This window comes from Trachinotus anak, unplaced genomic scaffold (assembly GCF_046630095.1).
Source record: "Trachinotus anak isolate AG129_WGS33_773 ecotype Australia unplaced genomic scaffold, CSIRO_AGI_Tana_v1 ptg000039l, whole genome shotgun sequence".
NCBI lineage: Eukaryota > Metazoa > Chordata > Actinopteri > Carangiformes > Carangidae > Trachinotus > Trachinotus anak.
The window spans coordinates 2,195,001-2,307,500 of NW_027273890.1; the positions used below are offsets into that span (position 1 = coordinate 2,195,001).

General features: G+C 43.8%; 6 protein-coding genes and 1 long non-coding RNA gene across 11 annotated transcripts; 4 read left to right on the forward strand and 3 right to left on the reverse strand.

Annotated features, from left to right (window-relative positions):
* Nucleotides 1-5,148: 5,148 nt before the first annotated feature.
* lacc1 (laccase (multicopper oxidoreductase) domain containing 1) lies at nt 5,149-8,325 on the forward strand. Its single transcript, XM_071472501.1, has 5 exons — nt 5,149-5,848; nt 6,405-6,583; nt 6,671-6,836; nt 6,996-7,221; nt 7,399-8,325. The coding sequence occupies exons 1-5, from the start codon at nt 5,344-5,346 to the stop codon at nt 7,622-7,624; spliced, it is 1,302 nt and encodes a 433-aa protein (XP_071328602.1). The 5' UTR covers nt 5,149-5,343; the 3' UTR covers nt 7,625-8,325.
* A 980-nt stretch (nt 8,326-9,305) lies between these two features.
* Nucleotides 9,306-22,493, reverse strand: lmln (leishmanolysin-like (metallopeptidase M8 family)). Of its 3 annotated transcripts, none has more exons than XR_011687157.1 (17): nt 22,101-22,493; nt 21,224-21,327; nt 21,023-21,053; nt 20,211-20,293; nt 19,202-19,319; nt 18,599-18,777; nt 17,965-18,070; nt 17,530-17,624; nt 17,012-17,129; nt 16,741-16,848; nt 16,462-16,649; nt 15,825-15,957; nt 15,310-15,469; nt 14,967-15,097; nt 14,580-14,790; nt 13,295-14,057; nt 9,306-9,827 (listed from the first exon to the last, which is right to left on the reverse strand). XR_011687157.1 is itself a non-coding variant. In XM_071472498.1 (16 exons), the coding sequence occupies exons 1-16, from the start codon at nt 22,236-22,238 to the stop codon at nt 13,957-13,959; spliced, it is 2,004 nt and encodes a 667-aa protein (XP_071328599.1). In that variant the 5' UTR covers nt 22,239-22,493; the 3' UTR covers nt 9,306-13,956. The 3 variants fall into 3 exon arrangements, 1 of the variants encoding a protein (XP_071328599.1); XR_011687156.1 differs by having other exon boundaries at nt 9,306-13,203; XM_071472498.1 differs by having other exon boundaries at nt 9,306-14,057.
* Nucleotides 17,637-25,444, forward strand: LOC139614861 (uncharacterized). Of its 2 annotated transcripts, none has more exons than XR_011687159.1 (3): nt 17,637-18,048; nt 24,757-24,827; nt 25,312-25,444. It is a non-coding gene; the product is annotated as an uncharacterized lncRNA (long non-coding RNA). The 2 variants fall into 2 exon arrangements; XR_011687158.1 differs by lacking the exon at nt 17,637-18,048 and adding an exon at nt 22,367-22,505.
* tgfbr2l (transforming growth factor beta receptor-like) lies at nt 25,066-38,275 on the reverse strand. Its single transcript, XM_071472500.1, has 8 exons — nt 37,614-38,275; nt 30,771-30,927; nt 28,550-28,761; nt 27,675-28,429; nt 27,287-27,424; nt 27,041-27,182; nt 26,477-26,604; nt 25,066-25,464 (listed from the first exon to the last, which is right to left on the reverse strand). The coding sequence occupies exons 1-8, from the start codon at nt 37,666-37,668 to the stop codon at nt 25,114-25,116; spliced, it is 1,938 nt and encodes a 645-aa protein (XP_071328601.1). The 5' UTR covers nt 37,669-38,275; the 3' UTR covers nt 25,066-25,113.
* Nucleotides 38,276-39,685: 1,410 nt separating this feature from the next.
* Nucleotides 39,686-45,874, forward strand: LOC139614954 (alpha-aspartyl dipeptidase). The gene is made up of 8 exons (XM_071472652.1): nt 39,686-39,926; nt 40,763-40,851; nt 40,926-41,000; nt 41,277-41,356; nt 41,549-41,722; nt 44,958-45,017; nt 45,552-45,634; nt 45,717-45,874. The coding sequence occupies exons 1-8, from the start codon at nt 39,832-39,834 to the stop codon at nt 45,781-45,783; spliced, it is 723 nt and encodes a 240-aa protein (XP_071328753.1). The 5' UTR covers nt 39,686-39,831; the 3' UTR covers nt 45,784-45,874.
* Nucleotides 45,875-49,559: 3,685 nt separating this feature from the next.
* LOC139614886 (pancreatic secretory granule membrane major glycoprotein GP2-like) lies at nt 49,560-61,089 on the forward strand. Of its 2 annotated transcripts, none has more exons than XM_071472549.1 (14): nt 49,560-49,799; nt 51,700-51,775; nt 52,208-52,446; nt 52,949-53,096; nt 53,383-53,458; nt 53,545-53,607; nt 54,947-55,152; nt 56,036-56,167; nt 57,120-57,307; nt 57,528-57,676; nt 57,947-58,192; nt 58,911-59,073; nt 59,999-60,085; nt 60,186-61,089. In XM_071472549.1, the coding sequence occupies exons 2-13, from the start codon at nt 51,730-51,732 to the stop codon at nt 60,083-60,085; spliced, it is 1,743 nt and encodes a 580-aa protein (XP_071328650.1). In that variant the 5' UTR covers nt 49,560-49,799; nt 51,700-51,729; the 3' UTR covers nt 60,186-61,089. The 2 variants fall into 2 exon arrangements, with proteins under 2 accessions (XP_071328650.1, XP_071328649.1); XM_071472548.1 differs by having other exon boundaries at nt 49,565-49,799; nt 60,219-61,089.
* A 6,897-nt stretch (nt 61,090-67,986) lies between these two features.
* On the reverse strand, nt 67,987-97,900 carry fn1a (fibronectin 1a). The gene is made up of 49 exons (XM_071472547.1): nt 97,601-97,900; nt 96,565-96,690; nt 96,329-96,463; nt 95,929-96,060; nt 95,389-95,526; nt 94,618-94,776; nt 93,926-94,123; nt 93,610-93,792; nt 92,940-93,116; nt 89,252-89,407; nt 88,824-88,952; nt 88,537-88,680; nt 85,121-85,242; nt 84,804-84,972; nt 84,234-84,419; nt 83,990-84,118; nt 83,663-83,752; nt 83,366-83,560; nt 81,527-81,805; nt 81,091-81,354; nt 80,876-80,970; nt 80,323-80,491; nt 80,123-80,209; nt 79,838-80,029; nt 79,059-79,331; nt 78,272-78,386; nt 78,066-78,142; nt 77,893-77,982; nt 77,513-77,779; nt 77,294-77,410; nt 76,808-76,972; nt 76,539-76,694; nt 76,324-76,437; nt 75,940-76,209; nt 75,553-75,764; nt 74,974-75,061; nt 74,640-74,825; nt 74,427-74,516; nt 74,038-74,229; nt 73,858-73,947; nt 72,797-72,905; nt 72,440-72,659; nt 71,862-72,032; nt 71,640-71,778; nt 71,231-71,398; nt 70,150-70,275; nt 69,851-69,957; nt 69,602-69,721; nt 67,987-69,326 (listed from the first exon to the last, which is right to left on the reverse strand). Exons 1-49 carry the CDS (start codon nt 97,728-97,730, stop codon nt 69,258-69,260), a joined length of 7,515 nt encoding a protein of 2,504 aa, XP_071328648.1. The 5' UTR covers nt 97,731-97,900; the 3' UTR covers nt 67,987-69,257.
* Between the last annotated feature and the right edge of the window lie 14,600 nt (nt 97,901-112,500).

The window sequence follows — 112,500 nt, forward strand, 5'->3', positions numbered from 1 at the left end:
ATGACCATCATGGACTGAGCAGCAGACGTGTGAAGTTCAGCAGGAAACAGATGAGCCAACAGGTCACAGGTAAATAAACCAAACAACAACACACCGAGAGTTTAGAGGAGGTTGTCAGCTAAGACATGACTGTGGCAGATCCAGAGTCAGTTTTCTGACGTGGTTAGTGTACGTTGGTTAATGAGGCTGGTTCCAAATCAGCTCTACATCATTTCACTGTGATGGAACAAACTCAAACTATGTTATGTTGAAGTTATTCTACGTTTAGGAGCATTGTTCGTACATTGAGCTAAACTATCAGGAAACACTGGATGTTTATCATCTTCACTGTTTTCACCACCAAACCAAATCCAGACAGCAACCAGCACATTAGCTCCTGTGAAACCTCAACATGTCACTGTGTCAGCTTTACAGTTCAGTTTTTGTGCCAACGAGGAAAATGTGGAGCAGACTGAAACAACACCTTTTCATGACGGCAGCAAATCTTTTAAATTCAGGTCCCGTCTCGTGGTTTTGTGCTGCCTGTCTTCTCTCTCTCTGTCTGGACATCTTCACCTTTCTCCTTCCTGTCTGAAGTAGTTTTAGCATCATTCTTCTGAACTGACACTAAACTGATCAAATGTGTGGTATAGAGGAAAAAATATCTGAAAAACTGTTCTATGTAATCTTCAACATACTGAACTGACGACACAGTGAGAGTGTAGAATCCTGAATCCAGCTTCAGTCTTACACCTACTGCAGATCCTTCGCCCTCATTAACAGAAAGGAAAACACACATGGAAACTAAAAAGCAGAACAGAGTTAAAGTCTTTCATATGATGTTACATGATTAAATGCACTGATCTGAAATGATCAGTAACAGTCAATAACTTGCTCTCAGGAAGAAAAAACAGTGGCAGTAATTTTCTAATGTGCAAGTTTAGTTTTCACACGTATAATGCTGCAATATCATAACTGAGTCCAGGACAGTTTGACGAGTACACTGTGTCCAACTAGTCACCCATCAAGGACCACATGATTAAAACGTCTTAAATCTGCTTGACGTGGTCACACCCACAAAAATGACACAAACTAAAGCTTCAGTGGCTGGTTTTCAAGCTACCTGCAGAGAGAGCAGCCACAAGAGAGCAGTAAAGTACATGATCAATACAAACAGGCATCAGGAAGCTGTTCTGAGATCAGCTCTAAGGACAGATATCACTTCCACTTATCGTTCTACTTGTCGTCTATTTTTAGCTTTAACTGGTCAAACACTGGCCGGGTGTGATGTCAGAACAGCGTGCTGTGAGATATGCAGCTGTGTTGTTTTTAATTAACCTCTAAATGAGGTTGTTTGCTAACAGCGCGGAGCTGAAACCACACATGCACATGGAACTAAGCAACACAGTGATTCACAGTGGAAAATGATAAATATGGGCCAATCATAAATTCCTGGGCAGCAGGAGCAGGCTGTGACCTTGGCAGCAGAGATGACTGAGCGTCAGTCCCAGAGGAGGTGAGGCAGGGCGGCAAAACAGACAAAAAGAACAAAAAACAAAACAAAAACCTGCACTGGGGCCGAGGCTGCAGCAGCACGTCACATGACCTGCTGCTGGATGGAGCCTGCACCATGCAGCACGCTCCTGCACTGTGTGTGAGGTTGTACTGAATCACTTGTCTTGATCTGTCACGTTAAAGGATAGTTTCACCTTTTTTCAGTCTGTCTTAATGTGCACAGAGAAACAGCTAAAACAAAGCTGCAGCAGTCAGAGAGGTGCATCAGCTGAGTCTGTCGGCGACAAACTTCCTTCTTTGTGTTCCACACTAAAACACTGGCTTTAGAAGATGCACAGTTGATATGTCTTCCACTGAGATTAGCTTCTACTGATGAGGACTGTGCACTAAAACGAGCCCACAGGTGACCCATAGTTAGGTTCTGTTGCTAGGCGACATCTAGTGGTCGTAGTGATGATGACAGGAGCAAAGGGAAAAGTGCGGTGACGTAGTTTATAGAGCGACAAAGTCCACGTCAGGAGGAGGTTGGGGTGGATGGATGGGTCAACAAGTAGCAGGTTATGTTGTTTCTATCATCCACAACCATTTGTTGTTATTATCGGTAGGTAAGTCACCCTTGATACAGACCACGTGTTTACGACTGTAACCAGGACAATCAAGCTACAGTACACCTGCCATTTCAGGAGACGCTCGTATCAGAGGGTTGATGGTTGGAAGTGAAGATTCTTGTGTATACGAACCAACTCTGACAGATATCGTGTCTGTGTCTTCACTGCAAACAGCTCTGTGCTTCAGGTTCATCTGTGGAGTCTTTTTTAGGAGAATATCAGCTGTGAACAGAACCTGAAGCTTTCTCAGCCCTGAGTTGTGTCTGCAGGTTTTTTCCTGTCAGGATGCAGACAGCCCCAACAACCTTCACTGATGAGGTAGGTCAGCCTGTGTGGAGCAAAAACACCCTGTGAAGCAGTCGCAAATTAAAGGAGACATTCAGGTGAACTCTGGACAAGAAGAGGACGATGCTCAGAAAGACACATGGAACAAAAAATGAACCGGGGGGAACATGGCCTCCCCAGAGGACACCACGCCCTGCATACGAACAAGTTAAGAGACTTGAAGAAATGTGCAGCATTCAGGTGAAGTCAGGCAGAGCCTCGAGCTCAGCAGCCTGGTGTGTGTGTGTGTGTGTGTGTGTGTGTGTGTGTGTGTGTGTGTGTGTGTGTGTGTGTGTGTGATGAAGGTTTGGTGAATTCTGGACCGGGTCTTTGGTGCCCCCTGCTGCTGGCTCAGAGCCACCAGTGTGTGCTGGTTTGGCTCAGAAGCTGCGTTGGCTCTGACTCAGGACCAGCAACATGACAATAATCCCGTTGAACCTGCAGTGACAGAAGAGACCTCGTCCCAAACAAAGTGCAGCCAGACATTTGTTAAAGCCGCAAATCTCAGTTCAAACTAATCAGTCAAAAACACGTTGTGTTGTCAGGCAGTGGAAACGTGACGGTGTTCTGTTCTGGCCTTTCCCAGCTGCACAGTCCACTGATGAGAAGAGTCTGAGTTTGATTAAACCACTGACACCGTCAAACGTGTCAGTGTCAAACAACCCTGGGAAATTCCTACGTTCTCAGTTCAATAGTGTGGTAGGTTCTCACACACACACACACACACACACACACACACACACACACAACTTCAACTTTCCTCCTTCCTCATGATTCAGACAGAACAGCTGGATGTGGAGGAAACGTAAGTTAAAGGTGTTCACTTCACATCCTTGTGTTGCAGCTACAGTTACACAATTACAAACCACAGTTCACACTTCATAAAAAAGATGTTTTTCTGAATATGGCGTTTATTGAAAGATGTTCTGTAATATGGGCAGTTATTCTTCTATGGTTTACACTTTGCAGTAGTTTGCTGGTAGTTCAGCTCCATCATATGTTCATAGTGATTCGAGTGGTTAAATTACTTTAATAATACATTTTTTTTGCTTAATTAACAACTGAAACTTCAAATGTTTTTGACATAAAAAGGAAAGATTTATTTTTATTTAACCATTTCTTCTCTTCTGTAACTGAGCCCCTTTGACCTTTGACCAGCTCCAACCACTGAAGTCACACCCAGACCAACACTCGTCACACAGTCACCACCACAGCGACATCACGACCGTACTGAAGCAGTTATTGTTCTTAAAACCAAAGCTGACGTCCCAGCACTTTCCCATTTCATATCACATGTACATTTTCAATTTCATCATTTTTCACAAAGTAGTTTGAACTTTGAGCAGCTTTTATGAACTAAATTAGATTTCTCCCTACAGTCATTTTGCTGTAGTTCAACAACAGAGTAATCAACCATAAACTCAGGCAGTAAATACACAAACTACTCAAACACTGTACTGAAGTACAATCTTTATAACTTGAGAACTTGAATATTTTCAGTTTATGCTACATAAACTTCAACTGAACCACATTTCACAGGGAAACTCTTCCTTAAGCCACTGCATTCTACACCCTCTTTACTTCACCTCCTCCTAAAAGGAAATGATGGCTGCTCTGAGGACGTCTCCTTATATCCAGGTGAGCTGGTTCAGCACCAGCTGATCCTGGATCAGGTTCAGTGTCACATGACCAAATTCACTCTCTCAGTTCTTCAGCTTTCTGCAACATTTCATTTTAAACTAACAACACAAACACTTTAAGTAGAAAATAACTCTTATTTTACATCAGATCAGCAGAATCAATCATTCTTAACTCAAGGTCCACTTACCAGCTCTTTCCAGAACTTTCAACCACATCTTCCTTTGCTCACTGTAAAAACTGGTCATGTGATGGATCTTCATGTTGGATTTTCTACCCTTTGCACAAACAGTGGAACACAAAGGAAGCTTATGTTTGTTTTCACAGCAGGAAAAGCACAGGTGGACCTGATTAGACTGAGCAGGGCCGCATTCCATTTAGCTGAGTCCAGTGACTCCAGGCCATGGCTTATAGGACAAAAACAAACAAAAAACATTTGTCACAAAGCATTAAAAAGACATTTTGATGTTTGCTCACTACATAGAGATTTTTTTTAAAGTGAAAACAAAATCCAGACAATTTTAATAATCCTTAACTTTAATATGTTTATATATATGATTTCATATATTGTTTGTAAGTTTCAGTCTATGACAAACAGATTATTTGCATGTAAAGTATTTATCTGCAGAAGTAGAAAGTAACATTAAAGGAGAGTGAGGTTAAGTACAAGTACTCAAAATTGCACTTGAGGACATTACTCAGATAAATGTAGTGTTACCACCCATAGCATGTAGATTTACTCTACCGCCAATGATATTTTTCCATCTACGTGACTCTGTATATAAAGTACATTTTCTCATGTGTCTATTTTTTCCTATGAGAAAATTCAAATTTCAGAGAACCCATACCAAACTCCATTCAAGTATCTACTGGATATAAATATATATATAGTAAGTGAATACAGTTAGAAAGAAAAGAGGATGTCAGACTGCGCCTGAGTTAAGTTTGAGCTGGTTCATTAGAATGAGAACGGCTGCTCAGAGCTCCCTGAAGTCTTGCTCTTACGCTTTCCTAAAAATGTTGAGTCAAGTATTTAACGTTTCCTCATCGTGCAGTCCATCCCTCTGCCCCCCCCCGACCCCCCGACCTGCAGCAGTCAGCACTGCGGGTTTCCTCGGTGAGAGTCGGGGTTTCCAGTGTGGGCGGGGCGACACAAAGCAGGAAGTACCAGGGCCGCCGGAGTTTCTGGGTCATTCTCGCGGTCGCGTCCCTTCCTCCTGCCCCCCAGCACAGACTCAGCATCGGTGCACGGACCGCACTGTCCCCTGAGCTGTCTGCCATGCGGCGGATCGTGCTGGTGGACCTGGCTCACGGCTGCTGCCCGGCATGCGCCGCGGCGGCTCTGCGGGAGGAGCCCGCAGCGGACCCGCATGTGTTCCTGCTGTGCGGGGGACGCCACCGGGAGGAAGGAGAGAGAAACGCCTCTGTAGAGCCGTTTCTGCGCCTGTGCGGGAGCGTGCGGGTCCTGGACTCCGGCTCCACCGCGGAGAGTTTGTACCGTTTCAAGCAGACCGTGGACCAGCTGGGCCTGAGCTCCGTGCGGGTCCTGACGACGCTGCGCGGCCGGGAGGCGCTGGCCCGGTACCAGCAGCAGCTGTTCACCGACGTGTATACGTTCGATTACAAGGTGAGGTCGGTGGACGGGCTCACCTGTCCGAGCTGCGCAGGCTCCTCCCACACGGACTCACCTGGAGCAGGAGTCCAGGAAGCAGTGTCGGTGTTTCTGCAGCAGCTGCCTGCGCTGACGGGAGACGTCACGGTGCTGAGGTCAACGCTGATTCCAGGTCAGTTTCATTAAAAACATATTCTCAGTCCCATAAAGGAAACCTGCAGGTACAACCTGTCACAGTCCCCCGCTCACCTGCTGCAGTGGGGGGAGAGCTGTGGTCCAACGACCCCCTCCCCCACCTCTATTCAAACTCTATTCAAGTACACCAACTAAAAATGCTTCTTTCATCACCCAACACGGTGACTGGTAAAATATGAATCAAGACTTTTTATATATCGCTGTCCTGCTCTTTCTTCACCAAGCTGCATTTATTTTAATAGAACAGGAATATTACAGATCAAAATACTTTACACGTCTCTACTCCGACCAGGTGTCGCATTGAGGTCGTGGCAGAATCTGAACCTTGTGTTCTGTCTGTGACTGTTCTCTGTTCTCTGGGTGTAATCTACTCACAAGATGTAGTTGTCAAACAGCTTCTGTGCTCAGGAAACTCTCCTGCTTAAGTTCCATTTCCCTACAAACAAGGAACCATTCAATTGAGAGATTTTTGAATGGACATTGGTGTGAGTGTATTAATATGACACAAAGCGCTCTCTCTGTCTGTGTGTCAGACTGTTTCGGTCATGGCTTCAGTACCCGTACAGGAGGTGTGTCCTACGTCCCGACCCTGTCCTCCTTGAATCTGTTCAGCAGCAGCAGGAGGAGGGACCCCAGGGCCACGGTGATGGAGAACAGACGCCGACTGGCCCTCCATGCTGGTTTTCACCCTAAGCCGCTTCACCTGGTCAAGGTACCGAGCTGTCTTTACCTGACTTATCCTGCACAAAACAAGCTCGGAGGCTTCATACAGACATCTGAATCAGCTTGTGTCCTGCAGGTGAACCACGGCAGCGATGTGTGGGTCATGGGGAAAGCTGAGCCCGAGAGCTACGATGGGATGGTAACCGATCAGACCGGGGTGGTTTTAGCAGCTCCGGGAGCCGACTGCATGCCGATCCTGTTTGCAGATCCGGTGTCAAAGGTCATTGGAGCCGCTCACGCAGGTAGAAGTTTAGTCCATTTATCAGAACATTTAAGATGCTCGAGTCTGAAGCGTAAGAGATGTTCACCCTGGAGAACCAGTAACTGTAGTCAGACATTAAAAACCTCGTTTATCAACCTTCAGCATCCATTCTCCCTAATTACTTTCTACTCGTCCTCAGGTTGGAGAGGGACCCTGATGGGGGTTGCCATGGCGACAGTGGAGGCCATGGTAACAGAGTTCGGGTGCAAGGTGAGCGACATCATGGTGGCGGTGGGACCGTCGGTGGGGGCGTGCTGTTTCACCAGGGAGAGAGGGGAGGCGCGGGACTTCATCAGCATCCATCCAGACTGTGTCCCTGACCCAGAGTCAGCCAGGCCACACGTCAACATCCGCCTCGCCAACAGGTACAACCTTCGCTGACAAGAACAGATATTCACCTGGAGAAATATCAGCCTGCAGACGCAAAAGGCCTGTTTGAGTCTCTGAAACTGGGGGGTTGTTGAGGTAGATCTGTTTATAGTCAGTTTAAAAGTCGGTCTGATCGTCATTAACTAAATGCAACATCTAATTTCCCGCCCCAGAATCCTGCTCCAGAAAGGCGGGATCCTGCCTGAACACATCCACGACGACACGGTGACGGAGCGTCCCTGTGTGACGCCCTGCACCTCCTGTCACCCTGAACTCTTCTTCTCCCACGTCAGAGATGGACCTAACTTTGGCACCCAGGTGGGCTTCCTGTGGATCAAAGAGACGGTGGAGCAGGCCCGACGTCCAGCAGGAGAGACGAACCCACAGGAGGGACGTTAGTCACCTGTGGACTCATGAGATGGGCCCCACACCCTCTGGTCCAGGGCCCCCAGACTGAAAGAGACACTAGAGGACTACAAACTAAGTGACTTTGTGGTCGTTTTGTGCCTTTTAACTTTAAACTAGAAATATTAACAGTGTATACAGAGGCTCTGACCCCGGGGCCACATAACCTCTCGGCCCCCCTGCATCATCTTCTACACTTGTTTGGATGTGTATTAAATCATCAGTAGGTAGAAAGGCCTGGACGCTGCAGGTAACAGTGAAGTTAAATCTGTGCAGCTTGTTGCACAATTAGTATTTTGTGTTGCACTGTTTAAAACCGTGTTCATTTTGGTGTCAAACACGTTTTAACTGCAGAGTTAAATTTCCAGCTGAGTGGATTTTATTTAACAGACCAATTAAGATCAGCAGCTGGAGTTAATGTGCCTGTAACAAGCAGCACAGGTGCAGGCAGGAGGCCAGACCACGGCCACCGAGGGTTCATCAGAGTCCAGCACGCTGGGGGGGTCCTGCGATATATAATAATTACATAACTTTTCCTCTAAATTAGAGGTTGCACCTGTGAGGTGAGAGGATTCAGATATTCAGGTTCAAAGTTTTAAATAACAAATTCCTTCTAATACCAAGAAATCACTTTTTATTTTAAATAAAGTTTTGTTTGCTAAAGCAAACCAAAGATTTACTACAAAAAAAGAAAATCTGGTCTGTTTTCTGATTTTACTGACGGGAGTAAAGAGTTAAGATACTCAGTCACACAGCAGCAAACGACACCTGCACTCATTCATGATTTCAGTCAGGATCTAATCAGGATTAATGTTCAGAGTTTCTCTTCCACACAGATTCACAGTGAAATCACTGGAAATGATGCAAGTTTATTTTTATACTGAACTCAACCTGTTTAAAGTTTAAACATGAAACTTTTCCACATCAGTGTCTAAAGACAACCAGACCCATGTTGTGTTTGTCTGACAGAAACTCAAAATTGACTTTTCTCTAGTTTAAGTCACATTTTTTAAGATTTACTTTTCACACCTTGGTCGTTTTCAACTGTATATTTTAACCAGATGAAGGATTTTAGTCCTCGGAAGTCTGGATCTTATATTATTAGTTACTCAGTTTCTACTGGTTCTAATCAGCTGCTGAAGTCTCCTGAACCACTGACACTGAAGGATCCAGACCAGGAGAAGCTGACAGCAACAACTCCCATGATCCCACTCTCTTTCATGACATCACCCAACTCCATCTTTTGTTATTGTTTTGATTGAGAAACCTCTAGAAGCAGAAGTTACAGACTCAAAAATAAGGCATCGTATTTGTCTCAGTGCACACACACAGGGACAGGACGTGATTCTTAGATACATCATAAACTCAGCCAAATAAAAGATTTCAGCTGAATTTCTGATTGAATCTCAGACTGAGAAACATTTCCTGATCGTCTCAGCTCGTGCAGCTCAGTCTTTACTCTAATCATCGGGACATTAATGCAGAAATATAAAAACAAATGTAATTTAATTTGTCAAAGAACGAGTATTAATGTTTGAAATCACAGAAAATAGTTTTTGGAGTTTAGTTCAAAACTTGTTCGCACCTAAAAATAAAACTCCTAGAGTTTAATGTACTGAATTCATGTGATATATTTGATTTCGAGTGGTTTTAAAGAGGACAGAACACAGGCGTCTCTGGGATACAGACAACGTTTTATTTTGACAGTCATGATTTGTCTTAAAAAGCAGCCCTTTTTCTAAAAAAACACACAAAATAAGACGACAAAGATCAGCTGAGTAACGCAAAGTGTGCATCAAATTATTTTCCTCAAATCAGATTTTCTCAGCTCAGTGCAACTTCACATCGAACATCCTCATAACAAAAAAGAAATGGAATAAAAACACGACCTCCTGCAGACAGACGAGCTCGGAGTCAGGTTCAGGTGAAATTCACCTTTAACGTAGTGAAAGGTGGGTGGAGGTGAAATCATCGGCCTCAGTCTACTGCACACGACACGAAGCTCTACAGCATGAAGCATCACAGTAATGTCAGGAAACTGTATCTCAACTGTAAACATTAACATGGTTGTTTTCAATCAGCAGTTCATTTTGTTCAACACTCAGCTTCCTCTTGACACGTCTGCTCAGTCACAGAGCGTGGACACAGATAAAAACAAAGACTCTTCATCACTGTGTGCATCCTCTTCGTTTCACTGCTGCAACAGAAAAGTCCTTTCACTTTAAGGCCAGTTCTCCTGGTTTAGTGCAAACACAGAGCACAAGTGCTTCATCTTAAGAGTTTCATCCCAGAACTGATGCCACGATGAGCCAAACGGACTGAAGAATAAAACAATTCTTTTAAGAGTTAATTTCCAAGATGTTCGTTCAAATTATAGACGTTAGATGAACTGGTGTCTGCTGTGACTCATCAAAAAACACCAGTCACTGACACAGTTAGTGTCAAGTGTGGTTCAAAAACACACCTGCAGTTACCATGTACAGCCACAGGTGTCGCCACAGATGTCTTTCAGATCGTTACTTTAAACACTTCTTCACTGTTTAATTTCATGAGCCGATTTTCATTTATAACTTTTCTCTTGTCTGAGAGCATGGACGTTAACATCTTTCAGCTAACAAACTACTATAAGTGAAGCTTTGGTTGACATTGAGGGTTTGAAAGGTTCATCATCTGGAGAGAATGACTGTGTTCAGTGAATCTAACAACAGCCTGACAGTTATATTCAGATTTTGATGGTGGCGCCACAGAACCCAAAACATTTGGATTCATCCTCTGGAAAACATGAATATTTTTTGTTCTTGTTGTGTTGATTAGGAGAGATTTCGACCTGATGGTGGCACTACACCAAGGTTCAGGAGCAGAAGTCTCCAGCTAGGGACCACAGATAACTGGTGGTTTTCATGTGTGTCTGACCAGGAAGTGAAATGTTAGATGCACAGACTGAACATCAATGGATGAAATGAAATCATAGCATTTTTGGAATGAAACTCTTTGATAAAAAAAACTCCAGCAGCTTTGCAAACATCATGTGACAAAATAATCTCAGCTCAAGGTTCCACTTACTGTTAAATTACTGTGTAATTAATAATCAAATACAAAATAAATACATTTGAGAAATGAAAAATGCTGTTTCTGTGTTTTCTCATTTATCTATTTATTTATTCCTGTATTTCTACACTTCTACGTTTATATATTTCTGTGTCTATGTGTTAATTAGGTAGGTGGTCCTATGTAATTAATAATAAAGAAATATACAATATACTCAATAAATTAGTTTATAAATAAACAGAAATACATAAATAAATAAATAAATGTAGAAATACATAAAAAGCAAAAATGTTATTATTTATTTTTAATTTCTTTATTTATTCCTGTATTTCTACAATGCTACATTTATGAGTCTCTGTGCCTGTCCATTAATCTGGTAGGTGGACCTAATAATAAATATATAATAAATAAATATAAAACTTATTAGTTAAATTAGATAATAAATACACAGAAATAAACACATATAGAAATGCAAAAATAAATAAATGTATGTGAAAATACAGAAATAGCATTTTTTATGACCAAAATTTATTTATGATACATTTATTTATGTATTTAATTATTTATTTTTACATTTATTTGCTTATTCTTGTATTCCTACAGTTCTACATTTATGTATCTCTGTGGTCCTACGTAATTAATAATAAATAAATTAGTTAATAAATATACAGAAATAAATGAATAAATGTAGAAAAGCATTACTGAACAAACACATAAATGTAAAAATACAGAAATATAATTTTTCATTACAAAAATGCATTTATTTTGTATTTATGTATTTAATTATTTATTTTTTGCTCTTATTTATCTTCATTGTCATTTTTTTGTCCTTCATACTATAAAACAACAGAGATGAAATAACAGTAAGAGACCAGCTGACTGCACTTCACTCGTTTTCCCTGGAAATGTTTCATCACATCTCCACCACATCACATCACAAACGAGCAGAAACTCACATCTTTGCACCAACATTAACAAATTCACATAACGTGTGCTGCTGCATATAGACTCAAGTGTTTTGGGTTCATTGTCCTCCAGCGTGGGTGTCTTGTGACACCAGAGGTCAAAGGTCACGTTCTCATTTGGCTCAAGCAACTGAACTTAAGGAAAAAATAATAATAATTTAATGAACCTCTAACAGCATGCTGGGTGCGAACGCAGCCTGAAACACAAGCAGAGTCAGAGCTCAGGTGTTTCACCTCAGTGTAGAAGTGAGCAACAAAACGCTGCTCTTGAACACCACATCTGTTTGTAATAAAACTGTTTTAAAATGTGTTTTATTATATTTTTAACTTTTGAATATTAAGCACCATTGGATTCCTGCAGTGCTGTCTTTAGGTGTAGTTTCCCAAACATCCTTTTGTCCAAGTGCTGGATGTTGGAAACCGAACCACAGCGTCTGTTACTGGGACAGAGGAGGAGGACAGTGGTGGAGACAGTGATCAGATCCTCTAATAAAATAAAAATCCACTGTGAAAAATGTTATTTATACCAATAAAATCAGAAAAAAGAAACCTCTCAGTGAGCTGGTGAGACGACATGGTGAACTGAATATTCCTTTTGCATTAAATTCATTTATAACATCTAATTTTAGTTGGTGATCGTCTCAAATTCTCTTAAATCTCTAGTTCATGTTTTTTAAGATCAAATCTGTTTGGTTCAAACAGCCACACATCACCTCACCTCAGATTTTTAAAGTCTTAATGTCAGCACTGTCTTTACGTGTCCTGGGAGCAGGTTTGACAAACTGAACTAACCCCAAAAACTGGAGATGATTCCTCCAGGGTGAAGTGATTTCTGATTTGAACAGAGCTGACATTAATGAGCAGGTAGAGGAACTCACCTGATTCATAGATGTTATTGTGAGCTGAGGGCAGAGGTCACTGTTCACAGGAATGACTACATATAAACACTAACAGTAGAAAAGAGCTGATCTAATCTGCAGCCACGGTTCTGACCCAAACGAACAAACTCAGTTTTCACTAAACCTGTTTTCTGGAGCCCCTGTATATCCAATAGAAACAGGTTTCTATCACTCCGCACTGAGCCGACGGAGCGTTTTGGTAGTGTGGTCATATTGGTATTTTAAAGGGCCAGTACTGGCTAAAATAAATCAAAATTAGATCCTTTATAGTTTTTTTCTCTTTTCTAAGATCCAACATTGCAGCACTTTACGACTAAGTTCACAAACGTTTGATGCTAATTCTCATTAATAAAGCTCAGTTCTGAAAAACCTCCAGGCTCATTAATGTTCATTAACCTGATGACTGAACAAAATCAAACATTTGTCTGTTGTTGGTTTGTGTGTCTGAACTGGACAAAAGATCACATATGAGGGAAGAGGCTCCACTCTGCAGCACCACTGTACAACTGTAGTTCCAACAAATCCAACAGAGTGAGACATCTTCTCTCTGGTGGATCTCCTCATATTTAACCTGTTTGCCTTTGTAATGAATTCAAACTCTGATGCTGTGTCAGGAGGATGCTGGGAAACTCACTCCACCACGCCCCTCCCCCCTCTGCCTCTGCAGAACAGGAAAGTGTCATGTTCATATTTACAGTACAAGTTTTCTGGCTTAAAGATCCTTCAGACTTAAAAAAAACTTAAACAGTTACCTCCTTCTGCCACCGGGGGGCAGCATGCTGCAGAGATCCTCCTGTTGGTCCATCCAGAGGAACTAGAAGACTGCTCTTTCAGCTTAAAAGCCCCATAAAAAGTAGCTTTAAAGCCGGAAAGTCGCACACACACTTGTGACTTTTTAATACCTAAACTGTCATGAACAATCCTGCAGACCTGGTCTGGGCGGATCTGAACTGGGTCTGTTAGATCTCTGGGTTTGAACAAGAAAAGATCCTTCACACCGTCACCACAGCGTGAAGGGAGAATAAAACATAGTTTGATGAAGCAGGATGATCCCGAACCAGAGAATCAACCAGGTGTCTGACTAAGCTCCAGACCTTGGTCTCAGGTCCAGACTGTGGTCCCGGAGGATTAACTGTTCACTGCTTCAGCACAAAGATCCCTGACAGTGGTGAGACATGAAGACACAGTTTGTCCTCATGAGGAACGGAGAGAAGAAGAATGAAAGAGTGGAGGTCCTGAGGAAGGAATGATGGAGACAAAGAACAAAGGAAGGAAGGAAAGGGAGGAAGAAGGATGAGTCCACAGAGGACTGCAGGTGAGTGTTTAGGACAGTTAAATGTCCAGCTACCTTAGTGTGTGTGTGTGTGTGTGTGTGTGTGTGTGTGTGTGTGTGTGTGTGTGTGTGTGTGTGTGATCAGCTGCAGTGGCAGAGCAGCAGTCCAGCCCCCAGGGGGAGCAGGTTGAGCAGCAGGAGCCACAGAGTGATGGCCAGACCTGGAGAACTGGAGCACGGGTCTGAAACAAACAAACAGCCTCGTCAGTCTTCATCCTCCTCATCATCATCAAACGCCACCAGCTGACTCATGAAAACATTAAAGTCTCTTACTTTAAAAACTCCCCCCTGCGTCCCACAGGCCTCATATTCCCTTTTCAAGGCAGAGAATAGAAGAAGAAAAAACACTGAGCCTCTGTGGTTTTGGTTCAGTGTCTCTTCTACTCATTCTGACTCTTTGAGTGTAAAACTTAAAGCGTTTCCCTCCAGAGGAGACGAGGGTCAGAAAACAGTCACCTTCTTATTTGAGCTCTAAAGTGGGGGTGTGTGTTAAATCAGGACCTGGTCTTTAGTCTGGGCAGTTTGCACCAGGACAGAAATGTGGGACAAAAAAGGAAAATTTAAAATACATAACAATAAAAATTGGACATTGAAAACTGTTAGTTTAGTTTTTCACTTTCAGTCATTAAAGTCTCTAATGTGTCACTTTTTCTTGGACATTCTCAGTTTCAGACACTGTCCCAGCTGAGGAGGGAGACACTGACCGATGGGGTTACTCCTGGAGGTGTTGATGGGGGGGAGCTGGTGGGGGAGAGGGCAGTCGTCACAGAAGTCGGTGCAGGCGGGGCAGATCAGGACGCCGTTATACACCCAGTCGTTGACCCGGACGCTGACGCTCAGCAGCTGACCTTTACGAACGCAGAGGAAGGAGCGATCCTGAACGAACACGGTCAGTCCCTGAGCTGAGCACGACACCTGAGAGAGAGAGACAGAGACAGAGAGAGAGAGACAGAGAGACAGAGAGACACAGAGACAGAGACAGAGAGACAGAGAGACAGAGAGAGAGAGAGAGAGAGAATCTGATTTTGCTGACCAGTAAATGATGATTCATATAAACCAGTTGGACCTGCAGAGGGTTTGACTGACAGCACCTTGTAGCATCCGGAGCCCCAGTCGGGGTACGTCATCTTCCTGGTGCACTGCTCCATCACAAACGCTGACTTCTGGTACAGACACACAGAGTCTGGTCCATACTGCTCCGCTCCATAGTTCCTCCACCAGTCTGACCATACATACATACACACACACAATACACTCTATTCAGTCGACAGGTCAGATACAGTAAACTGTACCATGAAAACACTGGAATAATATATTCAGAGTGTTTCCATGACCCTGCTGTCAGGGTGTAGGTGGAGCAGGTGAGCCCTCACTAACAGGTGTACCCAGCAGCAGCCGGGGGGGGGGGGGGGGGGGGGGGGGGGGGGGCCGTACCTGGCTGGTTCTCAGACACTCTGCAGTACGAGTTCCTCTGATACTCTCCACTCAGGTGCCAGCTGAACTCCTGACTGAAGGGACAGAAGTCAGCGATCTCCACGGCGCCCCCGAAGAACGACAGCTGGTCACCAGCCACATCTGGGATCTGTTCAAAGTACTGACGCATGCACACACACACACAATTACATGTAGTCTACAGACACACCACAGTATATGAAACAACACGCTGCTTGATGACATACAGTAGTATAGTAGTACATCATACAAAGTACATGTAAGTAATACAACAGAAGGCTGGAGGAAAATCAATCCATTGATTCTTCAATGGAAACAAAACTACTCAACAGCTTTTTTGGAAACAAGTTAAAGCTCCATCCAGTCTAAAGGTAGATGTCCATGTGTTTGTGATTATAAAGCAGGTCTAGGTTCTATATTAATACTGTGAAAGTATCAAGGCCTCAGTCCACAAAGAATTTTTGTGTGTATATGTATGTCTGTGTGTGTGTGTGTACCTGGTACTCCAGTGGCAGCTCCTGTGGGTATTTCTGCAGGTTGCAGACGGCCACAGCCAGCTGGTCCTGTCTGCAGGTGAGCTGCAGAGGAGAGGCCCGCACTGTGTCACAGTACGGAGTCACAGCGTGTCGCCTGCAACGACACAACACAACACAAATGTCACTGAGACTCCGGAGTCAGGATCAGCTTTTATTTTAAAGATTTAGAATTAGAAAAAAAAATATAGAAAATCAGAGGTGAGTGATGCAGCACAGTCAGCAGCTGTTTCACCACCAGAGGGCGACGTTCACATTAAACAGAGCTGAACAGAAAGTGAATGAGCGCATCTGGACAACCAGCCAGGTCATAGTCATTGAGTCACAAGTGTGTGTACTCAGCCAAAGATCATTTGTGATGGAGGGAGCATCACTCCGTGGCGGGTTTCTGAGACGTCTCACATGACATCACATTCAACTTTCATTCATCAACAAATCAATTATAAATAAAACTGTTTTAAACCTTCAGTATTTGGATCAAGCGTCTGATGAAAGGGAAAATATGTCAGATTTATGATCTACAGCTGATACAGATACACTGGGGATCAGCAGGGGGCAAACATTAAAGGACCAAACACACTCTGACGACAGGCTCTGTCACCTCTGTCTCTGTTGGTCCATCCAGAACTTGCAGCTCTTCATGACGAAGTCGCAGCCGAGGCCGCGGCCCCAGTCCAGCCTCTGAGCCAGGCTGTAGTTGGCTCGGTACCAGCCGCTGTCCTCCATGATGGCCAGCGTCAGCCGAGAGAACACCCGGTTCTGGGTGTGGGAGCCCGTCATCGCCTCGTTCTGAGGGGGGAGGAGAAGATGATGATGAGAATGAGGAAGAACCCCAAACTGTTCTGCAGAAAACAGTCGCTCAGAGACAGAGTGTGGTGACCTCCAGCAGTCTCTTCTCCCAGTGGTTCAGCTCAGTCCCCGTCCCTCCCTGGTTCTCCAGCTCCATCCCCTCCAGGATGGGACAGTTAAAGTGTCTCCTTGCTTCCTCCTGCGAACAGAGACAAGAACACACGTCTCCTGGGGCTGCTGGAAATCAATCAATCAATACTGATGATGAGGACATGCACTTCTTCAGGAGAAGTGACGGACATGAAGTCCACAGCCGTGGAGCTGACACAGTGTTTAACAGAGAAACACAAACAGCCTCTTACCACCACACGAGGAGTGACCAGGACATGGACCTGGTGCCGCACCATCACCCCCCCTCTGATGTCCCACAGCCTGCTGACCCTCCTGATCACAGCCTCACTCCACTGGTACAGTCCCAGGCTGCAGGACACACACACACACGCACACGCACACGCACACGCACACACAGTACAGTCAATGGCCAAACAGCACCTGAAACAGGAACTTGGCTCTCGACCTCTTTTACGTGTTTGCAGCTGAATCAACACTGTGACTGTATTCAGTGTTGTATGATGAGTCAAAGCTTATGAATGAAATTTAAAACGACCCCTGACCCTCAGATGAGCGTTTCATACAGAGGAAGCTCGATGTTTTTTGTCTTTTTGGTATAAAGCCCTGATGGACACACAGTAAACACTGACATCACTTTTTTCTACATGTCTGAGTTTTAAGTCAAACAGCTGTGGATCAGTTTCCTCTAACTGCCACATTAAGCCGTCAGTGCAGGACGCTGCAGCACAGATCCACAGACAGTGTTCACCTCTCGTTGAAGGCGGGGAGGCCGCTGGCGAAGCGAGGAGTCAGCGGTTTGCCCTCATCGTCGTGGTAGAAGGCAAACAGACCAGCTGAGAAGCCCTAGTGGACAAAGGAGGAAGAGCACACAGGTCAAAGGTCAGTGGTGACATTAACAACCACAGAAACCACCTGCACACACTCTGCTCTGATCACAGTGTGAGCTTATTGTCCTGTTGGTGACCGACCTAACGAGCTAACAAGCTAACGAGTGAACTGATGATTAAGAAGCTCAGAGACCCTTCAAGTCACCAAGACTCTGGAAGCACCTGCTCTGTGAAGACGTTTGGATGAAGAACATTAAGCTGATTCTTAGTCAACACCATTAAACACAGTTCAACAGCAGCAAGTAAATCTAGTCAGGGTTAAGTCTGGGTTTGAGTTGTAAGAATCCAGCACTGACCAGAGCGTGGATGATCTCATGTTTGACAGTGGAGAGCATCCCTTCAAACTCCTGAGGCTGAGAGGAGATCATAGCAGGACACAGGTTGGCATAGCCTGCGATAGGTCTGGAAGAGACACACACACACACACACACACACACACACACACACACACACACACACACACACACACACACACACACACCTTATTGTGCTGACCTGGTTTTATCGATGAACAATACAGTCAGTGTCCAGTTTTATGACGTACACCTGAACAATCAACACACAGCTGTGCAGTAACATCTGTCTCTATGACGTTTACAGTGTTGAGGTTTGTGTATTACTGAGGTCAGAGTTAAAGGTGCTGTTGGACTGGACTACATTTCCCAGGGAGGTGTATTTGTACAGGTGTTCATAACAAAGCAGCCACAGAGTGTAGCTCTCTCTGCGTGTTTCACCTGCAGCTGTTACTTGAATTCAACAGCTTCACTTCAGCCTTGTTGAATGTTTCAGGTCCGACAGTCAGACTGACATCGGAGCTTTGACATTTATTTTATTTGATTTGTATTTATTCAGACATGAGACCAACATGTCAAAGTGCCATGAGTGTAAACAGGTGCAGGTCTGCTGAGGCCTCAGTGATGATGCTCTCACCTGTCCAGCTCCGCCTCCAGCTGGCAGTACGCAGCATAGGCCACTATGTTCTCCTGTCCGCAGCGCTCTGTAGTGATACCGCTGACATACAGCACAAAGTCGGACCCCTCCACTCCGGGGCCATCTGGGGGTCCTGAGGGGCCACATGACTTCCCGGACTCACTGCACACCTTGCATTGCTAAAAACACAGGACAAGTGAGCAAAGGGACGAACTGTACTAAAGCTCCTCAGGCAGTTTGTTACATACAAACTCTGCATGTGTCCATTACTCTGATGAGAAGCTTTGAGTCTCACGTGCTCTGCAGTAAGAATAGACAGCAGGAGAGGCTGCAGCACTATTATTAACTCAACAATAACCATAATGAGATTAACATCCCAACAACCTTCACCTCCTGCTGTCCACCTGTCCCTGCCTCCTTTCTTCTATTCTTCCCCTCTTAACTCCTCCACTCCTTCCTCCCCTTCACTGTGATGTAACATTATCAAGGATAATGTTAATGTGCAATTGCTGACATAAGAGCACCTGGATAAAGCTTCACAGGGCTGCTAGCATGTCTGGAATCCAGTTATAACATGATCTGTGTGCAGTGGCCCTTCCTGACCTGCAGGTGGTGCTGTGGTACGGTGACGGGGCCGCACTGGGTGACGTCTGCACAGGCGCCTTGGCAGTAGCGATGAGGGTCATCTCTCTTCCTCAGGTACTGGTTGGTTGCACATTGTCTGAGATGACACAGACAACAAACAGCAACTTTAAATGAACTGCACCACGTTAAGAAACGTTGGAGTAAAAGAGGCAGTAAAAAAATCTGGACTCCACAGCCGAAACCTGATAAAATGAGACTCAAGCAAGAACATATGAGTTTCCTTATTCTAAATCTCTTTTGCTCTCTATGCTGATGCTAGTTTGTATCTAAGAGGAAAAATCTGTTGTTATAGATCTTAGGCGCTCAGCTGTAGTTTAAAGTTCCTCCAGACATGTTTGAAACTATGTAAAAATACTCAGCTATAATAAATATTCTGTTCAAATGTAAAAAGTGAAAAAAAAAAAAAAAAATCCTGGATCAGGCCTTGGCCCCGCCCACCACCTGCTGGCTCCAGGTGTCCAGGTGAAAGAGCAGAGAGTATGAAGATGTTAGAGGAGGAAACATCAGAGAGACTCAGCCTCATGTTGGAGCCTCAGTCAGACCCAGACTCAGATGAGGAGTCTGTTGAGACCAGAATCAGAGACTAGCAGACGGATCAGAACCGTTAGCATAGTTAGCATCTTTTATTTGTTTATGTTGTTTGTTAGCTTGTAACTGGCAGTGGCTGACACAGTGTTGTGCTAATGCTAACTCTGGCTCTCTGTACTGACAAGGTTTCGGCCGTTTTTAGCCCCACCCCCTTTACACACAAGTTGACAGGATTGGTTCCTCAGGTTCTATGACGTATGAATCCCTGACTGTCTGGATCTGTTTTTATGAGACTGTCATTGCTTCACTGCAGTTCAAGGTGGAAACACTCAGTCATGGTGTTGACTTATTATTTCACTCATTATATTTCTTGTATTATATGAAAACAACATCTGGACATTAACAAGGTTAAACACTTGATTTTCATTAGTCCACATACCTGCTGAGCAGCACAGGCCCCACCCTGCGCCTCACACTGAAGGCCCTCTGCAGGTAGTCGATGGCCTGAGGGAAGAGTTTATCCTGAGGAGGGACACACAGTTTCAGTCAGTGTACAGACACATTATCAATCACTGTAATAGGTTCAACTCCAACAGGTTAATCAGCTGGTGTCAAGTTTCTCTTAAATCTTGTCACAGCTAAATGTTGAAACCACAGAAGCTGCAGTTCCTTTAATGGCCACTAGATGCTGCCTCCATGAAGATTCAGTCGGCCTGGAACCTTTAGAAAACCCTCCAAACTACAAAGTCTCCTAATACAATGTGAAGAAAAGGTGGCTCTCAACTGCTAATTGTACTTGTTCTAATTTCTTTGGAGTAATTTTGGAAATGAAAACAAAAATTGCGATATATTATGATTATACACATACATACTTTGTCCTCATCTGTTTTTTTTTCTGGGTGCAGTAATTTACATAATGACTAAGAGCAATGAAGAAATCAGGCTTCAACATGTCCCTCCCTAAGTCTGTAAGTGATACACAGATGATTGAGGTTGTTATCTCCCCATCAAATGGTTTGTGTATAAACTGCGGGGGAAGATTGTAAAAGATGCCTATTAAAATCTCCCACAGCCCGGGGTAACTTCCTCAGATGTCTTATACTGTCAGACCAACAATCAAAAACGCAAAGATATTGAACTTATTACCATGAATGACAAAGAAAAGCATAAAATCCTGATATTTAAGAAGCTGTAACCTCCAAATGTTTGACAATTTTGCAGCTCTACATCAGATTCTCCATTGTTCCTCACCTTCACCAGTCTCCTCTTGTCTGCAGGAAGCCTGTGGAAACAGAGAGCTCTTCAGCTGGAGACAGCAAACATCACTTACACTTAGTGAAGTCATACAACTGGTGCCTGAATCATAGAGACACTATAAAGTGTCAGGCTGCAGCTTTAAAGTTGTTTTATGGCAGTTACAGAATGACTGAGGACCTCTGCTGCAGTACTCACTGGTCGACGCTGTAGTCATAGATGATCTTAATCTTCAGCTGAAGGTCGTCGGGGGAGCTTCTCTTAGTGAGACGCTCAGGCTTCAAGTAGACATGATGGACAACCTAAAAGAGCCCAGCAGACGGCTTGGTTTCACCATTTGGCACCCAGAGTTCTCCAGGTTAAGGTTGGACAATATGGATAAAACTGTGATTCACAACAGTACCAAACTCAGGTACATCATCACATTGATGAAACAGTCATAAAAATACTGTAACCCCCTACATCAGTACAAGTCGTGTGCATAAATATATGTGGAGAGCGAACCTTGAAAGATCAACTTCAAAGTTATTTAATCAGCACTTTCAGCATCAAAAATATTGAAAGTAATGTATATTTGCATGCTTAATTTAAGTTTGAAGTGGAGGTTGTTTACAAAATGGTTCTTTTATTTTGAAGAGATCTTCCCGGAAGTGTTATTACCGCTGTTGCTAGGGGAACACGGGCTAAAGGTGAACATTAGAGACCATGGATGTATTATCAGACCTAACTCACCTCTATCACCGCTGAAACATGTCTGACAGACGCTGCACACCGCGGTGCACATCGGAAACACGACCACCGGAGACGGACGGACGTGCTAGCCTCTTAGCTCACCTGCTAACTGTCCAGAAACTCTGGCGTTAAATCTCGGCTTGGCAGCCACTGACACCCGCCGAGCTGCTTCTGCTTTTTGTTGTAACAGAAAAACAATATCACGTCTTCGTGGAAATTGGTTCGAGTGGGTGTCAGCAACAGGTTTTAACGCAATATAGCTAAAGAGATCCGGTAATCAGCGCAGTTAGCATGCTAGCTAGCTTAGCTTGGTCTGAACCCAGCGGACCAAGCCGGGGCTCACCTCGTCGGGAGGGGGGGCTCGGTGTTTGCAGGTCCCATGGCAGCTCGCTATCACAACCAGCAGGGACAAGATGAGGGCAGGGCCGGGGAGGACCCAGGACGCGGACGGCTTGCCATCCCCGCTAAGCCTCGGCTCCATCCTCCGTTCAGCCCGACAGGCGGGCCTCGGCAGCCCGCAGTCAGCAGAACCTCCGCCGGTCCGGTCGCCTCGGTGCTCGTGTCATTCATCGCTTGCAGGGTGAATCAGAACATTTTAGCATCCCACGAATGCGACCGACGTTTGAACCGTAAGAGAAGAGACAACACCGGTAATGGGTCAAATGACGGCTGACGGCTGCGGCGGCTCCCGGGTCGTTTCTCCGTCTCCGCTGAGAGCGCCGGCCCCCGAAGATCGTCCGTAACCACAGTGAGTCACTCTGAGGGACTTGTCTTGTACCGATGTCCGCTGAGCGAGGGCGCGCAACCTCCAAAGATCGTATGTAACGAGATGACTCACTCTGAGCCACAGAGATGGCTGGGTGAACCCGCTGGGAAAAACATTTGCACAGATTTCTGTATGAACATGTGCCGTGTACATTTTGACACAGGGGGGCGTGTTTATGTCAAAACCATACACTGTATGTACAAAACAAATAAACAAAAAACTAAGGCCCTCATCATTTTAGCTAACACCCTGTTCTGTTGTACTGGTGTTGGTATAGTTAAATGCTAATTTACAGTTTATTCAGTAACCACAAATCCACCAACACAATGAAAATGGAAGGATTATCAATTTGTCAGATGAGTGTAAAATGAATGCACAATACATAGGACAAAAAAAAAACAACAACATGGAGAATGCAGAGTTTGTGGGGAACCTCAACATCCCCTTTCAAGTCCATGTTGTACCACATTACTAATAGAACAGAGGACAGTTTGACCAGCTGCCGCTGCTGAACACTGTGATTCCCGTTCATACTTAACGACACAACAATATTTACACTTTTATGTAAACTTTTATTATGAAGCCCATGTTGTTTCTTCTTCTTCTGTCTTCAGGCTCGTTTGTAAATGGCCGTGGGTCTGATGTTCCCACACTCTGTGACAGCCAGACACTATAAACTAATTGAAGTGATCCTGAACTTCAGAGAGAGGAGTTTAATGTGATTAGCTCTGCAGGCTCCAGCTTAACTGAATATTGAACCAGTCTCTGATGAGTGTCCACTGAAAGGCTCCTCTGAGTTCGTGTGATCACCTGAATCCTTTTTTCTTCTGCGACTCTGGTCATGAAGTGCAAATTCCAAACCGTTGTTGTTAGTTGGTGAGAATCCTGGTTAACGTTGTTGAGTCAAGTCGAGCTGTGTGTCCTGCTGAAAGCTGCCTGACAGAAAATTAGATTGCCACCTCAACGTGTTTCCAGAAGTTGTGTAGTACTGCTGCGTGTTTGAAAACAGTAGTTTAAAGGATGTCCAGGTGCATTGTGGGAAATAAAATGATGTCCCATTTCAGGGGCTGCAACCTGTGGAGGATGTAGTCTGTGCAGTGTGATCCTCCAGCTCCCTGTCCGCATCGTTTGTTTTCATTTCCAGCGCCTAATGAATCTTGGGATAGGTTGGGCCATGAAGGATCCACCTGTTGGAGCCTTCGTGGCCCAGGACAAGAAGGATGCATCTGAAGGCGTCTTTGAAACAGGATCTATTTTCTTCAAATGCAGCCCCTGAACTGGGACACAGCTATAGCTTAGATTCTCAATTGATTCTGCTCTTCAGCTCTGATCCTTCATTTTAAACTGTCCCACTTTAAGTTCGACAACATTACAGGCCTCAAATGATAAGGTTCAGTTTTAAGGCTCAGTGTCTGAATACAGGCTGTGTGCATTTCTCTGTGGACTGAGGCTTTGATACTTTCACAGTGTTAATATAGAACCTAGACCTGCTTTATAATCACAAACACATGGACATCTACCTTTAGACTGTGTGGAGCTTTAAGTTGTCATCCAAATTTAGCAAAAATATTCAGCAAATTTCCAGAAAATTATTAAAGCAAAACATACATGAGGTCCAGCAGGTGGAGCTGCCATAAAACCACCACAGAAGAAGATAAGCTCATTAAAAGAGCCAGTCAAAGCTCAGACAATGGGAACATGATGAAAACCAAAAGTGTATGAAAAACTGTGGATGGAAATGTATTTATAAACGGAGTCAACACTCAGTAATTAATGACAGAAAACAAACTTTATTACAAAACAAACATCTTTTGGAGATACTGTGTTTTCCATTCTATAGTGGCTTTGTGTATTTGTATCTCATGTTGAATGGAAAAGTATTCTTAGCGGCTGAATTCTTCAGTGTTGGTTTTCAGTCATCTACAAATGATCAGTACACTGGAAGATTTTTACATCTTGAAAATAACAAAATCACTTCATATAATTATGTAGCCTGTAATTAATAATTACACATATAATTAAGTCTTTGGCAGAGGTTTCTGATTGAAAATGGAAAATCACCCCAATTCTTCACTATAGTTTGTTTTTTACCCTCCACAGGGCAGAAAAGTCATACAGGGTAGGTTATAATAATGATAATCAGAGTCACACCAAAACAAACTGGAGACCAGCTCCGACAAAATGAAACATTTCCACACAACAAAAAAGTTGGAGTGTTTGTCTGTGCCAGCAGAACTACAACTATGAGAAGATCACTGGCGAGGCTCATCACGTCCCTGACTGCTCACGCCGTTAGGGACAAAGGTGAGTCCATCATTTAAGGCACAAAGTCAGTCCTGTCCTCTCTGGACTTCAGGTGAAAAGTCCGGAGGTCCCAAAGAGAAAACATTTGTAATAATTGTACTGTCTGTCTGTTGGGGGGAAATGGCTGCGTTCACACTGCCAGGTCCTTACTTCATCTCTTTATCTACATGTTAGCGGCAGGTCAGGTCCACACTGAAATATCTCACCAACTACTGGATGATTGTGATGAAATGTGTAAACGCAGCCACCAGTAGGATGAAGTAAGGCTCATGAGGAGGTCAACTGTTCAGACCACAGGACCAGTGTGGACTAGGGAATCATGGGATACCTCTGTAACGTCTCTCTTTTGCTGAGGAACCTGGAGGGAGGAAGAGGAGGGGGGTGAGGAATCAGCTGTGGAGGAGGAGTGAATCAGGTCATTGTCTGGCATCTGTGAGTTAATTTGTCTGTCTTCATCCTCCTGTCTGTCAACTTCTGGTCTCAGTTCCAGCTCCTGTTCCTCCTGCACCTCCTCCATCTCCTCCTCCTGCTCCTGCTGAAGGGTGTTGAAGCGCTCCACCACACAGTCAGCCGTCAGTCTGGCCTCCGGGTCGTGATCCCAGCATTCAGTGATGGTGGAGCAGAAGACATTCATCCCCTGGAAAGACCAGAACCAGAGTTAGACGGCAAGATATTCAAAAGTGAGCATCCAGTGGAGCCCCAAAGTGATCAATGTTAAATAAATAAATGAGTAATTTTGAAATAAATAATAACACGAAAAAACTGCAGTCTCTAATGTTGTGTCACTTGGGTCTATCCTTGGTATCCTTACTGGTTATATCATTCATAAAGAACTTAATTCTTTCTGATCAATACTCTAGTGTACATTTCTATGCAGATGACACGGTTTTATTTGCATCGGGCTTCACTTCAGTCCGGGCTCTAACTCATCTCCAGTCTGTGCTCAACAACATGAATCCCAGTGGAAATAAATACACTTGAATGAACTCAGAATCAGTTGAGAATTGTTGATCATGACTGACTCAAAGGTGAGTGAGTGGTGACTACACCGCTGTCCTGAAAAATGAATTCATGAAATGAAATGTGATTAAAAAATGAGGAAAATTAAATAACATTCCATAATAAGGAGATGTTTTAATCACTTAAACCATTTCACAATTTATAGGTTTATTCATAGGTTTTACACATATTTATTTCTGTGATTATTTATTTTATAATGTGTTATTTCTGTATTTAATATTGAACTTTGACATTCATTTTATTATTCATTTTATTATCCAAATTATTTAGTCACTTCATAAATTCTAACAAATGTGTTTTTTAATCTATTTAAAAATATATATATATTTATTTTTTTAACTTTCTTCTCATTGTTCCCTTGTATTGACCCATCTGTTGCCTCTGACATAACTAGTTCACCTGGGATTAATAAAGTTGTCTGAATCTGAATCTGAATCTGAATCTGAATCTGAATCTGAATCTGAATCTGAAACTGAACATGTAATTGGGGCTCCACAGCACCAGGGTACCAGAGTGGAGAAAATGACACTGTCCTTATATCCACTATGGGTAAGAGTCTCTGACTTTGGGTCAGTTCGTCTGTGTTTTGAAAGAAAGCAGCTGTTTCTGTCTTGGTGACTGTATCTGACCTGGTGCTGTGTCCACGCTGAGGGGATGTCAGGCCGTCCTCTGTCCCTCAGCACCAGGTCTCTCATACTGTCCACACAGGGCTGCTCACAGACCTTAGAGCCAAATGCCGGCTCGTAGCTCTCCACCTCTGCACCAGCACACACATGTACACACATTATGTTCACATATACATACCTGTACTTAAATATTAACAAACAGTTGAAATTTGAATTTAATGTTATGAATAGGAATGGCAACTGCACAGTGGTAGCTCTTCAGACTGTATTGCTTCTCCGCCTGCTGTTTTGGCTTATGTAGGTGCAGCAGCACAACATACAAAAGGGCTGAATAAAGATCAGAGGGTGTGGTCATTAATACATATACTCTCAGCCAATCACACAATTGGTCTCTTAGTGCTGAAAAAGCTGAGCCAATCACAGGGAAGCATGACGACTGCAGCTCAACAAATGGAAACAGCATGGGTCATATCAGAGGGTTGCAAATTCCACACATTCCACACCAATTTCAACAGTCGGAGCACTGCCATCAAAAATATTGCCCAGAAACAACAAAAAGGTTCCTACTTCCAATGGCGTGGCAACGGGAGGCCATCTCCCAGAGGACCAGAGCCATGGAGTAAACATCCATCTGTTTAAAGGCCTCAAGGTCCTCCAGGTTCACCCTGGACTCAAGTACCTCAGGAGCCATGTAGCGAGCTGTCCCCACCTGGATGGGGTGATACAGGGGGAGTCCATTCAAATGACGACCTCAGCATCACACACAAGTTCTGCTCTGTGATACATCAAACCATCTAAACCTGAGCAGTTTACCTGTCCACTGTTGGCGTAGTCGTCAACAGTAAGGGAGAGGTCCAATCTTAAGGCCAGACCAAAGTCACAAAGAGCGCACTCCTTCCTGTTCTTCACCACAATGTTACTGCTCTTCAGGTCCCGATGGGCAACTGGCACCTGTAACACAGGCAACCAGCAACAAGCACCGTCAACAAGCTATTACATATGCAAGTAAATTTACATCAGCTGCATAACAGCTGCTCAAATCTACAAAGGGCAAAGTAAAAGTGACAGCAGCAAATATGTATATATCTGGGAGCCAGATGTGTAATAATGTGTGGCTGGGATAAAAGGAACACGTGGAAGGTAAGACTGTTGAAATAATGAGATAATCAAGATCAGCAAAGATATTGTACCCTGGGTTTACCTTCGGTACACCGCTGGGTGTTGTGTCACTGTGGAGATGAGCTAACCCTTTAGCAATGCTGCCTGCCATGGTAACAAGTTCCTCCCAGCTCAGTATGTTTGCAGTGAGGAAGTCCTGCAGGTTCCCAAGGCTGTGATAGGCCAAAACCAGCCAGTACTTTCTGAGGGCATGACCGGGCGGACCCCTCTCTTCTGCAGCCAGGAACTGAACCACATTGTCATGCTCCAGTTTGGGGTCTGAGAAGATGGAGCACTCATTTCTCCACGAGGCGTACTCTACGGCGGGGAACACCTTCACCGCCACAGTTTCATGAGTGTTAACTCCACCATTCTCACCCTGCAGCAGGCGTGCCCTCCACACTTCAGCAAAGCGCCCCTTCCCCACTAGGACCTCCAGTTTGATGGGGAGTGGTTCAGCCAGTTGGCCATGCCAACCTGTGATGTCACTGATGATATCATTGTTGAGAGATGAAACCTTGGCATTAGACTCCTCCCTGTGAGATCCAGGACCCATCAGACCTCCTCCCCTACCTTCCACCCCAGCCCCCCGGCCTCCACTTTGCAGGTCCAAAGCCTGGTAGAGTTCTGGGGTGCGTTTGGTGGGCCAGTCAGGGCGTGCAGGAGGGCCAGGTTTGTCAGAGTGGTGTAAGCGGTAGAAGTAGAAGGCAGCAGTGGCGACTATGGCCACCAGAACAGGAGGCACCAAACTAACCACCACCACTGGGATCACATCTTTACTCTGCAGCTTGAAGAAACCTGGAGTAATAGAGAGAAAATACTTACATCTATACATTCATCCTCTGTCCATTCATTTATCTATCCATCAATCTGTCCATCCATATATTTATCTATCTATCCAGCTGTTCCTTCTCTCACCATTTGCTCCTTTGTTGAAGATGAGTTTGTCGTTACATTCATGTTCTCCCTGGCAGCCACAGACCATCATTGCGCCGTCTTCCGCAGGCTGTGGAACCATGTGACACTCTCTGGAGGTGAAGTTCAGCAGCAGGCCGGGGTCCACGCCCTCTAGTGGCAGACTGGGATGATGACACATCGTGTGCACCGTCATTGTGTCATTGGTCTTCCTCCTGAAGAGCAGAGGAAAGTGCAAACACATTTATATTATAACACATGATATTTAAGTTTTACATCTCCTCTCTCAGGCTTCTCTCTGGAGTTCTAGTAACAACAGGTCAGTCAGCCAATCAGAAGAGAGGATCTGAGCCTCTCTTCTGATTGACTGTCTTCTGAATGATCCAATAAAAATAGAGCAGATTTCAGGGAAACACTCAGAGAAACCAAATCCTACAAGTTTGGATTGTGGGTCCAAGTGGGCGGGGCTTGGAGCGTGGCTGAGGGCGGTGACTGCTTTGTTGTGACATCACAAAGTTTCAGGAGTCCTGACAGCTGGTTTTAAGGCTCAGTTTCTGAATACAGGCTGTGTGCATTTCTCTGTGGACTGAGGCTTTGATAGTTTCACAGTATTAATATAGAACCTAGACCTGCTTTATAATCACAAACACATGGACATCTGCCTTTAGACTGGATGGAGCTTTAAAGTAAAGGGGAGCAGGTCTGAAAGGGGCTATAGCCTTAGGATGATTTTTGAATTTAAATCTTGGATCTAAAGACCTCTTATTGTTTAGTTCACTCCCAGCACATACAAATAGCATGTTACCGCCTCTGTCCACAGACAGTCTGAGCAGCTCCCCAATGATCCCTGTCAACTTTGACCTGAATAAGCTGCTGTTTTTTCTCTTCTCTTCTCTTCTCTTCTCTGCCACTTCTCCCTTATCACTGGTTTCCTGCAGAAAGCTGGGAGGGTCGGGCCAGCTGACGTGAACAGGAAATGAGAGGGGTGCAGTGAGGGGGATCCCAGCCTAGTACTGTTATCCAAACAAAAGCACGAATCAGCAGAAACTTTCCAATCCTGCAGAAATCGATGGCGGTGGAGTGTGTGGGGGTCTGAAGCTCCAGAGGGTCATCATGCTTCAGCCCTGACGTGAAAAACAACCCCAGAAGAAAAATGTTTTCTTTCTGCAACAGTAGCGGGTTGAGAGAAACCACTTCAGGATGTTTCATAATGCTGATCAACAACATATTGAAGTAGCTTAGCTGTACTGTGGTGTACTTTGTCAATACTCCAGCATTTTTTATGGGACGCTAAAGGCTTCAGGACATATTGGGTTTTTTTTTTATTCAGTCTCTTTTATTTAACAAGAACAAGACAGAGACAGAGTGGATGACACACTGGATCATTAGCACAGAGCCAAACTAAAGACAAGTGGAGAACAGTTTCTTGCCCAGTTTCTCTTTAGGATGAGAAACTTTCCTCATTGTTCCTACATACCAAATGATTCAGTTTGTACAAGAAGCCTGAAGTAAAGCTGATGGAGTCTCCATACATCAGCCAGGTAAAGCTCAAACTGGTGCCTCACCAGACAAGGATCTAGAAAACTGAGATCTAGAGCTCATGATAAGAGCTTTTAATAATATCTAAAGTCTTATAAAAGCTTAAAGTCAGCGGCGGTGTGGATGTTAGCAGCTTCTCAGAGACTCCCCCTGTCTGTCAGCAGGTTACTATGACCCATAGTCCGGTTCTGTTGATAGGAGACATCTAGTGGTTGCAGTAATGACGACAGGAGCAAAGGGAAAAGTGCGGTGACGTAGTTTATAGAGCGACAAAGTCCACGTCGGGAGGAGGTTGGGGTGGATGGATGAATATGACGGAGAGGAGAGCGGTGTTCGATTCCCATGTGACAGGAGCAGCTTATGTTGTTTCTATTATTCATGACCGTTCGTTGTTATTATTTTAACTGGTTGGGTTCTTGAAAACAGACCCAGAGTGGTTGTGTATACCTCACAAACAAACACAGCAAAAGCCTTTCACAACACAAACAGGCTCTCACTTACATGTTGTTTCTATAAAAGGAAAAAATAAAATAAAATCTAAGCACTTAATGTGTTCTTCGTCAGACACAGGCCCTGGTTGGGATGATCTCTCGCTCCTACTCCCACATGTTCTGAACGGTCTTATTTAAAGCCACTTTGGACAAAAGCATCATATGAACGTAATACAACATAAGAGTCTTCTCACCATATGGCGATGCAGATCTCCTCGATGACGGTGCAGAAGGAGGAAAAGTTGCAGTTACTCATGCAGACGCTGTCTTTACACACGGGACTGGATCCCTCACACCACCTACAGAGGTTGAAGCTCAGGTGGCTGAGAGACTGAACGACAACTGGAAGACCTGCAGGGGAAAAGAGAGGCAGGTGTGCTTAGACATGGTGGATAAGAAACTGAGAAACAACAGCATCAGACTTTAAAGAGAGGAGACTGATGTTTGCTTCCAGCTGATTTCTTTAACTATGACAGTGAAGGTCCCAAACCATCACGTCTCCCTGACTTTAACCAGCTCATCTTTGTTCCTGAACCTGCCCATTAACATTAGTGGTGTGAGGTAACTTTTATAGACAGGCAAGCAGAACCAAGCAGCCCCCCACCCCCAAACCCCACTATCACAGCAACTTCAGTATCATTCTTATTAATGTCTATTTTTAGTTTTAACTGGACAAGCACTGCAGCACGACACCAGTTTCAGGTCAGGAGATGGTTTGCAACAGCTTCGGATCAGAGAAAGTGTTTAAGTGTCGCTCAGGAGGGAAATGATGAACGATGTATTTTGGTTTTGGTGGAATACGTAAGATTTTTGTCTCTTTAAAGAAACCTCCTTCTGCAGATGTAACAGCCAATCACAGTCGTGGTATTGCTTCCTGTAATCTGTATTTCTAGGTACACTCACACTTCAATCCATCTTTCACTCCATTACTTTAATTTCTTGCTTCTTATAAAAGCAGGTTTAACTGCATTTAGCTTCAATCAGTCGATAAATGATGTATCAGTCCCGAGACCTGAGACCGACCCTACACTCTGACTGTACTGACTGATTTTAAATCACTGATCACAGAGAAAGTCAATGGCAACAAGAAGTTGCCTTTAACTTTACTTCCCAGTATCATCTTCATCAAAACAATAACAAATGAATGCGACAGTGTGTGTGTGTGTGTGTGTGTGTGTGTGTGTGTGTGTGTGTGTGTGTTAAAGGTTCTGTAGATCCCACTACACCACCATCATCTCACACCAAGACAAACACCTGAGGAGGGCCAATAGTTTAACAGGAGGGACTCACATGCACGAACACGCACCAGAGGGGGTGTGGCTTCGCTCTCTGCTCAGGACGCCACGACTCCTCTTTATCTTTACATAGAAAGCAGTTGTTTGCTGCTGTGTTGTGTTTAAAGTGTGGTTTACAGAACCTTTACAGGTCTGTGAGGACGTGGTGCCGGGGTGAAGACAACATCTGCTCTGCCACGTTCAGCCTCACATGCAGCAGGATATGGGTGTGTCCCTCTGAAGCTCATTAGCTAAAAACTGTTTGTGTGCAGCCTCTCCGAGTGTGATGCAGCACACAACACAAAACACAACACTCCTCTTTGTTATTGTGTGTGTTGTTGTATGCTTCAGTATTTGTAAAGTGTGTGTCTATGTTGTGTGTATTTGTCTGCAGAGCATGAGAATATATGTACGTGTACTTTACTTGTGTGTGTGTGTGTATGTGTGTGTGTGATCGGCCACATCAGAGCAACTCCAGTGATCATACCCAGATGACACAAAGAAACACACACACACACAAATCCCAGTGTTGCATGCATATCTGCATAAAGATGCACTGAATTTCACAATAACACATAATTATATATACTTTATACACACATACGGGATTGTACACATAAACTCACAACACTTCATTAACTCTGTGTCTCTCTCTCTCTCTCTCTCTCTCTCTCTCTCTCTCTCTCTCTCACACACACACACACACACACACACACACACACACACAGTAGAAGCTGATCCAGATGTTTTTTCCAAACAGAGCTGAAGACAAAGGAAGAAGAAAACTGAAAGAGCTGGAGAAGCAAAATGCTCAGTGTAATTAAAATCAGCACTGTGTGTGTGTGTGTGCGTGTGTGTGTGTGTGTGAGAGAGAGAGAGAAAGAGAGAGAGAGACAATAGAGTCTCTACATGTGTGTAACAGTTGTGTATGTTTTTGTGTGCATCTGGCAGTGAGTCTGTTTAGATGACTGTAACACTGTGTGTGTGTGTGTGTGTGTGTGTGTGTGTGTGTGTGTGTGTCTCCAAGAATAAATTGAAGCCAGAAGTGAGCTACTTTCAGAGCCAAGTTAGTATCCAACACTCCACCCTCAAAGGCTCATGGGAAATCTAAGCACTCCACGCTGCTCGGAGGAGGAGGCCCTCGCTATGAGAACCACACACACACACACACACACACCAGAAGATTTAAGATCACCACACACACACACACACACACACACACACACACACTAGCAGCTTTGTGCTGCTCATGTCAGGAAACATGTTTCATGCTGAGTCACATGATCAGACTGACGCCACTGTCATGTCTGTGTGGCCACAGCAGCCAGTTAGCTTAGCTTAGCATAAAGACTGGAAACAGGGGGAAACAGCTAGCCTGGCTCTGTCCAAAGGTAACAAAAAAACACCTCTGAAGCTGCACAAACACTGAACCTCTGACTGGTTTGTTCACCGTCCAGCAACAGTTACAATCAAGTTTTTTCAAACAAGACGACCGCAACCTCAAGGCAGCGTCAGCCTGAACAAGTCAACGTAGGAACCAGTCAGACGTTCTGCAGTAAAGTTCAGTTTTATATCACAGCTCAACCACAACATGTGAAACACTCCTCCAACACCACAACAAGCTGACTGCAGTTTATAACGTGTGAAATCAGATCTGAGATCAGCTCACACGACCAGAATCTCTGACCTGACAGAAACACAACCATCGTCGGAGAGCCAGGTCGTCGATTGGTCGCTGAGTAATCAGGTGATCAGATAGACTTAATCTCAGTTCTAAGATTAGTCATTTTGCCAGTATGCAGTCTGTTTGAATCTGAGTCCGTCTGTGTGTGTCTGTAACTACATGTGATGATGTCGCTCCCTGCAGTTCTGTGTCTGTGGAGTGAATCACCTCTCTTCACTGGTCCTGTGAACTAGTTTTGATGTAAAAAGGGTAAAACTGATCCATTAATCCAACAGGACCTGGAGCTAAAACAACATACTACACGACTTTCATGAATGTGAACGAATAGAGAGTAAAAACAGGGGCCAAGCTGTAGCCCACAGCACAGCTCCCTGAATCCATGGCTATCTGTTCCAAAGATTCGGTTTAAAACACCTTAAGTTAAGATTTTCCTTGAAGTCTGAAGTTTTCTTAAAATAAAAATAATAGGGACTTTAAGCAGCGACGGGTAGGGACGGCTACAGCACGACGTGTATGAAGTATTAAAGTCCTTAATGTGTCACACAAAACACCCTAAAACTTCTCCTTAAGGTTTCCTGAAAATGTTCAGTCCTTAGTCTGATACTTAAGGAATCACTTAAAGTCAGTTAAACTGTTAAACAAAAGACCAAAGTGACCAAACTAGGGAAAAAAACTAAAGGTACCTCTGAGTTTGTCTTAACTGTTATTAATGATCGCGCTATGGTTTTATGTCACATGATCTTTCTGGTGTTGTGTGGTGGAGCTGTTTCATGTCCACAGATCAGCTGTGTGTTTTAACTCTCTGACCATCTGATGAACAATGTGAAGTTCTGTCAGAACAGGACGAGATAGCAGTGCACTCAAACCAGAGTGAGTGATTTTAATCATGGTAACGCTCCATTTCATTGGTTGCATGTCAATGATGTCATATCTTGTATGTGCGTGTGTCAGTGTTGGGTTTGTCAGAAACTCAAGTCACATTTTACGATTCACTTTTTCCACCTTGGAGGTTTTCAGCTCTGTATCTGAACCGGATGAAGGATTGTAGTCGTTGGACGTCTGGATCTGAAGTTATCACAGAAACAAGCTGAGAAAATGTTAGACAGCTCAGCTCCAGCCAATCAGAGACGTCCTGTGTCACTGACTTTAAATGTGAAAGTGTTTGACTCAGTGTTTTTACTGGTTCTAATCAGCTGCTCTGTTTCTGTTGTGGAGAGGAGGAGACTCTGTGGAGGATTCAGCTCCAGGTCAAAACCTCCTGAACCTCTGACACTGAAGGATCCAGACCAGGAGAAGCTGACGACTACAACTCCCATGATCCCACGCTGCTTCATGACATCACCCAACTCCATCTTTTGTTATTGTTTTGATTGTTTGATGTGTTTGATGTTACCGGCTTCCCAAAAGTAACAACAGGTATCTAATGGCAACAAACAAATGGTCTCCATGGAAACAGTAGAATTTTACTGCTGTAAACTCTCTATCACTGCTGTAAATTACTTAACTTTTTTCTTAACTTAGGAAAAGCTTTAAGAGATTCAGTGCAACACCCTTAGCTGAGGAGAAATTAAACCTAAAGTTTACTACTTAAGGTGTTTTGTGCTGAATCTGGCAGCACTGGTCACAATGCACTTTCATTTAACTGGTATAACTGAGACATGGGTTACACACGGTCCCGTTAGTGACCAAGCTAAGCTAGCTCTGAAAGTTTTTTGCCCCCCCTCCTCAGAAACTCTTTATGCACTGAAGTGATGAACAGTCAGTGAGGTCGGGTCCAGGTCAGTGCTTCACCGGGCTGCTCCACCAGAACCTCCACGAAGACACAGAGAGGGATTTTACTGCGCCACAGTCTGGAGTCACTGAGCCTCTACAGCAGACCACATCCTCAGCTCCATTAATGATGATGGAGATGTGTGTGTGTGTGTGTGTGTGTGAGAGAGAGAGAGAGTCATCAGGCCATCCTCACGTCACCTCATTGTCCCCATTAGCACAAATGAAATGCTCACACCCACACTTTCTTTCAGTGCCAGTCTGTCTCTTCTCCAACATCTTAAGACAACACCAAGACCCCAGTGTGTGTGTGTGTGTGTGTGTGTGTGTGTGTGTGTGTGTGTGTGTGTGTGTGTGCCTATTCATAAGACATTTCACATACACTCGCTCTTTGTTAGATGTGATATAATAGGCTGCTTTTTCCTCTCTGTCAGTTCAGTACACTCCACTCTAAAATCACCCTTCTCTAGAACATGAAAACACATCTTATTTAGAGCTAGCCTAAATTAGCTTCTCTTGTGTTATATATTTGCAGCAGTTTGGTATCAAAATGAAACCAGAGCCAACCAAAGTGCATGGCTCCTACGAAATGAGCTGAAGTCATCACATCAGACTCAGGACACAAGTCACCATTTTGTTCCCACTTAGCTGGTTTAAATGACATGATGTGACCTTGGCATTATTTTCACCCTGTTTACCATCTTAGCTTAGCATGTTAGCGTGTTAACATTTGTTAATTAGCAGTAAACACAAAGTGCAGCTGGGGCTGATGGGAACATCAGAGGAAAAGTCAGAGGATCAGCAAAGTCAGTAGAGTTCCTCCTGAAGGGAACATAAACGTCTGAACAAACTCTCACATAAATCCTCAGATTACAGGAGGGACCGGGTGGGGGGGTGGGGAGGGGGGGTCCTCACAGGTCAGCACCGGAGACCTGAGTTGGGTCGGGTCCAAATTCTGCTCAGTAAAATCGGATGGGTCTTGTTTCCAGTCGGCGAAAAGGTTTTACCTGCTCCATCAGTGTCTTTACTGGCTCCATCAGTGTCATGCGTGTGGCTGGTCCCAGTGGATCAGTCCAAGGCTGATTCCCTTCCCCGTCCGGCCGTGGACCCAATACTGGTCTGTCTTTACTGAGATGGAGAACCTACGAGCTGCTACAGGCTGGTGCTGGTTTTCTTCTCCTCCATGTGTCCGTATCCGGTCCGGCCGTTCTCGGGTCTAAACCTGACCCATGAGACAGAAGGCCCCTGGGTTGGGACCTGCAAACGGCCCCCACCCCCTCTGTACAGGAGCACAGCCAGACTGAAAGAGACACTGTGTCTGTTTGTGGTTGAGTTTGTGTTGCTCAGTGTCTCTTTATGGTTGTGTAGTGTCTATTTGTGTTGTTTTGTGCGTCTTTGTGATTATATAGTTTCTCTTTGTGGTTGTTCCGTGTCTGTTTGTGGTCATCTTGTGTCTCTTTGAGGTTGTTCATGGTCTGTTTGTGTCTGTTTGTGTTGTTTTCTGTCTCTTTGTGATTATTGTGTGTCTCTGCGGTTGTTGTGTGTCTCTTTGTCATCATTTTGTGTCTCTTTGTTTTTGTTTAGTGTCTCTGTGGTTGTTCTGTGTTTGTTTGTGTTGTTTTGTGTCTCTCTGTGGTCATTGTGTCTAGTAGTTACTTGTTAATTTTCAGAAACATGTTTTGTTCCTCTGGTGTGTGTGTGTGTGTGTGTGTGTGTGTGTGTGTGTGTGTGTGTGTGTGTGTGTGTGTGTGTGTGTGTGTGGGTCCAGACTGAAACACCTCAACAACTTTTGAGTGGACTGTTCATGTTCCCCTGAGGATGAACTGTTGATATAACGTTATAACCCTGCTGATCCTCTGACCTCCGACTGATCTGAGCATTCTGGGTAAATATGTGAAGATGTCACAGTGAGGTCAGATCTGGACTCCAGGTCCAGGTCCTGGTCCAGGTCCTGGTCCAGGTCCAGTGTTAAAGACCTGAACCAACTCTCCAAACAAAAAACAATGATGGAGTCTCAGCACTTTAATGTGTCACCAGAGAGGAGGAGGAAGAACTTGATCCTTTACAAGTACACTGTACGAGTACTTCATTACAAGTAAAAGTCCTTCATGAAGTACACGTACACAAGTACTATCAGCTGTAGTTAAAGTACTGATACTGTTCAAGAATACTTGCACTTTAACAGACCTTAAACTGTTGTTTTCATACTGTAGGACTGTTGAACAGAGGATCTCAACACTCCCTCCCTCCAAACCTCCGCAAACAGTTCCGAGGAAAAGAGAGAAGCCCGGAGATCAGGCAGCACTCACAAGCGGCCAAGAGGACGAGGATCCCGGTCCACAGCGTCCAGCACCGAGCCATCATCTGCGGGCAAAGTCAGCCGGAGAAACACAGGGGCGCTCGGTCCGTCCGTCCGCCGCTCGGCCGGTCATGTATGCAGAGAGAGAAATCCAGATGTTTTTCATCCAGATGTGGTTTAGCACCGCCCACCGCTGCTGCTGCCGCTGTCAGCACGGCTGCTGCTCTGCTCAGTTAATGCACAGCACCCATTACTGCAGGGTGTTTCTTCTTTGGGATCAATAATGTTATTTTGAAGACAAAGAAATAAGGATGGCAGGGAAACTGTGGGCCCATATCATTCACTGACTGGATAATAACGTGAACTTATGAAATAATTTACGAAAAGGCCTAAATACAATCTTAACAAATACAATGTCTTAATCCCCCAAACCACCAATAAACTTAATTAAATGCAATTGGGAAAATAATTCTTGACAGCTCCTGAGCACTGGAGGAAAGTGATCAAAGCTGGACTGAACTGAAGGTTGGGGGATGGGCCAGGGAGGAAGCCACGAAATCTGGGGGCAGATGGAGGTGGTTTTCTATAACTTAAGACTTTTTTCTGTGGAATCTGGTGTGTATCGAGGAAAAGTAGATACACGGGAGGCGTGAAGACTCCAGGTGGGTTGACCCAGTGTGAGCGAGAGAGGCCGGGGGACAGGGAGAGAGGCTGGGAGAGAGGCTGGGGGAGAGGGAGAGAGGGAGAGAGGCTGGGAGAGAGGGAGAGAGGGAGAGAGGGAGAGAGGGAGAGAGGCTGGGGGAGAGGGAGAGAGGGAGAGAGGCTGGGGGAGAGGGAGAGAGGGAGAGAGGGAGAGAGAGGGAGAGGGAGAGAGAGGGAGAGAGGGAGAGGGAGAGAGGCTGGGAGAGAGGGAGAGAGGGAGAGAGGCTGGGGGAGAGGGAGAGAGGGAGAGAGGGAGAGAGGGAGAGGGAGAGAGAGGGAGAGAGGGAGAGGGAGAGAGGCTGGGGGAGAGGGAGAGAGGGAGAGAGGGAGAGAGAGGGAGAGAGAGGGAGAGAGGGATGTCGCTGTGCCGTGGGTCAGGTTGCGTGGCCGCTCTGGTTCTGTGCGGCCTCAGCTCCCTCACACATGCTTCCACTCAGAAACACGTCCAGCTCGGCCCTAGAGGAAGCAGAGGGAGCATTAGACTTTCTTTTTTTATAAAGGAAACATGAGATATCACGTTGACATACGTTTTCAGATGATTATCTTTCATCACCTTTATCTCTGAGATGTTTCCACAGCTGTGGTCAGGTCACTGGCTGCACATGATGTGGAGGGACACACACCTGTCGATACCAGGTCTCAGTGCAGACTCAAAAACATGTATAAATGTATGAGGAGTTCTTATTTTCATCTTCATAATGTTCCTGATATAACCAGTTTTCAGTATTATTATAATCACTTTGTTTTCATTTCTCCAACACCTATGTGTTGGCCACAAAGCAAACTGAAGCAGAACCAGAGAGCGGACGGGAGCAGGCTCATTCCAGCTCGCTGGTCAGGCTCTAGTGAGACCACAGTGATGTGAGGATCCGTCAACACACTGACACACAACCAGTTCTGCATGTTTCTGCTTTCACCTTCACTCTGCCTTCTCCCTGCTCACCCTTCACCTGCACCAAAGTCCCTAAACATTTTATATGTTTTACCACGGCCTCCAGTCAGACCTCCTGTGTAATTATTCAGCCATAAGTTAAAGTCAAAATATGTTCTGTGTTAAAATAAAAACCGGATTCACATTCATCCGCTGAAGGGTGGAGGTCCTCAGGCTGACACCGGGGTCATTCTTACTCTCTCCAGCCGGTGGCGCTGATTCACCTCCGCTGTTTGGCAACGGCGAAAAAACAGCAAGAAGAAGAAGCGGCTTTTATTGTGAAATGATTACCTGCTGCAGCTGGGAAAGAAACTTACTTCTGCCATTTGATTGGGTCAAAGTGAAACTTAAAACCGCAAAGATCCAGCCGGGATTTGGTGCGTTAGAGTTGACGTTAATGTCTGGAGTTTGCTTCTTGTAACAACGTGAATGTCGGTGAGAAAAACGGCAGCAGGAGGGTTTTAGGTCCGGGCCCCTCAGCGGTGACTGCAGCGGGGTTACTGCCGTCAGAGAGCTGCGCTCAGCGGAAGCGCAGCTGGACTGTGGCCCCGCCGCGGGTTCCTGCCGCTTCTCAGGCTGAGCCGAGGCTGCAGAGATGCAGAGGAGGCTGCTGCTGGTGTCCAACTCCACCCTGCACGGCGGCGGCTACCTGGACCACTGTCAGCAGGACATCTCCCGGTTCTTTGGAAAGTAAGTTGCAGCGCAGCAACATTCACTCTGCGAAAAACAAGTTCACGGCTTTGCGGAAAAATCCAATAGCGAATTCCGTTCACAAATTGCGAAATTGAATATGTCCATGTTCATTTGCAAAGATACATCTCTTTGATCTTGGATCAATATCCTATGAGTATCAGTAGTTTTCTTGTAAAGTTCGGCATAGGCTACAAGTAGTACTTTGTGATGAATACTTAAAAAAATCTTAAATACATGCATGTAAAAGTATCAAGCCAGGTCTCGTTCAGAATAAACTATCATTAAAATGCCAGGTTTTACAATGGAGTTTGGTGTAGAGAGATTTTATTGGCATTTGAGTGTGAATGGCACATACACAGTAAAACAGTGTCACATTTAAGACTAACACCCGCTTCTGTTTACTGCTGTGGAAAAATCAAATAGCGAATTCCGTTCAAACATTGTGAAATTAACAATTTCCATGTTCATTTGCAAAGATACATCTCTCTATGATCATGGTTCAATATGCTATTTGTAGCAGTAGTTTTCTGGTAAATTTTGACATACAAGCAGTACTTTTCCATGAATATTTTAATGAAGAAAAAAATCTTAAATACATGTAAGTAAAGGTATGAAGTCAGGCATTGTTTATTATAAATTATCATTAAATTGTCAGATTTTTCAATAGAGTTTGGTGTGGAGAGACTTGGCCTTTAAGTGTGAATGGTATCGAGATTTTAATTCATTATCAGGTCAGAAATTGATCCATATTAATGCTTATTTGACAAAGTCTTACATGACCATTACAGTGACAAACATGGTGACTGGTACTTTGTGTTTTCTGTGTCTTTCAGAGATGTGAAGAGAGTGCTGTTTGTACCTTATGCTCTCCATGACAGAGATGCCTACACCAAAACTGCCAGGGACAAGTTTAAGACTCTGGGTAGGTGTGTGTGAGCATATGTGTGACATTATCAGGATAGACTGACTCAACTGAAAGGTGTTTGGCTCCTGCAGGTTATGAGGTGGACGGCATCCACGAGGCCTCGGACCCCGTCGATGCTGTCAGGAAGGCTGAAGGCATTTTCATAGGTGAGGAGCAATAAGGCCAGGCAGCTCAGTGCAGCATCCCATTCTTTTTTCTTTTACTTTGCCCTGTTTCATTCCTTTAACTTCTTCCTTTTCTCCTCCTTTCTTTTACTCACCTTCTTTTCCTTGCTTCCTGTCATTCCTCCTTCCTTCCGTCCTCTTCCGATACCTCCTCCCTTGTTTTCTTTCTTCCTTTCCTTCACTCCTCAACCAGCCTGTCCTCTCAGTTAGTCTGCAGCGTGGACATGTGAAATATTCATGGCAGTGTGTGTTTTGCAGGAGGAGGTAACACTTTCCGGCTGCTGAAGAGTCTCTATGACAACAAGGTGGTGACAGAGATCAGGAGGAGGGTGCTGGAGGTGAGGGCGACATCAGCTCACTGTCAGATGTGTCAGCTGATAAACGACAAGACCCTGAAGCCCAGAAACAAATATATATTTTTAAAAATAGCTTTCTAGCTTTCTAGTTCTTCCTCCCCTCTGTCATTCATCGCTCCTCCTTCCTTGTCATCCTTCCCTCCTTTATGTCTCATCACCCCCACCCCCCTGCAGGATGGTGTCCCCTACATGGGCTCCAGTGCCGGCACCAACGTGGCCACCGTCAGCATCAACACCACCAACGACATGCCCATCGTCTACCCGCCGTCCTTCTCCGCCATCGGCCTCGTCCCCTTCAACATCAACCCTCACTACCTCGACCCCGACCCCAACAGCCGCCACATGGGGGTGAGTCAGAAAAAGCAAACTCCATTAGAAATGATTTGTCCTTTTGATCAGAAAAATCAGCCTTTGTCTGACTCTTCACTGACGGAGAACAATCCAAGTCCAAGTTCTTGTTTCGGTGAACAAGGTGTGAGAAAAGACCCTAAAAACACAAGTGGGGAGATTCTGCAGCAGCTTTAATGTCCGGAGCTTTAATCTAATCTTGAAATGCCGCTGTCACTATAATGTTCCTAACACGTTAATCAGTGATCATTACAGGGCTGGCAGTGGGATTGTTTTTCCTTCTGACAGAGCCAGGCCAGCTGTGTCCCCGTGTTTCCAGTCCTTATGCTAAGCTAACCGTCTCCTGGTAGTAGCTACATATTTGCTACAGACGTGATCTCTGCATATAAGTATATTGCTGATAAATGTGCAACTATTCTTTTAAATCTCCCAACATGATGAAATTTAAAAAGATCAGTCGCAGTCAGGATGTAACAATAATTAACGTGTAGTGCTGAGGTATATTATTTTTCACCTCGAGGATAGTTTACTTTTAAAACATCTACCTACTACCTGTTAAACTAATGAACATGACAGAAAAACATTGTACAGTTGGAATAAGCATCAAATGCTTCACAATAAAAGCCCTGTTAAGGAATGTAGGGTTTTTGTGTACTGAAATGGTAGACGTCTTTTAATTTGAAATGGTTACAGGGAGGGTTGAGTTTGTTTTTGCAGCATAATGCAGTAAATTTACCAGGTATCAAAATGAGTCCAATCAGACTTGAGTGATCAGAAGTAGGAGCTGAATTTGTAGTTCCCCAGGACTGGACGCAGGCAGACAATGGGCCTCAGGCAACAACCTGTTCTGTTAACACATTTGTGGAATTGTTTGCATACACCAGTTATCTTGAACTTTGAATTTTCCCTTGGGCACAAACAGAATTCCCAAGAGGTCAAGAGCAGACCTGTTGAGCGAGTCCTGAACGTGTTTCACCATATAGTGCCTGGGGCCTTGATTTTCCTCAGCTGCAGGCGACAGGTCTTTCTTTATCAGAGGCGGGCTGTTCTTTCTTCTTCCCTCTGTGTGATAAGCTCTCACGGCTCAGTCCAGTGTGACGTTCTGTAGAGATAAGGATGCAGTAAATCAGTGAGCGTCTCACCATAGTCTTTGTCTCTCTGGCCGCAGCCTCGTTCACACAGCATGATAACGATACTGAACCTGCTGTGTCATCAGGAGAGTTTACCACCCTCATGGTGCTTTTATCACTTTCCTCAGGCTCAATAAAACTGGGTTTGTGATAAATGATGAAACTATAACTTGTCATGTTTTAAGCTCAACGCCAACATTGAGCTGCGGATGATGCGAGAAGTCAGAGGATCGTTGTAGTTATTTCAGTTCTGAGGGGACCATGAATGTCTGGTCAACAACTGCTGGATGGACTGTGATGAAATGTGGTTCAGACACGGAGCCACGCTGCTAAACCTGTAAAATAGATACAATACGATATATTTAATGGATAAAAATGAGTTTTAATAAATGATTTATGGGGAGATAATTATCTGGTGAGCTGAGGAGTCCTGAGGGCAAAGACCGGATCCTATCGAGTCCTAAATCTAAAAACCAGTACTTCAGGTTCAACACTTTACTCTGACACATAATATGGAGCCTTTGAAGTAAATGAGTAACCAGCGTCATGATGATGACAGTGGAGCAGACACATTTTGGACTAGTTGGATCCTGTTGAGGGATTTGTGCTCTCCACCTGTTAAAACACCACCGCACCTGCAACCAATGATTTTCATTATTGATTAATCAGCTGTTTGATCAGTAAAATGGCAGTAAACAGTGAAAAACAACAATAATGATCAATCAGCTTATTGCTTCTGTTCTACCTGCAGTTTTCCAGTGTGAACGAAGGCGTCTGTACCCACCTCTGATTCCTGGCTGTTTATATGGAGATGATAAAATCAGGACTGGAAGAGTTTAGTGAGGTCATAGTAAAGTTTTTAGGATGATGGTCCTCAATCAGTCACGTTCTTTGCTTGTGCAGCAGTGAAACAAGATGAAACACGGAACATGAACACATCACATAATTACAAAACAGGGATAAAGAAAGTTACAACAGTAAAAAATCAAATTAAAACAGTTTTGAAGTTAGTTAAAATGAAATGGTCACAAACAGGTGATTGAAACAAGCAGATCATGAACATGTGTGACGGACACTGTGGAGACAGAGGGAGGGACACATTCAGTAAACACAACCAGGCTTTGCTAATGCACTGCACAGGTTGGTGGTTGTCACTGATGTGAACACATGCCTCAGGCCTGAACGGTGCAGTAATATCAAAGACAAAGCTGCAGATATCATCACTGTTATCCTGCTGCTTTTCATTTGAAAGCTTCGTGTTCGCTGCCTGAGGAAGTCGTGCAGCACGTGAAGCTGTGGAAACTGCAGCGGTGAACATGAAGAAGTGCAGTGTCAGCAGACTGATTCAGCCTGAAGGGCTGGCTTCCTGCTTTTTGATTTGACAGCAATAATTCACAGTTTGGATCCCAGGAGGTTTTGTAAATGGCAGCTGTCCCATAATATCCCATAATCCCCTGCTGCTTTCAGCAGAAATTAGGTTATTGATTGTGTCTTTTGATTAAATTGTCCTGTTTCAGTTCAGTTTCTAGTCTCAAACTGGAGAAAAACAAAGAATATTATGATATATTGATAATGAATAATCAAATATCAATATCAAATACCTGCTGATATACTGTGTGTGTGTGTGTGTGTGTGTGTATACATCATCACAAAGCAGCACCAGGCTGAGAGTGGTTGTATTTTATTTATATATATATATATATATATATATATACACACACACACACACACACATACATACACATATGTGTACGTGTGTGTGTGTATTTCCAGTTAGGTTAATTTCAAACAGGATACTGATTATCTATTATTGTTCATTAATACACAGTGTCTGTTGTCAGACCAGGTGTGTGTGCGTCCTGATTATTTGCACATTTTAAAAATGAAGCAGAAATGTAGTGAATTCACTTAATTCCTAAAATATCTCAAAATCTGTTTCGTTCTTTGCTGAGGTTTAGCTGGACGTCCTCTAAATTGATGCTAAGCTAGCTCAGATGCTAAGTGACAGAGCCTTATTAGTTCGATGACTAATGCATTGTACTGTTTCTGTAACACACACAGTGTTTTCTGTTGTTGATGTTGTTGATGTTGTGATGTTGTTACAGGAGACCAGAGAGCAGAGGATCACCCAGTACCACGAGGAACCTGGGACTCCCTCTGTCCTGGTGAGACGGGCCGTATTTCCTAGTTTCTCCTGAATGTAAACTCAGTGTCTCCTCCAGGTTTACTGCTACATTTACACTCGCCTCCTCCTCCTCTGTAACAGAAACTAAAGTTCAAACGGAAATCAAATATTTAAGATAAATCACAATTGCACAGAGGCTTGACAGCAAGTATAACAATGGAAAAAACCTGTTATTCTCCAAATCCTTTTCCTAACAATGTCCCCAGTGCTCCATCCTCATAATCCCTCCCTGGGATGTACACTTTTATTTTGAAAACAGGAAGTGATGAATTGAAGTAAGGGTATTTTAACAGCGATTTAAAAAAACATTGAAGTAGGAAATGATTAATGAGTGAAAAGTGTATTTCTGTTTAAAAAGAGCAGTGTGGTGAGCGTCACCTGACTCTGCTGTTGCAGTTTCTGCTGTGCACGATGCGGAACCGCGTCAGTCTGGTTGTGCCAGACGAGACCAGGCCGAGAAGATGAGTCCTGACTTTTATTAGAGAACTGACAGTAGTTTTGTTTGTGTTGTCAGGGTCTGAGGGAGGGGTCCATGCTGCTGGTGGAGGGGGACAAAGCCACACTACTGGGAACCACCAAGGCCAGACTCTTCACCAGGTCAGCCCCCCGCGAGCCTGACAGCAGACCAGTAAAACCAGTAACTCACAGTTCTCACCGTTGTTTTGTTTTGTTGTTTCAGGGGGAAGCCCTCGGCGGAGTACGACCCAGGAAGCGACCTGAGCTTCCTGCTGACAGCCGCACACTGACTCACAGCTGTCAGCACCTCACCCCCCCTCGATGACACTGTTGAGGATGACAGTGCTTTGATGATTGTCCTTAATAAAAGTTTTAAAGAAACATTGTGGTGTCTCTGTCTCTTAATATTTCACGTAGACTGCCTGGTTTAACGACCATGACCCCCTCAGCACACAGATCTGGTCCACTGGTCCACGGCCAGAACAGAATCCACACTTTTCCTCCTGGATCCGGTATTCGACAGTCGGTTAGACACTCCTTTCCAGAACCCTGCATTAGACTTTCCCCAGCTGAGCAATGTGATCCCCTGATAATTGGAGCGGACCCTCTGTTCCCCTTTTTTAAGAATGAGAACTGCTCCACCACTCCACAGGCTCTTGACCTCAGCAACCTCTGCCAGGGATATGGGTGAATTCAACAGTGTCATCAAGACTACCCATGGAATCAAATTCAAGTCGCTAACGCTGCCTTCAGAGTGACTTCTGGGTCTGCACCATCTACTTGAACTCAATCATACAGACTAACACTCCTTCAGCTGCCATCCCTGCCGTCCCCAGACTGTTCTCCTCTGTGGTTCTCCGATGGTGGAACCAGCTATGACGTTCTATGAGAGCAGGAGCATCCCTCTCTATTTTCAAGAATCTCTTGAAAACCCATCTCCGACGAGAGCACCTGCTTTCCTAAAACCTTAACATGTCTAACTAACACTTACTGTGCACTTTCGATGCATTTCCCTGCACTCATTAGATAGATGTAGTAATTTACACAAAGGTTTCCCACTGCACTGTAGCTTCACTGACATGTAGGTTGCTTTGGATATACGTATCTGCCAAATGAGTAAATGTAATGAAAGTCTTCCAACTCTGCCTCCTCCATGGGGGACCTGTTATCCAGATTCAGGAGTTTCCTCGAAGTCTTCTTTCCACCAGCGAACAGCATCTCCAACTGGGTCACCAGTTCTCCCTGACTGAACGCAGCCTTCAAGCCCTGCTGCTCTGTCCAGTTTGCCAGAACTTCCCTGAGGCCAAATAAAACAACTTTTACAACAGGAGTTTAATCTGCCCATGACAGCAGCAAGTATGTGATGAGGTCCAGTGAACAGTGTGCTGACAGAGTGGATGTGGTCTGTTCTTCTCTTTATCTCTGTAATTACACAATAAGAAAAAGGCTTAAACACCTGGGATGTGGTCACAAAGTCTTTTTTGCTTAGGAAGGTTCCAAACTGGATGAAAGGACCCGGAAGTATCTAAGCAGCAGCCGTGATAAGAGCTGTTCAAATTCTCTAGTTGATAAGGAAAGGAGCTTCAGTGTTTCCTATCTTATCTCCTTTAGCATAGGTAACACTGGAACTTCCTTCACGAAAAGAAGGACAATTCCTTGCCACAGCAACATTTAAATCTACGCGCCGGCAAACCCACATAAATCTAGAAACAACAATAAGATTTATTCTCTTTAAATCTGTCCAGATTTCTAGTAACAATATCATCATAACAAAATACTATATAAATATAATTTCTGTTGTGATTTGGTGCTATAAATAAAACTGTTAACTGCAGTTGTTGTAAACAGAAAACAGGGTCATTATACAGGTCAGCAGGTGTTTTAGGACCAGGACCAGAGACAGCAGTGACAGTGGATGTTCAGAGCCATATTCAGGAATGCAACTGAGCAGGAATGTTTTTTAAAGGTCATTTCACTGAGATGCCACAGAGCCCTGCCCTCTGTATATTACAGGGGGGGGGGCCCAAAATAGCCAAATATGAACAATGAACAATGTATGAGCTGCTTGTGATGTGATGTTTGCCCTTGTTCGCTGTTTGCTCCTGGTGTTCAATTCAATTCAATTCAATTCAATTTTATTTGTATAGCGCCAAATCATAATATACATTATCTCAAGGCACTTTACAGGGTCAGGTCAAGACCTTACTTTGTTACAGAGAAAAAACCCAACAGTTCCCACAACGAGCAAGCGCTTGGCAACAGGGGGGAGGAAAAACTCCCTTTAACAGGAAGAAACCTCCAACAGAACCGGGCTCAGGGTGGGGGGGTCTGCCTCGACCGGTTGGGTTTAGGAGAAGATAGAAAGAGGGGGAGGGGGAGGAGAGAAGAGAGAGAGAGAGAGACCAGGAACAGCTGTGTAGGTAATGGTGTTATCAATAATAATGACAGGTAACAGTGGTTGGGGTTGTGCTTGATTTAACTGCCCCGGCAGATTCGATTTGTTGCTGTCATTTTGTTGTGATGATCGTATTTGCCTCCTACGGTGTGGTGGTTCATGAGTGATAGCATCATACAGGTGCTGATGATACCTTAATAGATATGTTTTCTTCATTTGTACTTTCTTTTGTTGTCTTCTGTGTTTTTGGTTTTATTGTTATTATCATTGTCATCGTCATATTTTTGTTCTGTGGGAGGTTGTTTTCTTTTGTTTTTTGTTTTTTCCTTTATGCAAATCCAGTAAAAAGTGAATTCCAAAAAGGTAATGTCACCCTCAATGAGTGAACGTCTTCACTGGGGGCAAAAACACACAAAAAAACTTACAAATTTTAACTACAGGCTGTGACAGTGCTTCAGGCTCAGTGACAACATTAGATCATCCATCACCGTGTGACAGTGGACATTCAGAGCTGTACAAAGGAAACTGACTGAGCAGGAATGTTTTTAAAAGGTCATTTAGCCTTTTACAGTTTTTCACAATCACTAAAACTGTTTTATCTGTGATTAAAATCAAACACTGATTTCAGATCAGACACAAAGCCAATCACAATAAAAACACAACACACAACTGAGTGTTCATTACACACTACATAAGAAAAATGGAAGACACAATGTTCAGACTCTGTAGCTGTAGAAATGTTTTTCTTTTTATAATAAAGGTGGGAAATAAAGAATCTGCCCGTGACAGCAGGAACATGTGATGAGAGCCAGTGAATAGTGTCCTGACAGAGTGGGTGTGGTCTGTTCCCCTCTTTATCTCTGTGATTACACATTAAGAAAAAAGCCACCATGTTTTCCTGATGTCAGTTTGTCCCAGCATTTACAAAGATACCCAGAGCATCATTTGTTTCTCCTCTGCACCTAAAAACCCAAACATACAAGATGGCAGATGAAATGTCAGGTATACCAAGCTCCTCAGAAATATCTGTGCAGTCCCTCTATAGAAGAGACAAAATATCATAACAAGGGACAACTAGGGAACAATATCACTGTCACAGTTTCTGACTTAGTGATGTTGTACAAGCAGAAAATTACAATTAATCATGTGCCAATTAAAGTGCACATCATGTATTACTGGTTATAATTTATCATACAAATCATATTGTCCTACAACTTTACCACTGTGTTAAAATGAGTAATTTTTTGACGAGGTTACTGATTAATGGACTAACAACTGCAGAGCTGAACCATACAGAGAGACGGTGTCCTCACCACGTGACACACTGTAGTTTGGTAGTTTGCTTTTCCATATCCAAGAGCAGTATATGTCAGAATATGGAAAAAGTATTTGTTTTACAGTAATACACTGACATTGCGGTGTAGTTTGATTTTGATAAGTATTTATGTTGTTTTGAACGCAGGGTTTCATTTTGCAAGATACGTGATACATGATGTGTGATTTTGTGATTGTGTTAAGTGCTTTAAGAAAATGAGCCTCGTTCTCAAAATCGTGCTCAAGTGATTGTAAGAAACTGTAATGTCCTTGTTTGGGCTCCTCAGTCTTATTAATATTCATTATCCTGGTGAGAGTGGTCAACACAGAACACACAGATCACACACAGGTATGCTGAAAATGTGGCAAGTCTTTGTGTTCAAGTATACTGTCACTCTGTAATGTTCTAAAACCAGTTTTTTATAATTAAGCTTGTACAAAAATGTCACCTGACACCTCAGACGTCACCCGTCTCTTGGGCTGGACACACATAAAAAGGTGGAACATTGAGGCCTGAGACCACATCTCTCAGAGACCAGACAGCCGAAGCCTCGTCAGAGAACATCTTCTCCCAGGTCGTCCAGAAACCTCCAGAAGGTAAGACACCCAGTCTCTGCCTCTTTGTTTCTGCACTGTGGTGAGTCAGGTCCAGAAGACCCATCAAAACCACACAAATCTGTCTTTATTCTGCTAAAGGCTGCTGCAAACTTCTTCATCTCAAAATGTAAAAAATGAGGTTTTACATCAACATGTCACATTTACTGTGGTGCTTTCTTTACATTTGGTATGGGCCTTGGTCGACAGCCAGAAAAACTGTATAGAAGTTAATACATGGTTCAACCATGAAGAGTCTGCAGCTGTAAATGTTTATATTCAGTCAATAATCAGAAGATCAGTGATCAATCAGTCCACTGAGTCGTCTCTCTAAAGAATTCAAGTGTTAAAAAGACAGTGTCTGCTGGAGGAGGATTTTACACAACCTGCTCATACAGAAATGTAATATATCATATACCTATATGTCCATACATCACATCATATATTATAATCACATAGAGCATATACATTGAATTCAATTGAATTCATATGTTCACCTTTACAAAAACAACATACATATAAAATGTGTAAATGCTTATATATGTTTTTCTCATTAAATTTTGATCAACTTTAAACATGTCTGCCTTCCCATGCTGGGAAAGTGGTCTCAGACTTCTGGACACTAATATATATATTATCAACATTTATTTACAGGCCTGGTAACATATGTCTACAATATAAGAATATATACATAAATATAGACATTTATACAGGCTAGAGATAAATTATATGGAAATATCTGAAATTGTTCTGATTTCTAATAGATTTCATGTATAATCTTTACGTATATGTTTGTATTTTATATGTATATATATTTCAAATATGTACATATATTACATGTCGTAGGGGTGGCAACCAAAAAATGGTCTAATGACTAATCTATAAAGCATAAATGAATGTTTTATTTACATTAATAATTACATGTTATGACTGATTAAATTCAGTATTACTAATAAAGTAAAATATAGGAGAGTATCTTTGTTGCTAGGAGACATCTAGTGGTCGTAGTAATGATGACAGGAGCAAAGGGAAAAGTGCGGTGACGTAGTTTATAGAGCGACAGAGTCCACGTCAGGAGGAGGTTGGGGTGGATGGATGAATATGACACAGGAGAGCGGTGTTCGATTCCCATGTGACAGGAGCAGTTTGTGTTGTTTCTATGATCCATGACCGTTTGTTGTTATTACTGTTACCATGACAACCAAAGTCAGGTACACCTGCCTCTGTAGGGGCACTATTTCAGGAGACGCATCAGGGTTGTTGTCACAGACTGTTTATAAACCTGGACGTAGACTCCAGGTCTGAAAAGTGAAGCCGATGCTGAAGAGCCTTAAACCTTCATTCTCTCTAACGACCATCAGGGGGCGACTCCACTGGCTGTAAACAGAGTCTGATTGTATTGAAGTCTATGAGAAAATGATTCGACTTCTCACTTGATCTATTACCTCAGTAACCGTTTTCCTGATGAGTTTATGTCTCAGTCTCTAGTTTCAAGTCCTCTTCAATAGAACATGATCATTTTTTAAATTATGGTCCATTTAGAGGAAAACAGACCATTAAGCAGGGGCGGAGCTACCGTGTGATTGACAGACGGTACCACACAATCTTGCACAAAAATGCTCTCCATATAAGAATCAAATTAAACAGTAAACCTGATTTTATTGTTGTCATGTTTAACTCATTTTTAAAACGTGTCTTGTTTGGAGGCTGATCCAAACCAGACCGTGATGGACTCACAGAGACTGTGGGTTTATGTGATGTGTGATTGACACTTTCACGTGTGGAACTGTGGTCAGGTGAACTGAACTGAGTGAGATTTCGGGTGTGATGTCATTGTCGCTGTGCAAACACTGGTCAGAGTTGTGATGTGTGAAGGTGAAGATATGACTGCTCTGTCCTCCAGCTCTCTGTCAGCGGACCGCTCTCCTCCGACATGCTCTTCATCCTGTTTTACCTGGCTGCACTCAGCCAGACTGCAGGTAAGAATGCACACACCTGCATCCACACGGCAGCCATGTTGAAACTCTGCCAACTCTATCACCTGAACTGAAGCAAGAAAATCTTTGCCCAGCTGAGTAGTTAGTAAACTGTTGTTCTAACTTCTACTGTTGTCCTGTGAGTTAACATGGCTCCTGGGGGCTCCTGTAGACTCCTGTAGGCTCCTGTGTGTTGTTGTCAACAACATGAACAAGCTGGTTTTCACATGGAACCAGTGCTCCAAGTAGTTCCAATGAAACCACAAACCACAAACTCCACTGGATCAGGGTGGAGGCAGAAATCTCAGAGCTCGGCAAACATGAGTCAACGTGTTGCTTTGTAATGTGAGGGAACTGATTGTTGAACAGGGCCCTCAGGGGTCCTCAAGGCCAAATGATAATGTTTTAATGTTCTCTTATTTCACTCTCTTTAAGATTGTAGCAACCATAAATCCACATGCACTTTGATCGGCTCCACTGTCATTGGTTTTGGCGACAATGTCACCACTGTCTCGGACCGCTGTGGTTACACTCTGATGTCACATGGGGGTGTCCACATCGTGGCAGTCTTCCAAGAACGCCGCCGTAAAGACGTTAGTTTTCTGGAACAAATGATCCTGCATTTGGATGGGGAGCGCACGAACATTCACCTGAAACAAGGCGGGAGAGTTCAGGTGAGCCCCCTACAGCCACAGTTTGATGTGGAGGGAGTAATGTCTGAACAGCATCCAGCTGTTATGTGGGTTGAAGTTTCTTCCCTGGTGTTTATACTGTCCTTGAACTTACCTCAAACATCATCATGTGATCTCAGAACCAATCCTGTCAACTTGTGGGGACGGGGGGCGGGGCTAAATAAACCTGAAACCTCCTCAGTACAGAGAGCCAGAGTTAGCGTACACTATGTCAGCCACTGCCAGTTACAAGCTAACCATGTTAAACAAAATAAGAATCACAGCAGATGATTTTTTACAGAGTTTAAAACATGTCTGAAGGAACTTTAAAGATTTTTACCTCTTACCCTTTGAACTGTGGTGGAGGGGACGTGTCCAAACTGGACATAGTAGAGTAGAGAAGCAGAAGCTGTGCGAGTGGACTGAAGTGTGGGGTAAATGGACTTCCTCTTCAGCTGTGTTGGTCACATTTGAACCAATGTTTTCTCCCTCTGCTGTGACGCAGCTGAACAACACAGAGCTGAGCCTCAACAGTTCACTTCAGCTTCCCGGTGTGGAGCTCTCCAAGGACCGAACTGGAGTCACTGCCAGGTTGATCTCCTTCAACGCCTCTGTCTTCTTCAATGGCTACACCGCACAGATCCACATGACAAGTAAAAACAAGGCTGCAGATTTTACTCAATGACACCTGCTCCATATGATAACAGTGAACAACTAATATTATTATTTTGCCATATGCTGATGATACTGTGTTGGTTGCTGAGAGATTTATTCACGAAAATCTTACCCACTGGGTCACCGGAAGTATCTTTATTTTGTTGAAATGAAACATGATAATCACAGAGTTGATATTGTGGCTGTCTGGATCAGTTGATGACGTCTGTCCTTTAATGAGCCGCCATGTGCATCCAGTCTGACTTTGATTCCTCTTCGTCTCAGACGAGTCCGACGTGCAGGGTTTATGTGGCAACGGGACTGTAAGTGATTTGGTGTTGTCTAAGCACAGCTCCCGCAGGTAAGTCGCTACACCTCAACATCCCACTGCATTTACTGTATGTAAATACACACCCTGACCCTCTGCTGTCTGCACCCCCCCCCCAGCTGTGCATTGAAGTACCCTGAAATTCCTGACCCCACCATCAACTGCACCATAGTGACTGAAAGGTGAGCATGCACATACCTGAGCACGCACACAGCTCAGCCGGCGTCACTTCATGTTGTCATGCACATTTACTGTGCAAGTACTGTACTTAAGTACAAATTTTCAGGTGCTTGGGGTAACGTGATAGCTGAGTGGTTAGGGCATGTACCACGTGAGCGCAAATGCTCTTAGCAGATGGGTCTCAGGTTTGACCTGTCACTCTCTACTGTCCTGTTAAATAAAGGCACAAAATACCCAAAAGATATCTTTGAAAAAAAAGAGGGGGTGGGGGAGGAGAGAGGAAAGAGAGAGAGAGACCAGGAACAGCTGTATATACTATCAATAATAATAATAAATTATAGTAACAATAAACATAAACTTTTTTGTATAGCACCGTTCATACATGAAATGCAGCAAAAAGTGCTTCACATGAAAAGACATAAAATGAAATAATAATCAAATAAGAATAATAATATAAAATATAAAATAATGAAATAAACTAATAATTTAATAAATTAAAATGGATTAAAATGGGTCATAACTGACAAAGGCTGCACCCCCACCTCTCCTACAGCTGCTGCTGGACAGCTGCAGAGCTGCAGAGTTTTAAGTGAGCTGAAGTCACAGTGATCAAGTCGGTCTGAGATGAAGACATGACTCAGTCTTTCACCATCATTTTGATTTATAAACATTTGTAGCTGTTAATATGGTGTGAAACTGGTGTTTTCATCACCGTGGGACTTGAAGCTCAAATCTGGATCCAAGAAAACACCAAGACTTGTAACCTCAGGTTTAATCCAGGGAGCTAATTTCCCCAGATTATTAAACAGCATTCCTCTTGTTTTGGGGACAGCTGGTAGGATTTCAGTAGGATTTCTGTCCTCATTAAACTTTAAGAAATTATCATTTATCCATTTATTTATTTCTAGAAGACAGCAGTGAAGGAGTTTATAGATGCAGCATCATTTAGTTCAGCAGAGATGCACAGCTGTGTGTCATCAGCGTAACTATGGAAACATACAATGTACTCTCTGATGTACGGTGAAAACGACAGCAGCTCCCTGGAGCGACCCAGTCTCCCAGTGATGCTCTGAACCAGTTTAACACAGTCAGAGGCCGACCTGAACTTTTCAGGACGGCTGATTAGGAGATCGCAGTCAATCGTATCAAACTGAACTAAGAACTTTTTATCCACTTCTATTTTCTGGGACTGTTTCAATTTTTGTTGACAGGAATCTGTTTCAGACCAGACAGCACACCTGACACCTGTCCTGTACAGAATGTGACAAACACACCTCTGTCTTGTCCTTTTCCTATATTGTCGATTACATTTGAACTCGGCGGTTCTGTCTCCCACAACAGCTGTAGTATCCTGTTGGAGGCACCCTTCACCACCTGCCACCAATACGTCAACCCAGCGCCCTTCATCAGCGCCTGCATCCGCACTCTGTGCCAATATCCAGCAGTGGACGGTCTCAGTCGGTGCCAGTTCCTGGAGGCCTACACCAGAGCCTGCAGCCTACAGGGAAATGTCACTCTGCAGGGCTGGAGGTCAAACGTCAGCTGCTGTAAGACCTTCACTGTCACTCACCTGTTTTCTGAGACCTGATGGGACAGTTTAAATCCTGAGCTGATGACCAGCTGCTATTATTGTTTATTTTTCATTTCATTTAGGGACAATGTACGTGAATCAGCATCACTGTTAATGTGCCAGTGTTAGCCAGCTGGCTCACTCTCAACTGCAGGCATCAGGCCAGATGTTGGCGTAGGTTTGGTCTAAACGTTGATGGGACATTGATGGTTTATTCACATGTAAGTCTGTATATAGGAATAAAAACTATATTCAGTGACAGACCAAAACTTTCAGATATGACTTGTTAACAGGAAAGAGAGAAAAACAAACATCAACATCTTTATATTCTGTATCCTGCCAGTGTTTCAGTTCACCTGAACTTAAAACCAGCTCCACATTGACCTGCTACAGCAGCAAGATGATGCTGATCCACTGATGCATCTGTATTAACAATCTAATAATGTAAGGCTGGTCATGCTAGCTAGCTATAGCAGGTTTTCATTTAAATCCCTGTGGCTGCTGGCTGGTTAGTTTACTACCTCTTGCTGATGCTCTGGTGGTGAAATAGCTCCTGATGTCTCTTGGTGGCATAATGGAAAGTACAGAACGTGTTGACATGGACAACGTGAGGTCATGTGTGCTGTGCAGCTCAGACAACACTGATAAATTACTGTTGTCAGCACCGTTTCAGCCAATCGATTGCTCGCATCCCTAGATGGGAGTTCACGGCACATGAAACAATAATAAAAACCAGTGAAATGAGGAGATTCTGTTCTAGAGCCAGATCTTCACAGAACCACATGACTGGCTGAGGGACCTGGACCTGCTCTGTCTGACTCACCCACTGACTCTAACACTTTTCTGTTTGATCCTTTCAGCCGCCCCCCAGATCTACTGTCCGGACACCCTCTGCAGCCCTCATGAGTTCTGTGCCCTGCACATCAATGGTGAAACCAGCTGCTTCTGTCGGGCCATTTTCGCCTCCACATACAGATCAAGAGACGCTTTAGGTGAGGAGGGAGTGCAGGTGCACAGCGTGATGTTTAATATCACTGTTTATAGGCCGAAACATGAGCTGAAAACACACCTGTCGTATGGGACCCAGAACCCTAGAAGCCCCAGACACCACGGAGTTTGGGTCAAAATTATTTGATTATTTATGACTGTGGTAGAAATTAGCTGTGGCATTGAAAATAATCTGACACTTGTTTTCTTATTATTATTTTATATTTGGTTCATTTTTTCTGGTTTGTTAAATGTGAGGAAATAGTTAAAATGCCCTGAGCTCTCAAAAATACAAAGATGTTGCTTTCACTGTCACAGAAATCTGGGAAACAGCATATATTCACATGTGAGAAGCTGAATCACGTGAATGTTTTTTTTTTAAATTTTTTTCTTTAAAATAGATTGAAATGATGAACTAGTTGTCAAACTTGCTGTGAGTCAAATTTCTGTCAACCAATGGATCAATCAATACATCAGCTCACTGGTGCCTGATGAAATCAGGAACCTGCCTCAGCTGCACACCTTTCCCCAGGGCCCCCGCGCGCCAGAGACACTAGGGACTTTAAGCAGCGATGGTTGAAGGAACGGCTTCGGCATCACGTACATGACATAGATTCTATCTCAACACTTCCTACCCTTGTAGCCCAAGTGTCTACACCGGCAAACCAGTCGTTCTCCTGTAGCAGACAGTTGGACTCCAACGGTAGGAAGTGTGGCGATGGAATCTATGTCATACACATGACGCCATAGCTGCCTGTTCAATGTTCACATCACACACAGTCAGTGGATCGATGAATAATCTCACAATTATTGATCAGTAGAGTGACTCATTCCCAGAGGTCTGCTGCCGTGAAAACATCTCCTCCAGCAGCAGGACACCGTGAGATGTGGTGTCTATATTTTCAGTGTCACATGTATGTTTGTGTTTCACACGCCTCGTCTTGTCCTGCTGTTCAGGTGACCCGACGGTCTGCCACCTCGGCTCTGCCTCACTCACCCTGGTCGGTTGTCTCCTGGAGGAAAGAGGCATCGACTACACCATGCTACACCTCAACGATACGAGCTGCAGAGGTCACAAGGACAACCGCACCCACATGGTGACCTTCAGCTTCGACAGCAGCAACACCTGTGGGACGGTGGTCATGGTGGGTCATTTTCCTCTGCTCGCTGTCTCTCAACAAGCCAATCAGCTTAGCTCTGCAGTGTTTGTGGTCCACGTGTGAGCGTGGTCAGGACACTGCTGCTCTAACCTGATTCTTATTCTGTCATCACACCTCATCAAATGTCAGGCGTTACAGGAAGAGTGTAAAGATGAATGTGAGGTGAGGTGCACCTGAAACTGTCTGAATCCCTGTGACCCTGCAGGCCAACAACAGCCAGATCATCCACAAGAACTCCATCAGGATACAGAACCTCACCGGTGTCATCACTCGCCGTGACCAAGTCCAGATCGACTTCTCCTGCTACTACACCCAGCCAGACATCAAGAGCATGTCCTTCAGAATCAGAGACAGGTGAGTGACCATGAATCACATCAGAATCAGAGCGTTCAATGATGCGTTCTTTATCAAAATGAAAATACTTGATGAAAAATCAACCACAGCTTCATAGCTTAAACCAGAACGATGGAGCTGAGAAACTGATTCCACACACAGTTTTAAACATGGTGAACAAAAGCCAAAGCTAGGCACAAACCCAGAACACTAACATCCCTTCGAACCTCCACTCTGTGTGTGTGTGTGTGTGTGTGTGTGTGTGTGTGTGTGTGTGTGTGTGTTCTGCAGCTCTGTGATCAAGCAGATTGTATCTGGAGTTTGGAACTACACTCTGACCATGAAGGCCTACAGTGACGCTGCCCGCACACAAGCCATCGTGTCGAGCACTGAAATCCGGCTGCAGCAGACCGTCTGGGTGGAGCTGAAGACAAAGGAGCTGGATGGCAAACAGGTCGCCCTGGTGACCGACTCCTGCTGGGCAACCGACCAGCCGTCGCCCAATGGGAGTCTGAGATACGACCTTGTCATGAGAGGGTGAGAGACACAGAGGTGGCAGCCGGTCTGAGTGTTTCACTGCTGCTGATTGGTCACAGCACCAGCGCTGACGGAGCATATGTCTCTATTTGTTTACATTCTGGAAAATGAAGTAGCCTACACACAGTGAGTTATTAGCTGCTCCTGTTTGCTCTGTGCCACTGGATGAACAGTTGCAAAAGCTGCTGCAACTGTTCGTGGTGATCAGCAGCCAAACTCCAATGAGTAACTTCCTGGTGCTTTTAGATCACCTGTACACACCTGTCCTTTTCACCTGTCACAGTATCTTTGCCCCACCTCTCTCTCCCCTCCCTCACACTTTAACTCTACATAAGTGGAAATTGTCTTAAGGGTACGAAAAGTTGACCAAATTATAACAAGCTGCCCAAATCAGTTTTCTACCTGTCTAATATGGAAAACCACCTGATCTGTTAACACCTGGCAGTGCTCACAGGTGGAGGGAGGACTGAACAAACCATAGCGGTGCAAATGCTTTTCAACATGTTAGCCTGTTTTCAGGAAAATCAGTTGCTGCTTCACAGTAAAAGTCTTACACAGTTAAGCCGTGGTACAAAGTGTTGTGTTGTATTTAAATTGGTGGAAGCTGAACTTTGATTGAGGCTTCGTCAGTTGTTCATCAGTTGAGATGTTTGGGGATCAAACCTGCGACTCTCACTGCAGCTGCTGATGTCTGCTGTGTCTTCCTGCTTCTGTGCAGCTGTGCCAACCCCGCTGACGGCACGGTGAGGGTGATGGACAACGGCCTGGGAACATCCAACTACTTCTCCTTCAACATGTTCCAGTTCACTGGGAGGAGCGGTGACGTCTACCTGCACTGCAGACTGAACCTGTGTGTGAAGTCCAGCGGAACCTGCGCCCCGGTACGCCCTGGTCCCAGATCCATTCACACATGCATGCACATACACTGGCTTGTTTTTACATGATTGATAGGTACGACAGCTTTCAACAGCGACGCAGTTCATATCGTTTTAGATAAGAGATTAAAGCAATGAAGACAAGATATAAAGAAGTCGCACAGGAAGTCAGTGTTACGGTCTGAGAACTGGACTGATGTGGTCTCTCCTGGTCTTAGTAAGGACTCTGAATCAGCTGCAGCTGTCTGATCTGAGACCTGCGAAGACACTGAAGATACATCCTGCTGAGACATGAGACCTTTCAGTCGATTTATTCTTATGTTGGCACATTTTGTAATTGTCTCAATGTGGATGTGAAAATTCAGGTCTGAGTCCAGGACTACACCAAGATGTCTGGTCTGGTTTGTGGTTTTTAATGTTAGCAACTGAAGCTGAGCACATTTCAGTATTCATTATCTTTGTTTAGCTGGATGTTTTGGCTCAACCATCATGGATTTGTTCAGTGCACCTACTCTCACCTACGTGGCACCATAGTCACCTGGTGCTAGCATTATACCTCTTGTCTACACAGTTATGTTATGTTGTACTTAAAAATCTGAGGATGTAGGTGTTGAACAGAAGAGGCCCAAGGATGGAGCATTGAGGAACTCCATGTCATTTGTCTGGGCTCAGATATGTTACTCCTGATCAACACAATCTAGTCCCTGTCCTTCACATGGATTCAAACCAGTTTAGCTCCGCGCCAGAAACTCCCCGCCAGTTTTCCAGACTGTCCAGTAAAATGTTGTGATTGACTGTGTCCAATACCATGTTTGATTTCCACGGTTCTCTCTGGGAAGCCTCGGGTTGTATCATGACAGTGTATTACTGGTAGAAAAGGGAAAAGTTTTCTATGAGCAAAACTTTATCTGTGTGTTTGTCTTTGTCTCAGAGCTGCGGTGCGAGAAGACGCAGATCTGCCAGGCCTAAATATGAAGATGAAAACCCAGCCTTCATCACCATGGCCTGGACCAATTAGGTAAGACATACCTGATGCCTTTTAAAAATGCTGACTTGTGTCATTACACTGCAGTCAGGGAATGAAAACTAATTCTGGTTTGTTCTGGTTTTCTTCTCAGGTGGTTTCCATGGTGCCTTGGACTGACTTAAAGGCTGTCGACCTTCTGAGTGACTCCAGACCTTTGCTTCGTCCTGATCAAGAGCCTGAATGTCTGAATCTCTTTGGTTTCAGACCTCATCTCCTGAAAGGATGAGCTCAGCTGTTATTAGGTGACTGTGAAGCCAAAGGACAGATGTGCACTATCTTCTCCAGCCTCCACTGGACCACTTTGGTCCAGTTTAGAGGATCTGACATTACTGAGCCTCAAAACAGCTGAGCTGGTTTTCTGCAGTTACTCATCCTCTCAGTAAAAGTGTAAGCTCCGACAGATGAAGAAGGGACTGATGCTATAACTGACACTGATACTCGTAACAAGGTGAAGGGAAATGCATTATAGCCCCATATAACATATCATATCTACACTGACTGTTAACAATGTGAAATGAATACTGGGTCAGGGGTGTTTGCAGTGGCGATGTTAGACAAGGGGGGTTCAAGGCAAAGAATCTCACCAAAGCCTATCAAAGAACCCCCACACATGCAGACTATTGGTAGACACTACAATTTACAGATGTCCCCCAAACCTCTCACATGCAGACTATAGGTTGATGCTATCTACAGCACACCTCGTCAGGGGGCTCCACTTAGGGGGGTTTGGGGGTGGCAGCAGTACACTGAATAGCATCTGTACAGGAGGTTAAAAAGGAATTTATAGTTGTCATTGCAAAATGTGGCGATATGAGGGACCATTGGCGATGATTATCTGTCCTATAAAATAATGAGTGTGTCTTCAAGTGAACCAAACCTGTGGTCTGAATGACACTGACATGATGTTGTGCTGTATCACTTTTATTGTGTTTTTGTTTGTTGAAGCATCCAAAAAAATAAATAAATAAATAAAGGGGATCTGGGTATAAGACAAATACAAGTCTGGGTGTTTTCATTGATTTGATTTGCCTTTAAAGCGTCCACACATCTTGAATGGGAAAGCACACACTGTACAAAGATTTCGGAAATTCAATTAAATTAATTATTATTTTTTAATGTACCTCAGCTCAAATGACACAATTTCATGATTTTTTTCAAAATGTGAATCTATTTTTCATTTTATTCTGGGTGTCCTCCACAGTCATGCTCTTCTCACTGGTTTACCACATAAAACCATTGGACAGCTACAGCTTGGTCAGATGCTGCTGCTGTGGCTCTGACTGAAACTAGGAACAGAGAGCACATTACTCCAGTTCTGAGGTCTTTGCACTGAGTATCCAGTCAGATACAGAACTGAAGTTTTAGTTATTGTCAGCAAGTCACTAAATGGTCTGGGCCCTAAATATATCTCTGAAATGTTTGATGTATATGAGCCTAGTAGGTCTTTAAGATCTGCAGGAGCTGCTCAGTTTGTGGAGCCATGAGTAAAAACTAAACAGGGTGAAATGTCTTTCAGCCACTCTGCTGCCCCCTGCTCGAACCAGCTCCCGTTGGATATCAAATCTACCCAAACCAACTGGGTTGTGGTGTACTTTGTGTGTGTCTGTGCAGGCAGTGGGAGGACGCAGAGATCATGGTGCTCCTGCAGGTCATGTACACAGATTTAGATTTCATAGCGACCTTCAACATCGAGCCTGAAGTACTGCAACAGTTCCTGTTTGAAGTCTACCGCAGATACAACAACATCCCTTTTCACAACTTCAAACACTGCTTCTGTGTTACCCAGATGGTGAGTGTGTGTGTGTGTGTGTGCTGGAGTGAAGTCTTATCAGGGCAAATCATGGAGGGCCCTATTGTGTCCGTAATTATGAAATAGGGCAATTACGCCATCACCTTGAAGGCTAATTGGTGAAGGACATTTAGCCCTCAGGGGAGACAGATGACTCACTGCACTCTGGATGGTCAGCAGTTGTCTCAGCACATCCATGAAGGAGGACACATGGTCTGAAACCTCATCTGTAAAATTTTTTATATATTTCTGACACACAAAGGTTCAATTATAACTTCAAAGAGGAACTTTTGGATTTTTAAATGTGATGCTTTGGTGTATCCAGGTCTTAATGAGGAAACAGATTTCAGACCTTTCTTGTCAACTCGTTTACGCTTCTCGTTATTGTTTAAAAATGGTTGTAAAACTTTTATTTCTACGTTTTATTGATTATAATTATGATGGTAACCAATATCATCTTGTCCACACACTAATATATTATGATATATATGCAGGTGAGATCTGTCAGCATAAGGAATCACTCACACTCACCTCTGGTTTACTTCTCTTTCCAACCACGCACTGAGGAAGAGCCTGTGCCGGTCGAAACCATCTGCATTTTCTTCCCTTTTGGGATTTTTGTTGTACGGTTTACTCTGAGATGCTCTAACACGGGGGTTTTCAAAGTGTGGGACAGTGAGCCCCCCCTTCAGAGAACAGACAAAGAGAGTACTTCTTCAGTTTCCTGCTCACCCCAGACTCTCTCTTCTCTCACTGTAGGTACTAAAAATCTGTCTATTTTGCCCCATGCACAGCTGAGTTTAGCTAACCCGACGTTTACAGTTATCTCTTCTAGTTAATTTTTACTCATGCTGCACCTCCCCTGAAGTTCTCTGGCGCCCCCCAGGGGAGGCACGCCTCACACTTTGAAAACCACAACCCTAACACAATAAAGGCATTGTAACTATATCCTTGGGTCCGTGTAGTGAGCCTGACGTGAGCCCAGCAGCTTCCCTTTGTGGAGGATATAACTACGTTTCTTTACTGTCTGAATATCTGGCGCAGATCTTGAATTAGATTCAAGCCAGCAACGTCAGCCATCTTGAAAATCTACGGCACCAGAACCACCTGCCCTGTGATTGGACTCTGCTTTGTGATTGGACTGTCACTGTCCAATCAGATTCAGGTGGAAAAAAAAAAAAAAAAAAAACTTCTACTTGCACATTCAGTGTCACACATGGGGGAACTTTGAGCACCAACTTTTTTACACAGCTTTCTGCTCTGAATCTGTTCACAGACGTTGACTAAAACACTGTCTTTGTGTGACCTCATCACTGATGTCATTTCTTTCCTGAACACAAATCCCTTCTACACAAGAACGCTTTCTTCTCATGTACAAACTCGCGCAGATTTATTTCACAAATGTAGATTTACAGCTACATTTGTAATTGTGAATATCACTTCACATATTTTGCGCCCACACAGGGAGGGTGTGTAGTCATGCCCATGACTTACCATTTCCTGCTGGTTGTGCTCCATCAGTTTCAAAGGAGGGGCCACACAAAGCTCCAACTGCAGATACTGTCGACAGGAGCCATGGAAACATATAGAACGTTTCCCCTTAAGTTAAAGGACTTTAAAATGTTCTAAGGCCTTGAAGTCAAATTACTCTGTCCATGAAAAGAACATAAAAGATTGATCACCCATTTAAACCAATCTGTACAAAATGGAAACTGCCTAATATAAACGTACTAGTCTGAGAACAGCCAGTAAAGGTGACTTTTAGCAGTTAGCTTCTGTCTGTGGAAACTAAGCTAACATTCACACCACACCCCTCAGCAGAAAACAGGCTGTTGAACCTGACCGTGCCTGGTTGGAGGCGATGCACTGACAGCACTGAGCACGTTTCACTCTGGGCCTGGTCTGGTTGGTAGTTTAGCGGCTAATACACCACACTGCAGCAGTCAGCCAGCCCCTTGTTGGCTGCTGAACAGCAGCCCGCTAACTGCAGCTCTCAGCCAGAGCAGAGCCAGAGCCAGCGGCTTCAGCCCCACAGGCCGCGGGACGAGGGACCTGCCTGCAGACACATGGAGCCGCAGGGGCGGAGCTAAGCAGCGGCTGAACAAATCAAACGCCTCCATACATCACCTCGTTATGAAACAACAGCTGTTCAAACCGACCCTCCGCGCGAATAAGCGACAAGTGCGACCGGTTGGAGACAGAAGAGTCTCGTGAGGGAACAGTAGGTCAGCTGACGAACTACGTCACACCGGAAGCTAATCGCTACTTCCGCTCAGTCAGGACTTTCAGAATAAAACCAGCACGGAAACAGGACACTGTGGAGACTTTTGGTTTTCTGCAGTTTTTCGGTGTCTTTGCGTTTCCTCATCACCTGGCGTCTCTTCCCAAACACAACGATCAACTTTTCAGTCGTATTCAGTTGATGTCTTTTACCATGGAAGTGAGCCGTCTTCAATTCTTCAGCTTCAGCTGCGAGTGCAGGAAATGTTGTGAGTTCAGAAGCTGGAGCATAAAATCCATGAACTGCAGTGTAAGTTAAGGTAAAAGACAAAACAGTAGCTGTGCACCAGTCTCAACATCACAGACTTACAGTTCATTCATTTGAAAGCAAGTCTGACTAAAGACAAGGCTTCATGTTACACATGCTCTTCCTGAGCCCAAGGACAGGTGAGTCTGTATCATCTGTCCTGAAGCTGAAAGATTCTCCACAGACAACACAAGGCCACTGACTTGTGTATTCCAGTGAAATATCCATTAAATGACGTAAGTAATAAATGAAAATGTGGAACACAGGAACTGCATCACATTTTTAAATCTAACCTTCCACATTAAAAGCTATTGAGGGCGAATAATGAACTAATACAGCAGAAAAACATCATCTCTAAATATAGACTTGCTTGTAAATGTCATTGTCTAAAAAAGTCAAAGGCTTCTCTCATCAGTCAGGCTCCTGTGGTTATATGGCTGAAATGACTCGGAGCCACTGGGGAGAATGAGTTACCTTGGTGACCCCTTAACCTATGGATATAAAGTTAAAGATGTGAAACACTCATTTTGGTGGAAGAAATTACACAAACATCAGAGCCCCATCCATGTTCTGGAACATCACACATTAAGGTTCCTCCTCTGGTCTCTAACTTTAGAGGAGAGAGCTGCATGTTCACAAACATGGACCAAACTCTTCTGCAGCACAGGAATAAGAAAAGTGAATTCTTAAAAAGTGTTGGGTTCTCCTTTAAATGCACAATCCATGATTTTATTATGGTGTTTCCACCCTCAAAGCATCTGGTGCAGAAAAATAACAAACTAAAATTATAAATGTTAAATTCATTAAAGAAGCCTATAGAGGCCTTTATTCAAATGATCATGTCAATTTGAAAATGTAATTTTCCCCTCATGGGTTCTAGGATTACACTGGACCTGACCTAATGCATATGAGTAAAGCAGGAGAAGCAGTCAACAGGTTCCATTTGAAAGCATTTAACCAGTCAGTCAGGTGTGAGTGGTTATATTTCTACAGATGAAAGAAAACATACACACAGGTCAAATTCTACCATAATCTTCAATAAAGCAACAAACTAAATCTAAATCAGCACATCAATACGTTCAGACTTTAAATATATGATCATGTGAGAATTAACCAAGGAGATTAGATGATTCTACTTAACAACAAATCTAACATATAATGAAATAAACTACTCACACAAACACACTTAGGAGCAAAAGTGAAATAATGGAGGGAAGCAGCTCAACTGAAGAGCAAACAGCTGCCCAGTCAGCACACCTGCTGCTCTTCAGGCCAGCAGTCATGTTCCCACAGGATGCCTTATTTCAGTAAAAATGAAAAAGAAAATGCAGTAAACCAATTTGCAGTTTCATTCTCACACACTCATGTGGGAGTTCTATGACCATGTTCAAATAGAAATTGAAAAACATTTAATTTTCAAAGACTTCTCCTGCTCTGCAGTGACAATATTCACATGCAGTAACAGTGCCTTCAGTCCATTTATCTACATTTACACATTTCTCTTTATATATATATATATATATATATATATATATATATATATTATTATTATTATTATTATATAAATGAAAATGTGGTCTGTTTAGTTTAGGAGGACGTGCACACAGTGAGCTCACAGGAGCCAGGCTCCTCTCTGACCTGCAGGTCTGTGGGGACCTCTAGTGACAGGACTGAGGTTCTGCTCTGAATCTGAAGCGTCCTCAACACATCAGCTTCAACAGGACAACTTCCTACCATTTAAACATGCATTTTCTTGGAGATCATGTACTCAAATATCAAACCATAACAACCATATAATTTGAATAGATTTGTTTTGTGCAGCTAAAACTGAATAAATTTGCCCCTAAAATCTGGAAACTACTGTAGATTTTCATATGATTTTTCAGAATATTAAGATGTGTGTGATTTTTTCCCAGGTGACCCACAGACTCAGTCCAAACTAAGAGCCTCCCTCAAAATAAAGAAAGGACTCTGCTGCAAAAGTTAAACTCCACCAGGTAAAAAACACTCACCTGTTTGCCCTTGAGGAAAAGCTATGAAAACAGCAGCTGTGGTCCTCCTGGATTCCAGTGACGTCCAGTTTTTACAGCAGAAAAAACGGATCACAAACACTCTGCGGTGCTGTCCTAACTCAGGCTTACCAGTAAAATATCTTAACTGTTTTCACATGCAGATATTTCTGAGAGAGGAGACTCTGCTGAACACAGTGATATACAATATTTGTCTGTAATGCCAAATCTGTGTCACACCTGCAGCCTCGCTCCCTGTTTTCCTCCTGATTCTCTGCTCTCATTTTGCATTAGAGTGAATGTGGCTGCTGGATGTTACTCCTGCCACTTTGATGCTCACAGTTCAAATTGTGTAAGTCACAGAGCTTTGGTCGTGACATTGAATGAAACACGACACATTTACCTAAAATGTGGGAGAAAATTACATGTAAAGAGTGAAAGGACAAATTAAACTGTTTTTTTTTAAGTAGTTAAACTTCCTCCCTTACACACCCATTATAAACAACTGTCTGAAAAACGCATAAAGCGCATAATTGTAAAAGATATCAAAAAGCCAAATACAAATACAATAACCAATAACTAGTCTGAATGAAGTCTCCTGCTAAAAGTATGCTGAAGCAAGGTTCAAAGAAGAGGAAGTTTACGGGGATTTGAACATTCTCTCTGTTTATTTATAGAGGAAAAAACGAGAAAAAATGCTTCGTATTTCAGAAATTATTAGACATGACATCTGACACCAACATATAGTGAGATTGTTTTGTCAGCAATCCCACCAATAAAATAAAAACATTTATTAAAACCGGCAGAAATTCAGTGTATCCTGGGTTTGTATATGCCACACCTACAAAACTAAACCTGGGAAAAATAATGTATCACAACTATACAGAAACATAGGACACACTCAGCATTAAATTGACCCTGAAGGGTGAGACATCAGTTGCAGAATAGTGATAAGATTTAGGAAATTCATATTACAGCAGCACAAGAAGACCAAGAAAAACCCCAAACATTAAAATGACAGAATAATGAAACAAAAGAAGACATTAAATGACTTTAAAAGCTATATACTATATACATATATATAACCTCATATAATAAATATATATGGAGAATATGCAGTAAACTTGCTTGTGTCATTGAATATAATACACTGGTAAAGACCTTCGATAAAGTGAAAATTTGTACATGAACTCTTTTTTTTATTTATTTATTTGGTTGAATTATTCAGTTGTAACAATCACACTGAAGACAGGTGCAGGGCAACATACTGAAGAGGCTCAGCGGTTAGCGCTGGGTCGAGGTGCAAAATATACTTTACTTTGAAAAACAAGTTTGAAATAATATCTCTTGCCCTGCAACAGCTGAGAGGACTGAAAGTCCCGTTATCACTGATGTGTTTTAACACCTGCTTCTGAAAGGAAAATGTAGTGAGCAGAAGATACATTGACCTTCTGTCAAATAAGATCTGAAACTGCATCCGTTTGTTTTTACTGGCGTCACAGTACAAAATTAAAGTCTGTGGAACATCAGACTGGAAAATACAAAAAAAAAAAACATGACAACTGGCTCAGATTTTTTCAGTTTATTAAAAAGATTCAGTCCACAGTAGTTCAGAGTTTGGCACCAACAATATAAAAACATGTTAATCAAAAATAAAGTGTACACCCCAAAATAGCATTGAACAAAATGCCTGAATAAAAAAAGGGATAAATAAAAGAAATGAATTTAAAAAAATACAAACATTTATGTAATTAAAATGCATTTCACTTGGAAATAATGGTGAATTTTCCCATTCATTTTTGAAATAAGAGTTTAACTTTTGGTCAGTCAGCTTTGGCGTTATAGATTTTAGAGGTGCTATACCTTATGTACTTTTAAAAACACCCACATGACAGATCACAGAATCACATCTACACGGTGACTTCAACAGCCTACACAGGAATAATAGCAGGGCAGTGTTTTTAGTACAAACTCAAAAGTAACAGTGCTTATCTTTTTAAAGGAAAGTTTGCAGTTCTGTATTTCTTGTGATTCAGCAGTGGACAGCTGATCAGAACAGAAGGACGCTGACCACAGAGAGACAGACATCACACTGCATCCCCTTCATCACAAAGGGGATGTGGACTGAGATTCAAACTGTCTGATCAGTGTGATTGGAAACTGAGTGACTGTCAGGTCCGTCCGGGTCAGTCAAGCTGAGACAGGAGCTGTAAAAGTTGTTCTGGGCAACAAGGTAAATATATGAAACATATGGCTTTGGACTTCCTTTGAAAAACAGCTCTCTCTCCTGATGTGAAAATGTCTAAGGACCCACAAAATGCATTCTATCATGACCTAAATGTCTTCTGAATACATATTAGTCACAGCGAGACTCAAAAGGGAAACGTACAAACGTAGTTACAGGTGTTATCAGGGACGGACGCTCGTAGTGGTGTTTTGTCTTGTTCAAAGGAAGAGAACCGTGATGGAATGTTCTGAAATTAAAAATGAAAAAAGTCCCAATGCAACAGTAAAAGTACACAACAATACTGCGTCTGCTGTGTGTGTTTGGGGTGAGCATCTGAGGTGATAAAGCAGCAGGATTTGTGCTCTGATAGATTTGTGTCAAAAATTCATCCTTGTTTCTGCTGAAGAAGAGAGGATCACAGCCAACGTGAGAAGCTAGACACAGACATTGGTGTGGAAAAGTTTTAAGGCACTAAAATTTGATGAGGGGAAAACCTTTAAGGGCACAAATCAAATGGAAAGGTCTTCTTTTCGTGAAAGCAGGTGGAGACTTCCTTACTCCTTGTAAGGGGTCTCACATCTTCCCTCTTCACTCACACCCCCCTCTTCTCTCTACTCTGAGGGGCTGTGAGCGTCCGCGAGCAGCTCTGGCCTCAAACATTCGATCGGACACTGGATGTTCTGGACAGCAGGGAAGGAGGTGAAGGAGAAAGAGGAGGACAGGGTTAGTTTGTCCACAAAATCAATGATCAGATCCTCAAAACGTTTTTATACTGTTGAAAGAAGGAGTGAATGAATTTAAACAAATCAAAAATGATGCACTTTTAAACCAACAGACTAAAACAAATTCCATGGACGTCCTGATACTCTGACCAACTCTACTTGTTTTTTTCTTAATTTGCCGTTTTAAAAATGCAATGGAGTAGAATATTAGTGGTAAAATGTGAGACACTGACCAGTTTGCGTAGAGCGTTTTCTCTGTACCGGTCGAAGACATCTGAGCTCACAGGTTGCAGGAGGTCAGTGTCCACATCAGTCTGTCCTCCTGGACGTCTGCAGTTCTCACAACGCCAGCCCTAAAGGAGGAGACAGAAAGATTCATGTACACACACAAACACTGTGGCCATGAGGTTTCCTTTAACATGATCCCTGAAGCAGCAGGGAATAGACAACACACACACACACACACACACACTGTTACCCACCTGTTGTCCTCCATAGCAGGTACAGGTACAGATGGCGCCCAGATATTCTTTCTGCCACTGGTTTCCCACCTGGTACATTTTCCCGTCATCATAACACGTGGACTCATCTGGAGGATTATAGTCACATGTTAAAGATCAACAGTACTTCAGCATAATCATGAAATCAATCATGTTTAAAGCAGCTGCTGAAGATCTGACACTGCGCTCTGTATGACCAGGAGGAACTCAGTGTGTGAGGGCAGGCAGGGATGTTAGGCAGATGTTGTGAACAGCTGGTTCGTGTTCGCGTGTTTACTTACGGGGTTCACATTTAAATTCTCCCTTGCCATTTCCCAGGCAAGTGCAGCTCATCATGTGACCATTTTCAGCGCGGCGATCCCACTTTCCACCGACGGGATAGTTGTTGCCGTTGTCATGGCACCACTCTGGAGGAGGAGACGCAGAGAGATGTAGAAAAAGGGAAGGATGGAACCGGGGGGGACAACAGGAATACATGAGGGGGAGATGTAGAAGAGGAGATGGAGATGAAGACAAAAAGAAGTTCATCAGTTTTTCCCTTCACACTGCAGTGAGAGATTCACAGCATTTACATGTACTGAATTCCACACAGTGTAAATCCCAGTGTCTAAAACGTGTTGCAAAGAATAAACATAAAATAAACTTTAATCCAAACAACATTGAAAACACACGTTTACCAGTGGGGAGACAAACACAGATGTGCAGACAGTGTGATAACCTAAAACAAATGCTGATGGATGATGATCTCAGTTTCTTGTATTGTCATGTTAGCTCTACGGACAATACAAGCAACTGAGACAGCTGGCTAGTTAGCTTAGCTTAGCTTAGCTTAGCCTTCTGCCCTCTTTCTGTGAAGATGTCTCAGTTTACAGAGACAGAGCAGAGAGGCCAGCTTGGGCAAGATGCTTCAGTCACCATGAAGCAGTTTAACTGGCTCTAACATACAACACACTGAACAGACTTCATCATCTTTACAGTGTATTTATGCAGAACACAGCGTCCAAGAGGCTGCTCGTGCCAGCATCGTGTTACTGCAGGACTCAGCACATAGAACATGAGCAGGACAGTTCTATGGCTTCTGCACAGCAGCAGCGAAGGAATTTATAATATGTTTAATGTAAAATATATTAATTCATAACATCTTTGATTAGACTAATTAACATATGTTCAGACATGAAGCTAATTGCTCTGTCTAGGTTCATCTTATAACATTTTGAGTTTGCTGTGTGAGTTGTTCACTTCATGATTCCCTCTTATAAATTCCTGTTGAGTAAATCACATAGAATCTTTTTTCTTTTAATTCCATGGTGTGTTGTTGTGTTGTTGCAAAGCATGCTGGGATGGGGTTATTAAGCCACTCACTGGATGAATCACACCTAAAATGGCCGCTGCCCAGGCCGAGGCAGCGGCACCACAGCTTGAAGCCCGTCTCAGACATGCGCTCCCACTCTGAGCCCACCTGGTGGTAGGTGTGTGTGAACGTGTCATAACACACATCCCGGTTGCTGGTAATGGGGATGTCACCTGGAACTATGGGATGGAGGAAGAGTTTAGAAGAAGACCAGGAGATGAGGTTTACCTCAGTCTAACTTTACCATTGAACTGAAATGTCATATTTTTTTAATTATTCATGCCAAAACATTGCTAATAACATTTATTATTTACAGTGTCTGTGTGTGATTCCTACTCATGGTAAGATTTTATACAGTGAGAATATACGTATATTAAACTGATGCTTATTGTGCTGAAAGAAAAACTCCAGCGACTGTACCGGCATTTCCAACAGTTACAACTTCCTCCAGAACTTTCTCTTTAGCCCCGTTCGTCATGGCTTCAACTACAACATTATAGGACGCTCCAGATGTCAGTCCAATCAGCGTGGCGCTGTTTGACGTGCCAGGAAGACGCATCTATGTGGAGGAAGACAGAGTTAATAAGAGGTCTTTATATCTCCGGCTGTGATGAGTGTGAGTGACTGTGTGTGTGCGTGTACCTGGAAGCCTCTTTCCTCCAGGTGTGTAATGGGATTACAGGACACCTCATACTCTGAGGTCTGAGGAACCGGTTGCCAGGAGATGGTTGTGATTGTCTGTGCTTCCTGGGGCAGCTCCGTCTCGTTGTCAGGGAAACCAAAAGCGAGACCTGGCAGAGGACCCTCGCTCACCTACGAGAACAAGCAGAACAGAGACAGTGAGATCAGAACATCGCTCACAGTCAGAGACATTGTAGAAGACTCACTTTTTTATGTTCAACATTAAAATATCAACAGCTGATGTATTAGCCACAATTATCAAGTTTATATTTCTGAAGATAATATCTGAAAATAAAATGGGTGAAATGACATTTCTTAGCCATCTGCCTTTTTTTACAGAAAAAATACAATACAGTGATTTCACATAAGTTTGGATTTAAACCAGATTCTTGTGACAGTTATAGCAGGTACAAATAAAATGTGCAAATTTCTTCAGAGAAGATCATTGCAAATGTAAATCATTGTGGTCAAATATACTTATTTCACATCTGTAATAAAACCAGATCAGGTGTAGAAGAGATAACTTCAGCCTCACACACCTTGACCAAGGGTACTCTGTTTCCATCAGGGCCCGCTACAGGAATATAGACCAGGGGTTCTCTGAGGGTGGGTCTCTGGCCTTCTTTGGGTCCACTATAGGGGCCATTGAGTCCATTGTTAGGGCCCAGGCTCTGGTACTCTGTGTAGATGTGCTGGCCCTGCTGCCCAGGTTGGTTCTGGCCACTAGTACCAGCCAAGTGCACATGGTTGGAGTTGAAGCTAGACACAGAAAAAGAGAAGGATGAAGAAAGGAGATGAGAAATGTTTGACTGCATCAAACTGGAGATATTTTTGATTTTGTTTTCTCAAGTCTAGTTAATAATTTCAGATGTCAGCACGATTATACAGGTTCTTACGTCTTGTCATCGAAGGACTCTGGAACGTCCAGGATGTCGGTGCTGGGTCGGTGAGGAACAGGAAGCTGAGGCAGCTCAGGGACCAACAGGTGATGATCTGTTGCTGGCTCTGATTGGACAACAGACATATGTATGCTAGCTGTTAGAAGCAAGCAAGGCAAAGCAAATGCGCAGATCCACCAGCTGAATTCTGAGCAGGTAAAAACACAAAGTGACTGTGTTTCCTTTGCACCCCCGTACAAACAACAGGAAACCACTGAGACATGAACACACGTTTTGCTTTAATACTCGGAACACAACAGCTGCAGCATCCTCTGAAGGAAAGCCACGTTACATGAGAAACTGAAGGATAGAAATGCATCTGGTGAATCCACACAAGCTGCAGCACGTAGCCCATAGACACAGACTGATGCACGTTAAGATTTATATTTTCTCCCAGTCTATAGACTATAGATTGCATCTGGGATGGAAAAGCAGATTCATAGTTTAGTGAATGTCATGACATTTTGATGCTTAATAATCTGAAAGTGTTACCTGGTTATGATAACACTCTAATGACACTGCCAGCAGTTTACCTGCAGCCCATTTGGAGGTACTGACCCTCTGCCTGAGAATCTAAGCACAATGGTCAATTTCCCCAGAAGAGCTCACATTAGTGTATGTTTGTATAGTATGCACTGAAAAACACAAACGACTATCAATCGATGCCAAGGGCAGAAATCTGTAATTCTATTAGCAGAGATTAAAGCCAGCAGGGGTCAGCGCAGCGTAGCTGTCAAACTGCAGGAACCGTTATAACATGTCACCATTAAAATGTCTTTTCTCACAGAAACTTTGCTATTTTGTTGTGATAACATATTTAAACATTAGGAGCTAAAGAAAAGTGCGACACCTGCTTGAGAAATGATTCATTAAAACAGTCATGATGAATAAATATAATCAAATGCAATGAGTGTGTTCATGACTGGTTTTTCACATTTAACAATGTCTTAAATATCTTTTTCCACACAAACTACACTTACACAGAAGAAAACACTCAGGTGAATGATGGGCGTACTCACGTGTTCTGGCTTTGCCCACTAGGGGTGTGCTTCTCAAAGCATTTTGTAGCGCAACGATCTTAATGACGTACTCGGTTCCTGGTTTCAGACCTACGACCAAACAATACGTGTGAAAAGATTTGTTTGTTTTAAGTCACATTTTAAATCAGTGTATTTGCATGTATGTACAATAACTCTCACCACTGATAAGGGCGTAGCTCTGGCCTGCGTGGGGTCTGGGGGTGACCTCTCGAGGCAACCCCCCGGCCTCCTCGTAGGTGACGTAGTACCCAGTGACCTCTGGGCTGCGCGATGGCTCCCAGGTGAAAGAGATGCTGGTGGGGTTCAGGGAGGTGAAGCGGATATTGGTGGGCGGGATGACCACTGGTTTAGCTGGAAGAGATAAACATGAGAGTAAGTTCTCATAACAACTCCACCAAAACACTGGTTTGTATGTTTTTAATTCTGACTCTGTGGCATAATGAAAGGAAAACACACTGACGATATACCAACATATGCAAATTTATATGTGTAGCCATCTCAGGTCACATTCAAGTGATGTACCGTCCTGACAGGAGTTTGATGGTTACCTGTGGTGGCGGTCAGAGTGAAAGGTGTGCTGCGTCCATTTCCTTTCAGTGTATAGATGCTGATCTTATAATTAGTGCCTGGCTCCAGACCTCGAGACAGAGACAACTTCATGACAGGCTGTGTGTAGTGATACAGGGAAACTGACAGGATCATCATATTATATTACACACATCTGTTGACAGCTGCCGGTTTATATTCTCAGATCTTTGTACCTGTAATAGTGTATAAGCGTGAATCAGGGCCAATGGTCTTTTGAATAGGTATGTAGCCTGTTGAGGTGGAGGTGGGTGTGGCCTCAACCAGGAAGCCGGAGATGGTTTCTGTCTTGGTGCGCCAGGTCAGAGTGATGGAAGAGTCGTTCACGTCAGAGATGCGTACACGACGAGGCGGGCTGATATCTGAGAGAGAGAGAGAGAGAGAGAGAGGGTATATGTTTTGATAGTTATGATAGTTTTGCACGGTGCAGGAAATTAATTAACCGCATCATTGTGTTCATGTTTCAAAACCATTTGTCAGAAAGTCAAAGTGGACGAGTTAGAGACTCACTCTCCAAAGTGGTGACCTCTCCTTGGACTGGCCTGCTGGTCAGAGAGTTTTTCAGGGCGTAAACACTGACCTCATAGGTAGTTTCAACCTGAGGCAGATGGAGAAAAAGACAGAGACAAGACATCAGTCTGTCACTGAGTTGCACAACCTCCACAGAATGGAGCTGAAGTTTTCTGGCTGCTGCTACAGTCCTTACTGTCAGTGCATGTTTGTGCCTGTGTGTCCACACGTATGAGCCTGCCTGTGTGTTACTTTATGTCCGTGAGTGATGATCATTATGTTTGCGTGCCTCCACCTGTGTGTTTGTCACTGCACATCCTGAGCCTGCTCAAGCTCAGCCTGGAACTTTACATCAGGCTAAAAGTGATTTCTATAATGAATTCCCCTTAATTATTTCACCAGGGCATAAAATCATTATCTGAATATCTGAAATTTATCACATTATAATCAACCAGTGAACATGGCACATTTTTACTTAGTTCTGCTATTGTTGGAAGTGGAAATTGAGATCAAAGAAGGGACAACATTCAACGTGATGGACGTCTGGTCCTTCACTGACACTCACAGACCCACACTCACCATGAGTCCAGAGATGTGTGTCTGAGTGGCGTCGGGGGCCAGGTTGATCTCTTTGGTGGGACCGCTCTTGTTCTTAGGGTTCACCACCACACGGTAGCCTGTGAGACCCGTGAGGCCGTTCAGCCGGTTCTCCTGACCCGGCACAGCCCAGCGCATCGTGAAAGAGGTGGGGCTAACCTGGGAGAACTGGAGGTCGGTGGGGGGTGAGATGGCTGCGGGGAGAAAAGAAAAGAAAAGAAAAGCAGGGTTAGAAGGACAGTAGTGACAGAGGGACACGTTAGAAGAATAGCACCTGATGGATTCTGAATTTTCTCTTTCTCCTTTTCTTCTCTGCATTATGTCATTCACCTCAAATATTAAACACCTCGGACTCATTTCCCTCCATACCTGTGGCTTGTGTCCCAACCACTGGTGTGCTGGCTGTGTCGTCGTGCAGGGCGATGACCTTCACAGTGTATTCAGTGCCGGGCTGCAGACCATAGATAACAGTGGACTCGGCGTCACCTCGGGGAGCGGGGAGCAGCTCTCTCTCACCCTCCTCCGGGCTTGAATACAAGACCCGATAAGACGTAACAATTCCCTCGGGGCTGTCCCAGGTGATCCGCAGAGAGGTGGAGTCAATGTCTGAGAAGGTCAGGTCTTTGGGACGGTCTAAATCTGAAAGGTGAGGAGGACAGAGAGGAGGTTGGAGGTGAGTCAGGGCAGATGTCAGGATGTGGTTTTCCTATGTGTGAAAGTTTGGCAAACTCTGTGGAAAGTGCAAAGCCTCACTTGTGACAGCATTCACCACCAGTGGGGAGCTCTCTCCATCTTGTCCAAGAGCGTACACACTTAAAGTGTACTCGACTGTCGGCATCAGGCCTGAGAAAGTAATCTCTGTCTGGTCTGGAAAACAGAAGGAAAAGGGTTAAAAAAAAAAAAAAGACAACACAGATTAGATTTTCCTGAACTGAGAAGTCAAGATAGAAGGAGGTCAGAGAACGTACCTGGAGCCACCACCTCAGTAAAAGATGGCCCCTGTCCATTTCTGGGGACTCCAGTCACCTTGTATCCCTTGATTGGGCCCTGGGCAGGGCTCCACCTCACTGTGACACTGTTGTCATCCACCTCTTTCACCTCCATTTCAGAGGGAGAGTCGACACCTAGCAGAGGAGATGAGGAGGAGAAAGCTGTGAGCGGAAACACAGGGAAGCAGCATAATCACCAGAAAAAGGGTGAAATGCATCTAACAGAGTGTAATGAATGTTTGTGTGACCTGTTCTGTGTGTGACGTAGATCGGGGTGCTGGATGCGGGACTGTCTCCTCTGCCGGTCACAGCATAGACGGTGACAGTGTAGTCGGTACCAGGCTTCAGGTTAGAGATTGTGGCAGTGGACTGGGAGCCAGGCACCGTGAACTCCTTGGGATTACTGTGACCTCCTGGGCAAAGAGCAGCAATGTGACATATGTGAAAGAAAATATCTTTTAATCCTGCATTTTAATTAGATAATATCTGTTCTACTACCTGTTTTTATACTGTTTTCTTATTGTGCTTTCTACCTCTGTTTTTAATGCTTCTTTTCAATGATACAAATACATTTGCTTTTGACTATAAACCAAGAACAAAGTCAAAGACTTTTCCCTCCCAAATACAAAATCTATACAACTAGTGAAAACAGTTTGGACCATCTAAAGCAAAAGAACAAAAAGGAAAATGCTTGAAGTATAATGAAATCAGCATCTTCATTATTCCTGACTCACCTGTTTCTCCATGAGTGATCCTGTAGTAACGCACAGTGACAGGAGGGGCGTCCCAGCGGATGGTGATACTGGTGGGGGTGGAGTCTAGCACTTCCAGGTCTGTGGGAGCATCAGAGACTGAAGAGATAGAGAGAGAGAAAGAGAGAGAACAAACATAGATAAACAACATAATGATATTAACATGTTGCATAAATCAAGTGTTGAATTAGGATTTCATACTCGTCTTCTGTTTCCCAGTGAGTGGCACGCTCTCCTGGGTCCCGCTCACTGCGAAGATGTTGACCAGGTAATCTGTGTCTGGAGTGAGCCCCGTCAGGGTGAAGTGGTTCCTGGAGGGGGGCAGCCTCTCGTCCTTAGCCCTCCCGCCGCTGGCCATCTGGTACCTGATACGGTAACCACTGATTTTGCTCTGGGGAGCGAGCCAGTGCATGGTGAAGGAGTTGGTGAAGACCTCAGAGAAACGCAGACCCACTGGGGAATCCAGAGCTGTGGACGGTTGGGTGGGGAACAGAAAAAGATGAAGGTCAGGGAAAATCTAATCTAATTTTCTTTTCTGGAGGGATATTCTCCTGTTGTCAAACCAGATGAGTAAGACTCACCTGTTTTCTGGGTGCCGACAAGAGGCGAGCTCTCTCTCTGCTCGTACACACACACCACGCTGACCAGATACTCTGTGTTCGGCAGCAGGTCTGTGGACAGTGGACAAGACATGAATGTAGTCGTGTGTGTGTCTGTGGATTGTTGTCGACTCTTTGTTTGTACTGTGACTTACGCCTCAGCACCACGTTGTTGGTCCTGCCTCCCACACTGGTCTCTGTAATATCATCTTCATCGTCAATGGGGTGATACCTGAGGAATTAGGAAACCAACAAACAGCTGGTGTTGTCATTTCTGGTGTATTACGTGATTTATGTCAAATCTGTATCTTGTAAATCTGAATCAGGAATAAAGAAACGTTGAGCATGTTCCTCGTCGTACCTGATGAGGAAGCTGTTGATGTCAGCCGTGTTTGGGACGTGGGGGGAGACCCAGGTGACTTCCAAAGTGTCAGGCCCGACCTGGCCGAAGCGCAGATCAGTGGGGGCTGGTACCGCTGTGAAAGAGACAGAGCAGCATGATTCAAACTGGACTCTACAGCTCACAGTACAGTATTTGTTTTTGCTTGCCCTATAAAAGAGCAAGGAGATAAGAAAAGTGCAAATAAGAGGAGGAAATAAATCTGAAGGGAACAAGAAAAAAAAAAGATTAAAAGAGAAAAGTGTTCACACCCCCATCTTCAAAGAGGGAAGAGTCTGTTTTCTGTGTGTGTGTCAGTGCAAATCCTTGTCTGAGGTTTTATGACATCTTAAAAGTGAGGGAACAAGCCGTGTTTGCATTGGGGGGCAAAATGAGCCTCAGTATGATAAATTCTCTCAACTAAAACCAGATGGTCCACACGTGTATACACACACACACACAAAGAGGATTATTAAACTGACAACACAGCATGCAGAGCAATTACATCAGCAACTTAAAAGGTTTGTTTGAGGAGCCATGTCCTCGGGTTAATACGAGCCATATTACATTATATAGGCTCAGCACACAGTGTGATTCATGTGATTTATAACCCTAACCCTCACAGACAACACAAATCCAAAAACCTAAAGGACAAACACTTCTGACAACTTGGTGTTGTGATTCATAGCTTAATGACTCTTCCGGTGAAAACCATGTATTGTTAATGATATTATCAATAGAGGAAATCTTTAGGAAACGTGGATCTTACAGGTCTGCTGAGTGAGCGTGGTGGGTTCACTCTCGCCGTTCTCCGTCACAGTGATCACACTGATGTCATAGTCGATACCAGGCTCCAGTCCGTAGACGGTATAGTGACCGGTGCTCGGCAGAACCATGTCTTCAAAGATGGGCACGCTCTCGCCGGCTGCCACCACCGTGATCCTGTAGCCGGTGATGGCTGTGGTGTTGAGCGGTGACCAGCGGAGACTGATAGTGGTGTCGCTCACCTCCTCGAAGCTGAGATCCGTCAGCTGTGGGACCTCTGGGTGGGTTGAAAGAGGAAAGAAACACCACACCAGAGGCAAAGGGTGGAGGGAAAGGGAAGGGGTTGGATGGAGGCGAGAGGCAGGAAGTGGAAAGCAACAGACAAAAAGACACAGACATGTAGGAGCGGGTTAAGACAAGCGACAAGGACTGTTCACTTCCAGTAGGTTGAGATATTCAATATACCACACCAATGGAAGAGCTGGTTTCCTGGTATATATATTACTGTCCAGTGAGGTTTCAGCTGTTATTCAATGAAACTTCTCCATTGAAAATATTTAATATATACCCAGGAAATGAAGCCAAACAGTGCTGGGACTGTTTCTGCTGGTGATACGTTAGAGCAGAGACGCTAACAGAGCTATTACCTGTTAAAAGATGCTCTTACATGTTCACATATAAACCTCCCAAACAAAATCATATATAAACAACTACAGACACACAGAACGTCTGGTCTCCACATGGAGAATCTCTAAACCTCTTTGTGAGACACCTCAAACTCACCGGGTGTGATGACGGTTGATATCGGGGAGCTCTCCATATCGTCCTTAACAGTGACAACGCTGATGTTGTACTCCACTCCTGGACTCAGGTTCTCCAGGGTGCAGGAGTTCTGTCCCGCCTCCACAAACTCCTCCACGCTGTTTCCTTGCTGTCCATTGGTGGGAGTGCATGTCACTCTGTAGCCAGTGATGTCTTGAGGGGGAGAATATTAGAGATTGGCATTGAGATATGTTGAGTGGGTGATAAATGTTCGTGTCTGTGCATCTGGTTTTCAGGTGTGTGTACCTGGTGTACTGGCTCCGTTCCATTGCACGGTGAGCTCTCCGGTGCCGGGGTTAGACTCCAGGTTCAGATCAGTAGGAGGAGACAGAGCTGGAGAGGAAGAGGAGGAGAGGAGTAGAGTCACAGTGGAAGAGGAGGAGCAGCACAAACAGCAGGAGAAGAATAAAAGGCAACAGAGTCAGAATGTGTTGGTTTATATTTACGTGTGACAACGCGGCGTGTGACTGCGGTTCCCTGCTCATGGCCATCTATGATTGGCTGGACGCTGTAGGTGTACTCAACTCCCGGAGTCAGACCGGACACGTAAATACTTCCTGATTCGGAGGTCACGTCTCTCGGGGCTTCTCCGCCCTGGCTGGGACGCACTGTCAGCTGAGACATAAACAAACACAGAGTCAGAGAGAGAGGAGGAGGAGGAGGAGAGAGACGCAGGGGTTGGGGGTACAGGAGGTAAAGGTCAGAGGTCAATGTTTTCCCAAGAACATGGAAGCCGGCAGAACATTCTCATCTGTGGTGTGACATATTTCGACCAATCACATTTATCCTTGAGGTCTGTAGTTCCCATGTTAGCTGACTCCAAAGGGGCCAACGCTGAACCGGGAATAACTGGAATCTGCTCTCAGCAGCGAACGGAGGGAAACGATTGTCAGAGCAGGACAAACACAAAGTCCAGCGGCTGATTTTAAGAGACAGAACAGGAAACACGGCCAGATTCACGAGTATATGTTGTATGTTATGTATCAGCAGTGAATGTACCTTGTATCCAATGCGGGGAACTGGAGTCCAGGATATTATAATGGAGGTGTCGGTCACATCGGTGCTGAAATGAGGAGCGTTGCCCATCGGAGGGTCTGCAAACACACAGAGACCACAGGTCCTGATCAGTTCAGGTGTATCATCACGGTGCATTAATGTTCAGAGGATTGTTCCAAAAAGCTTTATGCACGTTTGTCTGTGCGTCAGACACTCACTGGTGGTGAACACCGCGCTCTCTCCTGCGCTCAGCGTGTTGTCCTGCTCGGCGTGCAGCGTGGCGGTGTACTCCGTGTTGGGCCTCAGGTTGAGGAGGGTGTACTCAGAGAGGCGAGCGGGCAGGCGCAGCTGCTTGGGGTTAGAGCCCTCGACGGTGAGGAAGAGACGGTAGCCGGTGATTTTGGCGCGGGGGGCGTACCACATCATCACAGCGCTGTCCTCCGTCACGTTGGTGAAGTGGATATCTGTGGGAGCATCGGGCTCTAACAAGAGAGACATCAGCAAACACTGTTAGATATGAGACGGTTTGATTTTTAAAAAGAATAACATTACATCACAACCATTTTCCAAAACACAATATATTGTTTTCTAGTTTAAGTTTATTTTAACAACTTGCAGAAGCTGATCTGAGCTCTGAGCTTCTGTCGTACTCACTGGTGGTTTGCTCCCCAATAAGTGGTAAACTCTCCTCTCCGTTGTGAATGGTGTAGACGTTGAAGCGGTACAGTGTTCCAGGCTGCAGGTGCGTCACCTCAATGTAGGCGTTCTGACTGACGGGCAGGGTCATCTCCCTCTGCGGAGAACCGGACTCGTCAACAGGGACGACGGTGACGCGGTAACCTGAGACTTCGCCGCCTGGGCCGGTCCAGGTCAGAACTATCTTTTTATCGGACACCTCGTAGAACTGCAGGTCTGTAGGAGAAGCCACTTCATCTGCAGACAGGAAAAACAAACGCAGCATTAAACATTTCGTTCTTTACGCAAAGCTGGGAAGCAAAAGCGTTCATGCGTTTATCACCAGATAATGTGTGTAAACATGGCGTCCTGTTGCTCACCCAGTGTGTATGTGTAGCCATAATGCATGTGCATTATTCCCTTCCCTTTCTCTGGCTTAACCAAACATCTGAGTAGATTTATTTTAATGCTGTTAATCTAAATCTCAACTGTGACTGACCACCGGTCTCTCGATGAACAGCTGGAATAACTTTTACAGCTGTTTGAAATAAAGCTGGTGTGACAAGTGAGTATAATGATTCTGTAGAGACAAATTTATCACAGCGTTTATCTCAGAGAAGCTGAAGCAGACAATAAAATGGAGAAGTCATTGGATCATATTCCAAATATAATCTATCAAACAAGGCAGGTTTGTGGAAATTCAATTCAATTCCATGACGTCATGTTTATGTGTCAAAGCATGATTTAAATAACTCACTAAAATAACATAATTCAATGCATCATCAAAGCACACAGCAGTTTATATACACATGATCATATCAGGTGCATGATAACATTTCTGCAAAGAAAAGTGCCAAATCATGACACTGCTGACTGAGTGGATGGCAGGACACATGCAAACTGTTTCAATAGTCACTGGCAGCACAGCAAAGACAGACAGAAAGATGATTCAAGATGATTAAGTGGAGATGTCGGCACCAGTCGGTCTTTGTCCACACCCAGGTACACTTTAGTACAAATGCTAAGTAACTCAACTACAACACTACACTATGGGCAGAGCTCGCAACTGATCTAGAAGATTAAAGCTTCTCTGAGTTTAAGAGCTTATAAATAACATAAATGATCTGATAATTATCATACGACGGTGGCTGAGGTGAGAACTTAGCGCCCAGCTCAGTGGCGAGTGCAGCTCAGACAACTCGTATGTAGACAGGAGCCTTGGTGCACATCTGCCACAGCATGGGGAGGTTTCACTTGTCTCTCCAAACACACACACACACATCTCCAGCATCTGCTCGACTGACCCTACAGCGTGTTCGACCTGGCAGACTCAGGAGTTTTACATAACTCCAATTCAGCAGAAGAAGAGCGCAACAGCTGTGAACTCAATGACTTCACTTTCCATTGGAAAACTCTTCGCTTCTTGTATTGAGAGCTGAAACTCTGTCATAAATCACTAAATAGGCCACGAGATGACTTGCAGGTTGATTTTGGAGGGTGCACATATGATTTTGTGGATCCAAATCACCAAATGGGATTTTTTTTTTTTGGTCACTGCACACAAACTCCTCATGCACCAGAGAAAAAGGTGGCAGGTTTCCCACAGTTTATTCATCCCTACACCCACAACCACAGTGCCAGCTGGATCTTAATCTCGTTTAACTAAGATTAAAGAGAACTAAATATTAGTCAACACCACTTACACATTTTTAGGTATCCAGACACAGAAGCAAGTGTGGACTTAAAAGAAGGGAAAAAATCTAAACATAAAAGATCTTTATTTTTCCACAAGCAGATTAGATCCCCTCAGTCTTTTACCTGGCAGTGGATCTCCAGCGGTGTTGACCTGTACGAAGATCGGCTCACTCTCCAAGCTGTCCTCCACGGCGTAGATACTGATGTTGTACAGCTTTCCAGGTCGAAGGTCACTCAAGGTCACAGACGTTGCTGTGTCAGGGAGGGTCAGCTCCGTGCTTTCACCTTCCAGTGACGGCGTGTAGACGACACGGTAGCCTGCAGGGAGGACGGGACCATACACGTCAGTGAGCACAGGCAGAGGGTGAAATCAGCTACAGTGAGGTGACGACATCGACTGACAATCATGTCATAACATACCAGTGATAGGAGCCAGTGGTTTGTCCCAGCTGATTACAATGGAAGTTTCTCCCACCTCCTCCACTTCATGCTCGGTGGGAGCATCAGGTGCTGTGGAACAAATGACGTGGAAGAATTAGAAGGAAAATTACAACTGCTGCTTTATTTGTACTGGATCGTTTGATTTGTAGTTCCTGGCACATGTTCATTAGACTGCTGACTGATTCAAAACTGTATTTCAGTCTAGCAGCAGTAAATTTTGTGACTTAGATAATGAAGGGAAAACACATCAGAGAAGATAAATGGGAACATGAAATAAGAAAAAGTCTGAGCATGTGTGCAACTCACCAGTGGTTTGTGAAGTAGTAAGAATGAGGTTGTCCTCTCCCTCGTCTGTAACCTCGTAGACGTTGACAGTGTACTTCCTCCCAGGTAGAAGGTCGTTAATGTTCACTGAGGTAGCTGTACGTGGAAGATCTGACAGGAAACAAATACATACTGTATCAACACCTTGGTTTTCACTCACTAGCAGCTAAATACATGCTAAATATATTACTGCCATATAAAACCAAACTGTGGCGCCTGCAGTTACCTAGCACCATGGGTTGTCCAGTGCTCTGCCCCTGCTCACTGAGCTCATACTCTACTCTGAAACCAGAGACTGTGTCGGAGGCGGAAACCCAGGAGATGACGAAGCTGCTGGAGGTAATTTCAGTCACCGACTCTGAGATGTCAACCACAGGCGGAGGCTGGGTGGTCTCGCCCTGTGACGTAGCCACTACGGGAGAAACCCAGATGGAAAATAAGAGAGTTTGGCTTCTTGGTACCTCTGAGATCAGCACTGGCAACAGTAACCAGAACAATATGGCTACAGAGTTTTTAAATCTCATTGAGGATTTCCTGGTTAAGTAAAGGTGGAACTTAGGGAATAAAAGCAGAAGAAAAACAAAGGCTAGAAAAGACTGAATTTATGATGCAAGCACTTTTGCAGACACCTGTGTTCACTATCATCTTCCATATTCTGCAAACCAGCGACAGTGGATAGAAGTAGACATGCAGAAGAACAACATCCACGCCTCAAAGGTTTACATGGATAAAGAACAAAATCAAAGTGGACGCAGTTAATACTGTGGGACAAACAGTGTGTTACAGCTCGACTCACATGATCCATAAGTGGTGGTGAAGTCGAAGCGTGTGACCTCACGGCGTCCGTAGCGCAGAATGCTGATCAGCTGACCCTCGTAGGTGATGCCCGGCTTCAGACCAGAGATGGTGTAGGAGTTAAGATGACCGGGGATCATCACCTCCCTCCATGGGCTCTGAGTGTTTTTCTGTAAAATGTGATGAAGCGTGTTAGAGGAGGAGATGTGAGGGGGTTTAAAGCTCAGCTTATAGATCCAGAAGATGGATGTTCGATATTACAAGTCAGGTCCAAGAGATGGGAGACGGGTAAGAAGAGAAGCCATGTCTTAAACTCACCACTTTCCATTTGAGGATGTACTGGGTGATGTGAGCAGATGCGGGGGCGTTCCACTGAATGGGGTGGGAGTTGGGCTGGTTTCCAGATTCTGTTATGATCACCTGGACAGGACGTTGACCACCTGGGAGACAGGGATGACACGACAGACAGGTGAGCAGACCAGTTCCACCATGTTGTACAGCAAAGACATGATCATAGTGAGACAAGAAGGATGAAAGAACCATGAATTCTTATCACTGATTTTAATGTGCAATATTTTAATTGAATAATAACTGTGGTAACCGCAAAAATACAAAAATCTAAAATAATGGAAAATCATTTGTTTTTCTACAATTTCAACAACGTGTACTTTTACATAATCTGACTCAACAGTGAGTGAGTGTCAGTGAATGTGCAGCAGTACTTTCCTGAACAGAAAACAGAAAGAGTGAAGAAAAAAAAATAGCACATCCCTGTCAGATTCCAGCAGATTTCCACAGCTCTACTTTATCTACTCTACAACCTTCTCCACCTTCCCTGTTCTCTTGGAAGTAGGATTTTTCTGCAGGAATAGTTTGAGTTTAGTAGAGCAGCATTTAGTGGTGACTTTACAAATAGTAAAAATGAATATAGCAGATTAATTACTAGCTCCCTGTATTAATGCTCTTAAATCTCTGTCCTTTAATCTCTGTTAGGATTCCTCTACTTTAGATATAAGTAGTTTTATTGCTGGAATATAACAGGAAAAAGTAAAAATGCTGGCTCAAATGTAGGAAAAAAAAATTATAATACAAAACGAGCTGTTAAATAAACCCTGAAATGTCATGGGAACACTTGTATGGCCTCATGTGATGCACACGATAAAACACTTGTAGAAGCATCACAAAGTGAGAAAGAACAAAGCCCCTGAAAGAAGAATGACTGAAAGCAATAAAGAAATGTGAGAACCCCCTTTAGCAAAGCTGATAACAGAACTTCATGGAGTTTATTACGCTTGATGAACTCTTTTCCTTCCTCGAAATGCAGGTTTTGATGCTCAATTAAACTCCTCATGGCCTCGCTACAAGCTGCCAAACAGCTGTCTTTAACAGTTGGCCGTGTCCGTTAGTGAATTCCTCGGAAAAGCCTCAAGTATTTTTATGTGTCACACTGCATCTAAAAGACAGTTTACCAGAGCTGAATAAATAAGTCTGAGCAGGTTAGGAGATAAAAGAGCCTGTGAGTCCCTGCACTGGTTCCTGAGATGAAAGGAGCGATTCAATCACGTTCAATGCAAACAGAAGTCATGTTGCGAGCAGGATCCTGACATAAGCTGTGCTGATAGAAACTGGTAGCTTCTATAAAGAACTGAGGTTTTCTGACCACTTTTCCAAATAGCAGACCTGTAATCAAAGTTACTGAGCAAGTGGCTCGGTTAACCAGAAGTTGCTCGCAGATACGCAAACCTCAAAAACAATCTGGGACCAATTACTGTCTATTACAGACCCACAGGCCACTGGAGGGGGTGAGGGTTACACAGAATCAGATGTGGGACGTGCATGAAAACGGATGCACGCCCGCAGTGGATGCATGTACACACACACACACACACACACAGCATTATATGCACTTACACACATCTGTGTAATGTACAAGCACAAACACCCCCCCTTTACTTTGCACACATAGACACAACATTGATTCTCGATACAAGCAGATGCACGACAAGATGGTGATAAGGCCGGGCCACAGTAAAGGGGAGTAATACTGAGAGTCATCCCTCAGACGGTTACAGGAAACCCCAAACAAGTACAGGGTAACACGGGTGGCAGAAAAGAAAACAATTTTTTTCCAGGAGATCTTATCAACCCAGAGCTAAATCTGAGACCTGTGAAAAGCTTTAAAAAAACCCCTCACTTGGTTTTGCCATTTTTACCTTTTATGGTGTTTTACCCAGAGAGCCAACTGACTGGATCTGCTCTGTGCTCCCCTTAAATCTTAGTATGCTGTGTTTTGTATGCCTAGGCACACACACACACACACATACACACACACACACACACACACAGCAAGTTCACAGCTGGTTGCCATTATGGCCACTTACTGCAGAATAGTGCTCTACATTTTGTATCTCCCGTCAACCTGCTCCACAAACAGGGCAAACTAGTAACAGTTCAAATGTTCCTCCACATCAAACCTGAAGCTCTGAGGCTGCGACACCACCGCCGGGAGCTATACTGACGGAGTTATGTTCACTGTGGGACATGTTCAAATGTTTTATTGCTCTAAACAGTGAATGTAAACCACAAACACACATTATACTCTCACAGCATCAGTCTATTGTTACCATGAATTAGGGAAAATGGGAAAGGGATTTATTTAGTGATGCCATTAGAACACAATACAACACAAGAGACCAAGGACAGCAACAGAGACACAGGAATGATTCACATCTTAGCAGGGATCAAATCCAACTCCAACCAAAGGTCTGCAAAGAAAGAAACACGTTGCACAGGGAGAAGCACAACATGTTTAGCTGTAATGACAAAGGAGGACGAGCAAACGCCACAGACGTCTGCAGGAGGAAACCTAAAGTCCAGACAAAACTGTGGGAAAGACTTTGTTGTTGCAGCGATGCGATCTCGCCAAGCTTGGTTTCAAGTCATTAGGGGTGAGGTGATGTAGCCATCATGGCCACATAATGCTGTGCAACGAAGCATGGTCCTGTTCCAGTGATACCGCTAAGGGCTGCAACTTAAAGGCTTTAGGTTAAATTTAACGCAGCTGCTAAAATACACAAAACTCTAAAGAGCGTTAAAAGGTGTGTGTGTGGGACACACACACACACACACACACACACACACACATGCACACCATGGTGTTTAGTACAGCTGTGGCAACAACAGCACAGGGGATGGACCACATGCTAGCAAGAACAAAGGCTCAGAGTGGGGGCTGTATTTGTAAAAGAGGAAATCACGCCCCCCTCCCCATCTCTGCCTGTTTCACATCAAAGTCAAGGGCCTCGTTTTCGAGGTGACTTAAGCAAACATTTTTCACTGCAAGAAATGAGGCGCAATTTGTAGAAGTGAACTAATTTGACCATCAGCGGCCGTGAACACGTCCTCGCTGAGGCCTGAACCTCTGTCAGCCACCGTTCTTTCCCCTGTTAAACACCAGAAGTGTCCTACACCTGGTGCTACACAGCTTCAACAGCTGACTAACACTCAAACTGAATGAAGACCTAACAGCCAGGCAGCAGTCAGTAACATGAACTACCAGGGACTGAAACAGGAAGATCAGCCGGAGAGGATTCTCTGCAAAATGTGAGCATGCAGGAAAAAGAAGAACAAACTCCAGACTGTGAGTGACAGGTAGAAAATCTGACCTGTCCTATTATCTTAGTGTGTATGGTCCCACTACAGCTCCCACTCTTAATGTGAATTTAACCTCTTACCAGGGTACGACTGCTGGGGCTCGCAGCTGAGCTCTCCGACACCATTGCCATAGCAATAACACTTGTACATGATTCCATGGATGACTTTATCCCAGGACTCTCCAATCTGATAGAAAGCTCTTGTCTCTGGCTCCTGGCACTGATCTGAGGGCAGAGTCACATGAAATCAGATAGAAAATAAGATTATAAGTTCAGGATGGGGAGTTTAGACACTGGTCAGTTTAGTAGAGTTTCAAATTCAAGCTGTGCAGCTTCTATGCTGTAAACCTGTAACGCGGTAAACCCACCAATGGCATCACACTTCCAGCGACCACGCCCCTGTCCAAAGCAAGTGCAGTTCATTGTGTATCCCTCGTCGTGTTGTTTGGTGAAGGTCTGGTTCACGTCGTAGGTCAGACCATCCACTATACACTGGTCTGCAACACACACAACCACACAGATAACAGGACATGAACAGACGTGACGGAGCCATGTGCTTCTGTGCATCTGCTCTTCTGTGTGTGTGTGTGTGTATCTGTGTGTGTGTGCGTGTGTGTGTGTGTGTATGCACTGCAGGTGCAACTCAGGTCCCATAAAGTGCAGGTGTGCAGGTTCACTTCTGACCTTTTTTGCAGGTGAGGGATTATATCACACATGACCTTTCACCTCTTCACTCAGAGAGGTCTAATATGGCTCTGTAATTATCACGCCCACACACACACACACAGATACACACCTTTCAGCTGAGAGTAAGCAACGCAGCTCCATTCTCCTCGGCCATTGCCGACACAGGTACACCGCATCATGTGACCGAGAACCTCGTGCCGTTTGTCCCACTGGTCTCCGACACGGTACATCACCCCTTCATTTGCCGTACACACCTCTTCATGGGCTGGAACACACAAGACAAAAACCAGTGAGAAAAGCACAAGGACACTGGTTTAGTCTGAATCCAGGATCCACATGTTTCACTCTTGTTTGTTGCTGGATCCTTTTTTCAGAAGTTTGGACCTCTGGTGAAAACAGGAACAAACTCTAGTTGTGCACAAACCATTCCCTACCTACAACATTCAAACTAATCAGATGTACAGGTACGCATCCAACACATCTGAACACATCACCCAGCAACACGAGCAGCGCAGACCGGCAGCAAAATAAAAACAGGCCCATTATAATGATTGCTCTTGGAGATCACTGATTCGACCCTATAATTACTGCACAAGGCTGCAGAGGACACAACCATCACAGAAACACCTGTGTCCATAGGAACAGAGATTTGATGAAAAGTCAGAACCAGCTGTTTTGTCTCCTTGTGTGTATGAATGTGTGTGTGTTCACCGCATGTTCTCCGGTAATTATAACAGTGAGTAGTTTTATCAGGAAATCATAGAAAGTTTGCAAAGGTAGGTGGGACAAGCAGAGACCTGCCTGTGTGTTAGTGTGTGTGTGTGTGTGTGTGTGTGTGTGTGTGTGTGTGTGTGTGTGTGTGTGTGTGTGAGAGAGAGAGAAAGAACATGTGGGAAATAATGATAATAATGAAGATTGAACCTTCTCTGTGAGCACTAAAGCAGACTGATGGATATCGCTTCGGTTTAGCAGGTAGCAGACAAAACCGATATGCCTGCCTGCCCATGAACGCATCAGTCTGACTCTCCATAAAGGGAAGGAGGGAGGATGAGGAGGCAGATAGCAGATCAGCTGTCCTGGGCCAGAGCCAGACATCTAGCTCCTGGAAGTTCAGACCCTTTGGATCTGGCTTGGTGGCTGTGCAGCGAGGCTGTAGCCGGGGCAGAAATACAGGGTCTGGAGATGTTTAGGACCTGGAGCAGGACACTCAGGCTTCTTGCCAGTGGTTTCAGACATGTATCAGGGTTAAAGCTAATGTAGATATTAGCTGCTGAGCTACATCCAATGCCTCTAATCTGACATAGTTTTCTTATTATAGAACATGTGTCTCAAATGTCATTGATGAAGATGTAATTCACACAAGATGCACACAATATATTTCATATGACTGCTCAGATCAAAGAAAATATTGTCTGTGAAAAAACAATAAAATCCAGGTTTTTGATTGAAAAAGTTCACTGTTGGTTTTCATGTGTTTTATTTCTACATATTTTATAAAATGTCTGGCTGTGATTTCACAGTGGATTTTCTCTGAATTCTTTGCTGTGCAGTGTTTCTCTTGTACCAGGTTTGGCTTGTGTTCGTTGGTATTTACCACTTGTGATCAAACCACTGGAGGCTCCTCTGTCTGGGTCTGCTCGCACCTCACTCTCTCCAGCTGTTTGAAATCACTCTGTCCTCTGGACATGGAAAATCTTCAGACTTTATTCTGTTCCAGTTACAGAGATTTATCTACCATCTGAATGTATTTGGTATAAAAACAACCTACAATCAATCCACATTCATTTCTTTAGAACCAATCAATACTACCTGAGGGTAATTTAATCACTAGTTTAATGACTCTGAAAGTGGTCATTTAAAATTTAACAGGCTGTTGGACACTGCAGTCAACAGCTGTGGGAGCTAAAGCAATTACCCCCAGGCTGAGCAGTTTATAACTACCTGATAGGAGTCTCTGTTGCTAACACATAGGGCTGAGCAAAAGGTTTTCTTGGTGCAAAACACATGTCCCCTCCTGGTGCTGAAGAGAGACAAGTACTTATAGTTTTTGAGTTGATCTAATCATGTAAACGGTGCAGTTTGCATAATGGAGGTGCACCCTGGATGCTGGCTCACAGCTGGAGACCAATGCCCTATCATCCCAAGAGCACATGGCAGACACCAGATTTAAACTTCACCATTAACATCTCAACGACCGTGTTTGTTTGGACAGTCCCTGTGGAGTCATTAATGCCAATATCAAAGACCCCCTGCTGCGCTGACTGCTGGCCCAACCACAGACAGCCTGCTCTGACGCTGGCTAAAGGGCGGGAACGCTCTTTTTGTCCTCGTCACATCTTGACAGGGTGTTTTTAACGACAGGGTGTTGGCTCAAAGGTGCGTCCCAGGACGCAGTAGGACGGCTTAGAAAATAACCATGAAGTTTAGTTTTAGCATAAAAAAGCACAAAGATGCTGACATGTGTATGTGTCAACCTTTAGACGCACAGGGAAGCCCTGACTTCAGAGGAGAAGCAAATATTTGAGCTTCTTAAAAGGATTGACTATTGTTCTTTCCACAATGCAAAAAAAAATCTTCAAAAAGATAAGTTCATATGGGATCAAATAAATTCAGTGCTCCAGAATTCAAAGATAAGAGAATCTCAGATAAGCCTGTTCCACTTTGTACCATCCACATTCCTCGGACTATTCCATCTCCTATCTGTCTACTTTGAAGTCTATCCAAGTCTACTTTGCTGTAGACAGCAATATTATTGTTTTAAAATAGAGATACCATTCTTTCTATTTGTGGATATTGTTTCATCATGTCACACAATCCGCAATCACAATCAGTTGTGTGCATAGCAGTGCTATGTTTGAAGGCCTGGATCTCCCACTGAAGACGTCCACAGCAGTGACTCACATCTGCTCTGACGACTCTGCTGTGTTTGTCTTAGGTGGCTTTAGCATCGTCTATAAACTGTTATAATTATGTGGTTTTTAAATTAGACTGTCAGGCTTATTTAGTCATCAAGTCCTATAGATTCAGTCATAGTTTGAAGTGTTTTTACAGCTTGCTGGTATCATCATTACCATTTCATTACTGCTTCACAGACATTAAGTGTCATTGACCCCCTAGTGTTTCACTGGCTTCTGCCTCCTTTGTTACCCAGGGAGACCTAATTAACACCTACACAACGCAACACATTTCTCAGAAGGTGAATTTGGCCTTGCTAAACATAAAGGTGTAAGACCTGTGAATGAGACTCTGTCTGTGCCATCAGCTCTGACTCCTTAGCAGCACTCTGATAACAGCTTTTATGCAAATTAAATAAAATCAAAACCTCTCATTGTTGAAGAAAAGAAGAAAAAGAATACAAAGGCCATGTTAACTCTGTGATTCAGACGGGGCGGAGCAACATTTTACTTAAGACAGACTTTGCAATTAGCTGTGTTAATCACATTAGTTACCTCTGTAACTGCAGCTGGTCTGTTTGACCGGCCTGTGAGACCATGTCCACAGTGAGGCAGATACTTTTAAAAGTTCCATTTCACTATATTTTGGTCAGATAATATATATCAAGTCGGCATTTTTAACTTGTAAACATTTAGCATTTTTTTAACACTTAAGTGAACAGATCTTAAAACATCTTGTTGTAGTGAAAATGAAACATTTGATTGTTACATGATCTCAGGTGTCTCTTTGTCCAGATAAGAGATTTAAAAACTTCTTTGTTGTCTTTAAATTTGACATTTGAACATTTTAAATAGTGTGATTGTGTCCATCCCTCTCTCTCCATCTCACACACACACACTTACCAGCCATGGGACAGAACCCAAATCGTTGCTCTGCATCATAGTTTGTTGTGGTGCCGCACCACTTCATGCCATCTCTACGTCCATCTGCAGTGCAGTCGGTGTAGTTTCGGCCGTTGTAGAGGTAGGGGAACTGGCACAGAGCACCGTTGGAGTTACCGCCTCGTGTTGCCACAAGCACTAGAGAAAGAAAAAAATATCAATATCCGAACCCCAGTGCAACTCCTGCTTCTGTCGTCTAAGAGGCTTAAACCTGCATCTATCTAATAACCATCAGGGGGCGACTCCACTGGTTACAAAAAAAAGTCTGATTGTATTGAAGTCTATGGGAAAATGTTTATAGTCTCAGACGCTAGTTTCAAGTCTGCTTCAGTACAACATGATGTTCATTTTTCAAATTTAATCCTTTTGAGAATAGACAATAAAGTAGGGGACACATTAGGGCGGGGCTGTGTGATTGACAGACTGTACCACACAGCGTTTTGCTGAGTATTATAAAAAATAATAATGTCATCAAAATGAACCCGACATTAACTTCACAGAGGAAACATTAATTAGCTGACGTTACAGTTGAGGATATTTTCCAGCCCTCTTCCAAATGAGGATTTTAATACTTGTTCATCCCCTGTCAACACAATTCCCACCTTCAATAATACTCAACATGTCTGCTCACCATTCTTCTCTGTACAGTAGGAATATTTCTGGTCCGTCTCAAAGTCAGAGGAGGTGGAACACCACAGCTGTCCGTCACTGCGTCCATCAGAGGTACAGGAGTGGTAGGTCTTCCCCTTGTAGACGAAAGGAAACACACAGGGCTGACCTCCTGAGTTCCCCCCGTACACTGGAGCTGGTCCATCTGGACGAAGACAGGAAAACACACAAATACATACATATCACTAATCACATGACCACATGCTGAGCTGTATGTTTGTGGTTACTTCAGGGGTAACTGGTTGAATTTGTGAAGGCAAAAAAAAACCGTCTCTTACCCCACTGTTCACAGCTGACTCCATTACCAAGACAGGTACAGATCATCTGCTTGGTTCCCTGGGTCTTAATCCAGCGCTGGCCAATGAAGTAGGACAGTCCAGTATCTGTGCGGCAGGGCCCCTCCTGAGGAGGCTCAGGCACGGCGGCGGGCTGGTAGACCGCCGGCTGGATGTTAGTGATCACACGAGAGCCTGTGCCTAAAATGTAACATGGGAGTCAAGTCAGAGACAGAAACAATGTCATAACATATAAAGTTTAATTTATAAGTGTTTTAAAACATTTTTAGGAGATGATGTGGTTCAACAAAAACTGCAATACAACTTTACAAACATCAGAATTAGTTAATAAGATGGTTTATTAAGATCAGCAATCAATGAGTTGTACACAATAAAATACAGAGTCGACACAAGCCTATGTTTCTGTTTCACACCCTCTCTTCCTATGCTTCACTCCGCCCTCTTCATCCCCCTGTTCCATTTCTGCCTCTCTGTTTCATGAGGTCATGATCACGAGTTACAAAACTCGTCTTTCTCACTTCAGCACTCAGACACTTGGCACTTCTTATCGCCTCCCTCCTGACAGCATCTGTCTCTGGTGTACGTTCTTCTCTCCACACAGAGTGAGAGAGAGGAAAAAAAAGAGAGAGAGAGAGAGAGAGAGAGAGAGAGAGAGGGATGTTATCAGTTCTCACCCAGGCCAGTGGTGTGAAGTGATGCATGCCGCTCACACTTCCACTCCCCTCGGCCGTTTCCTGTGCACAGACACTGGAGTAGGTGGCCTCGGGCGTCTGTCTTGGTCCAGGTATCTCCAATACGGTAGGAGGACAGAGTATCCTGGTCGTTACAGCGATCTAGGAGAGGAGGGAGTGGCTGGGATTAATTATAAAGACATACAAGCTGTGGCTTTTTCGCGAGAAGCCTTGAGAGGAATGTGGAAATCAGCAGTGATCCTGTGGGGAATGACTCCTCTTGGCCACCATCTGTTTCCATGTTGTGACTTTGTTGATAACTTGTTGAAAACGTGCACGATGACACTTTGTTAGAGACCTCCGCTCAAAAGCCTCCGCGGCCCCCCTGAAGTCTTGCATGTGACAACAAGCCAACAGGGAATAACATTCATTAACATCAGTTACATCAGTCGAAACTATTGAGGAGACAAGTCATGGTTCTGATTAGAAACACGACCGTTAACATTTCTTGCATAGCATGTGGAAATCCTCCAACAAATCACAAGCTGCACTTGCAGTTTAGTCCTGCCAGTAAGGCTAGAAGGTTCATCTGTGAGACATTTCATGGGGATTAAGCTGCAGGCGTATGGACACATGAGACTTGTGACCCAGTTCTCCCTGTTTGTTGTTGACAACCAGGATTACATTTGTGTATCTACACAAAAAGAGACATGTTGAACACAAAGGAGTGAAAGCAACGGGGTATTGTGAAACTAGAAATAAAGTTTTCCTTACTTCTGGAGGTACATGTGATGCGTCCACTTCCCTCTCCCAGACAGGTGCAGTCCACCACCATCCAGCCCTGGTACGGCTTCTCCCACGTCTCCCCGACAACATAGGATGTTCCCGCCGAGTTGTCATAGCAACGCTCAGCTGCAGGAAACACAAACTTGTGTGTTTAGTGATTGTCGCCTAACGAGAGTTTTGATCATCGCTGTGTTTACAAGTGAAGAGGTTTGAGCTTCAGGGCAGAGTGCTACAGTGAGTCGCTATCAGGAAGTGACGAGAAGGGCCGGGGCTAGCTGGTTAGCATGCTAACTTCAGTGGAAGAGAAGACGCAATAGAGACAAGAGTTAACGGTGGTGCTTTTCAGCTCTTGGTGATTAAAGGAATGAAGTTTGATGACGAACTCGCAATGTTTCGTCTAATGCTAACGTTAGCTATGTAGCAATAGCAAAACTTACAAGTGGCTGCTTTGCCTGAGCGTAAAACACAGAGTGAATCACACGATAAAGATCCCTGATGTAAACACTTGTGTCTGTCTGAACGACTCACCCACAGGTTTGCAGGTCCACTCTCCTTTGCCGTTACCCAGACAGACACACTCCAGCATGTAGCCTCCTGTTTCATGGGGTCTCCTCCAGGTGTCACCGATCTTATATGAGGCCCCACCCTCGTGACAGCGATCTGGGTGAGAGAAGTTTGAGAGTGTTTTCACAGTGAGAAAGCAAAGGAAAAGAAGCAAAGAAACACACACTCAGACATTTCTCCCATTATCTAACCACCCGGCTAACTGCAAACAGCTGCACGCCTCCAGTTGTTAATCAGCTGTAGAGAATACGGAGATTAACCCGTTTACTAGCATCAGTCTGGCAGACCAGGATATACACAGGAAACATGTGAGCTGGGGTTTGTGGTCTGGGGTTAGAACAGTTAATGACAGAAACACACTTACTGGCAATGGTGCAGCTGATCTTGCCCCTCCCAGATCCGATGCAGGTACAGTCCCAGATCATGCCATCCTTGGGTCTCTCATAGGTTTCTCCCACAGTGTAGTACTGCTGGTTGATTTTATCATAGCACCTTTCCTCTATAAGAAAGAAAGCAAATGGAGAAGGTTTGTGCTGCGTGTGTGTTTTACTGGAGCAGGAGGGAAATGGTGCGAAAGACAAACATCAGAAACAAACTCACCTTCAGGTTTGCTTTTACACTTGATGCCAGCAACTCCATGGCAGGTACAGACCAGAGTGCTGCCCAGGTACGGCCGCTCCCACTGGTCATTAAGGCTGTAGAAGTTGCCATTTTCTATACAACCGTCTGACAGGACAGAGGGAGGTGAGAGGAAACTGATGAGGCTTCAGTACGAGCTCGATTCTGGCAGCAGGAGGTATCGTAAAAACGCACCCCCTGCCTCTGCTCTTACTCCAAAACACTACCAGTGCAGGAAAATGTGAGAGAGAGAGAGAAAACAAGCTCCACCCGCACACACCCACCAACTCCCTACCTGCTTACCATTGCCTTTTTGAAAATGGAAAGACAAACTCAGCCTCTGGAAATTGCTCCAGCAGTGACCATAACCTCAAAACACACGGCTCAGTTTTGGTTAAACAAAGACAAAGACAAATGTAAACCAAAGTAAGCAAACCCGGCGTTGGAATACACGTTTTACTGTAGGACAAGACTTCACCCGTCTGTGAAACTGACTGTGGATGTGTTAACCTGACTTCAAAGGGCCTGTAGGCTGAGTAATAAATCAGCTGCACACTGGAGGGTTATATCCACTTTAGCTGTGTCTCCCCCACCAGGCTTGTTCTTTGTTCACATCTCATGACTTCACATGCCACACACATCTCTTTCCACAACGTCTTCTCTTTTTTTCTTTATGTCTGTCTCTGGAGCTTTGGTCTCTGTAGCCTTCACACGGATTAAGATGAAGAGATCAGAGAGATTGTTGATTAACAGCTGATTTGAACTTTTGTGGCCTTAATCAACCCCGTACACACAAAGCTTTACCTACTTTACTGGTTGAACTGCAGGGACAGTCAGACTGCAGGGACAACAGATGCGTCCTGTTTACTTTCCCTCTCAACAACTAAAAATATCAAACTACAATTTTCCCATTTAATCTCTATTCTCAGAAGTTGTCCAGCTGACCTCTGGCGGCCCCTGTGAGAACCATTCACTGCTTCACCAACCCGCCTTTGTGACTCACGGTCTGAGGACTCACCCTGAGAGACGGAGGAGACGTGATGCTGCTGCGCCTGTCTCCGGCTCCTGTGCGTCCCTTTGGGCATGCAGTTCACCGCGCTGCCGATGCAGAGCGCAACCAGCACCCTGGCTAAGGCGCTGCCGGACATGCTGCTGAATGCGGGCCACTCGATGACTGCAGAACAATGTTACAGGAGCCCCCCCAAAGCCTCTCTTTCACTGTCTCCAGGGACGGAGAGAATCCGGTTCCAGTGCAACTCCTGCTCTGTGGCGCGCTGCTGCCTCCGCTCGGTGCGCTCCTCTCAGTGTGCAGGTTACCAGTGTGGGGGGAGTGATTTATCTGGGCATGGCTTTCAGCCGGAGGTGGGAGGTCCAACAGAGAGACCGGCTACTCACGCAGCGTGGAGAAGTGAGGACGACGCGGGGGGGGGGGTCGTCACGCACATTCCGGGTCATAAAGTATGAGATGTGACAGGTTGCTTCTCCATGTGTCTCCATGTGTCTCCATGGGACCCGCAACACTGAGACAAACAACACGAAATCAGGAAGCAGGGCCCCATTCGCTGATTTTAATTAAAAAGGCTCAGTTCATTTCATGTTGTAGATGTAGGACCGGGCCACAGGGGTGCAGCCCTGCTCCCAGCTGCTTCTCAGCCAAGGAGACGGGACACCCCCCAGCAGGGAACACCTGAGACCTCCTCTGATCTTACTGTCTGTCTTCCACAGCCATCTACCCAGACTGTGTGTCCCAGCTGTGCTTGAAAGTTATTTTTAGTGTATTTATGCAGAGTAGCACATGTAGAGTCAGGTGTGTTTTGTCCCTCTAACAGGGTGGACGTCCCTGATACCCCACACATGACAGATCACTGTACTGTCCTGCTTCACTTTGCACACACTCATACCGATCACTGATCATCCAGGGGTGTGCGTCTTTACTGCAGCAGTTGTCTTATCACTGGTTCAGGTTGAATTCAGCAGAACAGCTTTGCTCCAGTGCAGTGATGCTGTGCAGGAACTGGGTCACATGGCGTCAGCGTCTGGAAAGTCTCCAGTAGCCTAAAGTTTCAATGTCTGGAAAGTGTTTATATGTGCGGGAGGGGGGGGGGGGGGGGGGGGGGGGGGGTTGAAATAATTCCTCTGTGATACAAGTTAACTTCTGTAATGTGCAGGTCAAGAGGTCAAATATTTCACTCTTTTTGTTGTCCAGTGTAAGTCGTCAACACCACAAAGAGCAGAGGGTCCTCTCCATGTCTCAGTTTGCTTCTCTTAGTGACTGACAACTTTTTATGTGCTTCGTATCATGTTGTGGAAAAGCCTGCGGCATATTAAAGGTTTTAGAAAAGTCCTGTTAGGTTCATTATGTATTTGTATTTGGTTTAATTTGGCAAAAGCTCGGATGCATTTTTTTAAATCACTGTCTCTTTGTCCTTCTTCCTGCAGTTTGGTTGCATTTTCTGCTGTAAATGCTGCAGTGACCACTTTGCGAATGGAAACCTCCAGTAAGCTTCTGTTCTGCCAAATGACACATTAGTTTCTGCCCCTCCATGCGTTGTGACTTCCTTCCACGGCTTTAGTCACCTCTGGGGGTTGAGACATTCATGCATGATGAGTCCCTGTTTTCAATAACACCACCCGGATCTTGGTGACTCTCTCGAGTCCATCTTTAAATCAGTGGATGCATCAGCAAAGTTTTTAAATAAACGTCCCCCCCATGATGATGCAGATGCTTCGTTACAGCCAAACAAGAGTCAAAACAAAATCTTCTACACAGTTTGAGGATAATTGCTGTTAAAAGGTTCAAATTTCAACAAACTCAATTAGTCAGTGAAACTCATTTGACGTCACCGCAGTCTTTACTTTATGATGACTTGTGCTTTTGTATAACAACATTAAACATAAAAATACCCTCAGGGTTAAGTGTTGGGTGTTAATGATGCTGTCCTGCACGGGAATACAAGAAGTGGATATTGTCTCTATGGGGGATTCTGCCTGTTTTCTTATTTATCTATATTGTTCATGGTGTTTTTCTGCTCATTCCTAATGAGGGACACGCCCCTCTCCCTTTTTTTGTTGTTGAAGTTGAAAACATTGGTTTTGTGTTTATTTGTGTCGGTTTGTATGATTGTGATGTTATGCTGCATATGGGAAGGAGCAGAACTGTGACTTTTATTTTGATGGGGATGTGATGTTCCCCTCTGTGTCTCCCTCCCTTCTGTTTCTTTATGTGTGGAAAAGTCCAATAAAGATATATAATATATATATATATATATATATATATATATATATATATATATTACCAGAGGGTAAGAGGGTAAGAAGAGATGGACAAACTCAAACCATGAATGCCTCAGAAGGAGGACGAGAGACAGTGAACATGGATTCTCATTGACACTTGATGTGTAGCTCAAGTTCTAATCTGATCTACAAAACACCTCCCCTGCAGTGTCATGAGCTCATCTGTTGCAACAGTAAAACAGATAAATTCAGTCACTCAGTGAAATGAAATCACTCAAACCGTGGTTAAATGTGATGGGGAGGGGGGGGGGGGCTTTCTGACTAAACCCTTGTGGATTATCCTCTGTGTGTCAGGAAATCTGTGGCATGTAGAAACATTTTCGAGGTGTTGGAGAGATTTTCTGTTGGCATCATCTGGCTCCACCATGACATCGATCTGAACAGTTTGTTTTATTGCACATTTGCTCCACACAAGAAGACAATTATCTTTTTTTTTGGATACGCCATGGCATGAGGACCCATCTGTTACATTCTGTCCCATGCATGGGAATGTGTTGATGGTGCTGGGTGGCCTGCAGACACAGTGTTACACTGACTGCCTGAGAGTTTTTTTTTCAAACAGAGACACAGAAGTGAAATAAAACTCAAAGACTCAACAACTATATTGCTGTAATACGGTGCAGGTGATGTTTTGGATGAACAGTGTATGAAGCACTCCTTTCACCTTGTGTGAGACTGGTTGTGTTTTACAGACAGGATCCAGCTCAGGCCACTTGTGAAGCTCCACATATGTTTCTAGTTACAGAGCTACAGTGTAAATACAGACACTGACAACTTTATGTCTTTGTTTTGAACTAGAACCTGGAGTGGTGGAGTTCTGGGTTCGAACCCGGGGCCCTGAGGCCTTTCTGTTCTCCCCGTGTCTGTGTGGGTTCCCGGGTTCTCCGGCTTCCTCCCACAGCCCAAAGACATGGATGGATGGATAGAACCTGGAGCTGGTGACAACAGAAAACTGCAGTTTGTAGAGCAGAGGGACAGGGAGAGGAAAACATGCATCAGCGCATCATGCTGTGATAACGAGCTCATCATAGTCATGATGGTCTGATGTAGTGACACACTTATGTCACACTAAAGCTGGAGCTAACGGAAAGCGCTGACCACCAGATTCAATGCCTCCACTGGGTGGTGGCTTCTTTGATTCCTTCATCTCTTCATACTCTGTGATTCCAAGTTTGTCACGGTCAACACAGTGAAGTTAATCATTGTACAACAGTTCTTCATCTTTTATACCCTCTTACATTAGTAGTCCTTCCCCAAACTGAAATCATTTCCCTGTGGTTACCATCACCGAACCACTTCTGCCGCTTCGCTGATGTGATGAGCTATGATGACGCTGGAAACCCCAGTTTAAAGCCATATTTGGTTGTTGTGCAAGCTAACTGCCTGCTGTGGCTTCACGTGTAAACATACAAACATTCTTATGGTTAACGTTACTGGTTTTAAGTGGTAATTGGCCATTAAAAGCGAATCACGCAGGGGGATCTCACCGGGAATTGCAGCAATTATTTCCAGCATGCATGTTTGGGTATCAGATAGCGACAGTAACACCCTGAGCCGTAGAAAGAGCCGGCCACAGAAACAAAGGGTCACGTAAAAGCCTCTTGTTCTACGTGTATGTTGTATGAATTTGTATGTTTGCCTCTAGTAACTTGCTCTATTTAGCAGAGAGACTGCAGACACTGGCTCAGATTATTCTTAGACATACAACTTGTTTTGGATGTTTGGAAAGATCCTGAACAGAGAAGAGAAGAAAGCAGAAACAAAAGTGAGAGGATGGAGAAGGTGAAAGCAGAGAAAGACAGAAAGAAAGTTGTGGGTTGAAAGAAAAAGCAAAGCGTGAAAATCTCTGGAGAAGGTTTCTGTCTGAGTCCGGGGCTGGACGAGGGTATGAATAATCCTCACAGACAGAGGGAGACGTGAGGGAAAAGTGAGGAGAGATCATGAGAGTGACCGGAGAGTTGAGAAATTTGGGGAGGTGGGGAGGTTTTATGCTGACGTGTGGAAATCATACTGTAACTTTTTGATTGCATTACACAACACATTCACAATGATCATCCCGAGACAGAGGACGAGGGTGAGGACAGAGTTCACAGCTGCAGGGTCTCTGTTCAGCTGCTGCACTTTTTCATCCAACTTTTTCTTTCCTTCTCCAAATCTAGAGCGACAAAATGTTGCTCTAGATTTTTTTTGTTTCTGGCCTCTTTTGGTTTTTCTTCAGGAGCTTCTCCTTTCTTCTTCAGTCTCTCTTTCTTCTTTCTCTCTTTCTTACTACGGTTTAACATCATGAAGTCTAAACTGGCCATTCCTCACACGTTACTGTAACATCCCAGAGAACGTGTTCTAACTTTTATACAGTATTTTCCATTTTTACAACATCTCATGATCCTATATGAGACCCTCACACACCTTCAATGTTCTGGCATGTCTGTGTTTAATCAACTCTGTTCCTGATTTATCTCTGTGTCCGTTCCTTCAGAGTCTGCATGTCAAGACCGATACTGATTATCTGAGCATTGAGCCTTGTTTTCCAGAATTTCACTGTCTGTCTGTAGCTGTCCACAGATCAGGTCATTGGTCACACTCATATAAATCTAGAGATGCATGAAGATGAATAGATGATGGAAAACTGAAGCCAGGCATAAACACTGTCTGACATGTTATTAATTACTATGCAATGCTGTCATTTGTCTTTTTTTTTTTTTACAATAAAAATATATATATGATTAATTCTCTGCATGTTGCCAGTTATACAGTCACCACTTTTCAACGTACGCTTTAGTCTCCCCCTGAGATTAACCACACTCCAAGGTTTAAGAGCAACTTCCGTGATGGCAAAATTAAAAATATTAGACTTTATGAGTTGATCAGGAGCCACAGAGCTTACCAACATTTTGTCCCTGTGAGGCAAAGGGTGGGAACTCGATTTGGAAGAAGGAAAAAGGGGGAAAAAGGAGGAGGAGGTGCTGGTCGAATGTTCAGTTCTGTGACTCCTCTGCAGGATGGTGGAAGTCCTCGAATTGGAGCCACCTTTTATATGTCTAGTAATGAATTCACTTGAATTTCCTTCGAATTGACTTATTTATCTACCACATGCACTTAATATCCAATAAGGATTTCTCACACGCTTCTTATTAAAAAAGCTTGACTGACACAAAATGAAACAAAAACATCTCTAATTTCCCTCCAGCCTGCTTCCCTCTCCTGGTCCTCCCCCTCGTCCTCCTCCAGCTTCCCTCTCCTCAGGGGAGATGAGGTCACAGTCTGAGGAAAGATGGAGTGATTAGAAGTTCAGACTCTACACTTTTCATGGGTGGATAAGCTCTGGGTATCTTCAAAAGCATCTTAGTATTTATAACTGTTGGGACCTGGTTTAAAGTAAAGCATAAATCACTGCGGAACAGAGCAGGAAAAATTATCGTCTCTTAACCCTTTATCCCTTCAGTAACCGCTGAAGCAGCTACTGTCCACCTTTGTCTCTCGCTATCACAGATGTTCGGTTTGCAGAGGTTTCAGAGGCAGTGCACGTGTGGATTTATGTGTTTAAATATGCATATTTTATTTGAGCTCATAAGTAGTGTACAGAACTTGTTTGTGGGGCACATGTGATGTAGGTGATGTAGTGGATAGTTGATGCTGTTGTCTCCATTCAAACGAATTAGAGAGATGATAACATCCGACCCCCTGGAGATTCGGATGTCCGCCCCCTCTGGGCGACTTTAGTCACAGCCCTTTGCTGAGGAGACGTGCAGGAAAGTTGTTGTTAGGGAGCATGAGAGCAACATGGCCTCTAACCACCTCCACAACCCTGAGCTACACAACCACCACAGACATGAATGATTCACATGTGGAGCCGTTGAATTATTACAGATCGACGGGAAACTTCCAAGTGTGTCATGTACACCTCATGCACCACTTCCGCTGTTTTTGCCACAGGAGTGAAAAGTGCTTTCTGCCGTTAAACATGGAAATTGTGACATCCAGCATTGGGCTGTTTGTCAAGGTAAGTCTCATCTGCTGTGGCAACATACGAGTGGGTCAACTGTTCTCTGCCTAAAGGCACAAACCAAATGCTTGTTTGTTTTTGTACGTTTCTGAAACCCACAATGTGACAGCCACGCCTCCTCCATGTGAGGATCGGCCAGGTGTACAACAGCATCAGTGTGGGCAAGATTCAAGCCTCTCTCTCACGCTCTTTTTTTTTTTTGTATCTGCAAACAAGTGCAACACCATCAGCTCCTTCTGATGGAAGGAGAGACTGTGCTGTTGCCCTGATCTGAAGCTGTGAGTCCGGCCGTTCAGACCACCACTAGTTTGTTTCGAGATAACTTGGAATGCATGAGGTAATCCTGACCTCAGCTTCATTTCACTTTTGTTTTGTCCCAATAATATTTCTGCATTGTTTTGCAATACACATGCAATATATGCCTTAATTGCATCAGCCCATACAGTGTCACCTTTAATATGCAGGGTGAAGATGCTCGTTATTCTTTACTCCTTGTTTGTCAGACTTTTTTTGTGTTTCTATGTCACAGATTCTGATTATAAATACATAAATATACTTTGTGAGTCCCTGTAGCACAGTCAGTGTGTATTTCTTCGTCGTGCATGACTGTGACGTTCAGTTTTCTCATGTGACACCTATAATGTTTGGTGGACAAACAACACAAACAGCCTGTGACTTTTCTTCATATCCCCAGTTTTACTGCTGTTTCACTTGTTCCCCACTTGTAGAACCATCTCACGACCACTGGCTGTGAAACATTCAAACCCATAAGACGATACATCTGTGTCTGTTAACATCAAAGAATAATACACAGATGTAAGCTGCACTTAATTGAAAAGCTCGTCCATAGACTAAGCAGCTGTGCTCTGAAAGCAAACAGTCAGGAAGAGCAAACTGTGAGTGTTTGGTTATTCAGTGAAAATACTGTGGACTAAACAAACTGAGCAGGAAAGTGGGTTGAATTTACTTATTCAGGGCTCATGAACGCTTCCTGTTTTATTCCTTCTCTTTTATTCTTCGTCCGTCTCTCTCTCTCTCTGCGTCTTTCTCAACACCCCACTATTGTGATTTGTTCCTGATGCCCTCCTCTTCCTTCACCCCCCCCCCCCCTTTGTAAACAAACACACAGATGATGTCATCACTGCAACATTTGGTTTATCTCCTGGTGACAGAACATAATGCGCCGGGCTGTCGACCCCCACAGGGACCCCAGGCTGGACGGGAGGAAGTTAGAGACACAAGGGGGGTCTGAGTGTGTGAGTGTGTGTGTGTGTGTGTGTGTGTGTGTGTGTGTGTGTGTGTGTTACAGCAGCCAGTACATCTCACAGACAGATGTGAATTGGCTACAGCACCATACTCTTCACCCTCCTTTCCCAGCAGCTCTCTATCTGTCAATGATCACACCTAGAGTAACTAATAATCAAAAACTAGATTAACAGCTGTAAATCTCACAGGTTTCATCTTTAACTCTTGTGACACAGTATTGCAAACTGAGATATAATTGAAAGTAATTGTTAACTGAATGAAACTGAACCCAAGATTTTTGCTGCTGTAACATCAGACAGAGATGTTGAGGCAATACATCTTTTTTTTCATATATTTTAATATAATTCATACATATTGCAGTATAGGTGTGGTGGTTTCCAGTGTGTTTGACATTAAGGATGGTGCAGAATATTCCTGTCTGAATTAAATTCAACACAAAGCCTTATACATATTCAGCACTAACAGTTACTGTGCTGATCGTGACAGAGCATCATGTAAATAAGAGCACGAGTGTTGTGGGTGAAACACAGCTTAAAGGGAAGCTAACTAATTTTTTAAAGTTTCATAAAATGCAGCATCATTTCCTGTAAGATAAAAAGGTTGATGTAAGAAAGCGACTAATAATGGATTTAAAAAATATCACACATGTTCTGGATATTCATGCAAAGCAGTTTTTAGTTTGAATAAGTATGAATCATTTTCCATTTCACCCTGCCTGTTTAACTGACTCATTAACAATCATATGTTGCATAAGTAGAATGTAAATGTCAGTTGCAGTTGAAGGTGGTGCTAATGTTGACAGAGAAATGTTTTTCTGTAATTCAAGATTACCGTGTTTTGATGACATTTTCTCTTGGTCATTAGAGTGAGAGTTTGCAGAAATTGCCAGCAGCTATTTTAAAATCACCCACTTGCTGTGGTCTAGGAGAAGACATATCTGCTGTTCACACCGTTTAAAGTTTAAATCTTAATGATTTTGTTTTTTAGTTCAGACCCAGACTCTGGAAAAACACTTATTGAATGTAGGTGCACAGGCTGAAAAGGAGTTAAAACCCCTCTCATCACTATATATGGCAGAAACACTTGTTTTCATAAGTCTGGTGTCTGAAACTGGTCTGGGAACACAAATCAATCACTGGTTTATTTTTTGTGCTGGTTCCCAGACGAGACGTCCTTCTCCACACCACAAGTGTCCACTACACGACAGTAACATGCTTCTCTTGCCTTTGGTTGTCGTGGTAAATGAAGGGCAGGCTGGTAAACGTCTTGGCAGATTGAAAAATGGACGAGCGAAGGCTGAGCTCAGACGATGACCCGTCTGACCCCGCTGTCCCCCATCTGACCCGGAAATATTTAACATCCTCATTTGCATATGTGTATGTGCAGGTTTCTAAACAAGACTTATACAAGAAATAAGAAAATAAGAAGCAAGAGAATAATGACATTTTGCTGACTTGAAATAACTCTTTTATTTCAATATCTATTATAGTTGTTGTGTATAGTTTTTTGTTTTATGCTTCCTGATCACCAAAATAAGAGATTATATTGTGAAATGTAAGTAAGTGAAATTTAGGGATTTCACAGATGCCACTATTTTCTGTTTTGTTATGACTTTATGAGGATCTCATGTTGGTTACCAAGGGAGATTCAGATTTGGGTTTCCATGGTTACCCCATAACATCAGTGAGGAATCCCAGAGTCGAGATTTGATTGTAGAATAGGAAGCTCTGAGAGGAAAGGGGGGAGTGAAGCAGACTGAATGGATGCATGAGAAGAGAAAAAGTGAAAGAATGAGAGAAAAACCAAAAGACGGAGAATGAGAGAAAGCAGCCTCCATGGGCCCGATGCACATGTGTTTGTTTGAGTCATTATAATATACTAGAAAAAACAGTTACTAAGCACAGAGGGCATGGAAAGTTGGGAGAGCTGGGAAATGATGACTTTCCTCAAACGTCTGAGTCATAGACAGTCAAGTTCTAATTAGAGGTATATAACTACAGATGGAGATGTTTGAGAGCAGCTGTGTGTGTGTGTGTGTGTGTGTGTGTCCTGGATGGTGCAGAGAAGGAACATATTTGCATGTAAGTCTTTTATTCTCGGGGGCAGAGTGAGGTTCGTTGTGACAGTGTTTGCTGCAGCGCCCTGTGATGTGGAACCAAGCATTGAGGAATATCTTACATTCTCACATCACATGTTTTCCATCCTCCAGCCACAAGTGAAAAAAAAAAAAAACAGTTCGTAGATGACACAACAGAACTGGTGAGGACCCACAATGGACTCAAATAGATTTTGGTTGCATTTCCTTCGACTAAATCTCATTCCCCACTTTGTGTTTTTTGTGTGAGGATGTGTTGAGTAGCTGGAGGGGACTGAACACAGGTATGACCCTGAGCACGTCTGGTTCGACAGCTCAGTGTTGCATCCATTGTTGAATATAACACAAAATATTCTGTGTAAATACCACGTCTATATCCAGATTGCAAGTCACATGATACTGGGACTAGTCTCTATCAAAGAACTAATCCTTATAAAAACATGTGCAGTGTGTTGTGTGAATTATCGCAGCCAATGGTGAATATTTAAAAATAAAAAGTAATTTTTCACCATTATATTTGGTTGGAGGGACAGATATCTTTAAACTGCCTGCATCTGAGAATACAGTGTATATTTGTGTAATACAAGTGAACTGATCCTTTAATCATGTTGAAGTTTACTTACCAGTATCCCATAGTCTGGTATTGTGGTATTGGTTCAGTACTTTATGTCATTCAGGAGGTTTGTCTGTTGAAATTGCAGCTTTGTTGTCTCTCTGCTGCTTTTTGAATCTGAGTGTTACATCATAACCTGCATGACTCAGTTTGGTCTGTGTGGAAATCAGTGAATGGAAACAGACACACACACACACACACACACACACACACACACACACACTGACACACACTTCCAGAAGGCTCTATAGCACTAGACACTCCAGTAGTATTGGAAATACATCAACGGGGCTGTTATGAGAGGGGCACCAGTGAATGAGGGAGGGGTGGGGAGGGAGAGAGAGAGAGAGAGAGAGAGAGAGAGAGAGAGAGAGAGAGAGAGGTAGTGTGTGTTTGACTTTCTGTGAATCTACAAGAGATAAAAAATCAATAGAAATGACCATAAAAAACGAATTGAATCGACAAAATGGAGCCATTGTCATTTTCATATTTTTTTTGTTTATTTTATTTTATTTTCATTTTTCATTTATTTTCACAAAAGAAATGTTTCTTTATTTCTAAAATGTCAAAACATGGACTTCAGATCAGGTCGTAGTCTCTAGTGAAGAATCTTCTAACGTAGCCGTTTCAAAATAAAAGAAAATGCATTCCTCCGACTAAAAGCTCCGCTTCAAAGCAGCAAGTACTTCACAGAAATGTAGTGGAGTCAAAAGTACAGTATTTGTTTTTAGGTGTAGTGGAATAAAGTTTCCAAAAAAAAAAAAAAAAAAATACTCAAGTACAGTACAGATACTCAAAAAATATACTTAAGTACAGAACTGAAGTAAATGTACATTGTGACTGTCAACCGCTGGAATCTACTGTATGATGATGATACTTCTTCATTAGAACGTAATCTATATTCTGAAAAACAACACTGACTGTAGAACTGTTAAATATTCAATTACTTGAATAGATATTTGGATTTTCTATTAACATTAATGAAATCTTTGTTCTTGAATAATTGGAGAGAAGATTTGTGTGTATATATAAATATCATAACAGGCCTCGTCCTCTTTGTGCTTGAAGCGTTAAACAGTTTAAATTCCTGCTGGCTTATAGATCTTTGTTGAGGAGGAGGATTTACATCTACACCACCATGAGAGTAACGTGTGTGTGTGTGTGTGTGTGTGTGTGCAGTAAATAGAACAGATCAAGAGAAGGTTTTGGTGTCTTTCATGTCTTTAGCCGGCTACATTATTAGAGGAGCCTCTGTTCCTTTGCTACCTGTCCACTGAACCAGGGCAGATAAATCAGGTCATTTCTTTTGATGTTGTGCAGCGACCTGCCCCCAAATATCTCCTCTGCTATCAGAACAGAAGAGTGACTGTTTCACTGAGGGCAGGCAGCCCACTCTCCCGAGGCTCTTTATTAATCCCTCTCATAGTATATGGTGCAGAGAGACAGGAAAATGAGAAGGGACAGATGCCACATCATAGACGCCTCAGCTGCGGTGATCAAGCGCAGCTACAAAAGGGATTTCAGCCATGGCAGCAGCTCAGCTGTAACAGTGCAAGTTTTTTCTTTTTTTTTACCTTTAGTTACATTTTAATGTATTATTTATATTGATAAAGGTCAACAGAAGGTGAGCTGTCGATCAGTGGTGAAGATTTATGTGTCAAGCTGAATCCAACATGAAGAATTTAACGCACTTGATTGCAGCGATGCCATTGAAATGAACTGAGTTTGTTTTTTTTAAGTCCATTCATTGCTAAATCACACTGTGCTGAGCCAAGTGCTGCCACCATCTGCTTTCAACATTCAGCAGTTTGGACCAGCTGCACCATCTTCCCACGCTGGGTGTGAATTCAAGCGCAGGCCGGTGTTTCCCCAGAGACCATCTACAGTATGTTGTAACCACGCAGTTACGTCAAGTTCAGATATAAGGACAATTTAAAGTGAAAAAGTTTGTTTGTCATTGTTTTCCAGATGTTTTGTTCCTCCCAAAGTTCCCTCTTGAGCAACATAAACTGATTCACTTTCCTGTTCCACTCATCCTTGGCGTCTTGGCTTGGTTTGACTTATGCAGCATTTTCTACACATTTTGAAATACCTATGTGACCCATGACCTACGAAATGCAATGCACTGAAAGACACATCTGTGATTGCTGAACTATGAGAACAATGAGATCAAGGAGGGAGATGAAAAAAAGAATTTCACAGATTACAATAAAATCCACTTGTGTTTGAACCAGCGTTGAAGCAGATCCTGGCATGTTTTTGGATTTGGCATCTTATGATATCAGTCACGTTAATTTACTGCTCTAAATCTCTAAAACCTGGAGGAATTAATGATCTTTTTTAAACTTATAGACTATGTGGGATTAACCCAACTATCTTTTATCTGTGTGTCACCGTTAGAGCAGTTTAACAACCAACACAAGAATGGATACAACAAAAAGAAAAAACGGTCGACTAGGGAGAAAAGAAACAGTGATTCACCACTTTGTATCTTATTCTGAAGGCTCTGGAACAATTTCCCCTCCATAGAAGGACACAGTCTGCTGCTCTGGATGTTTGTGAGTGTGTGTGTGTGTGTGTGTGTGTGTGTGTGTGTGTGTGTGTGTGTGTGCGTGCCTTCAGCATTGCAACATCATCGCCTTGTTTTCTGAAATAACATATGTCCACTGTAAAAAGCCTTTCATTCAAAACAAACCTCTGGCTTCTCCCAGCAAATTTGGTTTATTCAAATTATTTCACAGATGAAAAAAGAAAACCACACACACTGTGAGGCTTCACATTGGTCACTGGTGTTGTCACAAGTAACCGTCAAATACTAGGGGATTAACAAAACATTTTTTCTCCCAGTGTGCAATTGTATGGGCCTGAAATAGACTTTAAAAACACAATGGTGGCTGTGCAAACAGTCCCAGTGACCTGCTCCATGGTTTCTTCTCCTTCAGAGTCAGACAGACTGAAGAAAAGAATGAAAATAATCACCAGGAAATCTTTGTCGAGGATCCTACACATGTAATGATGATAAAACCAAAGACTGTCTATAAAAATGGACGTAGACTCCAGACATCAGGGGGCGACTCCACTGGTGATAAAAGAAGAAGATTGTATTGAAGTCTATGGGAAAATGTCTCGACTTCTCACTGATTTATTACCTCAGTAAACATTGTCCTAATGGGTTTATGTCTCAGTCTCTAGTTTCAAATCTTCTTCAATGCAACATGATGTTCATTTTTATAAATGATGGTCCATTTAGAGGAAAAAAGACCATAAAGCAGGGGATGCATCACATGGTTTCTTCTGGTTTTCAAAAAACCAAGATGGCAGCCAGGACAACAGCCAAGTTGCAAACATGGGTGACGTCACTGTGGGTTGACCCATGGATAAAACCAGCTCATCATTCAAGTACAGATTTACACACACAGGCAACTGTTGAGAGAAATGGCTCAAAGTCACAGTGTAGGTCCTGAAGTATTTCTGCAAAGGTCCTGACGCAGCTCAAACAGCTGCTTCATTTTGAATCTCATCACCCACGTTTCCCTGCAGAACCTCACATTACATTGCTTAACGCCTGACATTGTATGTTGCTAATTATACGTGAACACAACACCCTAACTGCAGCCTTCGCCCAGCTGTTTGCCAACATGTGCTTACACAATATATCAAATCTTACAGGAAGGGTCACACAGCAGCAGCATTACAGCAATAGCAGAGTTGAGATGGACAACACTGCTCTCTCTTCTGAGCTTCTGGCTCCAGAGAGGTGTGGGAACCACGAGAGGCAGAACACAGGGGTGTGTTTGCCTACACAGTGCCATGCTGAAGACAGCAGACACACTTGCTCAGACTAGACAAGCACATGCTGAAACAGCTATTAATTATATAATGCTCAGTGGCATTTTCAGGAAAGAATTTCCTTTCTCTCACATCTCTCTTCCATCTTTTCCAGGCCAGATTCCCAGGCTCGCTCACATGGTTTCTCACGTGAACTTTTTTCCCTTTTTCCTCTTTAGCTCATGCAAACATCCCCTCCATGTGATCCACATCTATCTACATGATCAGTTTTTCTTCTCGACACAAACACAGACAATATTTTGTCAGTGATTCATTTTCTTTGTTATTATTTTCATTTTATCACAGCTTTTGTATTTATATGATGCCAAGGTTTACAGCTGACTGCAGTTCCTCAGGGAAACTGGTGAACCTAAGCTCGCTTGGTCAACACAAACCAATGTTGTCACTCCCCCTCACTCACATTTAAAAACCCGGTTGGCCCTAACAGGACTTGCTTTATAGTTATAATGGTTATAATGATATATAGGCTTGTGATAGATATAATCCACATTGTGTCTGGATCCAGCTGAGATGCACATCTGGCACGTGATGCATCTGATATTATATTTTGAATTGTCCAGGTTGATGGAGGCTGCCGCCACTGTCAACCACCATAATACACATTTACAATCAGACTGCAGTGACCTTTTGCTGCTAGAAATGTGTCCAAGTTTTCTGGCAGAGGATGTTGCTGTGTTACCTGCTCAAGCAGCTGTTTTCCTCCCCTCCTTGGAAATTTTGGAAATTTGCTTCTTCTTGCTCATCTTCTTCTTCTTCTTCTTTTTTTTTTCTTACTACACTTCCTCTTATTGTCTCTCT

What these genes read in the sequence shown, in the direction of transcription:
- fn1a (XM_071472547.1), bottom strand. Translation starts at nt 97,730, where the DNA reads ATGTCCGGCAGCGCCTTAGCCAGGGTGCTGGTTGCGCTCTGCATCGGC. An exon ending in CACCACCACTTATGGATCAT is followed by an intron (nt 84,420 to 84,803) that starts GTGAGTCGAGCT and finishes TTTCTCCCGTAG; the next exon opens with TGGCTACGTCACAGGGCGAG. An exon ending in TTCCCCGCATTGGATACAAG is followed by an intron (nt 80,492 to 80,875) that starts GTACATTCACTG and finishes TTTATGTCTCAG; the next exon opens with CTGACAGTGCGTCCCAGCCA.
- tgfbr2l (XM_071472500.1), bottom strand. Translation starts at nt 37,668, where the DNA reads ATGATGGCTCGGTGCTGGACGCTGTGGACCGGGATCCTCGTCCTCTTG. An exon ending in GAGATCTGCATCGCCATATG is followed by an intron (nt 28,762 to 30,770) that starts GTGAGAAGACTC and finishes TCTGCTCTTCAG; the next exon opens with GAGGAAGACCAATGACACAA. An exon ending in CACCCAGCGGTGTACCGAAG is followed by an intron (nt 27,425 to 27,674) that starts GTAAACCCAGGG and finishes CCTGTGTTACAG; the next exon opens with GTGCCAGTTGCCCATCGGGA.
- LOC139614954 (XM_071472652.1), top strand. Translation starts at nt 39,832, where the DNA reads ATGCAGAGGAGGCTGCTGCTGGTGTCCAACTCCACCCTGCACGGCGGC. An exon ending in ATCTCCCGGTTCTTTGGAAA is followed by an intron (nt 39,927 to 40,762) that starts GTAAGTTGCAGC and finishes TGTGTCTTTCAG; the next exon opens with AGATGTGAAGAGAGTGCTGT. An exon ending in CCAACAGCCGCCACATGGGG is followed by an intron (nt 41,723 to 44,957) that starts GTGAGTCAGAAA and finishes ATGTTGTTACAG; the next exon opens with GAGACCAGAGAGCAGAGGAT.
- LOC139614886 (XM_071472549.1), top strand. Translation starts at nt 51,730, where the DNA reads ATGCTCTTCATCCTGTTTTACCTGGCTGCACTCAGCCAGACTGCAG. An exon ending in GAGGTCAAACGTCAGCTGCT is followed by an intron (nt 55,153 to 56,035) that starts GTAAGACCTTCA and finishes TGATCCTTTCAG; the next exon opens with CCGCCCCCCAGATCTACTGT. An exon ending in CCAGCGGAACCTGCGCCCCG is followed by an intron (nt 59,074 to 59,998) that starts GTACGCCCTGGT and finishes TCTTTGTCTCAG; the next exon opens with AGCTGCGGTGCGAGAAGACG.
- lmln (XM_071472498.1), bottom strand. Translation starts at nt 22,238, where the DNA reads ATGGAGCCGAGGCTTAGCGGGGATGGCAAGCCGTCCGCGTCCTGGGTC. An exon ending in TACCACAGCACCACCTGCAG is followed by an intron (nt 18,778 to 19,201) that starts GTCAGGAAGGGC and finishes CTGTGTTTTTAG; the next exon opens with CAATGCAAGGTGTGCAGTGA. An exon ending in ATGGACCAACAGAGACAGAG is followed by an intron (nt 15,958 to 16,461) that starts GTGACAGAGCCT and finishes GTGTCGTTGCAG; the next exon opens with GCGACACGCTGTGACTCCGT.
- lacc1 (XM_071472501.1), top strand. Translation starts at nt 5,344, where the DNA reads ATGCGGCGGATCGTGCTGGTGGACCTGGCTCACGGCTGCTGCCCGGCA. An exon ending in CATTGGAGCCGCTCACGCAG is followed by an intron (nt 6,837 to 6,995) that starts GTAGAAGTTTAG and finishes ACTCGTCCTCAG; the next exon opens with GTTGGAGAGGGACCCTGATG. An exon ending in AACATCCGCCTCGCCAACAG is followed by an intron (nt 7,222 to 7,398) that starts GTACAACCTTCG and finishes TTCCCGCCCCAG; the next exon opens with AATCCTGCTCCAGAAAGGCG.